The sequence below is a fragment of the Oncorhynchus gorbuscha genome, linkage group LG03 (assembly GCF_021184085.1).
Source record: "Oncorhynchus gorbuscha isolate QuinsamMale2020 ecotype Even-year linkage group LG03, OgorEven_v1.0, whole genome shotgun sequence".
NCBI lineage: Eukaryota > Metazoa > Chordata > Actinopteri > Salmoniformes > Salmonidae > Oncorhynchus > Oncorhynchus gorbuscha.
In genome coordinates this window covers 75,423,631-75,567,809 of record NC_060175.1, presented here as the reverse complement: position 1 = coordinate 75,567,809, position 144,179 = coordinate 75,423,631, and the positions used below count along the sequence as shown (strand labels likewise).

The window sequence follows — 144,179 nt, the reverse complement described above, 5'->3', positions numbered from 1 at the left end:
ACGGACAGAGACAGTATAGACGTACGCATACAGTACGTTGAATGCACACACACACACACATAGAGCACGTACCGGTGTGAGGGTGATCTGGCAGGTGTGGCTGCGGCAGGCGGAGTGTCTGTCTGTTTCCTGGGAGCTGAATCAACGACGGAGAGTTTAGGGATGCAGAGAGGAGAGGAGGGTCATGGGAGATGCTGCTTTTCTCACACCGGATGGGAGGAAGAGGATGAGAGGAGGAAAAAAATACCAAAAAGAACAATGGCAGGTACTAAGAAAAAGAAAAATCAAAAGAACCAACTTGAACCAATTTCTTATAAGAGGATTTTTTTATAACCTGAGGTGATGAACCAATGGCAGGTACTCAAAGGTACTAAGAAAAAGAACCTACATAAAATCAAAAGACTTGAACCTTTCAAACTCACGGCTGCCCATCCCTCCCCACCTAACCAGGCAAAGTTTGCCCGAGGAAGCTTAATGAAACCGCAATAGAGGGATCAGAGAATGTGGACTGTGCGCTGACAGAGCTGAAGGACAAATTGAGAAGAGGGACGGAGGAAGGGAGAGAGAGGGAGGGAGAAAGAGAGACTGAGTGAGAGAGCGCCAGAGAGTGAGTGAGGAAAGCAGAGGAGACACAATAGATGACAAGATAAGTGCAAGAAAGAAAGAAAGAAAGAGAGAGAGAGAGAGAGAGAGAGAGAGAGAGAGAGAGAGAGAGAGAGAGAGAGAGAGAGAGAGAGAAAGAAAGAAAGAGTCTATGTTTTGCCTCAACGGCGCATTGAAGAAATTACATTTTCCTTTCTAACCTCTCAGCTGTCCGTCATTTCCCCACATCTCCTTCTCGACACTGACCCCCCCCATATTCCACAGCGCCACACATCCTGAGGTCACCGCAACGCAGGGCCTGTATGAACCTCCAAAGTACGGATACAAAAAAATGAATGTGTCGATCCCATCACAGGGAGACTTCAGAAGCAAAAGGGTTGAGAAGAGAGAAAGTAAGCAAAACATTTCTAAAACAATACCCTTTCAGCTGACGATGCTCTGGAGGAGTGGATGAAGACATAAGCATTGATTTTGAAATGAAAAGTGGAAAGGTAGACTTCAGAACGAGACGGACAAACTCTGGGAGAGAATGGAAGGGCAGCGTGATCAGAGTAACCCCCCACCGTCCAGGGGCTTATATACCCAGGTAGGAACGGCAGACATGCGCCCCCCTGACCGGCCCGCCTGCACCCCGACGTTGCCTGGCCTTATTTAGTGAAGCGTGGCAAAAAATAGCCTGTCAAGTGCTGAGCGTCCCTACGAAAGGGGGTGGGTGAGTGGGATGTACAGGGTGGGGAGGCTGTTCCAATCCGTCTCTCTGTCGATTGACTACTCTACCCTGTCCTCCTCTACTCACCCTCCTCTTTTCCTTTTCTGTTCTCTTCCTGTCATCACCCTTGACTCCTCACTCTGGCGTTCCAGAGCCATCCTACCCCAGCCCATCCCAGCCCACCATACACCACACCAGACCTTTCCAGACCCTCCACCTTTTCCAAGCCCCCTGCACCCAGCCCCCTGCACCCAGCCCCCTGCATCCTGCCCCCTGCACCCAGCCCCCTGCATCCTGCCCAATCTCCCTGGGTATTTTTAGCGGGCCCAAATAAAGAGGTGTGTGGCCGTCCACCCACTGCCCTGTCCCCCCAGTCCCAGCCCTGTAGCCCTGGCCCACTGCAGATTGGGTGGCACTATGGGCCCCTGCTAGGTATGGACAGGAGTGGCTACGCTTAGGGAGAGAGAGAGAGAGGAGGAGCTGGGGGATAAGACCCTGACATTATATGAGTAGTGTGCGTGTGTCTGTGTATAGGTGCATGATTTTTTTATCAAACCTGTTTACGTTAGTGTGTAAATGGCATTGCAATCAGTTCATAGTTTCTATGATCATGAGTGTTTCTGAGCGGATGCAGTGTGTTCTCTCTCAGACCTTGGCTTGGTGTGTGTTGTTCAGTTTATGTGTGTGTTTCTCTGTGTGTGTGCCAGCCCCAGTACTGATGAAGAGTCTCTTGTGGGGTAGATGTGTCTTTGGAGAAAGAGGAAGAAAGATGCAGAGAGATGGAGGGAGAGGGTCAGGGAATTGAAAGGACAGGAGGAGGAGAAGGAGGAGGAGGAGAGGGAGGGGAGAGATGGGAAAAGAAAGGATATTGATTTCCACCTTAAATAGGCAATCTCCGTTTCTCCAGAGCTCCTGGGAGAAGTGTGTGTGTGTGTGTGTGTGTGTGTGTGTGTGTGTGTGTGTGTGTGTGTGTGTGTGTGTGTGTGTGTGTGTGTGTGTGTGTGTGTGTGTGTGTGTGTGTGTGTGTGTGTGTGTGTGTGTGTGTGTGTGTGTGTATCATGGTGGGCTGTCACAGGAACACGGTACGGTTGGGTACTAGTTCTGTGATGTGTCCATCATTAAGAATCCATTTCAACACACTGCTATCTCTGCGCTGTGTGAGCTGAGCTGAATCTGATTACACAGCATTCAGAGGTCCTGGCACAAAACACTCCTCTTTTACATTCTGATATATACTGAACAAAAATATAAACGCAACATGTAAAGTGTTGGTCCCATGTTTCAGATCCCAGAAACTTTCCATACGCACAAAAGGCGTATTTCTCTCAATTGTTGTGCACAAATTTGTTAACATCCCTGTTTGTGAGAATTTCTCCTTTGCCAAGATAATAGATCCACCTAACAGGTGTGGCATATCAAGCACCTGATTAAACAGCATGATCATTACACAAAGGACAACAAAAGGCCACTCTAAAATGTGCAGTTTTGTCACACAACACAATGCCACAGATGTCTCAAGTTTTGAGGGAGAGTGACATGCTGACTGCAGGAATGTCCCCCAGAGCTGTTGCCAGGGAATTGAATGTTAATTTCTCTACTTTAAGCTGCCTCCAATGTCGTTTTAGAGAATTTGGCAGTATGTCCAACCAACCTCACAACCACAGACCACGTCTAATCACACCAGCCCAGGACCTCCACATCCGGCTTCTCCACCTGCGGGATTGTCTGAGACCAGCCACCTGGACAGCTGATGAAACTGAGGAGTATATCTGTCTGTAATAAAGTCCTTTTGTGGGGAAAAACACATTTGGATTGGCTGGGCCTGGCTCTCCAGTGGGTGGGCCTGGCTCTCCAGTGGCTGGGCCTGGCTCTCCAGTGGTTGGGCCTATGCCTTCACAGGCCCACCCATGGCAGCGCCCCTGCCCAGTTATGTGAAATCCATAGTTTAGGGCCTAATTTATTTATTTCAATTGACTGAGTTCCTTATATGACTGTAACTTATATGACTGTAAAATCGTTGAAATCATTTATATTTTTGTTCAGTATACATTTGTTCACTCGTCTGCTCTCTGGTATACATTGGTTCTCTAATTGTGTCATGTTATCCCACCTTGTCTCATCCCCTGTTTTTGAAGTTTCGCCCCAAACTGTGTGCGCTGTTCCCATTGAGAAAGAATTGTTAGATTAACTCAAAGACGACAAGGGCTTTTTGAACTGAACTCCGAGAGCTGTTCTACTGCAAATGTTTGCCTTTGTGACTCGGTTCATTTGAAAGAATGAATTGAGTTTGATTCCATCTGTAATGTCTGAATACACAAACTCTCTGCAAGAGTGTATGCGTGGGTGGGTGGATGGGCGTGTGGCTGTGTATTTGGTGAAGGGTTTGGATGTATTTGTTGATTGCTGGCTGCATTTTTAGACTCTGTGCTCATGACAACAATCCTGGAGAGAAGCAAGAATAACAAGGTTATACCGTAGGACGAAAAGCCAATAAACCATCTCTAAAGGACAGTCACAGTCAGTGACCATGGAGACAAACTGCAGAGTGGAAAGCAGACACAAAAAAAGTTTCCTCTGTTTTTCTTTTTCTCTCCTCCTTTAGATGCTGTGAAGCTGTTCCGGGTGAACATCACTTCAGCTGGCGTTTGAAATGGCCTGAGAGATCAATGCTTTTTCTGTGTTACCAGGTGGCAGGAGAAAAGCAATGGATACAGTCTACAGATCCCCACGCACTCAACACTCACTCCACTCCAGCCACTTTTTAATCTGGGAGAGAAAGCTCTCTCATCACAGCCAAAGTCTGGTGATGAAAACAAGAGAGGGAAAAGAGACGTCTCAATAGAGGTGGAAGCTTTAAATGGAGGAGTATGACTATCAGTTCTGGTAATGGTAATGGACAGCATACTGCACGGCCTTGAATGCCCTGGGGGTCGGAAGCAAAATCATGGCAGGGGCTGTGTACAGAATGGCACCCTATACCCTATATAGTGCACTTCATTTGACCAGGGTCCATAGGGAATAGAGTGTCGTTTCAGATGCAGCTAAACAATACTGTATGTATATGTGTCAAGGTGGAGAAGCCTTGGGAAGCAGCTGGTGCCTGTCCTACAGAGGTAAAGTAGCCTGGACACAAAATGGACCCTCAGCCATGTGCTGTTGGCAGGCCGTTCGGTTTCCCCTCTAAACTGGGGGTGTTGGCAGGCCGATCGGTTCCCCCTGTAAACTGGGGGTGATGTCCGGCCATTCGGTTCCCCCTCAAAAAATCTCAGTTTAAATATTCCTTATGTTATATTTATATTGTACATATTTTACATTTAAATGTTTTTTAGTCAAATTTGTTTTTGTTTTCGATAACTGTAATATCTTCTGGTGACCCATGGAATTGCAGGACTGATTATGGCAAGTCAGTTTATATTGGCTAGCAAGTTAGCTAGCTTGCTAATATGATTTGACGGATGCAGCAACACCAGATCAACAGCATCAGCATTTTGGCCCCCTGCCCCAGTCTCTAGAGGCAAGTGGACTGAGGAGATGTAGAGGACATTTTCATTTTAATCCATAGAGACGTGAAGGAGAAGCTCGTCGGATGTTGATCTCTTCTCGGCTTTGTAGGGGGCTTTTCTGGACCACTGCTGAGGTGTGGTGGTCATACTGGCTCTTTTACCGTCGCCGAACCGTCACCCCGGTGGGGGCTACATTTCAGTAGTGGACGGTCCAGCCTGATCCACGGAGGAGGAGCTGTGACTATCGAGGCCCGATGAAGAGCTCCTTGGCCTGTCTGTCGGATATCTCTACCTCTCTGCCTGGCTGTACCATCTCTGCTCCCTCCTCTTAAGATAACTTTCTTTCTGAACTGTCTTCACCTAAAGCTGTGGAAGACCATCGCGCAACAACTGCCAGATCCCTGCATTTGTTTTGTTCAATTGTTTTTTGTTTGTTTGTTTTTAATGCAACTTTGAGATTCTACTTGGAATGAAAAGCGCTAGATAAAATAAATCGATTAGTATTATCATTTTTAAACAATGCAGCAGAGGACAGGACAGGCCACAGAGACAGAGAGTTGTTAAGTGTTGCCAGACAGGGAAGCCCATATACTGATTCTGGACCAGATTTGACCCCTTCTGTAATACTGTAAGGATAACAATCCATTTGGTCTCTGATCAGTTTTAATGGTTATGGGGTACTTAGTTTGGTGGAACCACTAAAAGCAGGTGATGGTGCCATTAAGTTCAGGGCCTGCCTAAATAGCTATCGCCGTGTAGCACTCACGTCTATAGCCATGAAATGCTTTGAATTACTTTTCATGGCTCACATCAACACAATCATCCCAGACACCCTAGACCTACTCCACATCGCATACCGCCCCAACAGATCCACAGATGACGCAATCTCTATTGCCCACCTGGACAAAAGGAATACCTACGTGAGAATGCTGTTCATTGACTACAGCTCAGCATTCAACACCATTGTCCACGCCAAGCTCATCCCCAAGCTCAGGACCCTGGCAACACCTCCCCTGCAACTGTATCCTGGACTTCCTGATGGGCTGCCCCCAGGCTGTGAGGGTAAGTAACAACACATCCTTCACGCTGAACATCAACACGGGGACCCTCAGGGGTGTGTGCTTAGTCCCCTCCTGTACCCCCTGTTCATCCACAACTGTGTGCCAGCGCACAACTCCGACACCATCATTAAGTTTACTGATGACATGACGGTGGTAGGCCTGATCACCGGCAACAATGAGACAGCCTACAGGGAGGAAGTCAGTGACCTGGCAATGTGGTGCCAGGACAACAACTTCTCCCTCAATGACAAGCAAGACAAAGGAGCTGACCGTGGGCTATAGGAAACGGAGTGGCGAGCACACCTCATCCACATCATTAGGGCTGTAGTGAAGTGGGTCGAGAGCTTCAAGTTCCTCAGTGTCCACATCACTAAGGAATTAACATGGTCCACACATACCCACACAGTTTGGAAGAGGACACAACAGTGCCTCTTCCCCCTCAGGAGACTGAAAAGATTTGGCATGTGCCCTCAGATCCTCCAAACGTTCTACAGCTGCACCATTGAGAGCATCTTGACTGGCTGCATCAACGTTTGGTATGGCACTTGCAAGGCACCCGACCGCAAGGCGCGACAGGGCATGGTGAAAAAAGACCAGGCGTTGTCAGAGGAAAACCCAGAAAATTGTCAAAGACTCTAGCCACCCAAGCCATAGACTATTCTCTCTGCTATTACACAGCAAGCGGTACCAGTGCATCTAAGTCTATAACCAACAGGACCCTAAACAGCTTCTAAGACTGCTTAACGAGACTGCTAAATAGCTAATCAAATGGCTACCTGGGCTACCTGCATTGACCCTTTTTTGCTCTGACTCTATGCATCTACACTCTCACAACCATAACATGCGCACACACACACACACACACACACACACACACACACACACACACACACACACACACACACACACACACACACACACACACACACACACACACACACACACACACACACACACACACACACACACACACACACACACACACACACACACACCCTTTAACAACATCATTTTGATTTGATTTGATTAGGCTTCTGGAAATACTGTATAACACTGACAGGGAGTATGCCATGAACCGTGTTAGAGAAACACACACACACACACACACACACACACACACACACACACACACACACACACACACACACACACACACACACACACACACACACACACACACACACACACACAGTGTTAGAGCACCATAGAGATCCATCTGTGTCCTCCTCATAAAGTCTGTCTGTATCACCATGCCATTGCCAGCCCCTCTGCTGGTCCTCGTCCAATGATTTAGTGACAGGGGGATTTAGCCAATCTCCATGACTGAATCTGAATTATGGGGCCTAGACAGGGCTAGTGTAGTGTGTCAGATCAGAATCGATAAACACATCTAAATATAAACTTGCCTCATGTAACAGTGACAAAATCACCTTCTATTTTTCAATAAACATCCAGTGTGTTTAACGGTCCCTGGTGGGGGTTTTCTCTGGCCTGGGTAAATGTAAATGGTACTGTGGGTATTCAACAGAGCTGTATGTGTCACGCAACCTGCAGAAAACGTGTGTGTCTTGTATGTGTGTTTGAGAGAAGACAGATAGCAGTCATGTACTGTAAGTGTGTAGTTGTGTTTTGACAACACCACCATTCACAGACACAGGAGGAGGTGCGGGTCGAGAGTTTCAAGTTCCTTTGTGTCCACATCACCAACAAACGATCATGTTCCAAACATGCCAAGACAGTCGTGAAGAGGGCACGACCTGTCGTGAAGAGGACACAACCTTTTCCCGCTCAGGAGACTGAAAAGATTTGGCATGGGTCCCCAGATCCTCATAAGATTCTCCAGCTGCACCACCGAGAGCATCATGACCCTGTTGCATCACCGCCTGGTATGGCAACTGCTCGGCATCTGACCATAAGGCGCTACAGAGGGTAGTGCAAATGGCCCAGTACCTTACTGAGGCCAAGCTTCCTGCCATCCAGGACCTATACAATAGGTGGTGTCAGAGGAAAGTCCATTAAATTGTCAGAGCCTCCAGTCACCCAAGTTATAGACTGTTTTCTCTGCTACCGCACGGCAAGCGGTACCGGAGCGCCAAGTCTAGGACAAAAAGGCACCTCAACAGCTTCTACCCCCAAGCCATAAGACTGCTGAACAATTAATATAATTGCCACCGGACAATTTACATTGACCCCCTTTCTTTTGTCCACTGCTGCTACTATTATTATCTATGCATAGTCACTTCACCCCCATCTACATGTACAAATTAAACTAGCCTGTATCCCTGCACACTGACTCGGTACCGGTGCCCCCTGTACATAGCCTCGTTATTGTTATTGTGTTACTTTTTATTATTACTTTTTTATTTTAGTCCACTTGGTAAATGTTTTCTTTACTCTTCTTGAACTGCACTGTTGGTTAAGGGCTTGTAAGTAAGCATTTCACGGTAAAGTCTACACTTGTTGTGTTCGGCGCACGTGACAAATAAAGTTGGATTTGATTTGAGATAAAGGAAAACTCCCTCACCATGTCCGCACACCTTCAGAAACATGACTTAGGGAGCGTAACGCAGGGACATGGTGAGAAAGAAACTCTAAAGGGAGGGAAGGGACAGGTGGGGGGAGGGTTGGCGGCGGGCCTAAGACTTCTCAAAATGACCGTTTCTTTAGGCAGAGTACAGAATCCGCCCGCCCCCTTTATGCTGCTATATGATGGTCCTAACGACAAGGTCGCACGACAATCCTGTAGAGCCTCTCTCCCTCTATGAGTAGCGCCCTCCCTCTCTCCACCGTTCTACCATGGGCGTTGCGTCACTGCAGTTGAAATTCCCCTTAGGTTGGCAAATAACAATAATGTTAAATCAAAGGGCGAGTTTCTATTATTATTGTCATATAGTGTGTTTGGCGTCTTCCTCCTTTTCTTCTCATGCTAATGTGTAGCTGCAGTCAGGGAGGGGGCTGGTCCTCAGAGGGGACTGGGGAACAAGCACATGACAAATTGATGGATCTCACTCCCGCCTCGCATAATCATTCTCCTGGCCACTCGAGGAAAGGAGGGAGGGAAGGAGGGAGGGAGGGTAGAGACAGAGGAGGAACGGGGGACCAGAGGGGCTTGTGAGATCAGAGCTGCAGCTGGAGCTCGTGATAGTGCACAGTGTGTTAACACGCTAACTTCACTCCCCTCTTACAGCTGTTCATTCACTCCACTACACTGACTTTAGCTTAGTGAGGTGATCATTTTCCCCTTGAATTAAAACTCCCTACAGATTGCACTCCATTATGCTGAACCACTGTATCAGTTTCTCCAACAATAAATAGGCATGCTTGAGAAAGCCTGTCTGCAACACAGCTAGGCTAAGTACACTCATAGACCTCTGATTCATGGTTCAAGGTGACTCTCTCCCTATGATGTGGAAGGATATATCTTATATCTTACACCTTGAACCTCAGGTATGGGGCCAGGAGTTTTTCATGGTCAAGCCCCTTGATCAGGAATATCTCCTGCTCCTACTCCTGTACAGCAGCTGCATCGCTCCAAGTGATGTCTGCCAGTCCGCGTGTTCCTCGGTCCAGGTGGGAGAAAGGAGTATGTTTTTATTTAGAGGTAGAGGAAGTAGACAAAGATAGAGGAAGTGGTAGAGCTAGAATGAGCTAGAGGGGAGAGGAGTAATACAAGGCGAGCGCTAATATGTTGATGAATCTGTGTGTATTTTAGTCGTGGCAGCTTTGATTTATCACCAACCGTTTATTCAAGGTCCTGAAATTAGTAAGACACTCCGCCGGATGGAAACGCAGGCATAGAGATGGACAGAAAGTGTGTGTGTGTGTGTGTGTGTGTGTGTGTGTGTGTGTGTGTGTGTGTGTGTGTGTGTGTGTGTGTGTGTGTGTGTGTGTGTGTGTGTGTGTGTGTGTGTGTGTGTGTGTGTGTGTGTGTGTGTGTGTGTGTGTGTGTGTGTATACATGCGTTGTTTTTTCTTGACTATTTCAGCTAATTCTGTTTTGTCTGAACTATATCTGTCCACCCCAGGTGTCATGCCGTTGTCGTCGTTTAGAACTAGAACACTAGGCAGACGGATTTCAAAGAAGGATCAGACATTTTCAAACTGTCCGGATCAACGTTCCATTGAGGAGTAGGCCTGCTTTGTAGAAACATTTGCAAAATGTTAGGGCAATTCCAGAGGGAGACAGACTGCAACTAATCAAAATGAAGAAGAAAGAGGGATGAGGGAAAACCCAGAGGAAGTTATGAGATGGTAGGGCTCAAAAGACTGCAGTAGAGTGTCTGGAAAGTCAACGTTGTGTGATATCCTGGAGGAGGTTGTGTGCTGTGACCTGGAGCTGGCTGAGGCAGGAAGATAATAAAAAGCACCTCTTTCCTCCTACAAGGTTTCGGCAAGCAGCATCTTGTTGTTCCCAAGCAGAGCGCCTAGATTGCAGTCCCAACAAGAGATGGATGGGCGCTGGCCGGGCCAGGTATGTCTGCTATCTGTCCTGATCGGTGAGGAAACGAATGGCAGAAACTGGATATAAGAGAGGGAGGGAGGAGAGGGAGAAGACGGGCAGGAAGATGGAGGATGGTTGGGTTAGCAGTGAAAGGGGCGAAAGGGAGAAAAATGGTTAAAACTCCCTTAGCGAAGTGAGTTCCAGTATCCTCCATGGAACCCTCTTTCAGAAAGATTTATTGCCACAAACCCTCCAAACCACTCCCAGACACGGTCTCCCACTGCACTGTTGATGATGCAGGTATTTATATACACAATCTGCCTTTTTTCTGCATGTAGTGCAAGTATGTGTGTCTGTGTGTGTACCGTGCATTGTCTTCACTTAACCCAATTTCTTCCAGTTGTCCTCAAAATGACACTGATGGCATCCCACTCATCAGCTGTAAAATCTGCATCAGTTTCATACTGTACATACTCACATATGCACACACACACACACACACACACACACACACACACACACACACACACACACACACACACACACACACACACACACACACACACACACACACACACACACACACACACACACACACACACACACACACACCCCTTGCTGTGGGGGATTACAGTGTGAGTGGTGTGGCTATCACTGGTCATAATTGCTGGTCAGTCACAGAGTGGTCATCCAGCATGTAAAAGGTCTCTAAGGGGAGAGCACAGGACAGGAGCATTGTGAGACGAGACCAATATCCATTTATAACATTCCCAGCAAACGGGACGTCTTAAGGACATTCAGCAATTTTTTTTCTTCCCATTATGTCCCTTAAAGGGTTTTGGCAAGACATTATCCCACTGATGTTCTGAGAACATTCTAGTAACATTAAAACGTGAAGTTAACCACAGGACCATAAGTTGACATTCAGTACCGGCCCCGCTTTGGTTGTGGTATGATGTTATAATAATATATTTTGATCTCGATTAGGAAATGTTTCAAAAGGTTTCCTATTTAAAAAAACAAGTTGCACTTCAAATTGGTTCTGATAGGGCAGTATCCATGTGACATTCAATGACCACAAAGGGACATGTTATGATGGTCAAGGAGACTTCACATGATGGTCCCAAAGGAACATTCTCTGGGCCACCTTTGGGTACTTTTCCGTATGTTTCCAGAACGTCACTGATGACAATGTCAGGACCTTTTTCAGGATGTTCTCAGGACTTTTATTTTAATAGTCATACTGTGATGGTCCCAGGTGTCCCAAACCATTATAAGTAAAGTATTAAAATGGTATGGGGTTTTTAAGGTAAGAAGTAGGCTGTTTAGCATGTACAAATCAGTGCAACCTGCTTTTTAGGGGGTTTATATATACAGTATTTCCACACTATGAGGTTGGAAAATTGTCAGACTCCAGCCACCTTTGTCATAGACTATTCTCTCTGCTACCGCATGCCAAGCGGTGCCTGGAGAGCCCAGTCTAGGTCCAAGAGGCTTCTAAACAGCTTCTATCCCCAAGCCATAAGACCCCTGAACAGCTAATCAATAGGCTATCCTGACTATTTGCAACCCCTCCCCACGCTGCTGCTACTCTCTGCTACCATTTCTGCACAGCCATAACCCTACCTGCATGTACACAATTACCTCAACTACCTCGACACCTGTGCCCCCACACATTGACACATTAACTCTGAACCGGTACCCCTTGTATATAGCACCTCTATTGTTATATACTGCTGCTCTTTAATTATTCATTTTTCTTATCTCTTTTTTTATCTCTTTTTTATTGGTATTTTCGTAAAACTGCATTGATGATTAAGGGCTTGTAAATAAGTATTTGATTTGAGTAATACTGTGAAATTGTGAAAACGATGATAATGCCATTTTAGTGTAAGATCGTCTGACATTTCTGCCTTTTTTGGTGGGATGGGGTGTTGGCCTGCCTGGTGACATCACTAAGTGATAAATTAGTGAACAGACCAATAAGAAAGAGATTTCCAAACCTATCTGACAATAACAGCTAGTTTTCAGTTTCCTCCTCCCCACTCAGACCAATCCCAGACAGCCTCATCAAAATTCTTGCTTGAAAAATTGCTCTTGGCTAAGAAGCGATTATTTAAAAAAATGTTTTACCATTTTAATTGAAAACATTCACAGTAAGGAACTTAATTGTTACTCAGAAATGTGATATTGAAATTAAAATGGCTGCATTGGACCTACAATGTGATCAAATTTGATGTGATCCCTTAGTACTTCTCAATATGACCCCACCGGGGATTTGAATTGGATTTGGGGCACACTGATCTTTCCGCTGCGCCACAAAGTCTGTATCATTCTCAGAAGACCCCTACATATTCATTACACATAAAACATCTCTGCACTTAGCAGAGTGCCATCTGCACTTCTATTTTAGTTATATGTTCATCTTACTATTCTCTCATCATTGATTTCATTTGCTTATTTCAGCAATTTGAGAGTTTTCTGTGTAGTTGTATAGTCTTCTGTTTTAATGTTACAACTCAATCATTATGATGAATAAAATAGCTTTTCTTCGTGTATTTTGAACAGAGCTGAGAGTTACTTTGAAGCGGAAAGTATAGTAATACAGGTGAAATATGTCATTGTCAGAGATGGTAGCGTAGCAGGAAGATTATGTCATAAACCAAGAGGAATTCCAATCCCAAGAGAGGACCTGTGGAATAATAATTACTGTATAAATAAACATACACAATGTAATCATGTGTCAAATATGTAAGTTAAAAACTGTGTGTGTGTGTGTGTGTGTGTGTGTGTGTGTGTGTGTGTGTGTGTGTGTGTGTGTGTGTGTGTGTGTGTGTGTGTGTGTGTGCGTGCGTGCGTGCGTGCGTGCGTGCATGCGCGCGTGTGTGTGTGTGTGCGTGCGCGCGTTTGTGTGCCTCGTTGCGAGACAGACTTCCAAAAAAGGGAAAGCCTGGAGAAGTTTATGGCAGAGAAATAGGGGTGGGAACTCCTCGCAACACATCAAACCAATCACATGTCTTGCTTTGGCGGAGCTCCAATAGTGCTCGATAGATTAGTGTCGTAGGTGCAACAGTGCGTGAGATTGGCCGGAAAATCGCTGACTAAACTCCCATCAAAATATGTTGATTTTGTGCATAGAACACACTTCTGGCCAAACAGAATTCAGTTTATCCTCCAGGTTTTCTTCTATTCCCTGCAATATTACAAACTTGCATACGGAACAACACTCTGCAAGATGTGTCCTTCACAGTCTGAAAACAGTGACGAACATAACACAGAGCACCACCGGTCCATGCAATCCAGGATCCTTGGAACATCCCAACTCTGACTTTACCCCTTTGTAGTTGAAATTGAAAATGCTTATGGTAAGGGTTAGGTAAGGTTTAGGGTAAGGGTTAGGTAAGGTTTAGGGTAAGGGTTAGGTAAAGTTTAGGGTAAGGGTTAGGTAAGGTTTAGGGTAAGGGTTATGTAAGGTTTAGGGTAAGGGTTATGTAAGGTTTAGGGTAAGGGTTAGGTAAGGTTTAGGGTAAGGGTTAGGTAAGGTTTAGGGTAAGGGTTATGTAAGGTTTAGGGTAAGGGTTATGTAAGGTAAGGTTTAGGGTAAGGGTTAGGTAAGGTTTAGGGTAAGGGTTAGGTAAGGTTTAGGGTAAGGTTTAGGGTAAGGGTTAGGTAAGGTTTAGGGTAAGGGTTAGGTAAGGTTTAGGGTATGGGTTATGTAAGGTTTAGGGTAAGGGTTAGGTAAGGTTTAGGGTAAGGGTTATGTAAGGTTTATGTAAGGTTTAGGGTCAGGGTAGGGTTATTGTCTCTGGCTCTGTTGTTGGCTGGTTGATATCCTGTTTTCTCTTGCACGAGTCCACTGCACCAGACATTCATATATAGTACATTACACATACATATGCAACCACATCAAAGGAGAACATATTGCAGTGTAAAGTTATCCTAACACCGCGGCTCTCTAAGCTCACAGTAAATAAGCAACCACAGAGAGAGAACGTGTGTGGCTCTAGTACTCATCATATATTATTGATAACCCTAATCAGCAGGGTGAGTGGATAGGAGGAAACAGTGGAGAACAGCTAGTGCTCGGGAACGCACTGACTCCCTCATCAGGACCCTGGGTTTCTGCAGGAATGCTCAGTCAAATGAAATGAAACCTGCAGAATGAGACCAATAGCAATGGCGATTGGTCGGGAAAGAAATAGCATATGATCAATGACTTTGGTGGAATTATTTGTATTTTTCACTTTTGGTTTGACAGTAGTGAGTAACAGCAGGTACAAACTGATAGACCAGACATTACAGGTAAACAGCATTATCCCTCAATGTAATAATGGACATGAGGATCCATACGTGTAGAGACAGGAGACTTGCTGCTGAGTATAATAAAGGAAGGATCTGGAACATTATAGACCGTAATCAGCAGCATTTTGAACTTGAAGGTCCACAGTACAGTATGGAGCCTTAAAGAGTTTAGGGAGGCAACAGAAGACTTGTATGAGAGGCCCTCTAGGGTCCTGACAAGAGGTTAAGGTCAGACGGAGGGTTGGGTTCTGGCCTGGTGCCATTAGGACAACTTTATAGTTATTCAATAACACAAGACTCATGTTAAGTCGTTTCTGTTTTATACACATCAATGGAACTTTATATCAGTCCCACGAAACAATGTAGGCTTATTAAACTTATTTAATAGAACAGCTGTATTCATTGGACATCGTTAATCAGACCATTGACCTAATCATGATTGGATATTTAATCCCCAGAACCCGCTCTCATTCTCTCTCTCACCCACCCACTCTCTGTCTGACTGTCTCTCTCTCTCTCTCCCTCCCTACCTCCATCCATCCCTCGCTTTCGCTCTCCCTCTCTTTTTGTTTTGCTCGCTGAAATGTGATCATGTTAGACGTGTAACCGAAGCTCTGTCACCCAAGCTTGTTGCGGCCGTATGGTGACTATTTTAGCTTGGCCTCTAACGGTTGTGCCTGTCACACTTCATGGGGAGCGTGGTGCTCTGTGGTGGCAGACGAGCGCAAGGACCAGTTTGTTCGTTCCCAGCTCTGCACACCGAGCCCTGCGCCAAGGTCGCTGCGCAGTGATTACTGACAACGCTGAACACACACTTCTCTCCCTCTATCCCACTCTCTCTCCTTCCCTATATCTCTCCCTTTCACTCTCATTGTCTCTCTCCTTGTATTTCCTTCTCTCTCTCTTCCTTTGTCCCTCTCTCTTTTTCTCTTTTAAGCTCTCCTTTATGTTCTGTTTCCCTCCATTCATTCATTTATTTCCTCGTTCATCAATTCAGTAATTCACTCTCTATGACTCTTGACTGTTTTGTCCCCTCTCTCTCCCTGAGAGGGTGACATAACAATCATTTATTCTTGCTCTGTCATTTAAACAAGAGTTGCTTATGCCTACCCATCATCACAGAGAGGAGCTGTGGTGTGTTTATTAACTCTGCTATAGTTCCACAGAGACTGTTGTAGTGTACTGTAGTGTAGTGTAGTATAATGTACTGTAGTGTAGTATAGTGCACAGTACTGTAATATAGTGCAGTGTAGTATCGTGTACTGTAGTGTAGTATAGTGTACTGTTCTGTAATGTGGTGTAGTGCACTGTAGTGTAGTGTACTGCAGTGTAGTATAGTGTACTATACTCTACTATAGTGCAGTGTAGTATAATGTAGACTATAATGTAGTGTACTGTATTGTACTGTGCTGTAATGTACTGTATTATAGTACAGTGTATTGTAGTGTAGTATAGTGCACTGAGGTGTGCTGTAGCGTAGTGTACTGTAATGTAGATGTGTGTATTGTAGGTTTAGTGTAGTGTAGTGTACTGTAGTGTAGTGTAGTGTAGTATGGTGTAGTACACTGTAGTGTAATGCAGTGTAGTGTAGTGCAGTCTAGTGTACTGTAGTGTAGTGTACTGTAGTTTAGTGTAATGTAGTGCAGTGCAGTGTACTGTGAGGGAGTGTAGTGTACTGTAATGTAATGTAGTGTAGTATAGTTTACTGTACTGTACTGTACTGTAGTGTAGTGTACTGTAGTGTACTATAGTGTAATGTCGTGTAGTGTAGGGCAGTGTTGTAAACTGTAGTGTAGTGTAATGTTGTGTACTGTAGTGTACTGTAACATAGTATACTGTAGTGTAGTGTAATGCAGTGTACTGTAGTTTACTGTTGTGTAGTATACTGTAGCGTACTGTAGTGTGGTGTAGTGTATGTAACCGCAGTGGTAACCTTTGAAGCTCCTCAAGTACATTCATGGCAGGGTTGATGGGATGGTGGTGGGGGTAACTAGGGACTAGAGGGGTGGGGTAGTCATTGTCACTAGTCTCCAGACAGTGCCACTCATACAGCTGGATGTATTCCTGTCCATGATCCTGACCCAGGATCCAGTCCAATGATTAATTCTGCTTTATTTCATTTTATGCATTAAAGTCAATTTCAGAAAGGTCAGAACAGGGGTGGTACTGTTGGAATTATTTGAGTTTCTAAAAAGCTCTTTGTTGACTCAAGGCAACTTTTCTCTGCAAGAGCTGTTCATAATCAGTTCTACGGATTCTTTCTTTCTTAACTTAAGGAAAATTATGCAAGGTAATATTATATATTCAATTACGGCTAAGCCCTACTTAGCCCAGCTAAGAAGAAAAAAATGATTGTAATTCATTATGGTGGATTAAATGACAATTTAAAAGGCATTCTGGTGAGAGCACGGGCTGTGTTGAGGGTCTGGTGAGAGCAAGGGCTGTGTTGAGGGTCTGGTGAGAGCACGGACTGTGTTGAGGGTCTGGTGAGAGCACGGGCTGTGTTGAGGGTCTGGTGAGAGCATGGGCTGTGTTGAGAGTCTGGTGAGAGCACGGGCTGTGTTGAGGGTCTGGTGAGAGCACGGGCTGTGTTGAGGGTCTGGTGAGATCACGGGCTGTGTTGAGGGTCTGGTGAGAGCACGGGCTGTGTTGAGGGTCTGGTGAGAGCACGGGCTGTGTTGAGGGTCTGGTGAGAGCATGGGCTGTGTTGGGGGTCTGGTGAGAGCACGGGCTGTGTTGAGGGTCTGGTGAGAGCACAGGCTGTGTTGAGGGTCTAATGAGGAAAGGGCAGTGGTGCATTGAGCAGTTTAATATGAGCCTCCATTTAGATCAGAAAATAGATTCCTTTTACATTTCACGCCTGTTGGTCTGTCTCGACGATGTCGTTTTTAAAGGCATCTTCGCGGCTGAGCGTTACACCAGAAATATACTACATTACCAAAAGTATGTGGACACTCGTTGGACATCTCATTCCAAAATCATGGGCATTAATATGCGGTTGGTCCCACCTTTACTGCTACAATAGCCTACACTCTTCTGGGAAGGCTTTCCACTAGATGTTGGAACATTGCTGCGGGGACTTGCTTCCATTCAGGCACACGATCATTGGTGAGGTCAGGCACTGATTAGGCCTGGCTCACAGTTGGCATTCCAATTCATCCCAAAGGTGGTCGATGGGGTTGAGGTAAGGGCTCTGTGCAGACCAGTCAAGTTCTTCCACATTAATCTTGACAAACCATTTCTGTATGGACTTCGCTTTGTGCATGGGGGCATTGTCATGCTGAAACAGGAAAGGGCCTCCCCTAAACTGTTGCTACAAAGTTTGAAGCACAGAATTGTCTAGAATGTCATTGTATGCTGTAGCATTAAGATTTCCCTTCACTGGAACTGAGGGGCCTAATATGAACCATGAAACACAGCCCCAGACCATTATTCCTCCTCCACCAAACTTACCACTTCGCGGCTGAGCCATTGTTACTCCTACGCATTTCCACTTCACAATAACAGCACTTACAATGGGCAGCTCTAGCGTGGCAGAAATGAGACAAACTGACTTGTCCGAAAGGTGGCATTCTAGGATGGTGCCACATTGAAAGTCACTAAGCTCTTCAATAAGGCCATTCTACTGACAATGTTTGTCTATGGAGATTGCACAGCTGTGTGCTCAATTTAATACACCAGTCAGCAACGGGTGTGTAGCCGAAACCACTCATTTGAAGTGGCGTCCACATCCTTTTTGTATGTATAGTGTAGAAGATGGAAGCAGAATGTGATAGGGTGGTTACTTCCTTCCTTGTGTTTTAGGGTGGTTGCTTCCTTCAACATGGAAAATGTCTTATTTTTGTTCTTGAGACCTGACGTTTTATTTCCAGCCATTGTAATGATGAAGGTAAATCAATGCTTTACATCACTGTGTCAGCCAGCGGGTACCTACTATTAAATCAATCATTTATTCACGCTGGATTAAGGTAACGATGGCTGGGGGAGATGAGTAGCTGCTGGTTTGCTTTACATAGTGTCGTCAACAGAGAGCCATAATGATGGGAGAAGATCAAAGATGAACAGTTATTTGATGTAGCTGCTGTTCGTCCCAGGTTAGGGGATCAGTGGAGTGAAGTGCATGTGGTTCTAAAGGGAGGTCAGGGAGAGAGCGCTGAGCAGAGCGGAAGGGAGGTTACGGGGGTGGGTCTGAGACCTATGTGGTTCAGCCCCTCTGAATGTCGCTTTTGGGTCATGTTTCTCTCTATCGCTCTCTCTCTCTCAGTATCTCTCTGCCTCTCTCTCCCTCTCTCTCTGTATCTCTCTCCCTCTCTCTCCCCCTGCATTGTCATCCACTGGGCTTATGTAAATCCTTCCCCTCTTACACCCACCCGATAGATAGATGGATCAATCCCGCAGTCTGAACAGAGCCGTGCTAATAAACTGTAATAAACAGCCCGTCCACTGCTTTTTCAACTTTGACTCATTTCTTTCAATTAACCTTTAAGCTCTCCCTCCTTTCACAGAGACACAAATAATGTGGTGAGAGAAGGGGTTGGGGAGGTGGATATAAAAGGAAAGAGAGAGGGGGGGGGAAGAGAGGGAGATAGGGAGAGAGGGAGAGAGAGAGCGCTCCAATTCCCCAGCTGGATCAATCGATAGCCTATGAATATTCTTATCAGTGTCCTCGGCCCTGAGAAAAATGTCAACGCTTAGCTAGGCTGAGAGGAGGAAAAGAGAGGAGAAACAACGGAGTAGTAGGGATTGTGTAGGGGTGGATGGAGGAACGAGTATGAAATGTTAAGTTGATTGGGTTACTGGTATTAGCAGTGTGGAAACAGGTTACTCGGGCTTCTCCAGTGGAATACATGGGAACCCAAGGGACCCCGAGAAGGTTGTTTCAAACAAAATGGCGGAAGTAGTGATGAAAGTACTGTATGCATCAGCATTTCACTAAGTATACCTAAAAAAATATATTTTCATCTTTTGGGATGCAAAAGTGTTGTAACTTGTGAGAGGGGGTAGACCCCTCCTGTGTACTTGGAATGACAGGGTCATGTAATTCCATTATTACCCTGACTGACACATGGACCCTGAGATGGAAACATATTCCATATGCATGCACCCTCTGACACATTCCCCGTTTAGCCACCCCTCCCTCTCACAAGAGTCATAATTGGAATGGAACTTACAGAGCTAAAGTGTGTGTGTGTGTGTGTGTGTGTGTATGTTTGTCTGTGGGTGAGGGAGGGAGGGAGGGGGAATGGGGGAGAGTGGAGAGAAACAATACATGCCCTACTCTGAAGGACAGGCTCCTCTTTGACTGGTTTCATCTCCTAAGTGATGTCACTAGCCCATCCATTTAATCTTGCTGGCTCCCTCCCTCCCCAACACCTTCAGCATCAGGACTATCACCCGTTATCATGAAATTACTGGGACAAAATAGAGAGGAAATCTATCAAAGCATTTTCTCTCATATTCTCACCACTCTCCGTTCTCTCTATCTTTTCTCCTCCGTTATCTCCTCTTTGTCCTCACTCTCATCTTCTTCGGTCTTTCACTCTCTTACTCTCTCTATCTCCCCCTCTACCTCTCATCTCTTTCTCATTTACCCTCTCATACCCCTTTCTTCCTGTCTCTCTTGCCGGTGTTGGTTTCAGAGGGGTAATTCTCCTTGACCTCTGTGTGGGTACCTCACAGCTTCGAGGATCAGCATTTTTCTCAGAGCTGCTGGTCTTCCCGTGTGAAGGAAGGAGCAGGGCTACATGGGCTGCACGGTCAGGCAGAGCACTCCCATAACCCCCCTTCTTCGGGGGGCGGCGGGGGAGGAGGTGGGGGGGTAACACCAGGAGAACGTCCTTCAGGAAGCACCTCCTCCTCCTCGTTCTCAGCATCTGAGTCAGCAGCGTGAGAGAGGAGCTAAAGCTTTAATGGAGACTCTTCATCTAGAACACTTTACAAACACAGCACACTGCAGGACCATCCCATCCCATCAATGAATCAGGCCGAGGAGACCAGAGACCAGGAACTAAAAAGTGAATCAATCACCAGCAGGCTTCATAGGGGAGCTGTTTTTATACAGCACAGGACAAGACAGGGCAACAAGGACTTAAGTCAAATGAATCAAGTGAAGCCTCTTGATTCATAGCTGATTATCACCTTAACATTGAGTCAATTATGGAACGTTTCATTTACTGATGAGCTTCATCTAAGGGTATTCATGGATTCAGTAGCACATGGGACTCTTCTCTACATGGCCTTGGTGGATGCAGCCAAAAGGTCAGGCGTTATCCTAATCTATATCGTAATAAATGCTCAGATCATTATAAACTATATTTAGCCCATTAAAAAAAAAATGGGTCCAGCTTTGGCTCATTGTTGTCCACCCATTGAAGCTCTGTGAAGGGGTGCTATTTCCCCCCACTCCCCCAACCTCCCCAGCCTGTTACCCTTGGTTCCCGTAATGTAATGAAGGGAGCAACTATGTGATTATACTATAAATCATGCACTTATACTGTATATCATTTTAATGTTGTTATCTATTGACATTCTGTCTGACCAGCAGGAGACCGCATGGCTTTACTAGAAAGCTATGTAAACAGGATAGGCCTAATCTAATTGAAATAATGTTACTTTAGCTCATTGTGTCTCACCTCTCATACAGGACAGAGACCATAATCCTTGGCTTCTCTGATAGAAATGAAAAAGACTTAGGGGGATATTTGGTTATCATTTCTCGGCAGATTTTTCATCTCTTAAAGCACTATGTCATTATAGCCATGATAGCCACGAGAACAGCGGCCCTGTTTATCCTTGATGACCTCTCCAATGTTTATTGACAATAAGCACAGATAGAGTTTGTGTGGATTTTCAGTGCCCCCTCCGCCAGCGGGCGATAGAGGAAGGGGGAGTGTGAGTACCACTCTATTAGATAAAGTGACAAACCCTCCCCACCCCTTCTCGCTCCCTTTGACCCAACCACTCCCCTATGTGTTTCTACACTTTAGCACTGATAGCACTGAGAGTTTGGGGCCTGCCAACCACACCACTAGAGTTAATAAATGGAGCCCAAATGCATTTGACCTCCAGGGGACACCGTAGATAAAATATGACACAGGGATAATATCAAGGTATTGTGACCTTGATATTTTAACCAAGTACTTGTGGGGACGATTGACCCAAAATCCATTCTCTTCTCCATAACCCTCTCCACCCTCTACTCCTCCACTCATCCTCCTTCCATGCAGCAGTGGTAGTGGCAGTAAATGGCAGGGTTCACATGTTGGCTAAGCCAGCAGATGAATGACCTGGTTCATCTCACTGTTGCCATGCACCATGTGTCGTTACATTCGTCATCTAGGGAGGCTATCACTTACCTCCCTTCACCTCCTCGCTGCTTCTCTCTATCTCTCAGACTCCCGACCTCCCTTTTCTATGTGATTGGTGTCTTGCTGTTGAAGGACAGCCTTACTCCCCTTATGATATACAGTACGTACAGTACATATGATTATATGTATATATATATTTACCTTCCGGTCTCTGACATTGCTTGTTCTGATATTTCAGATTTTTTCTGGATTATGTGTGTATTTAAAAAAATAAAAAATAAAAAATCTGGATAATCTGCTATAATATCTGAAAATCTGTGTAGGTGACCAATAAACTTTATTTTCATTTTGATTATATTTGAGTAGAGAGTCTAATCTGGACCTCCAAACCAACCCAATACTACCATAATGGCATAAGACAATACAGTGAAGGTCCCTGTCTCTGCTTCTACAGGTGCCTGTACATTCTAAATGGCCGAGATGAAACAGAACTGGCTTCATTCAATAGAAGCCATGAATGAACAAACAATTTTATTATGCAATTATCTGTACGTGATTCCAAACTGAATTTACGGTCCTATATTTCATCGTAACATAGGTAGAGGGTGGGGTAACGGACGGACGGGTTCAGAATTCTCATACTAATTGTGCTAATACTTGTCGTAACCACCACGATTATCATCCACCAATTCGGAAGCCTTTTGAGAAGTGTAACTTTGAATTTCACCTCATTTTAACATTCTGTCATAAAGAGCACCCTCTCAAGAGGTTAAATGAAAAAAATACTATAAGAAGTGCCAAATGAAGTAACATTGTTGACCATAACAGGGTTGATGATTTCATCTTAAATCAGCCATGTATCCCCTCGTGACAGGGGGAATGGAAGCTTGTTGTGTGCAACAAGGATTGGCAATTAAATGCAAGCAATTGAATTAAATGGAGCACTGATCACATTAAATACATCGAAATCTTCAGAAATGACTTTGTCAAAGCAACAAAATAACTAGGGCTTTACAGTGATGGTGAAACCATGAGAAATTGTGGGATTAAGTAGGTTGAAATCAAATACAACCGGTGTAGATCTTACCGTGAAATGCTTACTTACAAGCCCTTGGCCAACAATGCAGTTCAAGAAATAGAGTTAAGAAAATATTACTAAATAAACTAAAGTAAAAAAATCTCATCAAATCAAAAAGTAACACAGGAAAATGACATAACAATAACGAGGCTATATACAGGGGGTACCAGTACAGAGTCAATGTGCAGGTTAGTCGAGGTCATTTGTAAAGTGACTATGCATAGCTAATAGACAGTGAGTAGCAACAGTGTAAAAACAAATTAAGTTACACATAGTTGACGGGGGGACATGTTCAAATGAAACATTTGGGCACTTTAGCAAGCCTTTATTCATGTAAAAAAGTGGTCTATATCAAAGGGCACTTAATTTAATATAACAGGCTTTTACATTTTAATATTGGTGCACAATTTCTACTGAAATCGGAACGACCCATGCAGGTGTCCAGTGTCTCAGACAGGAAACATTTAGCTTAGCAATAGCCAGCAGAACTGCACATCTCAGCTCTGTGTAGATCAAAGATTCATAATATTGCTATGGGAACATCTCTTGAAGAGACTTGAAGAGATCTCTTTCGTAGTGAGTGTGTGCGGGTGTCCAGTGTCTTTAAATGTGCGTGAGTATAAGTTGGGAATACGTGTGTGTGTGTGTGTGTGTGTGTGTGTGTGTGTGTGTGTGTGTGTGTGTGTGTGTGTGTGTGTGTGTGTGTGTGTGTGTGTGTGTGTGTGTGTGTGTGTGTGTGTGTGTGTGTGTGTGTTTGAGCAGGTGTATGAGAGAATGTGACACGGTGGCTGTCCCATCTCATCTTCCCTTTTCTGGGCTGGTTACACTGGGGGCATCTATAAAAGGAAAGGGGCCTGTCAGCCGGCCTGTAATATACAGTAGCTGCCGTGTGTGTGTGTGTGTGTGTGTGTGTGTGTGTGTGTGTGTGTGTGTGTGTGTGTGTGTGTGTGTGTGTGTGTGTGTGTGTGTGTGTGTGTGTGTGTGTGTGTGTGTGTGTGTGTGTGTGTGTGTGTGTGTGTGTGTGTGTGTGTGTGTGCAGAGGCAGAAGGATATGGGCTAGAGGGGCCAGCTGAGTTTTCAAAACTTTCACAGGAGACCGAAATAGCCCCGAGAGTGTGTGAGTAGGTTGAGAGTGTGTGTGTGAGTGAGAATACAGTAATGTGTGTGTTTCTGTGTTTGAAAAAGATGTGCACACGTACTGTACAGTATGCATCCCTTTTATGTTTAGTATAAAAAAGATCATCGATAATCTGAATGTGGTTTTGGTTTTTGATTTCACTTCTTTTAGTCACCACTTTAACCGCTCGTGTGTCCTGTCCTTCTGCACGTCCTTTGACTCCCAGAGTGATCAGTGGGAAGAGGGAAGAGAACACGAAAGAGAGGGGGAAAAATCTGCAAAAGACTGATGACCCCGGACATAGTGAATAATCGGAAGCCGCGGAGTGAGGAGGGAAGGAGGGACGGAGCGAGGGAGGTAGGCTGAGAGGAGAGGCGTGTGAGGAAGTTATTGGAGGGATGGCAGGAACACAGGGTGGTTGTGATCGGGGGGCTGAATGCCGTTATTAATTTTTATGCTGAATTACTTTTTTTGGTGTTGCTGGCTGCGCATGCCTGTCACTGTCCGTATTCAACATCAGGTCCCAGACAAGGGCCCACTGCCGTGCCCAATCACCCAGGCATGAAAAGAACAGCTTGACTGATTCCGGACCTTCAGCAGCTTCCCCCCGGACACACCAGAATGTTAATGGTCCCTCTCTCACTCCCTTCATCCCTCTTGCATAGCAAGTTGAAGTCGGAGGTTTACATACACCTTAGATAAATACATTTAAACTCAGTTTTTCACAATTCCTAACATTTAATCTGAGCAAATATTCCTTGTCTTAGGTCAGTTTGGACTACCACTTTATTTTAAGAATGTGAAATGTCAGAATAATAGTAGAGAGAATGATTTATTTCAGCTTTTATTTCTTTCATCACATTCCCAGTGGGTGAGAAGTTTACATACACTCAATTAGTATTTGGTAGCATTGCCTTTAAATTGTTTAACCTGGGTGAAACGTTTCAGGTAGCCTTACACAAGTTTCCCCAATAAGTTGGGTGACTTTTGGCCCATTCCTCCTGACAGAGCTGGTGTAACTGAGTCAGGTATACAGGCCTCCTTGCTCGAAAACACTTTTTCAGTTCTGACCCAAAATGTCTATTGGATTAAGGTCAGGGCTTTGTGATGGTCACTCCAATACCTTGACTTTGTTGTCCTTAAGCCATTTTGCCACAACTTTGGAAGTATGCTTGGGGTCATTGTCCAGTTGGAAGATCCATTTGCGACCAAGCTTTAACTTCCTGACTGATGTCTTGAGATGTTGCTTCAATATATCCACATCATTTTCTTGCCTCATGATTCCATCTATTTTGTGAAGTGCAGTCCCTCCTGCAGCAAAGCACCCCCACAACATGATGCGGCCACCCCTGTGCTTCACGGTTGGGATGGTGTTCTTCGGTTTGCGAGTCTCCCTCTTTTTCCTCCAAACATAATGATGGTCATTATGGCCAAACAGTTCTACTTTTGTTTCATCAGACCAGAGGACATTTCTCCAAAAAGTACGATCTTTGTCCCCATATGCAGTTGCAAACCTTTTATGGCGGTTTCGAAGCAGTGGCTTCTTCCTTGCTGAGCGGCCTTTCAGGTTATAGGACTTGTTTTACTGTGGATATAGACACTTTTGTACCTGTTTCCTCCAGCATCTTCACATGTCCTTTGCTGTTGTTCTGGGATTGATTTGCACTTTTCGTACCAAAGTACGTTCATCTGTAGGATACAGAACTTTTATGAAGGCTGCGTGGTCCCATGGTGTTTATACTTGCGTACTATTGTTTGTACAAGTGATCGTGGTACCTTAAGGTGTTTGGAAATTGCTCACAATGATGAACCAGACTTGTGGAGGTCTTGGCTGATTTCTTTAGATTTTCCGATGATGTCAAGCAAAGAGGCACCGAGTTTGAAGGTCGGCATTGAAATGCATTCACAGGTACATCTCCAATTGTCTCAAATGATGTCAATTAGCCTATCAGTAGCTTCTAAAGCCTTGACATAATTTTCTGGAATTTTCCAAGCTGTGTAAAGGCACAGTCGACTTAGTGTATGTACATTTCTGACCCACTGGAATTGTGATATAGTGAATGATAAGTGAATTAATCTGTCCGTCAACGATTGTTGGAAAAATGACATGTGTCATGCACAAAGTAGATGTCCTAAGTGACTTGCCAGAACTATAGTTTGGTAACAAGAAATTTGTGGAGTGATTGAAAAACAAGTTATAATGACTCCAACCTAAGTGTATGTAAACTTCCGACCTCAACTGTACATGCTACTACAGACCCAAACACTACCCAGGACGTTGAAGACAGGGTTGCATATACCCCCAAATATACATGTTAATACATAACCAAACACTAAACTTATAGACACCCAAACACTACCTTTCTAGACACCCAAACACTACCTTTCTAGACACCCAAACACTACCTTTCTAGACACCCAAACACTACCTTTCTAATCACCCAAACACTACCCTTCTAGACACCCAAACACTACCCTTCTAGATATCCAAACACTACCCTTCTAGACACCCAAACACTACCCTTCTAATCACCCAAACACTACCCTTCTAGACACCCAAACACTACCCTTCTAATCACCCAAACACTACACTTCTAGATATCCAAACACTACACTTGTAGATATCCAAACACTACCCTTCTAGATATCCAAACACTACCCTTCTAGACACCCAAACACTACCCTTCTAGATACCCAAACACTACCCTTCTAGACACCCAAACACTACCCTTCTAATCACCCAAACACTACACTTGTAGATATCCAAACACTACCCTTCTAGGATATCCAAACACTACCCTTCTAGACACCCAAACACTACCCTTCTAGACACCCAAACACTACCCTTCTAGATATCCAAACACTACCCTTCTAGACACCCAAACACTACCCTTCTAGACACCCAAACACTACACTTGTAGATATCCAAACACTACCCTTCTAGACACCCAAACACTACCCTTCTAGACACCCAAACACATACCCTTCTAGATATCCAAACACTACCCTTCTAATCACCCAAACACTACACTTGTAGATATCCAAACACTACCCTTCTAGATATCCAAACACTACCCTTCTAGACACCCAAACACTACCCTTCTAGACACCCAAACACTACACTTGTAGATATCCAAACACTACCCTTCTAGACACCCAAACACTACACTTGTAGATATCCAAACACTACCCTTCTAGATATCCAAACACTACCCTTCTAGACACCCAAACACTACCCTTCTAGACACCCAAACACTACACTTGTAGATATCCAAACACTACCCTTCTAGACACCCAAACACTACACTTGTAGATATCCAAACACTACCCTTCTAGACACCCAAACACTACACTTCTAGATATCCAAACACTACCCTTCTAGACACCCAAACACTACCCTTCTAGACACCCAAACACTACACTTGTAGATATCCAAACACTACCCTTCTAGACACCCAAACACTACACTTGTAGATATCCAAACACTACCCTTCTAGACACCCAAACACTACCCTTGTAGATATCCAAACACTACCCTTATAGACACCCAAACACTACCCTTCTAGATACCCAAACACTACCCTTCTAGACACCCAAACACTACACTTGTAGATATCCAAACACTACCCTTCTAGACACCCAAACACTACACTTGTAGATATCCAAACACTACCCTTCTAATCACCCAAACACTACACTTGTAGATATCCAAACACTACCCTTCTAGACACCCAAACACTACATTTGTAGATATCCAAACACTACCCTTCTAGACACCCAAACACTACACTTGTAGATATCCAAATACTACCCTTCTAATCACCCAAACACTACCCTTGTAGATATCCAAACACTACCCTTATAGACACCCAAACACTACCCTTCTAGACACCCAAACACTACACTTGTAGATATCCAAACACTACCCTTATAGACACCCAAACACTACCCTTCTAGATACCCAAACACTACCCTTCTAGACACCCAAACACTACACTTGTAGATATCCAAACACTACCCTTCTAGACACCCAAACACTACCATTCTAGACACCCAAACACTACACTTGTAGATATCCAAACACTACCCTTCTAGACACCCAAACACTACACTTCTAGACATCCAAACACTACCCTTCTAGACACCCAAACACTACACTTCTAGATATCCAAACACTACACTTGTAGATATCCAAACACTACCCTTCTAATCACCCAAACACTACACTTGTAGATATCCAAACACTACCCTTCTAATCACCCAAACACTACCCTTCTAATCACCCAAACACTACCCTTCTAGACACCCAAACACTACCCTTCTAGACACCCAAACACTACCCTTCTAGACACCCAAACACTACACTTGTAGATATCCAAACACTACCCTTCTAGACACCCAAACACTACACTTCTAGATATCCAAACACTACCCTTCTAGACACCCAAACACTACCCTTCTAATCACCCAAACACTACACTTGTAGATATCCAAACACTACCCTTCTAATCACCCAAACACTACCCTTCTAATCACCCAAACACTACACTTGTAGATATCCAAACACTACCCTTCTAATCAACCAAACACTACCCTTCTAATCACCCAAACACTACCCTTCTAGACACCCAAACACTACCCTTCTAGACACCCAAACTCTACACCAATAAAGCTAGAACCACTTCCAAACATATATAATGACTAAGGCACACAAGGAATAGTGTAACCCCAAATCCTAGGGCCTGAGTTAGCTACCCTGTCTCCATGTCACTTTGATTCCATAGGTTTTTTAGGGGTCTCTTATCCACTGAGACGGGTACAGAGACGGGGTGATAGGAGAGAGAGAGAGATGGGAGAGAGAGATTGAGAGAGAGAGAGAGAGAGAGAGAGAGAGAGAGAGAGAGAGAGAGAGAGAGAGAGAGAGAGAGAGAGAGAGAGAGAGAGAGAGAGAGAGGTGGGAGCAGAAATCCATGCTGTCACTTTGTCTACTCACTCCTTTGTTACTTTATCAACCCAGTAAATAAGCTTTAGGGAGACGTAAATCTGTAATGTTTCATAAAGTGGAAGTGAATTGACGTGTATGGTCTCGGTGGGATAAGAAGCTCACGCTGAGAGGCGTGTTTCCACTCAGTTGGGAGGGAAGGGATGAGTCGCACGCAAACAAGCAAGCACATACAAACACAAACACAATCACACACACACACACACACACACACACACACACACACACACACACACACACACACACACACACACACACACACACACACACACACACACACACACACACACACACACACACACACACACACACACACACACATGAGTCTTTCTCCTGCAATGCAGTAAACAGGGAGTGCAGTCAGATACGGTCTACCAGGCTCCCACAGTAACACACACTAACTCCCAACTCTCCAATTAGGTCTGCTTGGCTAGCATGAACCCACTGGAGGATAACCCCAGCCCACTAGGATACCACCACTCAATGAGCTTCATCACATTGAGCTGAGTTCATCTAAATAGACATTTTGGAGTCCTGGAGAAGTCACTCAGTGAATCATACACATTAAGGACAGAGTCAGTGTAATATTGGATACTATGCTTTATTGTATTCATTTATACTCCATGGTTTTCTCAATGTAGCTAACAGATTACATTTATGTCCATTAAATAACTTTTTTCAGTGACATCCTGCACTAATTGAAAATGGTTTGGCTTAACTTACAGTAGGAACCCTATTTGGCTTAGGAGAGAGGGAACACACTTTGGTAGGAGCCAGGAACTGGGGGGTATCCCCAAAAACATGATTTTAGCAACACTGAGTGAAAGCCAGAGAGAGAGTTGGATAAAGAGCAGGACAGAGGGGAACAGGGGATGGATAGATGACAGAGGAAGATATGTTTAATTGGTTGTGTGTCATTACTGGCTGTCACCCAATGTCATCAAACTAAGCACGTTCCCTGGTCCCCTGGCTGAGCAGGGCCCCACAGCTCAGAGCAGGCTGGGGAGATCAGTTACTCCTCTGCCCCAGGGGAAGCCAGGCCCAGCTCCACTCTCAGCTCTCTCTCCCACTGGAGCTCTGGCCTGCTAATTGTACAGTACAGTACATGTATGTATACCTCCAACAAATATACACTGTGTACAAATACACAGTATACTGTAAATAATGTGTTATGAGAAAATTATATAGAGATTGATATGCACTGCTCTTCACCTGTAAACCCTTAACCAGCACTTACTGTATAGCCAAGGCCCAAAACAGTCATCCATCTACCCTATCCAGTTGATGTAATAGAAAGAGATGATAGGGGGTGTAAAATATGTAAAATGGAGGCCTTGTGAGATTCTAAGATGGGGCCTTGCCGGTGTGGGAGATGAGATGGGTGTATAGACGGATTATAGAGCCGTCCTTATCACTCATTTCCCTGAGCAGATAACCACGATACTGGCCAAGCACACTGCCGGCCCATCTGTCAAGTTAAAGGAGACTGTGTGGGTAGTTTAAGGAATCTGTCAGTAATATGGACAGTCCTGAAATCACTTCATTAATCTAGACCCTCCATTCATTCATCTCGTCGCTTCGACTACGCTTAAAAAACGGCCTTCGCGTCTGTCACTGCTCTGAGCCCGCTCTGATAGAGAGGCCAAATTGGTGGGGCCAGAGAGAGGGAGAGAGAGGAGAAAGGTAGAGAGGGCAGGAGGGAGAGAGAGAGGTGGGAGGCAGGGAGGGGGTAGAGGGGCCATTCCTTTGTGTTATCTAACCTAAAGGTGACATTGTCAGTGGCAGGTTGTCCCTGAGGCTTGGCCCCGTCAACCCGCTGCTGGCAGTGCCAGGCTGCATGCATTTTCCCCACAACCCCTCTGTTTCCCAACACTGCCTGCGTCCCTCCTGTGTGTGTGTCTGTGTCTTTCTTTAGCCCTCTTTGTATTGTCAGGAAGGGAAGTCTGGTCTCTTGGCCCTGACAACAGTGGTGGAGAATGCCAGCTGTTTGTGCCTTTACAGTGCCCAGCTAGAACATTTGGTTCTTTGGAAGTTGTGGAAACGTACATTTTTGGTTTCCCTATTGGGAACATAAGTTTCCTGAATGGTAAATCTGAAAGTTGTTTAAACGTTCTGAGAACAGAAGTGAAAGTTCTGCCTGGGAATTTTTACGCTGCAGAGATGTTCTGAGAACGTTTTACTATGGTTCCCTGAAAGTTTTCATGGGAGGTTTTATTAACGTTCTGAGAACTAAAATTATAGGTTATTTGAAGGTATTTAAAAGACTTTCTGAGAAAAATGTTTCAAGACTTTTAATAACATTTAAAAGTAAAATGTAATATGTAAATGTATGTATATGGAACAGAAAAGCTGTAAAAACCTTTTTTTTAAAATAATAATACCAAAAAAATACAAATAAAATATATATAGAGTACCAGTCAAAAGGTTGGACACATAGACTCATTCCAGGGTTTTTCTTAATAATTGTTGACTATTTTCTACATTGTAGAATAATAGTGAAGACATCAAAACTATTAAATAACACTTATAGAATCATGTAGTAACCAAAAATGTGTTAAACAAATCCACATATATTTTATATTTGAGATTCTTCAAAGTAGCAACCCTTTGCCTTGATTACAGCTTCGCACACTCTTGGTATTCTCTCAACCAGCTTCATGGGTTAGTCACCTGTAATGCATTTCAATTAAAAGGTGTGCCTTGTTAAAAGTTAATTTGTGGAATTTCTTTCCTTATTAATGCGTTTGAGCCAATCAGTTGTGTTGTGACAAAGTAGGGTTTGGTAAAAGACCAAGTCCATATTATGGCAAGAACAGCTCAAATAACCAAAGAGAAGTGACAGTCCATCATTACTTTAAGGCATGAAGGTCAATCAATCCGGAAAATGTCATGGACTTTGAATGCACTTTCAAGTGCAATCACAAAAACCATCCAGCACAATGATGAAACTGGCTCTCATGAGGACCGCCACAGGAAAGGAAGACCCAGAGTTACCTCTGCTGCAGAGGATAAGTTCATTAGAGTTAACTGCACCTCAGATTGCAGCCCAAATAAATGCTTCACAGAGTTCAAGTAACAGACACATCTCAACATCAACTGTTCAGAGGAGACTGCATGAATCCGGCCTTCGTGGACGAATTGCTGCAAAGAAACCACTACTAAAGGACACCAATAAGAAGAAGAGACTTGCTTGGGCCAAGAAACACAAGCAATGGACATTAGAACGGTGGAAATGTGTCCTTTGGTCTGATGAGTCCAAATGTGAGATTTTTGGTTCATACCACCGTGTCTTTGTGAGACGCAGAGTAGGTGAACGGATGATCTCCGCAAGTGTGGTTCCCACCGTGAAGCATGGAGGAGGATGTGTGATGGTGTGGGGGTGCTTTGCTGGTGACACTGTCTGTGATTTATTTTGAATTCAAGGCACACTTAACCAGCATGGCTACCACAGCATTCTCCAGTGATACGCCATCCCATCTGGTTTGCGGTTAGTGGAATTCTCATTTGTTTTTCCACAGGACAATGACCCATCACACATCCAGCCTGTGTCAGGACTATTTGACCAAGAAGGAAAGAAGGAGAGTGATGGAGTGCTGCGTCAGATGACCTGGTCTCCACAATCATCTGACCTCATCCCACTTGAGATGGTTTGGGATGAGTTGGACCACAGAGTAATGTTGGAACATTGCTGTGGGGACTTGCTTCCATTCAGCCATAAGATCAGTTGTGAGGTCAGGCACTGATGTTGGGTGATTAGACCTGATTCGACATTCCAGTTCATCCAAAAGGTGTTCGATGAGGTTGATTTCAGGGCTCTGTGCAGGCCAGTCAAGTTCATCCACACCGATCTTGACAAATCATTTCTGTACCGACCTCGCTTTGTGCATAGGTGAATTGTCATGCTGAAACAGGAAAGGGCCTTCCCCAAACTGTTCCCACAAAGCTGGAGGCACGGAATCGTCTACAATGTCAATGTATGCTGTTGCGTTAAGATGTCCTTTCACTGGAACTAAGGGGCCTAGCCCAAACCATGAAATACAGCCCCAGACCAGTATTTCTCCTCCACCAAACTTTACAGTTGGCGCTATGCATTCGTGCAGGTATCATTCACCGGGCATCTACCAAACCCAGATTTGTCCGTTGGACTGCCAGATGATGAAGTATGATTCACTCCAGTGAATGTGTTTCCACTGATCCAGAGTCCAATGGTGGAGAGCTTTACACCATTCCAGCCGACACTTGGCATTGGGCATGGTGATCTTAGGCTTATGTGTGGCTGCTGCCATGGAAACCCATTTCAGGAATCTCCCGACTAACAGTTTTTGTGCTGACATTGTTCCAGAGGCAGTTTTGAACCTGGTAGTGAGTGTTGCAACTGAGGACAGACAATTCTTACATGCACTCAGTGGTCCCGTTCTGTGAGCTTGTGTTGCCTCCCACGTCACAGCTGAGCCATTGTTGCTCCTAGACCTTCCACTTCACAATAACAGCACTTACAGTTGACTGGGGCAGCTCTAGCAGGGCAGAAATGTGACTAACTGACTTGTTGGAAAGGTGGCATCTTGTGATTGTGCCACTTTGAAATTCACAGAACTCTTCAGTTAGGCCATTCTACTGCAAACGTTTGTCTATAGATATTGCATGGCTGTGTGCTCAATTTTATAACGCTGTCAGCAACGGGTGTGGCTGAAATAGCCGAATCCACTAATTTGAAGGTGTGTTCACATACATTTGTACATAGAGTGTAGCAGAAAAAAGGACAAGCTGAGGTAAGGTAGCGAACATTACCTAGCTATCTACATTTGTTTATCTAAATCAAATCTAGCTAGCTTTCATAATATGCTGGCTAGACATTCCAAAGCATATCAATGTAAATAGCCAGCTGCTATCTGGTGATGTGATTTGTAACTTTACAAGATAACATTCCTGTCCGGGTTGGCGCCCCCCCTTGGGTTGTGCCGTGGCGGAGATCTTTGTGGGCTATACTCGGCCTTGTCTCCGGATGGTAAGTTGGTGGTTGAAGATATCCCTCTAGTGGTGTGGGGGCTGTGCTTTGGCAAAGTGGGTGGGGTTATATCCTGCCTGTTTGGCCCTGTCCGGGGGTATCATCGGATGGGGCCACAGTGTCTCCTGACCCCTCCTGTCTCAGCCTCCAGTATTTATGCTGCAGTAGTTTGTGTGTCGGGGGGCTAGGGTCGGTCTGTTATATCAGGAGTACTTCTCCTGTCTATCCGGTGTCCTGTGTGAATTTAAGTATGTTCTCTCTAATTCTCTCTTCCTCTCTTTCTCTCTCTCGGAAGACCTGAGTCCTAGGATCATGCCTCAGGACTACCTTGCATGATGACTCCTTGCTGTCCGCAGTCCACCTGGTCGTGCTGCTGCTCCAGTTCTAACTGTTCTGCCTGCGGCTATGGAATCCTGACCTGTTCACCGGACGTGCTACCTGTCCCAGACCTGCTGTTTTCAACTCTCTAGAGACAACAGGAGCGGTAGAGATACTCTTAATGATCAGCTATGAAAAGCCAACTGACATTTACTCCTGAGGTGCTGACTTGTTGCACCCTCGACAACAACTGTGATTATTATTATTTGACCATGCTGGTAATTTATGAACATTTGAACATCGAGGCTATGTTCTGTTATAATCTCCACCCGGCACAGCCAGAAGAGGACTGGCCACCCCTCATAGCCTGGTTCCTCTCTAGGTTCCGTCCTAGGTTTTAGCCTTTCTAGGGAGTTTTCCTAGCCATCATGCTACTACACCTGCATTGCTTGCTGTTTGGGGTTTTAGGCTGGGTTTTTGTACAGCACTTTGAGATATCAGCTGATGTAAGAAGGGCTATATGAATAAATGTGATTTGATTTGGCTACAACATCTGCTATAGTTTTCTCTATATTATGGAGGCTTAGTTGATAGTTCATTCAAGGCTTGAAATCTAAATTAAAGAACCTGCCTGGAACATTCAACCAACACAACATCCATATTCAATTAGAGTGATGTTGTAGTATAATATAGAATGCCTAGTATGCTCACAACTGCATTGTGATATAGATATTGCTTGCTCTTGTACAGTAGATATGTATATAATGGAGTTTTGTCAAATGTTTTACAAGAGTTACATGTATTTGGATAAACTAGCTTTAGTCTTATGGCTAAAACAAATGATGCAGGGAGTAGGTTTATCGTTTAAACGATCATTTGTTGGCAAGTAAACATGTTTTAATAAAACAGGAGATTAGTCTGTTAATATAGCAAATAAGTAGCTTGTAGTCAATACAAAATATATTTGCTCTGGAGACGGATGTGAGTTTACGCTTATAATAAATACTACAGTTCTACAAAAGGAATACTTGCACATAGTTTGTTTGGGTGGTGCAGTGAGGTGTTCGGAGTAACTTCGATACAAGGGGAGATTGTTCTTATGGGACCTTTCACATCTCCTCTTGAGAGTCATCAACTTCTTTGTATCCAAGTGGTATTGTCTGTGAGAGAAAAGACGAAAATGCTATTTCACATTCATGGGTAATCATTGTGTACCGTCTGTATTCCTAATGTAGCAGCATGGTGTAGCATGTGAGACATTTCACAGACACACGTTAGCTAGCCAGCTACAACATGCTAGTCAGATCTCGGAAAATCAGAAATGTCCCCCTTGCTGGTTGAACGAGGTCAAATCATGACATCGGTGATCTTCAAGTCAGAAAGTCGGAGGTCTAGAAAGATGCCACAGTTTCTGATTTGAAATTCCGAGTTGGATGACTGTTCAAACTGAATGCACTGACGTTGGAAGTGAGATTTTCAAGTTCCCAGTTGTTTTGAATGTGTTATTACTCTCCACCATCATCTCAAAACATTTATCCAGTTTTGCTCTGAATAAGAGGCACTGAGGCTAGCTTGGCTAGTTAGCTAACTAGCTATAATGTTGGACTATGATACATTTTATGTATAGCAAACACAGCTAGCCACTTGGATAGCTTCGTTAGTTTAGTAGTAGTGGTACTAGCAAACACCGTTATGGACAAATCAATCACCATGTAACGGTTTTCTCATGGTGAAGGAGAGTCGGACCAAAATGCAGCGTGAAAATTGCGATCCATGTTTAATAAAACAACGTAACACAAATCAAAACACAAACTCAACAAAACAATAAACGTAATGAAAACCAAAACAGCCTAAACTGGTGCAAACTAACACACAGTAAGGACAATCACCCACAACACAACCAAAGAATATGGCTGCCTAAACATGGTTCCCAATCAGAGACAACGATAAACACCTGCCTCTGATTGAGAACCACTTCAGACAGCCATAGACTTACCTAGAACACCCCACTAAGCTACAATCCCACTACATACACACCACAAACAAAACCCATGTCACACCCTGGCCTGACCAAATAAATGAAGATAAACACAAAATACTTCGACCAGGGCGTGACACACCAAATTCTTCTGTACTGAACAACGCTGCCTCGTGTACAAAGAGAGCTTATATTGCTAGATAGCTATATTGACGGCAAAACAACTTATTCGTTTGTCATTTACCCTCCTGAGTTCTGGTCCAGCTGGTCTAGGCTACCGCCACTGCTTGCTGGTTTTTTACTGTAGACAAGAAATCATGAGTCAAAATCATTTAGAAACCAATTCATAACGTAAGAAAGTCATCTAAGTATTTCAGAAACTATCCTTCTGTCACATTTTATCAAGGTGGGTGGAATCCGGCGCAGAGAGCAGGTTTCAGATATTTGACAGTTTATTCTCCGGCGCACAAAAAACACGGTCAACCCAACACACAGGGTGAATAATCCAACACAGGATCAAAAATAGACCGGAGAATAAAACACAAGCACTCCACCAAATGACATGAATACAAAAACAATCACGCACAAAACAAGGGCGGGACAACCTACTACATATAAGGACGTTAATTAAACTAAAATACACACAGGTGAAACTAATAAGACAAAACCAATAGACAAACGAAAAAGGGATCGGTAGTGGCTAGTAGGACGGTGACGACGACCGCCGAGCACCGCCCGAACAGGCAGGAGAGCCAACTTCGGTGGAAGTCGTGACACCTATGTCTTGGAGATATATTGCCATCGCATAGCAGCATACTCCGTCTCTGATGCCAATGCTAGTGACAGCCACGAGGTAATGATAATTAATGCTCTTAATTTGAGCAGATAATCAGGGTATTCATTGAATTAGTTTCGCTGTACTCTGCCTGTGAATGGCCACGGAGGCTTCAGACTCATTTTGTTTTGTCTCACTTCACTGTCTGATAACTTGGAGCCTACTCCATTTACCATCATCACCCATTGTCAGAAGTGGACTTAGATAAACCCTAAAACTAGAGAGAGAACCTGATTCATCTTTACAAACAAAGATCACATCCTCTCATTAAAAGCTGTGTGAAATAGGTTCCATTTTTGTTCTCAAAGATTATGTCTGTACACACTCATACCCTTTGAGAAAGTGCTCTGAACTTTGGATGCTCGGATATGTGCTTATCTTGCCATATCTTCGAATAAGACATTGTACATAAGAACTTAGAACATCAATTCTGTTCATACTTTCATTAATTATTTTGCAAACACTGTCGAGTCTTAGGCTGGATAGTGAGATTTATAAGAAAAGTAAAGGAGATAAATCAAACCAAAATCTATTTTAATCCAAACTCATTTGTGTGCGATGGAATAACTTGTCTTCTCTTTGATATGGATACACATACACTCAGCATGGTCACCAAAGCCCCGAGACAAAGCCATCTATTACCCTCTCCCCAGAGAAACAGACAGAGGGGTAGAGGAAGGGGTAAAGGGGGGAGAGTGAAGTGAGGACTCTAAACTGTATGCCATGTCTAAATGTGTCAGCAGCCAGCCAGGTCAGCTCATCATGTTTCCAATGACCTTCACAGAGAGAGAGCTGCTTCTCCTTAGCATATCTCCTACTCAGATCTCCTTCCCATATTTCCTTCACAGAGCTCCTTCAATGATCACCTTCCCATATTTCCTTCACAGACATCCTCAGGTAGCCTACCCAGTATTCCCTAAAGTCTCCCAGTGCCTACTGGGTAATGGGGAGAAATGGGTTAGACACACAACAACAAGTTCCGCTAGATGACAATAATTAAATACAGTAATATGAGATCTGTATGTAAAACATTTACATTTGACACTTTAGTCATTTAGCAGATCCTCTTATTGAGAACGATTTACAGTTAGTGCACTCATCTTAAGATAGTTAGGTGAGAAAATCACATATCGGAGTCAAATACGCAGCATATGAACATTCATTCCAGCTAAACAATGAATTGAAGAAGATGGCGCCGGAGAGGATGGCTGCTGTTTTATTGACTCTTAACCAACCGTGCTATTTTGTTTGTTTTTTCGCGTTATTTGTAACCTATTTTGTACATAATGTTGCTGCTACCGTCTCTTATGACCGAAAAGAGCTTCTCACCTAGAATTGGACAAACCATTTTTATTTAATGAGTCGGACGGGAAGGATATACTCCAAACACCCGAACAGGCCCTCATCCCTGTCATTCGCTGGAGAAAGAAACTAAGACTTCACTGAAAGAGATCGGGGTGCCTTGTGAGGATCAGGCGACGAGTGGCTAATCTGCCTTTGCCATCCGCACTGTTAGCCAACGTTCAATCGCTGGGAAATAAATGGGAAAAACTGAAAGCATGTACTGTATATCCTACGAATGGGACATTAAAAAGTGTAATATCTTCTGTTTCACCGAGACGTCGCTGAACGACGACATTAATAACACACACTCTATCGGCACGATAGAACAGCAGCCTCTGGTAAGACACAGGACGGTGGCCCGTGTATATTTATAAACTACAGCTGGTGCACAATATCGATGGAAGTCTCAAGGTTTTGCTCGCCTGAGGTAAAGTATCTCATGATAAGCTGTTGACCACACTATCTACCAAGAGAGTTATAATCTGTATTTTTTGTAGCTGTCTACATACCACCACAGACCAATGCTGGCACTAAAACCACACTCAATGAGCTGTATACTGCCATATGCAAACAGGAAAACGCTCATCCAGAGGCGGCTCTCCTAGTAGCCGGGGACCTTAATGCAGGGAAACTTAAATCAGTTTTACCTCATTTCTATCAGCATGTTAAAACCTCTGGACCACCTTTACTCCACACCCAGAGATGCATACAAAGCTCTCCTTTGCCCTCCATTTGGCAAATCTGACCATAATTATATCCTCCTGATTACTGCTCACAAGTAAAAAATTCAAGCAGGAAGCATCAATGACTCAGTCTACACAAAAGTGGTCAGATGAAGCAGTTGCTAAACTACAGAACTGTTTTGCTAGCAGAGACTGGAATATGTTCTGTGATTCTTCCGATGGCATTGAGGAGTGCACCACATCAGTCACTGGCTTCATCAATAAGTGTATCGATGACATCGTCCCCACAGTGACTGTACGTACATACCTAACCAGAAGCCATGGACTACAGGAAACATTCGCACTGAGCTAAAGGGTAGAGCTGCCGCTTTCAAGGAGCGGGACTCTAACCCGGAAGCTTATAAGAAATCCCGTTATGCCCTCCGACGAACAATCAAGCAGGCAAAGCATCAATACAGGATTAAAATCGAATCGTACTACACCGGCTCTGATGTTCGTTGGACGTGGCAGGGCTTGCAAACCAATGCAGACTACATAAGGAAGCACATAAACCCTAGACCCACTCTCAGAAACCATAGACACACTTCATTTTGCATACCACCCCAACAGATCCACAGATGATGCAATCTCTATTGCACTCCACACTACCCTTTCCCACCTGGACAAAAGGAACACCTATGTGAGAATGCTGTTCATTGACTACAGCTCAGCATTCAACATCATAGTGCCCTCAAAGCTCATCAATATGCTAAGGACCCTGGGACTAAACACCTACCTCTGCAACTGGATCCTGGACTTCCTGACGGGCCGCCCACAGGTGGTAAGGGTAGGTAACAACACATCTGCCACGCTGACCGGAGTGCCAAGTCTAGGTCCAATAGGCTTCTAAACAGCTTCTACCCCCAAACCATAAGACTCCTGAATATCTAATCAAATGGCCACCCAGACTATTTGAATTGCCCCCCTCCTCTTCTACGCTGCTGCTACTCTCTGCTATTATCTAGTCCCTTTAATAACTCTACCTACATATTACCTAAAAAAATATACCTAAAAACTGAGAACACATGGGGAATAGTTACAGGGGAGAGGAGGGGGATGAATGAGCCAATTGAAAATTACCACGCCGCCGGTGCCCCCGCTCATTGACTCTGTACCGGTACCCCCTGTATATAGACCCGCTTTTGTTATTTTACTGCTGTTCTTTAATTATTTGTTATTTTTACATCTTACTTTTTTAAAGGTATTTTCTTAAAACATCATTGTTAAGGGCTTGTAATTAAGCATTTCACTGTAAGGTAACCTGTTGTAATTTGATTTGATATATAGCGTTTAGCAAGAAAACATTTTTTAAATCTGAAATCTATTAATAAAAATCCTGAGAACAGTAATATTTTACACACACAGGAAGGTACACATAAGCAATCATTTCTGATGAAAAAAGAAAAGTGACAAATTGGTGGACATAGCATTCATATGTATACTGAGGTCCTCTCTGGTTGGGCTTCCCTATAGTGCTACTGTACTGTACTGCATGGAACTCTGCCTCTCTCACTGCTGTCACAGGGCTTATCTTCTAACAGGAAAGGTAAAACCCTACAGAGCATTTCTCTGTTAAAAATACTCATGTTGCTTTAATCGTTAATATTATTTGTCTCCCTATGCTAAGTTTTGCTTCAGTTTTTTATTTGTATTTCCTTGCAACATTTCCCTGGCTGGGACACATGCCATCAGATGAAATGGGACATGTTGGAGAGAAAATATGTATGATGGGCTGAACAGGGGGGTGGGCATCTTCAACGTTCTAGTGGGAGAGACAAACATTTCATTTTGCCAACATTTTCAATACGAGGAGCATGTGGAATACTGATGCAGCACTTGCTGGTGAGGAGGACTGTGTAGTAGTGTAAACTGATCTGAAAGCTGCTCTCTGTAGGAGAGTAGATGGATACTGCAAGGTCCCTTTGATGGGTCTGCTGTGAATGTGAAGGTATTGAGTCAGAATGTACTGTTTCAGATTTGTCCTTCTGCTGGACTTGTGAATACTGCAAGGAATGTGACAGAGAGACACTGTCATACAATAGAACCATCAGCTATGCATTAATACTCAAATAGACGTTCATGGAGCGGCAGGGTAGCCTATAGGTTAGCGTTGGACTAGTAACCGAAAGTTTGCAAGTTCATATCTCCAAGCTGACAAGGTACAAATCTGTCGTTCTGCCCCTGAACAGGCAGTTAACCCGCTGTCCCTAGGCAGTCATTGAAAATAAGAATTTGTTCCTAACTAACTTGCCTAGTTATAAAAAGGTAAAATAAATTGCACTATTGCAATATTGCGAGCATAATCACCACATGAATGATGTGTTTGTAAATTCACTAGTGTCAGAGTGCACTGTGGGTGTTCCTAAATGCAGAGCATTTTCATATTTTCCGTTTGTAAATTCAAAGCGCTTTCTTGGAGAGTTCAGAGCGCACACTGGATGCTCTGGCCGAGGAGTAGGGTTGATCCGAACTTTCTGACCTCACAACTCACAATGGCAGTCAAGCGCCCAAGCTAATAGGCTGAAGTTGGTTAGCTTGCACGCTAATTCCAGACACAAATGAGAGAAGACATCAATCTGGAAATGTAACTAAAGTGCATTTATTGGTTGGCTGATAAAGTACCGTAAGATTTCTGTTTTGTGTCATAACAGTTTTTAATTTTTAATTTTACCTTTATTTAACCAGGCAAGTCAGTTTTAAGAACAAAATCTTATTTACAATGACGGCCTACACCGGCCAAACCCAGACGACAGTTGTGATACAGCCTGAATTCAAACCAGGGTGTCTGTAGTGACGCCTCTAGCACAGAGATGTATTACCTTAGATTAGTTCATTTGTCACAACCTCCCGCAGTCTACAACGAGTCACGAAATAACTTGTCAAAACGTGTCAGTGATGACATCATTAACTTGGCTAAAAGGATGTAGCTAAATTTCAAGCAAAGCGTTAACGATCCGTCTTGTGTGGAGCGTCTTAACACACGACTAGAAATCAGCTTGTATCATTGATCGTGGGCCTTGGATAGACACGCTTCCTCAGGAATTCAGGTTCAAAGAAATTGTTACAACAAGAAAGATTTCCGAACCACTGTTTTTCCATGCTGTAAGTACTGGCTGCTGTAGGCCTAGACACTACTGTTTCAGAGACGTATTGTTTGGTGGTCATAGTTCTAGTCATAGCAATCGTTTTTCTGGACAACACTCAGCTTCATGAGTGGTGGCCTTTACTGCCAGAGAGGCCAGAGCAGACAGTCCGGTAGGTCCTCCCTGAAACCAGAGTCTGCCCTGATCCTGGGGGGTATTTTGGTCACTTACCCCACTGTCCCTCTTGCGTCCCTCCTGCGTTCTCCTACCTCCTCTTACCCCGTACTCCCCCCTCAGTAAGCCCATGCCCTGAGCCTCAGGAAGCAGCTGAGTGCCACTTTTAAACCCTCCATCAGCTCTCTGCTGCTCAGCCTCATGAGGGGACTAGTGACCTCGGGAACATGTGTCAATGCCACACTAAAATACTGTACTGGGCAGTGCTATCTTTTACAACACATTTGCATTTCAGTCATTTAGCAGTTGTTCTTATCCTGAGTGACTTTCCGTTCATTCAACTTACAGTGCATTCATCTTAAGGTAGCTAGATGAGACAACCACACTATCTTGTACTAGGCTGCTCTGTACTGTGCTGTCCAGTGGATAAACCACAGAAGTGATAATCCAGCATCATGAATGAGCTTCTCCTAAACTGCTCTGAGAAAGTCACTTCCGGTTTAGGTTTGGGACGTGGGCGGCTGTGCCACTGCCTATAAGCACTCAGCGCTGCTCTGAAGCTTTCCAGGGCAGGACGGTGAGTCCCACGGGCCATGAGATACCTCTAGCTATTGTTGTCTCATTCTCTCTCTCTCTCTCTCTCTCTCTCTCTCTCTCTCTCTCTCTCTCTCTCTCTCTCTCTCTCTCTCTCTCTCTCTCTCTCTTCTCCTTCTCTCTCTCTCTCTCTTCCCCCTCTCTCCTTCTCTCTCTCTCTCTCTCTCTTCTCCCTCTCTCCTCTCTCTCTCTCTCTCTCTCTTGCTCTTGCTCTCTCTGTCCGTGTTCCACAAACATTGGCATGTGTGTTTTTTTGTTGCTCATTAGAAAAACAACATTTCAGTCTTGGAGGTGAGTTACCTGACCGATACAGTTTCGTTAATGATGTTTGTCCCCTATGAGACACTGTAGATGTGGAAGCCTATTTCACTTCCGCAAAATCAGAATGAATCTTCGATAACGCAAGAAATCTGTAATACATTTTTTTATATTTGCAGAGGATGTTTTACAGTAGTTGTGCAATTCCACATCTAACTAAAGTGTTTGGTGCAGTACTTCTCTAGTGAACAAAATGTGTGACGCGTAAAGAAAGTCGGGCTGCTGAGCAGGTCTGTCTCACTGCCTATGCTATTGGATAGAGAGCAATAACCACAGCTGTTCACCACATCTTAGTGGGCAAATGGACATTGTCAAAAGAAAATCCAACCTTCATTTACTCATTGTGACGCATAGATGTTCCAAACTCCGTTTTAGACCAGACTGACTTCATGACCAAAATGATCCTATTTACACTTTGTAGTACATTTTGACACTAGAATAACTGTTTCTGACACATATCGATGCCACAAAGGGATTAGTTAAAGGCCGACATGCACAGTGCAAATATACTTAAAGAATCGAAGATTATCACGGTCAACTGAGCACAATATACAGTAAATGGAACAGCATGGAACCACAGCTCAAGGTTGTTGTTTTACATGGGCTGCATTATGGAACCACAACCAGACCCACAGGCTGTGTCACACAGGGTGTGTCCCCTATGGGCCCTGGTCAAAAGTAGTGCACTATTTAGGGAATAGGCTGCCATTTGGGACGAAGCCTCAGACTAGAACACTGAGCCACTGGTCCTCTGGGCTGGAGGCTGCCTATAGCATCCAACTAACTAAACACCAGAAACCATAGAGTACCACTACCGCCTCTAGACTAGTAGAACATGTAGAGGGCCATCAGGGTGACATAGTTGTGTAATGACACAATGGCTGTGTCCCCGTTTCACGGAGTGCACAGGGCAGGGTGAGGGGGTTCCAGGGGGTGGGACACAGAGAGGGGACAGGACGGGATGGGGAGGTGATGCTCTCAACAGCTGTCAGCAGTTCATCTCTGCCTCCGCTTGTCCAGCTTTCAACAAATCTGCTTCAGCAGCTGAAATGTGGAATGTGTGCGTGTGGTCTAACTCTACTATCCTTTTGGGTTCCAAAAGCCCCACCAAGGATAGTAAAACAAAGACAATTTGACAAGTGGGAACTTCTGAAGGTCCCCAAAGAAAAAAATACTATTTTAGGCTTAGTGGTTAGGGTTCAGGTTACAATTAGGGTTAGAATTGGGGTTAGGGATTAAGGTTAGGGTTAGGGTTTGGGTTAGGAAATATAAGATTTTGAATGGGAATACATTTTTTGGTCGCCACTTGGATACTAAAACCAATGTGTGTGTGTGTGTGTGTGTGTGTGTGTGTGTGTGTGTGTGTGTGTGTGTGTGTGTGTGTGTGTGTGTGTGTGTGTGTGTGTGTGTGTGTGTGTGTGTGTGTGTGTGTGTGTGTGTGTGTGTGTGTCAGAGAGAGGGACAGGGAAAGCGAGAGTGTGTGTTTGTGAGTGCGTATAACAGTAGAGATTTCATTTGTGTTTTGGGATGAGAATGTCATTGTGTACATGTATCAATGATAATATGGAATAAATGATTAGAAGATCCATGAAGTCCATCAACCACGTTCCCTGGGTTTCCTTTTTTAAATCCATTTGGCCTATCTATCTGGAGGAAGGTATAATCAAGATTGCCCTCAGCATCTCACTGGTCACATGTTGAATGGTAGTGGTGAGGGCAATTACCGGTCAGCCAAATGGTAAAGAGAGAGAACTAATATGTTTTACTTTTCATCTTCCGTCAGCAAGTTTTCTACCTGTCCAGAAAATGGTCTCTACATCTCCTGTACGCCAGCGATGGAGGACTCATCAAAAGTAATGGTTGTTTTAAAAAAAAACATTAAAAGTTTTGAGTAAGAGGATCCTATGTCTAATCTGTAATTTGGCCAGTGGCCAGTTTGTCTTTTGGGCTGCCTATCAATTATAATGACACTTTAACTGCCTGGGGCTGAGGGTTTATCACTCATATCCCTGTCGAGACTCAGGCCAAGCTAAGCCCATTCCTTGTCTGTGTCTGACTGTGCGTGTTAGTGCGTGTTAGTGGGTGTTTGTGTGTGAATGTCGCACAGGGAGAACTGGCTCACTGGTAATGAATGTCAAGAGGTGCACGTTAATAAATTAGCGTGTATTTTCCTTATTAATTGCCTCTGTGGCAAATCACAACCTCTTTAATGCATTTCACTTAGTGTTGCGTATGAGTGCGTTTCATAAAACATGGCAGCTTTTTAGACGCTTATTCTGGGATGGAATTTATCACTCTCCCATGCTGTCCTACCCCACCCTCTTTCCTACATCCTCCACAGCTTTTGAATTTACAGATATTTGCACTGCAGGTTTTTTTTTGTTATGATTGAGTGTGACTTGGCAAAACAAATGTCATGTGTAATAAAACAAATACTCATACTGTATGTAGGAAAAATATCAAAGATTTTTAATCATTACAAATATTATTTTATAATACAACACATAATTCAACCATATGTTGATGATAAATACACTCCATGCCCTCAGTGGACAGCTATTATATTTTGTGTTACTGCCAACCAAATGGTTGTCTTTTAGTTCTAAAAGGATCTATCTTCCCTGCCACCATATCTCAGTATTACTCAGAGATGACAGAGGTATGCCACCATATCTCAGTATTACTCAGAGATGACAGAGGTATGCCACCATATCTCAGTATTACTCAGAGATGACAGAGGTATGCCACCATATCTCAGTATTACTCAGAGATGACAGAGGTATGCCACCATATCTCAGTATTACTCAGAGATGACAGAGGTATGCCACCATATCTCAGTATTACTCAGAGATGACAGAGGTATGCCACCATATCTCAGTATTACTCAGAGATGACAGAGGTATGCCACCATATCTCAGTGTTACTCAGAGATGACAGAGGTATGCCACCATATCTCAGTATTACTCAGAGATGACAGAGGTATGCCACCATATCTCAGTATTACTCAGAGATGACAGAGGTATGCCACCATATCTCAGTATTACTCAGAGATGACAGAGGTATGCCACCATATCTCAGTATTACTCAGAGATGACAGAGGTATGCCACCATATCTCAGTATTACTCAGAGATGACAGAGGTATGCCACCATATCTCAGTGTTACTCAGAGATGACAGAGGTATGCCACCATATCTCAGTATTACTCAGAGATGACAGAGGTATGCCACCATATCTCAGTATTACTCAGAGATGACAGAGGTATGCCACCATATCTCAGTATTACTCAGAGATGACAGAGGTATGCCATCATATCTCAGTGTTACTCAGAGATGACAGAGGTATGCCACCATATATCAGTTACTCTCAGAGATGACAGAGGTATGCCATCATATCTCAGTGTTACTCTCAGAGATGACAGAGGTATGCCATCATATCTCAGTGTTACTCTCAGAGATTACAGAGGTATGTCACCATATCTCAGTGTTACTCAGAGATTACAGAGGTATGCCACCATATCTCAGTATTAGAGATGACAGAGGTATGCCACCATATCTCAGTGTTACTCAGAGATTACTGAGGTATGCCACCATATCTCATTGTTACTCAGATATTACAGAGGTATGCCACCATATCTCAGTGTTACTCTCAGAGATGACAGAGGCATGCCACCATATCTCAGTGTTGCTCAGAGATTACAGAGGTATGCCACCATATCTCAGTATTAGTCAAAAATGACAGAGGTATGCCACCATATCTCAGTGTTACTCAGAGATTACAGAGGTATGCCACCATATCTCAGTGTTACTCAGAGATTACAGAGGTATGCCACCATATCTCATTGTTACTCTCAGATATTACAAAGGTATGCCACCATATCTAAGTGTTACTCAGAGATGACAGAGGTATGCCACCATATCTCAGTGTTACTCTCAGAGATGACAAAGGTATGCCACCATATCTAAGTGTTACTCAGAGATGACAGAGGTATGCCATCATATCTCAGTGTTACTCTCAGAGATTACTGAGGTATGCCACCATATCTCAGTATTACTCAGAGATGACAGAGGTATGCCACCATATCTCAGTATTACTCAGAGATGACAGAGGTATGTCACCACATCTCATTGTTACTCAGAGTTGACAGAGGTATGCTACCATATCTCAGTGTTACTCAGAGATGACAGAGGTATGCCATCATATCTCAGTGTTACTCTCAGAGATTACTGAGGTATGCCACCATATCTCAATATTACTCAGAGATGACAGAGGTATGCAATCATATCTCAGTGTTACTCTCAGAGATTACAGAGGTATGCCACCATATCTCAGTGTTACTCAGAGATTACAGAGGTATGCCACCATATCTCAGTGTTGCTCAGAGATTACAGAGGTATTCCACCATATCTCAGTGTTACTCAGAGATTACTGAGGTGTGTCACCATATCTCAGTGTTACTCAGAGTTGAAAGAGGTATGTCACCATATCTCAGTGTTGCTCAGAGTTGACAGAGGTATACCACCATATCTCAGTGTTACTCAGAGTTGACAGAGGTATGTCACCATATCTCAGTGTCACTCAGAGATGACAGAGGTATGTCACCATATCTCAGTGTTACTCTCAGATATTACAGAGGTATGCCACCATATCTCAGTATTACTCAGAGATGACAGAGGTATGCCACCATATCTCAGTGTTACTCTCAGAGATGACAGAGGCATGCCACCATATCTCAGTGTTACTCTCAGAGATGACAGAGGCATGCCACCATATCTCAGTGTTACTCTCAGAGATGACAGAGGCATGCCACCATATCTCAGTGTTGCTCAGAGATTACAGAGGTATGCCCCCATATCTCAGTATTACTCAGATATTACAGAGGTATGCCACCATATCTCAGTATTACTCAGAGATGACAGAGGTATGCCACCATATCTCAGTGTTACTCTCAGAGATGACAGAGGCATGCCACCATATCTCAGTGTTACTCTCAGAGATGACAGAGGCATGCCACCATATCTCAGTGTTACTCTCAGAGATGACAGAGGCATGCCACCATATCTCAGTGTTACTCTCAGAGATGACAGAGGTATGCCACCATATCTCAGTGTTGCTCAGAGATGACAGAGGTATGCCACCATATCTCAGTATTACTCAGAGATGACAGAGGTATGCCACCATATCTCAGTATTACTCAGAGATGACAGAGGTATGTCACCACATCTCATTGTTACTCAGAGTTGACAGAGGTATGCTACCATATCTAAGTGTTACTCAGAGATGACAGAGGTATGCCATCATATCTCAGTGTTACTCTCAGAGATTACAGAGGTATGCCACCATATCTCAGTGTTACTCAGAGATTACAGGGGTATGCCACCATATCTCAGTGACTCAGAGACAGAGGTATGCCATCATATCTCAGTGTTACTCTCAGAGATTACAGAGGTATGCCACCATATCTCAGTGTTACTCAGAGATTACAGGGGTATGCCACCATATCTCAGTGTTGCTCAGAGATTACAGAGGTATTCCACCATATCTCAGTGTTACTCAGAGATTACTGAGGTATGCCATCATATCTCAGTGTTATCTCAGTGTTACCCAGAGCCACCATATTGACAGAGGTATGCCACCATATCTCAGTGTCACTCAGAGATGACAGAGGTATGTCACCATATCTCAGTGTTACTCTCAGAGACGACAGAGGTATGCCATCATATCTCAGTGTTACTCTCAGAGATGACAGAGGTATGCCATCATATCTCAGTATTACTCAGATATTACAGAGGTATGCCACCATATCTCAGTATTACTCAGAGATGACAGAGGTATGCCACCATATCTCAGTGTTACTCTCAGAGATGACAGAGGCATGCCACCATATCTCAGTGTTACTCTCAGAGATGACAGAGGCATGCCACCATATCTCAGTGTTACTCTCAGAGATGACAGAGGCATGCCACCATATCTCAGTGTTGCTCAGAGATTACAGAGGTATGCCACCATATCTCAGTATTACTCAGATATTACAGAGGTATGCCACCATATCTCAGTATTACTCAGAGATGACAGAGGTATGCCACCATATCTCAGTGTTACTCAGAGATGACAGAGGTATGCCACCATATCTCAGTGTTACTCAGAGATGACAGAGGTATGCCACCATATCTCAGTGTTCTCAGAGATGACAGAGGCATGCCACCATATCTCAGTGTTACTCTCAGAGATGACAGAGGCATGCCACCATATCTCAGTGTTGCTCAGAGATGACAGAGGTATGCCACCATATCTCAGTATTAGTCAAAAATGACAGAGGTATGCCACCATATCTCAGTGTTACTCAGAGATTACAGAGGTATGCCACCATATCTCAGTGTTACTCAGAGATGACAGAGGTATGCCACCATATCTCAGTGTTACTCAGAGATGACAGAGGTATGCCACCATATCTCAGTGTTACTCTCAGAGATTACAGAGGTATGCCACCATATCTCAGTGTTACTCAGAGATTACTGAGGTATGCCACCATATCTCAGTGTTACTCAGATATTACAGAGGTATGCCACCATATCTCAGTATTACTCAGAGATGACAGAGGTATGCCACCATATCTCAGTGTTACTCAGAGATTACTGAGGTATGCCACCATATCTCAGTGTTACTCAGAGATTACAGAGGTATGCCACCATATCTCAGTGTTACTCAGAGATGACAGAGGTATGCCACCATATCTCAGTGTTACTCAGAGATTACAGAGGTATGCCACCATATCTCAGTGTTACTCAGAGATTACAGAGGTATGCCACCATATCTCAGTGTTGCTCAGAGTTTACAGAGGTATGCCACCATATCTCAGTGTTACTCAGAGATTACTGAGGTATGTCACCATATCTCAGTGTTACTCTCAGAGATTACAGAGGTATGTCACCATATCTCAGTGTCACTCAGAGTTGACAGAGGTATGTCACCATATCTCAGTGTTACTCTCAGATATTACAGAGGTATGCCACCATATCTCAGTATTACTCAGAGATGACAGAGGTATGCCACCATATCTCAGTGTTACTCTCAGAGATGACAGAGGCATGCCACCATATCTCAGTGTTACTCTCAGAGATGACAGAGGCATGCCACCATATCTCAGTGTTACTCTCAGAGATGACAGAGGCATGCCACCATATCTCAGTGTTGCTCAGAGATTACAGAGGTATGCCCCATATCTCAGTATTACTCAGATATTACAGAGGTATGCCACCATATCTCAGTATTACTCAGAGATGACAGAGGTATGCCACCATATCTCAGTGTTACTCTCAGAGATGACAGAGGCATGCCACCATATCTCAGTGTTACTCTCAGAGATGACAGAGGCATGCCACCATATCTCAGTGTTGCTCAGAGATGACAGAGGTATGCCACCATATCTCAGTATTAGTCAAAAATGACAGAGGTATGCCACCATATCTCAGTGTTACTCAGAGATTACAGAGGTATGCCACCATATCTCAGTGTTACTCAGAGATGACAGAGGTATGCCACCATATCTCAGTGTTACTCAGAGATGACAGAGGCATGCCACCATATCTCAGTGTTACTCTCAGAGATGACAGAGGCATGCCACCATATCTCAGTGTTGCTCAGAGATGACAGAGGTATGCCACCATATCTCAGTATTAGTCAAAAATGACAGAGGTATGCCACCATATCTCAGTGTTGCTCAGAGATTACAGAGGTATGCCACCATATCTCAGTATTACTCAGATATTACAGAGGTATGCCACCATATCTCAGTATTACTCAGAGATGACAGAGGTATGCCACCATATCTCAGTGTTACTCTCAGAGATGACAGAGGCATGCCACCATATCTCAGTGTTACTCTCAGAGATGACAGAGGCATGCCACCATATCTCAGTGTTGCTCAGAGATGACAGAGGTATGCCACCATATCTCAGTATTAGTCAAAAATGACAGAGGTATGCCACCATATCTCAGTGTTACTCAGAGATTACAGAGGTATGCCACCATATCTCAGTGTTACTCAGAGATGACAGAGGTATGCCACCATATCTCAGTGTTACTCAGAGATGACAGAGGTATGCCACCATATCTCAGTGTTACTCTCAGAGATTACAGAGGTATGCCACCATATCTCAGTGTTACTCAGAGATTACTGAGGTATGCCACCATATCTCAGTGTTACTCAGATATTACAGAGGTATGCCACCATATCTCAGTATTACTCAGAGATGACAGAGGTATGCCACCATATCTCAGTGTTACTCAGAGATTACAGAGGTATGCCACCATATCTCATTGTTACTCAGAGATTACAGAGATATGCCACGATATTTAAGTGTTACTCAGAGATTACTGAGGTATGCCACCATAACTTAGTGTTACTCAGAGTTGACAGAGGTATGCCATCATATCTCAGTGTTACTCTCAGAGATTACTGAGGTATGCCACCATATCTCAATATTACTCAGAGATGACAGAGGTATGCCACCATATCTCAGTATTAGTCAAAGATGTTTTTCACATCTACCTAAATTAGGTGTAATTCATTAAGGAACACAAAGAAAGACAGAGAGGGGAGACTTAGAGAGGAGACAGAGAGAGGACATAGAGAGGAAAAAGAGAGGAGACAGAGAGAGGAGACAGAGAGAGGAGACAGTGAGAGGAGACAGAGAGAGGACATAGAGAGGAAACAGAGAGAGGACAGAGAGAGGAGACAGAGAGAGGAGACAGAGAGAGGAGACAGAGAGATGAGACAGTGAGAGGAGACAGAGAGAGGACATAGAGAGGAGACAGAGAGAGGAGACAGAGAGAGGAGACAGAGAGAGGAGACAGAGAGAGGAGACAGTGAGAGGAGACAGAGAGAGGACATAGAGAGGAAACAGAGAGAGGACAGAGAGAGGAGACAGAGAGAGGAGACAGAGAGAGGAGACAGAGAGATGAGACAGTGAGAGGAGACAGAGAGAGGACATAGAGAGGAGACAGAGAGAGGAGACAGAGAGAGGAGACAGAGAGAGGAGACAGAGAGAGGACAGAGAGAGGACAGAGAGAGGAGACAGAGAGAGGACAGAGAGAGGACAGTGAGAGGACAGAGAGAGGAGACAGAGAGAGGAGACAGAGAGACGAGACAGAGAGAGGACATAGAGAGGAAACAGAGAGAGGACAGAGAGAGGACAGAGAGAGTCAGAAACTGCAAGAGAGGAGAGTGAGAGCATGTCTGCTGTGTGTTAGTGAACCAGGGTCGTACCATATGGCTCGTGTACTGTACAGGGTTCCTCCCAGTTAGCCAACAGTGTGGGCTGGGAAGAGGCTCTGTCAGTCTCACCACCCTAGCCCCTCCTCTACCTGCCCATCCCTGCTCTCCTTCCCTCCCCTGCTGGTTTGCCTAGCGCTCCCTCCACTCCCTCCACCTTGAAGGTCAGCGGCTGGAGAACAGATCCCGTTCTGCTGAGTCCGTCAAACGCAAAACCAGAGACCCGCTTGCCCACTGACGTCCATAAAACAAACACAGAATGACAGGTGTCGCCGCGTTTTCGCCTCCCTTTTCACCCCCATCTCTTTCTTTTCACTGCACTTCCTCTTGTTTGATGTTGATTTATAGTTTATTGTTCCTCATCGCGTTTCAAGGTCGCTCTTAACGCGGCCAAACTAGGCCCTTGAGGAATGTCTTTGAGTACACCTGCCAGTGGAACTTGGAGCTATCCTCCGTGCAGCTGGCACGGCTACCCGCCATGGAACTCCTGCCTGGGAGAGGCTAAATTCAGCCTGGGGTCCTACGGAGGCCCCTATGGTCCACATACAGAAAGCTCCAGCTCAAGTTACAATGCCGGCAGAAGTATCTCGGAACCCAGAATCAAATCAGCCATGTTAAGGCTGTCAGTCACGAGAGACATGACATAAGTGATCAGCAGTTGAATTAGTCCCTGATTAGAAGGGAATGATGAAATAAAGCAGTGGAACTGGCTTCGAGATTTGAATTTGAGGGCTTTGGAGAGTAGACACAGACGATTTACTGATCCTTGCCATTTTGCCACTTGCCATTGGATTTTCCTGCACTAGTATTTCTGGTGGGCAGTAGCTACTAGACTAGTACACAACTCAACTACTATTATTTTTGCCCTGATCACTGTTTGATTCGACTGTGCTGTAGATTGAGGGAGATGGTTGGAAAGAAACAGATATTTACTGCGGCATCGTCTTTCCCTGAACTGTAGTCAATGCAAAAAGGATCCATCATGGACTCCCGAGGGGCTCCCAGACAGCTAAATACAAATTAGCAGGACACCAGCAGACATTATAGATTCCTTAGCTACCGGATGGTTGGGTGGATGGGTGAATGGGGTGGGGGGAGGGGGGGAACTCATCCTTTTTTGCTTGCAGTTTGCTTCAATATCGGAGCATTTGATTTGAAAAGGATCCTGAATGTTCTCGTTCTTTGTACAAATGGAAGTGGTTAAAACATTAAGATCTGTGCTAGGCATTACAAATCTGTGTGTGTTTGTGTGTGTGTAGGTGTCTGTCCGGACATGCATACTGATGAACAGTTCAGGCGTGCATCGTGCAGTGAGCTGTCATCAAGACTTTGATAGAGTGTGTGAATGTGTGTAAGCTCATGCATGCTCATGAGTGGACGCTTTGAATGCTTGATCCAAAGTAAAACTGTACATTTATGTGAAAAATGGACAATGATGTGTGTTCAATCGTGCTTATGCATGTGCACATGTTCCAACCTCTTTGTTCTGTTTGCTGTGTGTCAGGCAGGTACCCCCCCCCCTCCTCCTCCTCCCCGTCTCTTCTTTGTTACTCTCTAGAAAGGGATGTCACCCTCTCCTCCTCCCACTTTTGAGATGATTGTATCGGTATGCTGGTCTACTTCAAAGTCCCGCTTGAGATTTTCAGGTCACTCCTTCCCTACAGACGACTGAACCTCTAGCTTTCCCTCCACATCCTTAACAAGAGGATGAGGGGCTAACCCAAAGCAGAAGGTTTATTTGGGGGAGTCTGATGGAGCGCTAAGGCAGGCTCTCTCCATCGCTGGAGGTAGATGTGTACCAGAAGGACCAATACAAATGGCTCAGGGGAAGCCCAGACGTCAATCGAGGCCAATTTTATGCTAAAGTACACCTGAACATGAAAGCACACTACCGTAAATAATAGATTTTCAGTTCTGGGGCCGCAGGGTATATTGTTTTGCAGTCAAATGTTACATATTTGTTTGAATCTTTCAGTCATCCCATGTTTTTATAAATGTTCCTAAAAGGGACAATATGAGCTGTCTGACTGAACTAGGTGAAGTAGTTGAGATACATCCTGTCATGACGAGTCCTTTGGAAGGTCCCGGAACACAGAGTGAGCAAAGGGGGGGGGTCCCGGAACACACAGAGTGAGCAATGGGTGAATGGGGGGGGGGGGGGTCCCGGAACACACAGAGTGAGCAAAGGGGGGTCCCGGAACACAGAGTGCTGTGACATACGTAGCAACGCAACCAAGGAGCCTACTGTCTGTGTTGGTGAAAAAGACAGCGCTCTCCAAGGTGCTGATTAATTGTATACATCACTGCAGATCTCCCGCCCTACGCATAGCCTAGATGTCCACATACTCCAATATAGCTGTGGTGGCCTGAATTTCATACAGCCTAATTTTCAAGACATCAATGTACATGAAAAAAAATGTATGTCACTGCAGAACACCCACCACATGCACATGCACATGCACATGCACGTGCACACGTACTCAGCTGTGGGACTTACAAGACCTGAATTTCATATCATTCTCAAGACATCATTGTAAAGCAGTAGAACAAATATCACAATATCGGAATATAACTTTAAATAAAATAAATCAATGTATGCTACATCAATGTATGACAATATGAAGCGCATATTCAGATTATCTGCAAGTTTGTAAAGGAAAAATATGCTCCTTCCTTTGTTTTTTAAAATTCTCATAATGACTCTCCTCATGTCAAGTCGTTTTAGCTCTTGACAGTCAATTTCTTGCTCAAATCAATGAGCGGGCCTGTGGCTGTGACGTTTAGCCTCCTTGTAAGGCTGTTCGGTAGTGCCTATCTTCTTTCATTTGGAGTGTTAACTATAACCTGCGTGTCCTCTGTATCCTGGTCTACAATGCTTGCTGCCACTAAATGTGTCTTGGTTCAAAAGAAAAATTCAGAGGGCTCTTTGATGTTTTTGTATGTTGGAGGCAGAGGACATTACCGTACATTCCACCCACTCTTTTGCAAGTTTAATCCCTCCAGTCCTTTCTAGACCCAAGCTCCCTACCTTGTTGCATGTTGTACAGCCCAGCTACGAATTTTGCAGGACAAGCCAGGGGTTATACATTTGCTTGGTCTTGAACTGAGCCTCCGTCGTAATTGCACCTGATCCGATCACTTGGCCCGGCGGATGCACTGTCTGACTCGCTAGTAGGCCTATTAGTTAGTGGAGATGCTGAACTGGCGGGATTAGCATCGCTGCTAGCTATGGCTTTGACATCGGGAGCATTTGCCAATTACTCCTCTCCACCGGCTCTGACAGTTCTCTGGCTCATTTCGGGTTCGATTCACCATCTTTCTCTGGAGGGTGTGGCAGGATAGGATTACTTCACAGAAGAATCCCCGCGCTTTTAAGCCGTGTTTTTCCTGGGTGGCAGGAGTAATAACGAGGAGGCAACTTGATTTAACTCTGGTCACTTTTATTAGAATGTTTACGGCGCAAAAAAAAAGTCAAAAAGTCAAATGAGGTGTCTCTAACAAATCTAACCAATCAGAGAATCAAAGATGATAACATCATGGGCTCTGGCCCAACTCATAGGTTTCTGGGACCAATCAGAATGGTCAGTTGTGTGCTCATTCTAGAAGAAGCATCAGTTTGGCCGAAGCCATGTGGATGGGTATCCAGGCAAACAATCCAACCCATTGTAACTATATTGTTCGGGGACATTGCAAGTATATTCTCAGTGTACAATAAATCCCAAGCTCTTTTGTGCTTGTTTTATAAAGCACTTCCTTCGTTGCCTCTCTCTTACACACATTTCTGTCACACCCACACATGGTCATACACACTAACATTTACTCAAAATGCCTAATGTTATTGTCAAGGCATAAAAGGCTGACATTTGTTAGGAATATCGTTTGATGCTTCCTTTCCTCTTACAAAAGGAATAAGCTACTAGCAAACACTGTGACAACCAACCCCGTAATACGTGGCATCCAACCCTGCGATGGGGCTGGCTGTCACAAGTGGACATAGTGTGTTTGATGGCTTATAACTCCTGGTTGGAATAAGATATGAGAATTAAAAAGGGTCCCCCTTTCGACCTACCTTGGTCTTTCTCCTAATATTGAAAAGAGTCTTGCAAGATATACTGGTGCTGAGAAATACACACCAGAGTGAAAAGTGTGACAACCAACCCTGGTCTCCCGTACAAGGGCTGAAGGGTAGGTTGTGTGGGAACAGAGATCCCCCCCCTCTGACAGGTCTTGAGCTCCATGAATCAATGCTGCTAGCCAAAAGTCAGGCAGAGAGTGGCCGTCTTGGCTGGTTAGCTGGAGTCAGCACTCTTTCTCTCGCTCTATCGCTTTCTTTCTCTCTCTCTCTTTCACTCTCTCTCTCTCTTTCACGCTCCGTCTCTTTTTCTCACTATCTCTCTCTTTCTCACTCTCTCTCTTTCACTCTCTCTCTCTCTTTCACACTCCCTCTCTCTTTCTCACTCTCTCTCTTTCACTCTCCCTCTCTCTTTCACTCTCTCTCTTTCACACTCCCTCTCACTTTCTCACTCTCTCTCTCTCTCTTTCACTCTCCCTCTCTCTTTCACTCTCTCTCTTTCACACTCCCTCTCTCTTTCTCACTCTCTCTCTTTCACATATAGGGTCTATACTGTAGTACTGCTAGTCTTGTGTTGTTCTTAGTCTCCCTCTGTTGGTACTTTAACACCAATGCAGGCCAGCAGCAGCACTGAAATAAATGTGTCCACTCTTTTTTCTGGCAACAAGGTGTAGGTATTTTTAAACATGACAGTATAGACCAAGCAAAAATATGTCTAGCATTTTCAATGGAAAAAATGGAAATTCTCTCTTTTTCCATGCATGTTGCTGAGATACAGTGCAGGGAGGCTGTGTGGGTGGGGCTGGGGTGTGCCCATTCCACAACCCATGTGGAATTCCGGGTCTTTGGCAGCGTTTGGAACTGCCAAGTTCATCTCAGCCTAGGCTGTCCCTTCACTTTTTGGCCCTGACAGAGCCATGGATCACCCTGCTACTCCAGCTGCTCTCTCTTCATCTGACTACATTTTTTTTCTCATGGTCTAAGAGCATCTGGTCGTCACAGTGGTAGCGCAGGGCTACTCATTTCCCCTATCTTTTCTCCCTCACTCAGCTGTCCATCTCCTGTCACTTGTCCACCCAAGCTTAACAATGTTGTCATCTATCGCCCACCAGCTGCCCTTGGAGAGTTCCTCAATGAGATTGACAACTTGATAAACTAATTTCCTTGGCGACTTCAACCTCCCGACATCTGCCTTCAATTCATTTCTTTCTAACTCTCTCTTTCCCATCCTTGCCTCTTTTGACCTCACCCTTTGCCAATCCCCTCCAGTTCACAAGGCAGGCAATACGCATGACCTCATCTTTCACCAACTACTTCTCTGATAGAGTTCAGTGTGTCAAATCGGAGGGTCTGCTGTCCGGACTTCTGGCAGTCTCTATGGGGGTGCCACAGGGTTCAATTCTTGGACCGACTCTCTTCTCTGTATACATCAATGATGTCGCTCTTGCTGCTGGTGAGTCTCTGATCCACCTCTACGCAGACGACACCATTCTGTAAACTTCTGGCCCTTCCTTGGACACTGTGCTAACTAACCTCCAGACAAGCAATGCCATACAACTCTCCTTCCGTGGCCTCCAATTGCTCTTAAATACAAGTAAAACTAAATGCATGCTCTTCAACCGATCGCTGCCTGCACCTGCCCGCCTGTCCAACATCACTACTCTGAACGGCTCTGACTTACGTGGACAACTACAAATACCTAGGTGTCTGGTTAGACTGTAAACTCTCCTTCCAGACCCACATCAAACATCTCCAATCCAAAGTTAAATCTGGAATTAGCTTCCTATTTCGCAACACAGCATCCTTCACTCATGCTGCCAAACATACCCTTGTAAAACTGACCATCCTACCAATCCTCGACTTTGGCGATGTCATTTACAAAATAGCCTCCAATACCCTACTCAACAAATTGGATGCAGTCTATCACGGTGCAATCCGTTTTGTCACCAAAGCCCCATATACTACCCACCATTGCGACCCATACACTCTCGTTGGCTAGCCCTTGCTTCATACTCGTCGCCAAACCCACTGGCTCCATGTCATCTACAAGACCCTGCTAGGTAAAGTCCCCCCTTATCTCAGCTCGCTGGTCACCATAGCATCTCCCACCTGTATCACACGCTCCAGCAGGTCTATCTCTCTAGTCACCCCCAAAACCAATTCTTTCTTTGGCCGCCTCTCCTTTCTTTTCTCTGCTGCCAATGATTGGAACGAACTACAAAAATCTCTGAAATTGGAAACACTTAACTCCCTCACTAGCTTTAAGCACCAACTGTCAGAGCAGCTCACAGATTACTGCACCTGTACATAGCCCACCTATAATTTAGCCCAAACAACTACCTCTTTCCCTACTGTATTTATTTATTTTATTTATTTATTTATTTTGCTCCTTTGCACCCCATTATTTTTATTTCTACTTTGCACATTCCTCCACTGCAAATCTACCATTTCAGTGTTTTACTTGCTATATTGTATTTACTTTGCCACCATGGCCTTTTTTTGCCTTTACCTCCCTTATCTCACCTCATTTGCTCACATCGTATATAGACTTGTTTATACTGTATTATTGACTGTATGTTTGTTTTACTCCATGTATAACTCTGTGTCGTTGTATGTGTCGAACTGCTTTGCTTTATCTTGGCCAGGTCGCAATTGTAAATGAGAACTTGTTCTCAACTTGCCTACCTGGTTAAATAAAGGTGAAAAAATTTTTTATTTTTATTTTACTAGAGGCTGCTCGCCTAATAATCTTACTGCAACTCCCTCCAGGTCTCTGATTACTACTTTGTTTCATTTTCTGTCTCCCTCTCCTCCAACCCTAGCCACTCAGCCCCTACCCAGATGGACATGCACCGTCTCAATCTTCATTCTCTCTCTCCCATTACTCTCTCCTCTTCTATCCTATCATCTCTCCCTTCTGCTAAATCCTTCTCCTTCTTGTCTCCTGATTCCGCCTCTTCAACCCTACTCTCCTCCCTTTCCGCATCCCTAAGACACACACTGCCATCCCCTCCTGATCCGTGTCTGAGTGACTCATTGTGAGCTTTAAAAAAGTAAACTTCCAGAGGACCTATCATCCTTTCACTCTCTCCTCTCTACCTTTTCTTCCTATGTACGTGCTGCAAACGCCCCTTTATGTCACTCTAAATGTCAAGTTTCCCCAGGAAACTCTTTTCCACCTTCTCCCTCCGTAATACTCCACCCCCTCCCTCCTCCCTCGCTGCAGATGACTTTGTCAACCACTTTGAAAAGAAGGTTGATGACATTCACGACATTCGCTCTCCTCATTCACTCAGCCTATTGAGTCCGCTGGTCCTGATCACACAGAACTACCCTACGCCTTGACCTCTTTCTCCCCTCTCGCTCCGGTTGAAATCCTGCGACTAGTGAGGTCTGTCCGCCTGACAACCTGCCCTGTCTCTTCTCTGTTCTCATCCTCCTAGATCTATCCACTGCTTTTGACTGTGTGAACCGCTAGATCCTCCTCTCAACTATCTCAGGGCTGTGTGTCTCAGGCTCTGCAAACTCTTGGATTGCATCCTACCTGGCAGGCTGCTCCTACCAGGTGATGTGGAGAGGATCTGTGTCTGCACCACATACTCTCACTACTGGTGTCCCCCAGGCCCTCCCCTCTTCTCTCTATACACCAAGTCACTGTCTATACACCAAGTCATTGTCTCTGTCATATCTTCACATGGTCTCTACTATCATTGCTATGCAGATGACCCTCAACTTCTTTTCTCCTCCCCCCTTCTGACATCCAGGTGGCGACACACATCTCTGCCTGCCTGGCAGATTATTGCAGATATCTCAGTTTGAATGTCGGCCCACCACCTCAAGCTCAACCGATACAAGATGGAGCTGCTCTTCCTCCCGGTGAAGGCCTGCCTGCTCATAGACCTCTCCATCCCAGTTACAAACTCCACAGTGTCACCCTCCCAGAGTGCAAAGAACCTTGGCGTGACCCTGGACAACACCCTGTCGTTCTCTGCAAACATCAAAGCAGTGACTCCCTCCTACAGGTTTATGCTCTACAACATCCATGAAGTACAGCCCTACCTCACACAGGAAGCGGCGCAGGTCCTAATCCAGGCACATCTCCCATCTGGACTCCTGCAACTCGCAGCTCCCACTCAGCCTAGTCCAAGCTCTTCTCTGTCCTGGCACCCAATGGTGGAACCAGCTTCCTTCTGAAGCCAGGGCAGCAGAAGCCCCTGCCCATCTTCCGAAAGCACCTGAAACCCTACCTCTTCAAAGAGTATGTTAAATAATCCCCCCTCCTCAGTTTACCCCCCCCCCCCAAAAAAACACAAACAAAAAAACAACCTTGCACTTGACTCCCCCACCCGCCCACCCCTCTAGCGCTGACTTTGCTGATAGCTACTTTATTGAGGAAAAGTGTATTTACTAAGCCTGTGATACATGGTTTTCCCACTTAGCTACTGTATCTAAAGATGCATGCGCTAACTGTAAGTCCCTCTGGATAAGAGTGTCTGCTAAATGACCAAAATGTAAAAGTCAAATGAGTGGTGGAGTGTGTAAGGGAGGATGGAGGAGATGGTGAGAGGGATGGAGAGAAGGGAGGAAAGACGCAGCGGGAGGGGAGGGAACAGCATTGCAGATTGTCTGTCTATGATAGCGGAGGGGAGGATAAAGACTGACATTACGACACAACCTGGGAGATACTGCAACTACAGCTGGAGATGAAAGGGTCTTTTACAGACAAGTCTGCAATTCATGTGTAACATCCTTGGAAATGTATAAACTTGGACGGAGCAGGTATCCAGGAACGGTCTCACAGGAACATTACCGTGACACAACAACTACATGATATAAAGCAAAGAACCAGAGGAGTTATAAAACATTTATAACATAAGTAATAACCTCTGAAAACTAGCCCACGTCTGGACGGGTTGGAAAGAGTGCAGGAAAGAAGCTGTGACATCATATTGCTGTCGCAATGATATTGGCCAAAGAGACTGCAGTTGTTTGGAAGTACTATACAGAAAGAACAGTGGAGGGAGGGAGGGAGTGAGGGAGGGAGGGAGGGAGGGAGGGAGGGCGGGAGGTGAGGGAGTGAGGGAGGGAGGGAGGGATTGAATTGAGAGACAGGTAGGAAGGGAGGGAGTGAGGGAGGGGGAGGGAGGGAGGGAGGGCGGGAGGTGAGGGAGTGAGGGAGGGAGGGAGGGATTGAATTGAGAGACAGGTAGGAAGGGAGGGAGGGAGGGAGGGAGGGAGGGAGGGATTGAATTAAGAGACAGGTAGGAAGGGAGGGAGGGAGGGAGGGAGGGAGGGAATTAAGAGACAGGAGGGAGGGGGAGGGAGGGAGGGAGGGAGGGAGGGAGGGAGGGAGGGAGGGAGGGAGGGAGGGAGGGAGGGAGGGAGGGATTGAATTAAGAGACAGGTAGGGAGGGAGGGAGGGAGGGAGGGAGGGGGGAGGGAGGGAGGGAGGGAGGGAGGGAGGGAGGGAGGGAGGGAGGGAGAGGGAGGGAGGGAGGGAGGGAGGGATTGAATTGAGAGACAGGTTGGAAGGGAGGGAGTAGATGAGGGGAGAGGGAAAGAGCAGGTGTCTCAGTTTTAGGGAGGAGCTGAATGCTCTTTGAGTGGTGGTGGTGATCTGTGTGAACGGTGGGATGAAGGGATAGAAGGAGGGGTGGAAGGAAAATCGCTTACAGTGATTAAACACAGAGTGGGGACTGTGGGTGTGTGGAGGGAGGGAGAGAGAGAGAGGCAGGGAGGCTTTGGAAGCGTTTCAGGGCCTGCCCGCCTTTCGTAATGGATTAGCGGTCGGTTGCCCCTATTTTTAATACGTGTGAAATCTATCATTAATGGACATCTAGAGGACTTCATAGGTATTCAATGAGAAAGACATCATTCCACTGTCACCGCCAATAATGTTGTGCCTGGCTGGCGCCTGGCGGAGTGCACTAGGAAATAGTGTTAAACAACTATCATTAGGTGCAGACTGATTTTCAGTCAATGATATTAGATTTATCACGTTGTCACAGTAGATATGGATTCGTTGAACTCTTAGAGGTACGCTCTGCAGTGGACGTGCTTGTTTGGACCTATTGAGTCAAACTTGGAGAAACAGGAAGTATTACAATTAGGGAGAGAGGATTATGAATGCACCCATGGTAAATATCTGCTGTATGAAGACATTACCACCTTATAAAACCCCTGCCAGTAAATGTGTTTCAATCTGCCAGCACACACGCATTGACACACACACACATCTCCTCACTACTGGGGCTGGGAATTGCCAGGGACCTCACAATCCAATATTATCATGCCACTTGGGTGCGGATATGATGTGTATTACGATTCTCACGGTTCTATTATAATGTGATTTGATACTGTGATTTTATTGCGACTCGATGTTCCCAACATATTGCTCACCATACTGTGAGTCTGCTGCGGAAGGACAAGAGAGAGCCATGAGAAAGTGAGTTTTGATCAGTCATGGAAATAAAAGTCTCCCTATTTTAAAAGAGAGTGGAGGACAAGCTGTGAAGGAAAATACTGTAGTTTTGGTGCAGGCCGACTAGCACACAAATAATATCACGATATTGTCGATACGGTATATCTTCAAAAATAATATCCCGATATGTAACAGTATCGATTTTTCCCCCATCCCTACTCACTACTGTGGCATGGCGGTGTGTATTCCATCTCCCGGGTGAGAAGTTAGTGAGGGAATAATTCAGCTGCCATCCAGAAGGTTAGGTAGAGTATTAGCTTCACCTAGGGGCATGTTACACACTGAGAGGAAACCAGGGCAAGCCGGCCACCAAGACACCTTATGAACAGCGCATGCAGCACCATGACGAGGTACATCCCTAAAACCTCTGTTTAAACCTCTTACTATTCAGAGAAAGGGAATGGGAAGAGAAAGCAACTCAGAGATGATGTGAAAGACCTAGACTAGGAAAGATTACAACTTGCATTTGGAGGTGATGGAGCAAAGTCCTTGTTACAGAAAAGAACCAGGTTTCACTGCATGCAGGGAGGCAAAATGCAGAGCTGGGTTTTTTTTTTACCCTTGGATTGCCCTAATTATACAGCGCATTGATTTTACAATGCATCCATGGATTGATTAGTGATGCCTTGCTCCTCCCCCAAGGAAGTGCGCTGCACACTGGCACTTTCTGATTTCTGGCAATCACTCCCAGAGGTGAACCACTGGTGCCTGCACTCTTCTCCTGTCTTCTACCTCTCTCTGTCCCTCTCTCTCCTCCATCCCTCTCTCATCCAGCCCCTCTAGTCATCCCTCCTTGTTTACATTCAGGTACCTCCAGTGGGGGGTGGGGTAATAATGGAGGACAGAGACGAGGGAATATAGAGAGGATAAAACAAAGAGAGATGCTGCCTTCCTTTCTTCTTGTTTCTTTGAATAAGAAAAGGAGAATAGAGCGGGATGTATGCGACAAGAAAAGAGATCAATGGCTCAGGGCGGATCGAGGGATGGAAAGGAGAGCGTGTTTAAAAATCAATTCCACAGTAAATATGACATGAGTCAGCTATGATGCCCTTAGGGGATCTGGGGAAATATGTGCCTGCCTACTCATCCGTAAATCTAGTATCCACATATGAATTACACATTTTATAACGGAGGGGAAAACAGCACACACTGAGCGTAAAGGGTTACGAACCCACTCTATAACTCCCCAAAGTGAACATTATACATTGGTTTAGGTTTTGCTGAGGGAATGGGAAGAGCATATCCCAGTTACCTCTGATCTTTAGGAGTGTCAGCAGCAGCCCGGAGAGCCAAAGGAAATCACTGCGCCATTCACCGCTTTGAAGATGCCCTCACAGGCTGACCTAAGACGGAGAGGAGAGGAAGGGTTGGGTCGGTCATCAGTCGGTTGGTTCAACAGTGCCCATCCTCCAACTTATCAGTACCATCATCATCATACATCAGATCACATCCCTGCTCCCATAAATATGTAAACTCACTATCCCAAAACTTAACATACTGCCACTCCCCGAAATGAGCTTTCGACCACCCTGCATTTTTGCCTTACCCTAAGTTAGGGAGGAGCAGCGTTATTGGAACTCACTAATGAAGGCCATTGATCACGATAACATTACGGCCGGGCTCCGGTGTTAAGCCGTTAATAAGGTGACTGTTATTCTGTGGAGCTTTAATTAGGCTATGGCGTAAAAGTCCTTACGGGGCGACCTGCCACTCGGTCGTCACCGCCAGACCCACACACACACCCCGCTCATTTCACGGTCCCGTGGGACCAGGATCAAGACACTGCGCTCAGTTCATTCAATTAATAGTTACATTAGAAAGCCACACAGTGTGAACGTATTTACCCCCATTGTCCCCCGTACGCGCCTCTCACTGGCTGCCAATGGGCCCTGATGAGTAGAGTCCACATAATCTAAGACTCACGGAGATACACTACATAACCAAAAGCATGTGGACACCTGCTCGTCGAACATCTCATTCCAAAATCATGAGAATTAATATGGAGTTGGTCCCCCCTTTGCTGCCATAACAGCCTCCATTCTTCTGGAAAGGCTTTCCACTAGATGATGGAACATTGCTGCGGGGACTTCCTTTCATTCAGCCACAAGAGCATTAGTGAGATGTTGGGCGATTAGGCCTGGCTCACAGTCAGCTTTTCAATTCATCCCAAAGGTGTTCGATGGGGTTGAGATCTGAGCTCTGTGCAGGCCAGTCAAGTTCTTCCACACCAATCTCAACAAACCAGTTATTTATCAACCTCACTTTGTGCACAGGGGTACTGTCATACTGAAACAGGAAAGGGCCTTCCTTAATTAAACTGTTGCCACAAAGTTGGAAGCACAGAATTGTCTGAAATGTCATTGTATGCAGTAGCGTTAAGATTTCCTTTCACTGGAACTGAGGGGCCTAACCCAGACCATGAAAAACAGCCCCAGGCTATTATTCCTCCTTCACCAAACTTTACAGTTGGCACTATGCATTCGGGCAGGTAGTGTTCTCCTGGTATCCGCCAAACCCAGATTTCTCCGTCGGACTGCCAGATAGTGAAGCGTGATTCATCACTCCAGAGAACGTGTTTCCACTCCAATGTTGGCGAGCTTTACACCATTCCAGCGGACGCTTGGCATTGCACATGGTGATCTGTGCATTGCCCATTTTGTGCGGCTGCTTGGCCATGGAAATTTTCATGAAGCTCCCGACAAACAGTTATTGTGCTGAAGTTGCTTCCAGAGGCAGTTTGAAATTCGGTAGTGAGTGTTGCAACCGAGGATAGATGATTTTTACGTGCTACGTGCTTCAGCACTCGGCGGTCCTGTTCTGTGAACTTGTGTGGCCTACCACTTCACGGCTCAGCCGTTGTTGCGCCTAGACATTTCCACTTCACAATAACAGCACTTACAATTGACCGGGAAAGCTGCAGCAGGGCAGAAATTTGAAGAACTGACTTGTTGGAAAGATAGCATACTATGACGGTGCCACATTGAAATAACTGAGCTCTTCAGTAAGGCCATTCTACTGCCAATGTTTGTCTATGGAGATTGCATGGCTGTGTGCTCGATTTTATATAGCTGACAGCCAAGAGTGTGGCTGAAATAGCCGAATCCACTAATTTGAAGGTGTGTCCACATACTTTTGCACTTATACTGTATCTTTGAATTGCATGGTGGTCCCTTGACTTTTACTACTGTTACAAAATATAATGGTTATTATTGTGTGGTCATATTGGCACTTTGTACACAATATTTAACAAACATATACAGTATGTATATTTTTTGGTGTTTTAATGGGTTTATAAGTAGGTAGTAAACTGTTCAAATGTGGTTTTAGTGTACCTTATAAGTGTCTAAATCAAAGGTTGAGGTAGACTTTCTTCCCATGCAGGACTTTGTTCTCTTTAACAGACTCTGAGTAAGTTAAACATTTTCCCTGCCCAGATAAAAGACCACTTGCTTCCAGGGATTGGTAAACTGAAGAAGCCCTTTAACCAGAAACAAACATGTTCCATGATCTCTGGAGACTGACCACTGAGTTTACAGAAACATAAATAAAGTCTGTCTGAAGTCAGTCTGTAAATATAAAGGAATAACATTCAGAAATTAATGTTTTTTTTGTGGTGTGTGTGCATGAAGTCATCTCATTGGCTGGCCCGGTTCAAGGTGATGGCTGAAAGGACCCTCACTGTCTGTCCCCCTAGCGAAACTATGGTCACTTGGCAGTCTGTCATATAATATGGAGCAGCAGAGTTATATATGCCCGTCTAACACTTACTCATCTCCCAGCCCTTCTAATGCGACTAGCCCTGATGCTTCTCCCGTTTCTTCCTCTGCCCCGCTATACAGTTTCTGTCTGAAGTGCAAAAGGAGCTCCTTAAACTTGACCCCAACAAACATCTGGGTCAGATGGTTCAGATCCTTTCTTCTATAAGGTTGCGGCCCCTATGAATATAGTATATGCATATGATTAGTATGTGTGGATAGAAAACACTCAGACTTTTATAAAACTGGTTAAATCACGGCTGTGACTATAACAGAACGTGCGTTTCATCGAAAAGCGCAGGAAAATCTGATCACTGAAAATTGGAAAATATATCAATGCGCCACTTGCATGAATTGTCTATGGGAAAGCAAATTACCTGGAGCCGAGATTGCAATTCCTACAGCTTCCACATGATGTCAACAGTCTTGTCATTTGCCTAGGCTTTGTTTCTTGGTCAAACGAAGAAGAGACAGCCGATTTCTTCAGGTCTCGGACCGGATATTTTGGTTGAGATTTACCCGGACATTATTTCCAGACCTACCCCTATAGAATATACAGAGCCTCATGATCAATTTGATCGCTTATTAACGTTTACTAATACCTAAAGTTGCATTACAAAAGTATTTTGAAGTGTTTTGTGAAAGTTTATCGTCGACTTTTTTAATTTAAAAAAATGACGTTACGTTATAAGACGCTATTTTTTTCGTTTATCACACAGTCTTCATAGATCGCTATCTCGGCTATATATGGACCGATTTAATCGAAAAAAAGACCCAATAGTGATTATGGGACATCTAGGAGTGCCAACAAAGAAGATGGTCAAAGGTAATGAATGTTTTATATTTTATTTGTGCGGTTTGTGTAGCGCCGACTATGCTAATTATTTTGTTTACGTCCCCTGCGGGTCTTTTGGGGTGTTACATGCAATCAGATAATAGCTTCTCATGCTTTCGCCGAAAAGCATATTAGAAATCTGACTTGTTGCCTGGATTCACAACGAGTGTAGCTTTAATTCAATACCCTGCATGTGTATTTTAATGAACGTTTGAGTTTTAACTAGTACTATTAGCATTTAGCGTAGCGCATTTGCATTTCCAGATGTCTAGATGGGACGCCTGCGTGTCAGGTAGGAGCAAGATTAACTAACCTCCAGATGAGCTTCTATGCCATACAACTATCCTTCCATGGCCTCCAACTGCTCTTAAATGCAAGTTTAACTAAATGCATGATTTTCAACTGATCGCTGCCCGCACCTGCCCATCCAGCCAGCATCACTACTCTGGACAGTTCTGACATAGAATATGTGGACAACTACAAATGCCTAGGTGTCTGGTTAGTCTGTAAACTCTCCTTCCAGACTCACATTAAGCATCTCCAATCCAAAATGAAATCTAGAATCTGCTTCCTATTTCGCAACAAAACATCCTTCACTCATGCTGCCAAACATACCCTCGTAAAACTGACCATCCTACCGATCCTCGACTTCGGCGATGTAATTGACAAAAAAGCCTCCAACACTCTACTCAACAATTTGGATGCAGTCTATCACAGTGCCATCCATTTTGTCACCAAATCCCCATATACTACCCACCACTGCAACCTGTATGCTCTCGTTGGCTCGCCCTTGCTTCATACTAGTCGCCAAACCCACTGGCTCCAGGCCATCTACAAGTCTTTACTAGGTAAAGCCCTCCTTATCTCAGCTCACTGGTCACCATAGCAGCACCCACCCGTAGCACGCGCTCCAGCAGGTATACCTCACTAGTCACCCCCAAAGCCAATTCTTCCTTTGGCCGCCTTTCCTTCCAGTTTTCTGCTGCCAATGACTGGAACGAACTGCAAACATCACTGGAGCTGGAGACTCACATCTCCCTCACTAGCTTTAAGCACCAGCTGTCAGAGCAGCTCACAGATCACTGCACCTGTACATAGCCCATCTGTAAATAGCCCATTCAACTACCTCATCCCCATACTGTATTTATTTATTTATCTTGCTCCTTTGCACCCCAGTAGCTCTACTTGCACAATCATCTTCTGCACACCTACCATTCCAGTGTTTAATTGCTATATTGTAATTACTTCACCAACATAGCCTGTTTATTGCCTTTACTTCCCTTATCCTACATCATTTGCACACCCTGTATATTTACTTTTTCTACTGTATTATTGACTGTATGTTTGTTTATTCCATGTGTAACTCTGTGTTGTTGTATGTGTCGAACTGCTTTGCTTTATCTTGGCCAGGTCACAGTTGTAAATGAGAACTTGTTCTCAACTAGCCTACCTGGTTAAATAAACGTGAAATAAAAAAAAATTAAACAGAAAAAGCGAGCAAGGAGGCCTACAAACCTGACTCAGTTACACCAGCTCTGTCAGGAGGAATGGGCCAAAATTCACACAACTTATTGTGGGAAGCTTGCGGAATGCTACCCGAAACGTTTGACCCAAGTTAAACAATTTAAAGGCAATGCTATCAAATACTAATCTAGTGTATGTAAATTTCTGACCCACTGGGAATGTGACGAAAGCAATAAAAGCTGAAATGAATCATTGTCTCTACTATTATTCTGACATTTCACATTCTTAAAATAAAGTGGTGATCCTAACTGACGTGAGACAGAGAATATTTACTCTGATTTAATGTCAGGAGCTCATCAAACCCTGCCTGAGGGATGTCTGTGTGTCTCTTTTGAGTGAGGGGGCAGCAAAAAATGAGATCTCAAAAACATAAATGGTTGAGGTTGCCTTTCAAGGAGTGTCCTCATCAGACCTACAGTGGGACTAAGTCTGCAAGAGATGGATACCTTAGTGACACTGCAAGCAAGCAATGGCAGCAATATGCTTTTTGAGGCAAACACTCAGTGCTGGGTTGCTCATCTACAGTAGGAAGCGGTCTCCTGCCTGGCAGAGAAAGCAGTAGATATTCTGGTCCAGTTTGGCATCACATGCGTACCTATGCGAGTCAGGGTTCTCAACTTTAGCATACTTAAAAGAGAATTACAGAAACTAAATGCTGAGGGTTGTACCATCAAAAACAGAGCTCAGAATAGACCTGCTTGTTGAAAACTTAAGCCGGCCTCACACCTCTCATTAGGTGTGTGTGTGTGTGTGTGTGTGTGTGTGTGTGTGTGTGTGTGTGTGTGTGTGTGTGTGTGTGTGTGTGCGTGCGTGTGTGCGTGCGTGCGTGCGTGCGTGCGTGCGTGCGTGCGTGCGTGCGTGCGTGCGTGCGTGCGTGCGTGCGTGCGTGCGTGCGTGCGTGCGTGCGTGCGTGCGTGCGTGCGTGCGTGCGTGCGTGCGTGCGTGCGTGCGTGCGTGCGTGCGTGCGTGCGTGCGTGCGTGCGTGTGTGTGTGTGTTCTGTTATACATTTGTGTGATGTGATCAATCAGTTTATTCCAGTTCAGAATTTATATGATTCTATTTATATGGGTATTTCATTGTTATTTGTTTTTGTCAATGTTGCATTTGTTTTAGGCATAAGGGAAATGAAATGTAACGATATTTACAACGTAGTTGCATGTTTTCATAAGCTTGGGTCCCAGGAAAACACAGAATTTCTCATTGGGTCACAGGTTGTTTAGAGCTTAAGGTCGTCCCCTCACACAAGTACTTGGGAGTACGGCTAGATGGTGCACTGTCCTTCCCTCAGCACATATCCAAGCTGCAGGCTAAGGTTAAATATAGACTCCTCTATCGTAAACACTCCTCTTTCACCCCAGCTACCAAACTAACCCTGATTCAGATGACCATCCTGCCCATGCTAGATTACAGAGAGGTAATTTATAGATTGGCAGGTAAGGGTGCTCTCGAGAGACTAGATGTTCTTTACTATTCACCATCAGATTTGCCACCAATGCTCCCTATAGTACACATCATTGAACTCTATACTCCTCTGTAAACTGGTCATCTCTGACCCACTGGTTGATGTTTATTTATAAAACCCTCTTAAGGTCTCACTCCCCCCTATTTGAGATACTTACTCCAACCCACATCCTGCACATACAGCACCCATTCTGCCAGTCACATTCGGTACAAGGTCCTCAAAGCACACACATCCGTAAATTGCTCCTCTTTTCAGTTTGCTGCAGCTAGCTACTGGAACAAGTTCTTTCTCCATCTCTACATTCAAAGACTCAAACATGGACACTTTTAATGACACTTGTGTCTGCTTCACATGATGTATCATTGTCTCTACCTTTTTGCCCTTTGTATTGTTGTCTGTGCCTAACAATGTTTGTACCTTGTTTGTGCTGCTACCATGTTGTTCTGCTGCCATGTTGTGTTGCTACCATGCTGTGTTGTCATGTGTTGTAGCCATGTTGTGTTGTTGTCATAGGTCTCTCTTGATTTAGTGTTGTTGTGCCTCTCTTGTCGTGATGTGTGTTTTGTCCTACATTTGTATTTTTAATCCCAACCCCTGTCCCCGCAGGGCCCGTTCGCCTCTTGCTCATTGTAAATAAGAATTTGTTCTTAATTGACTTGCCCAGTTAAATAAAGGTAAACAAATATATGTACTGTATACACATATATATGTGATTTTACTCGACTATTGAGGTCTAATATGCCTCTCTCTCTCTCTCTCTCTCTCTCTCTCTCTCTCTCTCTCTCTCTCTCTCTCTCTCTCTCTCTCTCTCTCTCTCTCTCTCTCACTCACTCACTCACTCACTCACTCACTCACTCACTCACTCACTCACTCACTCACTCACTCACTCCCTCCCTCACACTGACACTCACACAGGTATTCAACTGCACTGAACACACACGGGACATCGTAAAAATGGGATGGTCCGTTCATCACTGTCAGAGAGACAGGGAATCATAACTGTGCAGCTTGGATGAGCCTCGTCTCCTACCATCGTCAAGGGTTGTTGACCCATCACTGAGGCAGGGAGTCGGGAACAGACAGGAGGGGTTTGTGACTGCATGGCCACAGCTCCACACTAACGTGTCACTCTGTCTTTAATTACCAGCCGTTTGACCTGGTCATAACTCACAGCCAGTCTCTGTCAGCGTGTATTCTATGGGCTTGTGTGTGTACTTTTATTGGCCCCCATCCTAGTATATTGTCATATGTGTTGTGTAAATGTGTATACTGCAGTGTACGTTGAGATGATAACATGGATGCTTTTCCATGAACAGCATCCTCACCTCTTCCAACCATGATACACTATATGTACAAAGGTATGTGGACACACCTTCAAATTAGTGGATTCATCTATTTCAGCCACACCCGTTGCTGACAGTTGTATCAAATTGGGCACACAGCTATGCAATCTCCATAGACAAACATTGGCAAACAAGCTTTGGCTGGGGTGGTGTAAAGCTCGCCACGATTGGACTCTGGAGCAGTGGAAATGTGCCGGAACAAGGCTACCTGTCCGAATGCAGAGTGACAACTGTAAAGTTTGGTGGACCAACTCCATTTTAATTCCATGATTTTGGAATGAGATGTTCTGTTCAACCTGATTTTCCCTCTCTCTCTCTCTCTCTCTCTTTCCCCTCTCTCTCTCCTCTCTTTCCCCCTCTCTCTCCTCTCTTTCCCCCCTCTCTATCTCGCTCTTCTCTCTATCGCTCTATTTCCGCTCTCATACCTTGTATATAATCCTCATGAAAGCGTTGAGGGGCGGAGCAGCGAAGGTCAACCCAGTGAGTCAGTGACTATGCAGGATGTACTATTGACTCAATGGATAGAGACGGTGGCATCCCCTCCCTGGTGTGTTTGGGCAGGTCCAGGACCACTTTGGGATGTGCTTACCTCAGTGGTGTCCCAGAATAGAATGGGCAAGATCCCCAGATAGCTCAACTCTGATAGAGAGCATGGGGAACTCTCTGACAGAGTGCAGACACACCTCTTTTCTCCCCTTCCCTCTCTCTCTCTTTCTCTCTCCATCTCTCTAATAAGCTCAGATTTCCCCCATGATGAAGCTCACCATTGCCAAAAACTGCCTTGGACAGCAAACCTGATCGACTCTGTGCCGCAGGGACCAGGTGCTCAAAATGTAGGGTTGAATTGTATTAATAAAGTGTGTATTTGTGCTTGTGTGTGCATTTGAGTGTGATTTTGTTGTGATATGCTTTTTTTTGTGATCACATTTTTAGTCATGTTGTTATTTATTCGGTAACAGGTAGACAGGCCTACAATATTCAGACTCATATCAATTCATATATTCAGTTTATTTCATATTTTCTCATCCATATTTTCACATTTATATCCCTGTTGTAGGCTTACCTTGGACCCCTGCACGGCTCAGTACTAGTACCCCTTGTATAGTGAGTTTACAAAACATTAGGAGCACCATACTGAAATTGAGTTGCACCCCCTTTTCCCCTCAGGACAGCCTCAATTTGTCGGGGCATGGACTCTACAAGGTGTCGAAAGCGTTCCACAGGGATGCTGGCCCATGTGGACTCCAATGCCTTCCCACAGTTGTGTCAAGTTCGCTGGATGTCCTTTGGGTGGTGGACCATTCTTGATACACACGGGAAACTACCAGACCGCATTCAAAGGCACTTAAATCTTTTGTCTTGTCCATTCGCCCTCTGAATGGCACCTATACACAATCCATGTCTCAATTGTCTTTAAAATCCTTCTTTAACCTGTCTCCTCCCCTTCATCTACAATGATTGAAGTGGCTTTAACAGGTGACATCAATAGGGGATCATAGATTGCACATGGATTCATCTGGTCAGTCTGTCATGGAAAGAGTTCCTAATGTTTTGTACGCTCAGTGTATATAGCCAAGTTATTGTTACTCATTGTGTATTTATTATTACTTTTCTATTATTTTTCTATTTTCTTTCTCTCTGCATTGTTGAGAAGCGTCTTTACGGAAGCATTTCACTGTTAGTCTACATGTGACAAATAAAATGTTATTTGAGTTTATTTAAATTGATTTGACTCTCTCTCTCTCTCTCTGAGGAGTGGGTTGCAGTACGCAGAGCCTCTGAGGCCCACTTAGTGGCTGTGGCGATTTGATGAGAAGGCCCTTTTGCTTTATTTAGTGAAGTGCTGGCTAATATGATTATGTTGAGTAAGCTAAGAGCCCTGTTTCCCTCTCAACGATGCACCCTGGGAATTATTAAGTCCCCTGTGACGACCCTTTCCTGAGGAGAGAGAGAGAGAGAGAGAGAGAGAGAGAGAGAGAGAGAGAGAGAGAGAGAGAGAGAGAGAGAGAGAGAGAGAGAGAGAGAGAGAGAGAGAGAGAGAGAGAGAGAGAGAGAGAGAGAGAGAGAGAGAGAGAATAATTGAATTATTGACTTCCTACGGAGGTCAACAGAGATGGGATTTTGCCAGTCAGCCTTAATTCCTGTGGTTTCAATGGATGATACTGTATATAGCCAATAGTAATGCAAAATCTACAATGTCTTAGGCTGAAATGATTGCATCGTTGGCGAATTTGTTTTACTTCCCAAACACTGTAACATATAACCAGGGCGGTTTTACAAGAATAGGGCTTATCAAACGGCTCTCAGGTTTTGTCAATAGGCCTATACATTATGTGGAAATAATTCAATTGGAATCATTATTCAATAAGTTTAAAAGCAATCATGATATAGTCTTCTTTAACTCTGAGGGACAGCTGAGCAAGTATCACCACCAAAATGGTGACATGTATTTCAACAAAATGGTGATATGTATTTTAAAGCAACATAATTTAGCAAAATAATTCTTAAATAATTTACAACAGAAGCAAAATACTCTTGCTTGATGTGTTCATTATAAATGAATTGAATTCACAATGTAGGCCTATGTAATTTAATCAAAAAACTATGTTCAATATTATCTGATTAATTTGTACTGTCTTATCTGTAAACTAATAGTTGATTATAACAGTTGCATGGTTAACCTAGTATAGAAAACTATTCTATCATCAGATTGCAAAACAATTGAACAGACACACAGCCAAGCATGTATGAGGTCCCAATCACTCCAGAGACCAATGTTTGACAAGCTTTCATTATGAGTAGTTGCAAGGTTGGTATGCCAGCGAAGCGGGTCTGCTGTAGACTGCAGTATAGGCGCAGTGCAGGAGAAACTCACAGGAGAAACGTCCACTCACATTTCCTTATGATATGTTTCACCACCGCCCCCGTCTGCTGATTTTATGTAATGCATGTAGTGCACCTACGGCCTGATATTTTGCGATGTACCTTATTTACTACTTTGGCTGACGACGGTGTTAATTCCTTGACCTGAACAAGTCAAGAGCGCTCTGAGCCGTTTTCCCACGAGGTGTCAGGTACGCATGGCCACGCGCATGTAGGCCAGTATATGATTACATTTTCACAGAGAAAAACATCCGTTTGAGTTAGTTGCATTATTAAGAGTTATTGCATTAGGTAAATTGAAGTAATTTCAATGTAAACTAAAGTTTCGTATTGCTTGTTACATGGATGTGAATAGCACGAGTAAGAGGTTATACTATAGTCTTTGAATGGTATTAAATGTAGGATAATTATGTCATTTTTATCTTGAAATGAATGTATATACCTAGGCCTACGTGCCCTGCTACTTTTGGAGCTTCATTTTTTATGCCAAATAATATCTGGCAGTATAAATTGTCCTTTATATTGCCATTCAATTGCCTTGTTATTGCTTACCAGATACATTTTAGAATATGAAAAAGAATGTAGGCTTTTGCCATACACTCAAAAAATGTGGGGTTCAGCAAGGTTTCTTCTAAGATCCTCAAAGTTCTTTGAAGAACCTTTCAGGTTCTTGGCACTGAAAATGGCCCCCAAAAATGTTCTTCCAAGAACCCCATAGGAGGTGGGGTTCATCGAGGAACCTCCTTAGTTGGTGTGGGGTTCTTGCAGGAACCTAACTGCCCAACAGAAACATTTGAATGGACAACAGGTACAGGCACTTAACTGAAAAAGGTAAAGATCTCTTCAATGTAAGGTGAGGTTTGTTCCTTGTAGGATCTAAATTGATATCTTTCATATTTGTGCCAATCTTTTAAAAACAGAAAATGATGGACACAATTCAATGGATATCAATCAACAAAGAGGTGAGAATATGTAGGCTGTAATAATATGTTGAAGGCTGGCTGTTTTGTGTGCAGATGACTGAACTGCTCACCTTTGTGTCTGTGTCTGCGGGTATGCAGACGAGGAGACATACAGTAGAAAGATATGCCAATTGGTATTGATATGTTATGCAAATCACATTTACCATCGTCCTCCCTGACCTCGTCAAATGAATATCCCACAGGCCTCTACATTATGGACAAGGTACGTGTATGAAATCCATAATCAAAACAGCTTTTTATCATTCACATTAACCACAAAACCCAAGGCATGAATTCTGTCGTGTGCGTGTTTTGTTAATCATCTGTGTAATTACTATTTTGGGGATTTACAGACTTCACCCTCCCTACACCTCTGATGAATATAACAGGAAACCTGTCTGATCACCATCCACTAGAAAATCAGTCTGGCTATGGATACAGAGAACATCAACACATGAACATCGACAGGCCAGAGGATATAACCATTGGACTTGGGGCTCTGCTGGGAGTTTACCTCATATTTGTTTTTGTTTTTAATTCTGCTTTCCCACTAAAATCATAATAAACACTGAGAACTACAATGTTGTGTTATTGTTATGCATATTACTATTCTTATAAATAATAGGGGAGGGGCGGTAGTTCAAAAAGGTTATTCAAAAGATTCTTTGAGGATCCATTTAAAGGGGTTCTTTGAAGAACTTATATGGGTTCCCCCCACAGTTTCAATTTGAGGAACCCCTCAAGGATACTCCAGGAACCTTTTCTTTTTTAGAGTGTATCACTGTTCGTAGATTGAGGTCTGATTTATGATTTTCTCAATCATAGGCTAACGATGACAACCGGCAGATACTGGAAAGTCAAATTGCGCCTACACATTTTTTTTTCTTCTCCAAAATAATTGAGCTATCTAATCAATTATTAAATAGGATATCATTGATGCTGAAGTTTCATGGAAATATTTACCCGGGTTGCTGCGATCAGGAATCCAGGTCGTTCATTATAACTGTTCAGATTACAACCATTCAGTCACCAGCAAACAAGCCTGACCCCAACGCCTGCAGGGTCACCCGAAGAAGTCCTACACAAAAAGCTGGCCAAAACAACCATTGTGGAGGTTGGGATTTTTCTATCAGCCTATGCTATGTGTTGTTTTCAGGTATAAAAATGTGTTTTTTTATCGCTTTGGTGCAATTTTCACAAGCATGTGGTACATTTCCACAACTCTTAGTACAAAACTCAAAACACATCATCAAAAAAGGCAGTTCAACACACAAAATCACAGTCACTTTTCACAACACGTAATCAGTGTTTCATGTAGAATTACATGCTACACCTTGCAAAGGGGGGGATACCTAGTCAGTTGTCCAACTGAGATGTGTCTTGTATTCGACTGAGATGTGTCTTGTATTCAATTGAGATGTGTCTTGTATTCAACTGACATGTGTCTTGTATTCAACTGAGATGTGTCTTGTATTCAACTGACATGTGTCTTGTATTCAATGTGTCTTGACATGTGTCTTGTATTCAACTGAGATGTGTCTTGTATTCAACTGAGATGTGTCTTGTATTCAACTGAGATGTGTCTTGTATTCAACTGACATGTGTCTTGTATTCAACTGAGATGTGTCTTGTATTCAACTGAGATGTGTCTTGTATTCAACTGAGATGTGTCTTGTATTCAACTGAGATGTGTCTTGTATTCAACTGAGATGTGTCTTGTATTAAACTGACATGTGTCTTGTATTCAACTGACATGTGTCTTGTATTCAACTGAGATGTGTCTTGTATTCAACTGAGATGTGTCTTGTATTCAACTGAGATGTGTCTTGTATTCAACTGAGATGTGTCTTGTATTCAACTGAGATGTGTCTTGTATTCAACTGAGATGTGTCTTGTATTCAACTGACATGTGTCTTGTATTCAACTGAGATGTGTCTTGTATTCAACTGAGATGTGTCTTGTATTCAACTGAGATGTGTCTTGTATTCAACTGACATGTGTATTGTATTCAACTGAGATGTGTCCTCTGAATTTAATCGAACCCCTCTAAATTAGAGAGGCGCGGGGGGCTGCATTAATCAACATCCACCTCTTCAGCGCCTGGGGAACAGTGGGTTAACTGCCTTGCTCAGGGGCAAAACGGCAGATTTCTACCTTGTCAGTTTGGGGATTTGATCCAGTAACCTTCTGGTTGCTGGCCCAATGCTCTAACCACTAGGCCACCTGCCACCCAAACATGTTTATATAAAGTAATTGCCTTTCACGGTGCAATGTTCACATTACGTCTGATATGATTCTCTTCTCTTTTGTCAAAAGACATTTTACTATTACTTAAACCGACTGCTCTTAATTGACGATCACATAATACGTTTGGTTAACCTGGAGATTTGACATGTAAACTACTGAATGAAAATGTATTTCTGTAAAGTAAAAACATACAAACATGATATTCACTTAAATGTATTACTATGATGATGGTGATTATGATTTTGTCATAATGTTGTACAGAGTTGTTTCTATATTATTATTGTAGTCCATTCCTTTAACAAATATTTCACATATATTTGTTTATATCTATTTATATATCGTTGTGTGTGCGTGTACGTGTGTGATAAGAGGAGCCAACGGTCAACACAATTAATCAGGTAAAGCCGATGCAGGTGATATGTCTTGCATAACCTCAGCTAACGATTGGAGGGTGACTAAACAAACACCATCCCAAGTCCAGCAGAGAACAATCCCTGTTCTGCTGTAGCACTGTGATGCAGGCTCTGTGACATACTTGCCTACCTGCTTGCATACGTGCTCTTGTACGTTCTTGCGTGAACATAAGGTACGTTTGGGAAACATGTGCATGCTATGGTGTCTGTGGTGGGTTTAGGAGGGGTCTGGTTGTGTGCTTGTCGCATCGGTGTCCCACAGTGCCGCGGGGAGGACCGAGAGTCCCAGGGTAGAGAGAATGAGTCGTGGCCCATTGTTAATGGGTAAAGTCCAAAAGCAGAGTAGGAGTTTAGCTGTGTGGAGGAAGAGAGGGGCTGGCATGGATTTCCTATATGCCGCTTTCTCAGCAGCACCTCCATTCAATTCAAATGTACTGCCATTGGTATACCAAAGAGGTACCTGGAACACTTCAAATATGAGGGAACCTCAGATCCGATACAGAACCAAGCTCACTGAAAGTGTTTGTTTTGAGAAACTAACGCGATGCAGATAAACTCTGAGAAAAGTTGCACTGAAGAGAGACGACTTAATGATCCCTTGAGAGAAGCCACTGTGTGCAGCTTTCTGTTGCCACAGGGATTGCTGCAGTTACACTCTTTCATGAAAATTTCAACAAGCCTGCAGTTTTCTATTGAATCACCTTTGTCCCAATAAATCACACTCTTAGAAAAAAAGGTGCTATCTAGGACCTAAAAGGGTTCATTGGCTTTCCCCATAGGAGAACCCTTTGCAGAACCCCACAGAGGGTTCTATATGGAAACCAAAAGGGTTCTACCTGGAACCAAAAAGGATTCTACAAAGGGTTCTCCAATTGGGACAGCCGAACAACCCTTTTGGAACCCTTTTTTCGAAGAGTGCAGTCTTCATTACCCTGTGTGCATTTCGTCTCAAGGGTTGGTCTGAGAAGCTACACCCACACACACCAACACAGTTGTGAAGGGGGCACGGCAGCGCCTCTTCCACCTCAGGAGACTAAAAAGATTTGGCATGGGTTCTCAGATCCTCAACAAATGACACAGCTGCACTATTGAGACCATACTGACTGGCTGCATCTCTGCTTGGTACGGTAACTGCAGGGCATCCGAACACAAATCAAATCAAATCAAATGTATTTATATAGCCCTTCGTACATCAGCTGATATCTCAAAGTGCTGTACAGAAACCCAACCTAAAACCCCAAACAGCAAGCAATGCAGGTGTAGAAGCACGGTGGCTGGGAAAAACTCCCTAGAAAGGCCAAAACCTAGGAAGAAACCTAGAGAGGAACCATGCTATGTGGGGTTGAAACTGGAGCACAAGGTGCTGCAGAGGGTGACGAATACAGCCCAGCACATCACTGGGGCTGAGCTACCTGCCATCCAGGACCTCTGTACCAGGCCCAAAAATGGCCAATGGCTCCAGCCACCCAAGCCATAGACTCTTCTCTCTGCTTTGTTACACTCTGAGAAGAAAAGGTGCATTCTAGAACCTAAAAGGGTTTTTAATCTGTTCCCGTAGGAGAACCCTTTGGAGAACAATGTTTGGTTCCAGGTAGAACCCTTTTGGTTCCAGGTAGCAAAAGGGGTTATCCTATGGGAGCCTGTTATTAACCCTTTTTTGTACCGCATTTCACTGTAGGTCTACACCTGTTGTTTACGAAGCATGTGACAAATAAAATGAGACTTGATTTGAGCTACAATGTGTTCAAACATTGAATACATTTTTTGGAGGCCCAATCTGACATGATGGACACAGTTCAAGGGGTGTGTGCATGTGTAAGTGGTTCTATGACGAGGGGTACACTATATGAGTGTGTGTTTGTTCTGCAATAGGTTCTCAAGGTCACTAATGCATTAGTGGTGGGTCATTGGGGAGTGTGGAGTGAGCGCTATTTATGCATATTGCCCTCGGTCCGTTATCAGCATTCTCTCTCTGTGTGTGTGTGTGTGTGTGTGTGTGTGTGTGTGTGTGTGTGTGTGTGTGTGTGTGTGTGTGTGTGTGTGTGTGTGTGTGTGTGTGTGTGTGTGTGTGTGTGTGTGTGTGTGTGTGTGTGTGTGTGTGTGTGTGTGTGTGTGTGTGTGTGTGTGTGTGTGTGTGTGTGTGTGTGTGTGTGTGCAGTCACTGGGAGGGGGTTTAGGGTGTTGCTCACCACATTGAAATAGAATGGTCGAGAGGTGTGGATGAGGAGGGAATCTGGGACAAAAGGCTTACCTGGGCATTCCAGCAAACCTACAGCAGGCATTGAGTAGGCAAATGTGTTGAGTGGAATTTACTGAAGATAAGCGGGCCAGTCTGTTATTGACGCTAGGTCTGGGATCTGCCCGGTTTAAGCAGAGAACAGTGTTTTTCTCAGCATACCAATCTATATACTGTATGTGTAGAATATTATTTTACTAGTGTCAACAAGGGGGATCTATGAAAATTCCTTTATGAGGATTCATTGTATACAGCAGCCATGGAGACAGACACGTGTTGAGTTGCATCTTCTCAACATAAGGGCCAGTCTGGTATTATCACCAGACTGTTATATGTGGGTTGAACAATGTTCCTGGACTTATATGATCGACTTGTGACCTGCAATGCAAAGTAGATCCAGCACACCTACGTGAACTATCTCTCGGAATGGTTATTCCTGGGTTTTGTCCAGGTGTTATGAGTGAGCAAAGGAAATCCACCTGGATCAATTGGGCAGTTAATGTGTAACACACTCAAGCCCCCTGTCACCTACTGTATTCAGGCCCTCTGCCATTATTCGGGCCGTCTCTCCACCTAAGTTGTTTGTTTGCAGCCAGCGGCTGGCCCTCTGACAGCTGGTTGCAGGGATGTGCTGGGTGGTGGTGGTAAATGATCTGTGCAAATTGTCTTTTTATGGGACTGTGGGGGGAGATGTTTCACACTCTATTTAACTGTTCATTACAGTTAAAAGGCTCGATCTGCAGGAGATGAAGTGTTAAAATACCTCGTACCCCTGCACACTGATCTGGTACTGGTACTCCCTGTATATAGCTGCACACTGATCTGGTACTGGTACTCCCTGTATATAGATACACACTGATCTGGTACTGGTACTCCCTGTATATAGCTGCACACTGATCTGGTACTGGTACTCCCTGTATATAGCTACACACTGATCTGGTACTGGTACTCCCTGTATATAGCTACACACTGATCTGGTACTGGTATTCCCTGTATATAGCTACACACTGATCTGGTACTGGTACTCCCTGTATATAGCTACACACTGATCTGGTACTGGTACTCCCTGTATATAGCTACACACTGATCTGGTACTGCAACTCCCTGTATATAGCTACACACTGATCTGGTACTGGTACTCCCTGTATATAGCTACACAACTGATCTGGTACTGGTACTCCCTGTATATAGCTACACACTGATCTGGTACTGGTACTCCCTGTATATAGCTACACACTGATCTGGTACTGGTACTCCCTGTATATAGCTACACACTGATCTGGTACTGGTACTCCCTGTATATAGCTACACACTGATCTGGTACTGGTACTCCCTGTATATTGCTGCACACTGATCTGGTACTGGTACTCCCTGTATATAGCTACACACTGATCTGGTACTGGTACTCCCTGTATATAGCTACACACTGATCTGGTACTGGTACTCCCTGTATATAGCTACACACTGATCTGGTACTGGTACTCCCTGTATATAGCTACACACTGATCTGGTACTGGTACTCCCTGTATATAGCTGCACACTGATCTGGTAATTGCAACTCCCTGTTTGTTGCTCCATTCCTGTGTATTTTATTCCTCCCGTGTTGCTATCTTTCTCTTTATTATCATTTTTGTAAAACTCTGCATCATTGGGTAGGTCTCGTAAGCAAAGCATTTCAAGGAGTACAACACCCGTTGTATTCGGCTCATGTGAGTAATACAATTTGATTTGATTTGGTCAAATGATTTTTTTTTTAACAGAGAAGAGAGGTAGATCCAATCCTAATAACTTTTTGCATAATAGAAAACAAGTAAGGGAGCTAAACCAAGACTGGCCGCTGTGGAATTATTAAATCACAATAAATAGATGTTTTCTTTATTTGATCAATATGAGCATTATTAATGTCAAAGAAGCCATATCTCATCTGACCTGACCTGGATCTCCCATATAACTGAAACACCTAATATGTATTCTGACGTCATTCAAATGGTTTGTTCACGTAACGTTTAAGCCAATAAAACCATAATGCTATTTGATTGTAGCTACAGCAGAAGCTGTGGCACATTACCGCAGTGGGGTCTACCCAGAGCAAAGTCTATCCTTCCTCGCACTCTCTCTCTCTCTCTCTCTCTCTCTCTCTCTCTCTCTCTCTCTCTCTCTCTCTCTCTCTCTCTTGTTCTCTCTCTCTCTCTCTACATCTCTCTCTCTCCCTCTCTCTATCTCTCTCTCTCTACATCTCTCTCTCTCTCCCTCTCTCTCTCTCTCTCTCTCTCTCTGGCCTTCTCTCCATTTTTCTCTTTCCATCTCTCTCTCTCTTAATCTCTCTCTCTCTCTCTCTCTCTCTCTCTCTCTCTCTCTCTCTCTCTCTCTCTCTCTCTGTCCTTCTCTCCATCTTTCTCTTTCCATCTCTCTCTCTCTCTTAATCTCTCTCTCTCTCTCTCTCTCTCTCTCTCTCTCTCTCTCTCTCTCTCTTAATCTCTCTCTCTCTCTCTCTCTCTCTCTCTCTCTCTCTCTCTCTCTCTCTCTCTGGCCTCTCTCTCCATCTTCTCTCTCTCTCTCTCTCTTCTCTCCATCTTTCTCTTTCCTCTCTCTCTCTCTCTCTTAATATCTCTCTCTCTCTCTCTCTCTCTCTCTCTCTCTCTCTCTCTCTCTCTCTCTCTCTCTCTCTCTCTCTCTCTCTCTCTCCATCTTTCTCTTTCCATCTCTCTCTCTCTGTCCTTCTCTCCATCTTTCTCTTTCCATCTCTCTCTCTCTCTTCTCTCTCTCTCTCTCTCTCTCTCTCTCTCTCTCTCTCTCTCTCTCTCTCTCTGACCGCCAGTTGACTCCTCACCTTCCAGAGAACACCTTCAGTAATCCCATGCCTCCTCAGTGCCTCAGCTAGTTCACATAGCGGAGCTCACTGAAATCCACCAGTGTTTGCTCCTTCAGGAGTGATTCAGTCCCTTATCTAATCCAGGTATTTCTCTTTCTGATTTCATTGAAAGCTTGTGAACAAAGTATTTCCACGGGAAGTGAACGCCGTCCTGTTACTTTGACTGAGTCCGTAATGTTTCACAGGCGGGAAAAAAAGTCAAATTTATTTGGATTGGAGTTTCAAAATCATAAAATCTCCTAACACTCACACAGCAAGAGATCCACAAGTGTCAATGTGAAACACAGAAGTAATCTATAGCGTATATGGCCTAAAAAGTCTACTTCGATGTGCCATTTTCTCGAAAGGACTTTCTGCACTATCGTTTCTCAGTGGTTCATGGTTAACTGTGGGTTTCTATCTTTGTCTGTCCAGGTTGCTACAGTGTGTAGATAAACGGACCAGGTGTGCACCCCCACAGCCCACTCAACACTCAGTTGGGTTTGCTTGCTTTAACAAAGCTGTGTGAACTTTACCCCCACAGCGAGAGGATTGCTATTCTATACAGTCCAACATATAGGCAAAAGCAACAGTCACCGTGTGAAGGTGATGCTGTTAAAATGGTTTCTCCGATATATTTAGAAATGTATGGCTATGTAGTTATGCAGTCGTTTATGTTAGGCACAAAGAACTGGCTGTAATAAATATAAGTGGTGCATCTACACTCCCTCTGTATTTATTTGGACGGTGAAGCTAAAATCTGTCAATTTGGGTCAATACGCCAGCATTTTGGTTTTGAGATCAAATGTTTCATATGAGGCCACAGTACAGAATGTCACCTTAAATTTGAGGATATTTTCCTATCTGTTTTGCCATTTCAAATTGAAATCACTTTATGTATCTAGTATTCTTTGGACAAATTCACTTATAGTAAATAGCCTTAAGTTTAGTATTTTGTCCCAGCACTCTACAAACTTGCATTTGCAGTTTGTTTTGATTGTGTTTCAGATGATGTTTTGCCCCAATAGAAACTGAATAGTGAATCATGTATTGTGTCATTTTGGAGTCACTTTTGTTGTGGATAAGAATAGAAGCATTCACATTAATGTAGAAGTGTTCAGAAATATCTTCTTATTAACAACAAAAGTGACTCAAAAATGATACAATACATTATTCACCATTCAGTTCCTATTGGGCAAAACATAATCTGAAACACAACAAAAGCAAACTGCAAATGCATCCAACAAGTTTGTAGATCATTGATGTAGTCATTGCGTACTAGGAATATTGGGACAAATACGAAACTTTTGACTGCTTTAATACACTTTAAGTGAATTTGTCTTAATAGTTATGGAGAAAAAAAGCATATTAAAATGGGGGGACTAAATACATTAAGTGCTTTAATGTCTAAACGGTTAAACAGATGTGTGTGAAAATACCCTCAAATACGATAGTGGTAGGTGATGCAAGAGTATGTGTTAAGGGTTCACCTGAAGTGGCTATTATGTATCAACAGAGATAAAGCATATTGTCTCAATATTCCTATATCCTCACCAATTCATCAGATGCACACAAAAAGTGTGTGTGTGTGTGTGTGTGTGTGTGTGTGTGTGTGTGTGTGTGTGTGTGTGTGTGTGTGTGTGTGTGTGTGTGTGTGTGTGTGTGTGTGTGTGTGTGTGTGTGTGTGTGTGTGTGTGTGTGTGTGTGTGTGTGTGTGTGTGTGTGTGTGTGTGTGTGTTGGTAGTCCCCTGCATGTGGAGCCCTGCTGAGCCCCAGTGCTGCAGTAGAGATAGGGAATGACAGTGTGAAATGAAACACACAGATAGGGAAGTGGCAGACAGGCAGACAGGAGCCAGCCTCTCTGTGCGCTGGAGATTAGGCTGACTCCTACTCCACATTCTCCAGGACCAGCCCAGACCAGGCCCAGCCTGGCTCCACCATTCCCTCCACAGTTCCCCCAAGACTGTGAGAGCCAGGCCAGAGCCATTCTCACACACACAGAGGGAGACGCACAGACAACCATATGACAATCACATCACACAGAAATCCATGTTGGAACAACCACAGCACACCACACACAAATATCACACAGAATCAGACATGAGTAAATATGATCAGCAGAAGACATACTGCGTGTGGTCCAGCCACACACACACACACACACACACACACACACACACACACACACACACACACACACACACACACACACACACACACACACACACACACACACACACACACACACACACACACACACACACACACACACACACACACACACACACCCTCCAAAGGGACCTCCCCAGCCCTCAGATTCTGCAGATGTCTTGGTGTCTCTCCAAGTGACTGTAGCCTACTATTCTAATCTGTCCATTCATAGACAATAAATACCTTTGGAAATTCCTGAACTATCACTGGGATTATATGAAAATGAAGATAAACCCTCAAATTCCATTCAAGTTGAAGGAATGTACCCACAAATTATAATGGCGTCACATTTGTAGATTATCAAAGTTAAAAGGCATTAATCAAAAGACAATTTCTCCCTAGTGGATACCAGAGAGAGAAACAGAACATTACTAAAAACGGACATAAATAACAAATAGGTGCTTAAGGATTGCACCGAGTGCATCTTACATTGTATTTACATAACCAGAGACTGACCGGAGACAGGGTGCAGCGCGATCCGGGGCCCCTTCACAGAGCCGCTTGGAGCTGCGTGATGAACTGCGTAATGAGGCTCGCGCGGAGCAGGCCTCACTAGGCACCTCATTCATAAGCGTTGGTATCAGCTTCTGCAGTGAGAGACGAGAATTACACAGCTCGCTAGCCCACCGGTTTGGTTATCTGTGAAATAGTGGGATTATGACAGCCGCAGACCGAGGGAAAACATGATGGGTAATAGGTAAAGGATCAAATAACTTTGGTAGACTTTTTAGGCTTTTGGGGGGACGCCAATGGCATGTAGGTTGACGGTTCACTATAGGGTCACAGAAACAATTATCGTTTAATACGATGTATTTGATTTCATAACCATATTCTATACTGCAGCAGAGCAGACAGCCTATGTCTCTTTCACACCATAAATAATAAAGACGATTATTTCTACCGTAGGCCTACATAGTTTATATTGTAAGTATGTCATTTCTACAACAACCCTATCTAAATTGAATAACCAATATTATCTGCGTGCCTTTTAATGGTTGTCTGATTTGGCCTGTAATGAGAATGGGCCTGCTTTTATTTAACTAACATGTCCTCATCACATTTGATATAAATCGTAAAGGATAATAGAATTGGAGAGCTGAACGTCCCGCTGCCCACGCAAAATGACACTTGACATGATATTTATTAACTTTTTTTCGAAATCGAAAAATAAATAAAAACGATATGATGAGTGGATTTGTTTTATTGTTTATTCCTACAATGAGTTTCATTTTTTTAAATTTTATGTAATCTAACAACTTGTTGGGTAGCCATTGTTTCTCAATGTAGGCCAAACGATCCATATGTGTGAGAAAAGTAGCCGGTAGTTAAATCCATCAACAATGTGAAATGTCTCATTATTTTAGGAGTAACAAGTATAATTTATAGATGACGTGTTTTATATGGAGAAGTTAAATGGTTAATATAGATATGTTGACCCACACAGGTTATTATATATGTTTTATTTTATCATGAATTGGTCATTTAGAACACAGAACATTTTTAAATAGGGCTATTACCGACAAAAATATATCAAATATTTCACTTTGTCTATCATTAGCAGTCGTAATCATTGATAAACTACTCACGCACATTCACTGTCTTGCATGTTATAAACAATCATTTACAGTTAATTTCTCACACATTGCAGCATGTTTTCGTTAAATGCAATGCATTGGCGAATCTGTCTCAAGAGGATCACAATTATACATAATTTGTTCAATCGATTGAACCTCTTTGTTAGTAGCCCTGCGTGTTATTTAGATCGACTCTTTCTTGGTCATTTCTGATGGATCATCTCATTATGAATAACATCTAAATCAAAGATAGATGAGCAATTATGATTGTTTCTCCATTTGAATGAATCACCACGAATCAAAAACACCAAACACACTTCCTATTTGAATTCTACCTATGACTTTTTGGAGTCAACCTGACGTCAGGCATTCACTGAAATCTCACTAAACTGTTTTAACACTGATTGATTGGTGGCTAATTAATAAACTGGATCCGACGGTCAGAGTAACGGCCCATTCTATGATGACAGACATTCAGACGAACAAACCCATCCTTGATTGAAAAACGACTGTAGAAAATGAACAGAGGGATTAGACTTGTCTCGGGTTAATGAGGTGAATATTATCACGTCTCGTGCCCCTCAGGAGCGCAGGGCGCTAAGAGACAATCAGAGGATGCTGTGTGACTCTGTCTTCTACTCAATGCATGTCTTTTATTTCATCACTGCGGAGGGTCCAACGACCTGTGACTTAAGGAAAGGCCTCGTTTCGAGTTGTATTAGTTGTATTTACAGGACACACAGGCCTACATGGATGAACAGAACAGAATACACAGCTCCCAAATGGATTTGTTTCTCTTAATAATATCATCTCGTTAATCTCGTTTATATGAAATGTGATGGGAATTTAAACTAGAAACAACCACTTGATGAGAATATAATATCATATCATCAATATAGGTAACTAAATATTCACAAGTATTATTATTTTATTTATTTTCACCAAAAAATGTATATAATATGGTGTTATTGCCTCGTAATTATTATAGGGAGTGTGAAAGTATCGATATACTGTTATTATGAAGTTAAATAATGAAGTTAATACCACTCCTATTACAACAAGACTACTAACTCTACGCATACTACTGCTCATGATAATAATAACAATAATGAATAACGTAAGCACAGCATGATAATAATGTAATTATAATAGTTCGCCTATTAATTACAGTTGTATCATCATCAGTAATGATTGTTGCAGTGGGTTACAGGACTGCTGTTGGCAGTATTTGTTCGGCTCTGTCATGAGGTATTAGTGTTAGGCCTAATTGTCGTGAAAATCGTGTTTGTGAAATTATTATCGCGCACTTTTTCGTGTGGGGGTGGAGTCAATCGTTAATATAACAATGACTCAAAATGTCTATAATGAGAGTGATTAGGCTGTTGTATCATCATGCCAAGTTATTGGTCGTATCTCTTATCGCCTTGCTGTTTTTATAGAGCTCATTCTGATTTATCTTGTCATAAAACCAAGCATAACTTTCCATTTCAGAGGAGACATTATTTTACAGCATGTGTATAAGGCTCGCTTCAAACACTAGCATTATTATATCTAAAGGCCTACACTGTTAACTGAGACCTGTCGGTGTTTTATTTCGCATTTATTTTGTAGGTCTATTATTTATTAGAATGCATCATCGCGATTCATATCTATGAAAACAATAGAGTTTATGTTTGGGCTCCCGAGTGGCACAGCGGGCTAAGGCATTGCATCTCAGTGCTAGAGGCGTCACTACAGACCCTGGTTCGATCACAATCGGCCGTGATTGGGAGTCCCATAGGGCGGTGCACATTTGGCCCAGCGTCGTCCGGGTAACGGGAGGGTTTGGCCGAGGTGGGCCATCATTGTAAAATAAGGAGTTGTTCTTAACTGACTTGCCTAGTTAAACATAAAACATTAAAGGGTTCTGTTAAAATCGAGGTAATTCATTTGAAAGTATATGAAGACCATCAAAACAAAATTCACAAATCTGAAGGAGCTGTGACAATTTCTTCGATCTTTATATGTTATCTTATATTGATTCTAAAAACAACCAAGACACAGCAAATTCAGCAAAGGTGGGTCTCTTCTTCATGTTGGCTTGGTGCTCGTCCTCCATGCCCCTCTCCTCCTCCAACTCCTGAGACCTACCTTGGAGTGCATCACGTGGTCTTAGTCCGTACAAATAACTCGCAGTAGAGTTTTCCAGTAGAGAACGAATCGGAGCTCTGTTATATCAGCAATTATCAGCGACAGTAACTATCTTCAGATACTAAGAATAGGAGAGAGAGACTTGGACCATCCGGGAAGTAAGGAATTGCTTTTTCTCGTAAACTTTTATTCCCAAAGACATTTTTGACATCTTTGTTGGAGCCACAGTCACTTTCGTTGGGTCTATCTGAGTGAAGTTTGCCCACAGAGCTGCTCAAGCTGCTCCTCTGAAAAACAGACTATCACCCGACCGTCCTTATCTGGTGAGATAATACTACGAGAGCTCTTGTATGAAATTGTGTTCCTCTTGTGCACACTGCAATCAAGGTTTTATGTGATTTGCGTTACGATTGATAAACATATAGCCTATGCATCACACATATGGCTTCTCTATCTATTGTGGGTTGATTAGGTTCCTATGATTTAATGACATGGTGCAAGTCGGGTGTTCCTCAGGATATCTCGGGTAGCTGATTAGTTATATCTACATGCAAAGATATGGAAGACCATTAGTGTCATTTTAATCCATTAAATGTCAATCACAATGATACAGATAATATATTACTCTTGTTATTGATCAAGTCGTTTTCTATTTTTCCTTGTATTGCTACAGCAGTTATTTGATTGTGCGATTTACATCAATTTACTTTAGGCCTAATTCGTGATATTCTCCATAGATTGACCGAGATTATAGCAAAAGTTATTTTAAAGAGAAAGGAGAAAACAATGTACTAAACAAAATATTAAGATAAAAGATGGGTCAAAATACGCCTCAGGCTGTTCAGGCCACAGGTGCGAATTGTAGACTGCTGGGTGATGTTTCTTCTTTAATTAGTGGACACAATCCCTCAATTACAGGACACATTTGTTGATTGTGGTTCTTTCCCCTTCATTCAGGAGTGGATTTGTTAATTATCCGGCGACTGGATAACGAAAAACCGCCGACGACTCGCGGAAGTGTCTTTACGTGACCCGCTTTGTCCCAGGAGTCAGTACCCATATTCTCCCAAATAGGACGAGTATACGGTGTCAGAATGTACCAAAGCCTTGCTTTGTCATCCAACCAGTCCCCATATGCACACGATGCAGGGAACTATATGCACCCTTCGGCGAGTTCCCCCGTGTACGTGCCCACTACGAGGGTGCCTGCTATGCTGCAAACCCTGCCGTACTTGCAGACATGCGAGTCCACCCATCAGTCCCATGGCCTCGGCGGGCATCATGGCTGGCCTCAGACTGGCACAGACAGTTCGTCCTTCAACCCGGGCAGCCCCCATCCGCACCCCGGGTTCTCCTACTCTCACAGCCCACCAGTAAGCAGCAATACAGGCAGGGACACAACCTACCAAAACCCGCTTGTGCTCAGTAACGGTGGTCGGGCCGACCAGTATGGCAGCGCTTTGGTACGGTCTGTTGGAGGATCGTACACGAGTCCCTACGCCTACATGAGCCCTGAGATGGCAACCTCTTGGACACCAGGCCACTTTGAGAGCGGCATGATCAGTCTTCAGGGACGGCAAGGTTGCCTGTCTGGGAGAAGGTCCAGTTTGGGTACGTAACAGTCTTTGATCTATAAGGCGAACCGAACCGTGTGTTTGTTTTTTTCTAACAATTTCACTCAAACCGAAGGGAAATTGTCATATTCAATTAATGTAGGCTACTCGTATTTAAAAATGGTTTCACTTGTGTATGTGGAGAGTTAGTGAAGGCCAGGAATGAAAAGAATATTAGCACATAATCAACAACAAAAAACGAATGAATTTATATAGCAGGCCTAGTCGTACTTTACTGGCCTATAGAAGCACTACAGGAGGCACACAAAACATATAGACCTATATTTCAATAAATCTGAATCATGTTTTTAAGATTAAATGTTGTGGATAATTCACCTTGAATCTTTTCCAATATTTTTTTTGATAACAGTTCTTTATTGGTTAGATCTACTTTTGCAAATTAGGCTATTCGTTTGTGTGGCTGTCAAGAGTTAAAGGGGCCCGTGCTCTGATCTCACAATTTTCAGCCTGGTTGTTTCTTCAGTTATTTATTGATGCGATTGAGAAATCCCATTCTATGTGGTAAACTATGTGGTAAACTCTACCATCGATTGTACTCAGTCACTGGGATTCAATTTGCCTTAAAAAAAAGTAACCTTTTTGTCAGCGTTCACAATACACATTCTTTAAAAGAGAAGGTTGACAAAACCAATTAAGGTGCTAATTTAATCCCCACCACCTGTCAGTTTTCTTTTGCAGTGTTTTGATTATCAGTACAGACATTCACTAGTGAAAACTGTCCAATTGTCACCTTGATCAGATCAGACGGAAAAGTGATATTTGGAAATGCGTCTGCAATACACGTTTGGCAAGCAGCCAACACGTCCTTTGAAGGTGGAACATCAAAATGCCTATTACGTTTAACGTGTTTTGAAGCAGGATCTTTACCGGTTGCATGGATATGAGGACGTCCGTTTCTTGAAGGCATAAAGCCCATATCCAGTCATGTTCTAATATGACCTTTATTTAACAAGGCAAGTCAGTTAAGATCAAATTCTTATTTTACAATCACGGCCTACACCAGCCAAAACCGACCAGAGTGTCTGTCGTGAGGCCTCTAGCACTGAAATGCAAGGCCGTAGACCGCTGCCCCACTCGGGAGCCCAACTAACAAGGCACAGTATGTGTTTGTTGATTATTTCGTTTCACATCAAAAACGAACGCATTTTCATCCTGGTGAAATTAATTTGTGGATTTTCTATTTATATTGGATTTGCTGACTTAAAGACCTATACACGTTCGTAATTGAACACATATGGTGTGTGTGTATTGTTATGTGAGAATGTATGTATGTGTGTGTGTGTGTGTGTGTGTGTGTGTGTGTGTGTGTGTGTGTGTGTGTGTGTGTGTGTGTGTGTGTGTGTGTGTGTGTGTGTGTGTGTGTGTGTGTGTGTGTGTGTGTGTGTGTGTGTGTGTGTGTGTGTGTGTGTGTGTGTGTGTGTGTGTGTGTGTGTGTGTGTGTGTGTGTGTGTGTGTGTGTGTGTGTGTGTGTGTGTGTGCGCGCGTGCGTGTGTGTGTGCTTAGTCGTCGACACCAAGTTTGGTTTAAGTGGTGGTCAACATATTAGATATAGAGCACTTGCATATCTCATGGCACACTCACATTACGCACACATCATGAGGAAAATAAGACATTAAACATGATACAAAAAAATATAGAAATATATTTTTAGGCCCTACGGTTTTTTCTATTGTTATTATTGTCTTCAACATTATTGTTATTGTTTTTATCTATTATCTATCTCTTTCAATATGTGGACAAGGAATTCTAGCAATTAATTGTAGGAGGCCGTCGCCTGTCAGTAGCTTGATTGATATGGGGACCCCTGGATCCTTAACACTGATAAGAGCCTCATTGACATTCCACCCGTCTGAGCCCTGTGCCTCGCCAGCCGCCCTAATAGATACGCCAATGACCCTGTATCCATATTGATACATTCGGACTATATATATTTTAATCACCGAGAGGGCTTTAAATTCTACTCGAGCGAGCGAAGCCGGGACATTTATCACGCGCTGACGCGTTCTGTTCACGATATGGGTTTACACATCAAAGATGTCTCTTCCATTTTATTTGTTTATTATCGCCTATCCTTTAAATATAACGAAAACATACAACAATTGACAAAAAAAAAACGTTTTTTCCTCCCCAATATCCAAATAGGCACACACATAGCACTTGCAAACGAAAATAAATTATATTCCTCTAATTTTACAAAATTATCCACATTTAACGAATTATGCAATTAAACTAAAGATGATCAAGGGTATTTCCATAACCAGTTCCAGCCATGTACATGTTTTGCTCAAGTGTGATCATGCATTAAAACCAGCGCAACACCACATACAAAAAAATATTAAAACTCTAAATGTTGTCTTCGTCAAATTACAGACATGTTGGAGGAGTTCCCGGGAGAGGGTCGTGAGTGTGTAAACTGCGGCTCCATCTCCACTCCTTTGTGGCGACGAGACGGTACCGGGCACTACCTGTGCAATGCCTGTGGCTTGTACCACAAGATGAACGGAATCAACAGGCCACTCATCAAACCACAGAAACGCCTGGTAAGCACCATAAAAGTGTATATAACTTGTCCTAGATGTACCTTATTAAGTAGGCCCATTATTATGCCTACATATACAAAAGTATGTGGACACCTGTTCTTCAAACATCTCATTCCAAAATCATGGGCATTAATATGTTGTTGGTCCCCCCTAGCTGCTTTAACAGCCTCCTCTCTTGTGGGAAGGCTTTCTCCTAGATGTTGGAAAATTGCTGCGGGGCCTCGCTTCCATTCAGCCACAAGAGCATTAGTGAGTTCGGACACTGATTTTGGGCGATAAGGCCTGGCTCACAGTCGGCATTCCAATTCATCCCAATTCATTCATTCCTTGGGGTTGAGGTCAGGGCTCTGTGCAGGCCAGTTAAGTTCTTCCACACCGATCTCGAGAAACCATTTCTCTATGGACCTCGCTTTGTGCACAGGGACATTGTCATGTTGAAACAGGAAAAGGCAATCTACAAACTGTTGGCACAAAGTTGGAAGCACAGAATCATCAATAATGACAATGTATTTCCCTTCATTGGAACCAAGGGGCCTAGCCCTTAGTTCCTCAACCAAACACAGATTTGTGCGTTGGACTGCCAGATGGTGAAGCGTGGTTCATCACTCCAGAGAACGCATTTCCACTGCCCCAGAGTCCAATGGTGGCAAGCTTTACACCACTCCAGCCGACACTTGGCATTGCGCATGGTGATCTTAGGCTTGTGTGCAGCTGCTCGGCCATGGAAACCCATTTCATGAAGCTCCCGATGAACAGTTCTTATGCTGACGTTGCTTCTAGAGGCAGGTCGGTTGCAACCGAGGACAGACGATTTTACACGCTAAGCGCTTTAGCTGTGAGCTTGTGTGGCCTACCACTTCACGGCTGGGCCGTTGTTGCTCCTAGATGTTTCCATTTTACAATAACAGTACTTACAGGTAACCGGGGCAGCTCTAGCAGGGCAGAAATTTGATGATCTTACTTATTGGAAATGTAACATTTTATGACGGTGCCACGTTGAAAGTCACTGAGCTCTTCAATAAGGCCATTGTACTGCCAATGTTTGTCTATGGAGATTGCATGGGTGTGGCTGAAATAGCTGAAATAGCCAAATTCACTATGTTGAAGTGGTGTCCACATACTTTTTGAACTTTTAAACGAGTCAATGAGCTTTTAAAATTGAGTTTTAAGAATGTTAAGGACTAAATGTATTGATTGATTAGGTGGGATTTGAGAAGAAAAAAAGTCATATGCAGATATTAGGTTTTTCTAGGTCAATGCAGTTAACACAGCAATTGGTGGTCAGACGGAGGTGGAAAAAGAATGGAACATAGTGGGTCAGTGATTGTCTGAAGAAGGTCAGTGTAGTAGAGTGAGAGAAAGAGGCCTTCACTCCTGTCTTTTTCCCAGGCAGGAACCAGCCTCTCAGAGCAGCTGCTGTGAATTAGCCCAGCTCTGTTCTGCCTGTGCTTGTTCTGTTTTTATTTGTCCTTCAGTGACCTTGCCCTTGGGTTGTCTGTTTTTAGCCACATCTGTACGAGGCAAGAGAACAGCGTGACTTAACAACCATGTTTCTGCTGAAAAATCTCACTTGTGTCCAATAACAAGCTGATAGAGAGGCAGGTTCAGCCAGGAGTGCTTAGTGCTTAGCCTAGCACTATGTGAAACATTTCTCATGTGAAGTCCTTATCAGTACATTGACTGTTTTGTTTCTCCATGGATACTATGGCGGAATCTTGTGCACAATACACAAAAGGATGTCACTTATAGTAAAGGGATACTTCACCCAAATTTAAATTTTACACAAAGTATAACAGAGTCAGTAACTCAATAGATGTATATATGTTTTGGGTGTGGGCTGAATTATCCCTTTAAGGTGCTAATTCTCTAGACCTGTCATACAATCCATCTTTAACTGGTCTTGTCCTTGGTCCAGTTCTCTCTCAGAAGAATGTCAGAAGAATTCTTTGAGTTGTCTGATTGGTTCTAGTTGGTTATCGGTTATTGATCGGTTATTGATTGGCTATTGACGCCTTGTCTTTACTTCTCCATCTATAGCAGACCACATCTCGCCGGGCCGGCCTGTGCTGCACTAACTGCCTCACCAGCACGACTACGCTGTGGCGTCGCAACGCAGAGGGAGAGCCTGTCTGCAACGCCTGTGGCCTGTACATGAAACTACATGGGGTAGGTCACACACACACACACACACACACACACACACACACACACACACACACACACACACACACACACACACACACACACACACACACACACACACACACACACACACACACACACACACACACACACACACACACACACACACACACACACACACACACACACACACACACACACACACACACACACACACACACACACACACACACACACACCTTTCCCATGGACCCTACAATACTCATTTCATCTAATGTACACAACGTTTGCCCTGGTGGGATCCTATGTAAAATCCTGCTGTAAGAATTAGCCCCTTTTAGCCTGGCAGGGCAGTGTGGGCTGTGTATTATTCATGTTGTGTAAAAGCTTTCCAAGGTCATCATGGATGTTGTTATCAAAAGAGAGAGGTGGGAGGAAGGAGTCATTGTGTGTGTTTTCAAGGCAAGCTGGCCTTTGTTACAACTAGGATCTAAATTATTGACCTCTCCTCCTCTTAGGTCCCCAGACCACTGGCCATGAAGAAGGAAAGCATTCAGACCAGGAAACGGAAACCTAAGATGCCCAAGTCCAAACCCTCAACAGGTAAGAATGGGGAATGGAAAGAAAGACATAGAGAGAATGTTTGAAGTGTATTCAGGATGATGATGCCCTGTACCTGTCAATCACCCATATATCTGCCTGTCTTCTTCAGGAGGGTTGTCAGCCTCAGGCACCAACTCACCGTCCTCCTTGTCTGTCTCGGAACATGCATCTACGATAAAGAGTGAACCCAACATGGCCCCCTCACCCTACGCTGGACAGACCGTAGCCTCTGTGTCTCAGGTAAGGCTTCTCACTCCTGGGTTCCCCATACAGCGGATGATGTGACTTTTTCCCTCTCGGTATTATGCAGAGAAAACACTTATTCGAATTGGGAGTTTGAAACACTTTCTAGAGCCAGGCTGGAAGAACTACCCATAGTAGGAGGCTATGCAAGGCCATGTATTTTGTCCTGCACCCACTCTCCCTGTCCTGTAGCTCTGTGATTAGCCTTTGACTCAGTATTCTGCTCGACGTTGGAGCTGCCACTGTCATGCTATTTACTATTGTGAGAGAACATTTACCACTACAGCCACTTTATAGTTGAGCAAATTTCAGCCCATGAGTTCCTACTGAAGACCTTATCATTGTGGTCGGTCATTTAAATGTCCCATTCTATTCTTTGAAGGCTTCGTCACATCTGGACAGTTCAGGACATGTCGACATCAAATACGAGAACTACCCCTTTACGCCCACGTCCGTCGCCCCACAGAACTCCTGGTGTGCTCTGTCTCAGGCATGAGCTTGACCGCAGCTCACCGTGTCCTGATTCTGGAACCAGCGCAGCTCACCGTGTCCTGATTCTGGAACCAGCTCAGCTCACCGTGTCCTGATTCTGGAACCAGCTCAGCTCACCGTGTCCTGATTCTGGAACCAGCTCAGCTCACCGTGTCCTGATTCTGGAACCAGCTCAGCTCACCGTGTCCTGAACCAGCTCAGCTCACCATGTCCTGATTCTGGAACCAGCTCAGCTCACCATATACTGATTCTGGAACCAGCTCAGCTCACCGTGTCCTGATTCTGGAACCAGCTCAGCTCACCGTGTCCTGAACCAGCTCAGCTCACCATGTCCTGATTCTGGAACCAGCTCAGCTCACCGTGTCCTGATTCTGGAACCAGCTCAGCTCACCGTGTCCTGAACCAGCTCAGCTCACCATGTCCTGATTCTGGAACCAGCTCACTGTGGATAATATAGACTTGTGACTCGAACTACCTATTATAGACTTACTCTCTTTCCCATGTGGTTGGAGGGAAGAAAACCCAGAAGGAAGCGACGGCAATCAGGTGGAATGTATAGAAATAACTTTTTTTAACTGGTGACTATCAACACTATTTCTAGTTGTAGTTTTTGTTGTGGTTGTCTTTGTTGTTGTTGTCATTATTGATATTTTTCTAATACCACCATCACAGTTTCACGTGGTATTTCAGTCAATAACCAGGAACAGTTCAACAAGTTATCACGGAGTGTTATTCACACATCCAGAAGGACAAAACACGCAAGTGTTTTATTACCTCTGAACATGTTTCATTACTAGCGTGTCGATGATTAACTTCTATATACATTATTTATGTTAAAGATAAGAAGAGTCATGAAACTCCAAAGCCAACATGTCATATCCCAGAAGTCCATTCCCTTCTAAGAATGCCTTGTGTGTTCAAGGTATGAAATCTAAAATAGAAAGTATACATTTACATGTGCTTCCTATGTAATGATTTGCATAGTTGTTCATTTGACAAACGATGCATACATTTACATTGACACAGATACTGTATATACTGTATATGTTATCAGATATGTTGAAAGTGCATAAATACTTTTTTATTTTAGATGTCATAATTGCATACTTGAATTCGTTTTCATTTTTTTTCCAAGACCCCTGTTCTATTAGTTCAGCTTTTGACAATGTATTGTCTGATCATTTAAAGTGCAATGACTTAATTTAAAAAATGAAAAATAAAGACAAAGAAAAATACTTTTATTTGAATTATTTTGAATTACGTTAATCTAATTTTATTTGCTGTGTTTTTGTTGAAATATTAGGGAATTTTATTTTTACTTTATAACCTAAAAATGTTTAGAAACTTGAGTCTACTTTAGTTGTATAACCACGTCTGATAGTCTCGTTGGTTTTGCAATGCTCTTTGAAATCTGTTTAGTTTAATAAACCGATAAATTCATTGTTCCTTGATTTTATGAAGTAACTTTAAAACAATTGTAAAATAATCCACTTTTATTTGATTGTTTACCTTCCAATAATGATTTTGTGCATGACCTGCCATCATCCTAAGTTATATACAGTAGAAGACTTAAAAATACATTTATGTCCTGCACCCACTCTCCCTGTCCTGTAGCTCTGTGATTAGCCTTTGACTCAGTATTCTGCTCGACGTTGGAGCTGCCACTGTCATGCTATTTACTATTGTGAGAGAACGTTTACCACTACAGCTAATCTATTTTCTGAGACAGCCAAGGTCGATGACTAAAACCTTGTGGCTGGACCTAAGAACACCAACGCCAGCGTCACTGAAGTGTCAAGGCCATGATTGTTCCTTTTGTTAGATTGTACTCTTTAGTTTCTGTAGTTGCTCTACTACAATGTCTTCGATCCATCCTTCTGGGAAATGTATGTGTGTGTGTGATTCCAGTCCCAGGAGAGATGTTATCCCCCTGCAGGTCTGTAGCGATCTGTCTTCTGTGATGGAATTAGAATGGCTTACTTGGGGGTCTGACAGATAGACCAACAGGGGAATGGCACATAGAGCAGCGATAGTGGGAGTGACTAAGGCTGAGGTCCATAGTGAGAGATGGCTTTTCCTCTTGGCCAGGCAGCAGTAACACAAGTCTTTCCCAGGGTCGCGCACCCCGGCCACTCTGTTCAATTATTCCTACGTCCATGGCGGAAAACAGGATATTGTCTTTAAACTCACCAGTTATCCTGAGGATTGGTGTGTATGTGGTTGTGAGTGTAACGGGATGGCGTGAGTAGGGAGGGTAACACAGGCATTTATTTAGGTTAAATTCAGCTCTTAAATCAAAACTTCCACGCGTTGTCTCCACAGTGATTCCCCAAAGGCCTCACTCATCGCTCTGCGTGACAGTGTGCTTAAATTGAGGAACGCAGACGTGTGTGCTTTGGTGTGTGTGTGTGTGTGTGTGTGTGTGTGTGTGTGTGTGTGTGTGTGTGTGTGTGTGTGTGTGTGTGTGTGTGTGTGTGTGTGTGTGTGTGTGTGTGTGTGTGTGTGTGTGTGTGTGTGTGTGTGTGTGTGTGTGTGTGTGTGTGTGTGTGTGTGTGTGTGTGTGTGTGTGTGTGTGTGTGTGTGCGTGCGCGCGTGCCTGCATAAGTGCGTGAGCGTGTGTGTTTGCATGGGTTTTGATTTCTCAGGGCCGGCCAATGGATGATGTTTTTCCACTATGGCGTGTGAATGTCTTTTGCATGTTATAATCACTACAGTGTCCTTTCTCCGTCCATCCTAGTGCAGGATTCCAGGAATCACTTCACAGTTTCCTCTGTCAGGGCAGAAGAGATAAACCCTGAACTTATGTTCCCTCTAAACACCAAAAGGGGTTATGTCACTCACAGTCCTACTTTAGTTGGCAAAGGCCAATGAATGACACAATGAGTTACCTAATGGCGAAATACTGTTTCAGAATAGTACTAACACTGACTGTTGGAGACATTTAGGGTCGTGTTCTGCAAAGGCCGCAGTTCCAAGAAAAAAACTGTTACTGCAACCTAATTGTACCTTGACAAATGCTTTAGTGGAAAGACATCCTCAACCCACACTGGTCACAATGATAAAGATATGAGTTCTGTCCAAGATGGAAGTGAGTTAATAGAATTGAGTTGGTAGAAGTTTATATTCATTTGATCTTTATTTAACTAGGAAAGTTAGTTAAGAATACATTCGTATTTGCAAGACAGCCTACCCCAGCCAAACCCTAACCCAGACAAACCCTACCTCAGACAACACTGAGCCAATTGTGCACTGCCCTATGGGACTCCCAATCATGGCCGGTTGTGATACAGCCTGAAATCTAACCCGGGTCTGTAGTGACGCCTCTAGCACTGAGATGCAGGACCTTAGACCGCTGCGCCACTCGGGAGCCTCAAATGTGATTTGGTAGAAGTTGATAGAAGTGAGTTGGTAGAAGTTGATGGAAGTGAGTTGGTAGAAGTTGGTAGTAGTTGTTGAAGTGAGTTGGTAGCAGTTGGTAGTAGTTGATAGAAGTGAGTTGGTAGCAGTTGGTAGCAGTTGATAGAAGTGAGTTGGTAGTAGATGGTAGTAGTTGATAGAAGTGAGTTGGTAGCAGTTGGTAGTAGTTGATAGAAGTGAGTTGGTAGCAGTTGGTAGCAGTTGATAGAAGTGAGTTGGTAGTAGATGATAGAAGTGAGTTGGTAGTAGTCGATAGAAGTCAGTTGGTAGTAGTTGATAGAAGTGAGTTGGTAGTAGTCAATAGAAATGAGTTGGTAGCAGTTGATAGAAGTGAGTTGGTAGTAGTTGATAGAAGTGAGTTGGTAGTAGTTGATAGAAGTGAGTTGGTAGTAGTTGATAGAAGTGAGTAGGTAGTAGTTGTTGAAGTGAGTTGGTAGTAGTCAATAGAAGTGAGTTGGTAGTAGTTGATAGAAGTGAGTAGGTAGCAGTTGGTAGTAGATGATAGAAGTGAGTTGGTAGTAGTCAATAGAAGTGAGTAGGTAGTAGTTGTTGAAGTAGCAGTTGGTAGTAGATCAATAGAAGTGAGTTGGTAGTAGTTGATAGAAGTGAGTAGGTAGCAGTTGGTAGTAGATGATAGAAGTGAGTTGGTAGTAGTCAATAGAAGTGAGTTGGTAGTAGTTGAAAGAAGTAAGTAGGTAGCAGTTGGTAGTAGATGATAGAAGTGAGTTGGTAGTAGTCAATTGAAGTGAGTTGGTAGTAGATGTAGTAGTTGTTGAAGTGAGTTGGTAGTAGATGATAGAAGTGAGTTGGTAGTAGTTGTTGAAGTGAGTAGGTAGTAGATGGTAGTAGTTGTTGAAGTGAGTTGGTAGTAGTGGTAGTAGTTGTTGAAGTGAGTTGGTAGTAGATGATAGAAGTGAGTTGGTAGCAGTTGGTAGTAGATGATAGAAGTGAGTTGGTAGTAGATGGTAGTAGTTGTTGTAGTGAGTTGGTAGTAGTGTTAGAAGTGAGTTGGTAGTAGATGGTAGTAGTTGTTGAGTAGGTAGCAGTTGGTAGTAGTTGATAGAAGTGAGTTGGTAGTAGATGATAGATGAGTTGGTAGTAGTTGATAGAAGTGAGTTGGTAGTAGATGATAGTGAAGTGAGTTGGTAGTAGTCAATAGAAATGAGTTGGTAGTAGTTGATAGAAGTGAGTTGGTAGTAGTTGATAGAAGTGAGTTGGTAGTAGTTGATAGAAGTGAGTTGGTAGTAGTTGATAGAAAGTTGGTAGTAGATGGTAGTAGTTGTTGAAGTGAGTTGGTAGTAGTCAATAGAAGTGAGTTGGTAGTAGTTGATAGAAGTGAGTAGGTAGCAGTTGGTAGTAGATGATAGAAGTGAGTTGGTAGTAGTCAATAGAAGTGAGTTGGTAGTAGTTGAAAGAAGTGAGTAGGTAGCAGTTGGTAGTAGATGATAGAAGTGAGTTGGTAGTAGTTGTTGAAGTGAGTTGGTAGTAGATGGTAGTAGTTGTTGAAGTGAGTTGGTAGTAGTCAATAGAAGTGAGTTGGTAGTAGTTGATAGAAGTGAGTAGGTAGCAGTTGGTAGTAGTTGATAGAAGTGAGTTGGTAGTAGTCAATAGAAGTGAGTTGGTAGTAGTTGATAGAAGTGAGTAGGTAGCAGTTGGTAGTAGATGATAGAAGTGAGTTGGTAGTAGTTGTTGAAGTGAGTTGGTAGTAGATGGTAGTAGTTGTTGAAGTGAGTTGGTAGTAGATGGTAGTAGTTGTTGAAGTGAGTTGGTAGTAGATGATAGAAGTGAGTTGGTAGTAGATGGTAGTAGTTGTTGAAGTGAGTTGGTAGTAGATGATAGAAGTGAGTTGGTAGTAGATGATAGAAGTGAGTTGGTAGTAGATGATAGAAGTGAGTTGGTAGTAGATGATAGAAGTGAGTTGGTAGTAGATGATAGAAGTGAGTTGGTAGTAGATGATAGAAGTGAGTTGGTAGTAGATGATATAAGTGAGTTGGTAGTAGATGATAGAAGTGAGTTGGTAGTAGATGATAGAAGTGAGTTGGTAGTAGATGATAGAAGTGAGTTGGTAGTAGATGATAGAAGTGAGTTGGTAGTAGATGATAGAAGTGAGTTGGTAGTAGATGTTAGTAGTTGTTGAAGTGAGTTGGTAGTAGATGGTAGTAGTTGTTGAAGTGAGTTGGTAGTAGATAGTAGTAGTTGTTGAAGTGAGTTGGTAGTAGATGGTAGTAGTTGTTGAAGTGAGTTGGTAGTAGATGGATAGTTGTTGAAGTGAGTTGGTAGTAGATGGTAGTAGTTGTTGAAGTGAGTTGGTAGTAGATGATAGAAGTGAGTTGGTAGTAGATGATAGAAGTGAGTTGGTAGTAGATGATAGAAGTGAGTTGGTAGTAGATGTTAGTAGTTGTTGAAGTGAGTTGGTAGTAGATGGTAGTAGTTGTTGAAGTGAGTTGGTAGTAGATGGTAGTAGTTGTTGAAGTGAGTTGGTAGTAGATGGTAGTAGTTGTTGAAGTGAGTTGGTAGTAGTTGTTGAAGTGAGTTGGTAGTAGATGGTAGTAGTTGTTGAAGTGAGTTGGTAGTAGATGGTAGTAGTTGTTGAAGTGAGTTGGTAGTAGTTGTTGAAGTGAGTTGGTAGTAGATGGTAGTAGTTGTTGAAGTGAGTTGGTAGTAGATGGTAGTAGTTGTTGAAGTGAGTTGGTAGTAGATGAGTAGTTGTTGAAGTGAGTTGGTAGTAGATGGTAGTAGTTGTTGAAGTGAGTTGGTAGTAGATGGTAGTAGTTGTTGAAGTGAGTTGGTAGTAGATGGTAGTAGTTGTTGAAGTGAGTTGGTAGTAGATGGTAGTAGTTGTTGAAGTGAGTTGGTAGTAGATGAGTTGTTGTTGAAGTGAGTTGGTAGTAGATGGTAGTAGTTGTTGAAGTGAGTTGGTAGTAGATGGTAGTAGTTGTTGAAGTGAGTTGGTAGTAGATGGTAGTAGTTGTTGAAGTGAGTTGGTAGTAGTTGGTAGTAGTTGTTGAAGTGAGTTGGTAGTAGATGGTAGTAGTTGTTGAAGTGAGTTGGTAGTAGATGGTAGTAGTTGTTGAAGTGAGTTGGTAGTAGATGGTAGTAGTTGTTGAAGTGAGTTGGTAGTAGATGGTAGTAGTAGTATTGAAGTGAGTTGGTAGATGTAGAGTTGGTAGTAGTTGTTGAAGTGAGTTGGTAGTAGATGGTAGTAGTTGATTGAAGTGAGTTGGTAGCAGTTGGTAGAGTTGGTAGTAGATGGTAGTAGTTGTTGAAGTGAGTTGGTAGTAGATGGTAGTAGTTGTTGAAGTGAGTTGGTAGTAGATGGTAGTAGTTGTTGAAGTGAGTTGGTAGTAGATGATAGAAGTGAGTTGGTAGTAGTCGATAGAAGTCAGTTGGTAGTAGTTGATAGAAGTGAGTTGGTAGTAGTTGATAGAAGTGAGTTGGTAGTAGTTGATAGAAGTGAGTTGGTAGTAGTTGATAGAAGTTGAAGTAGTTGGTAGTAGTTGATAGAAGTAGAGTAGGTAGCAGTTGGTTAGATGATAGAAGTGAGTTGGTAGTAGTCAATAGAAGTGAGTTGGTAGTAGTTTGAAGTGAGTAGGTAGCAGTTGGTAGTAGATGATAGAAGTGAGTTGGTAGTAGTTGTTGAAGTGAGTTGGTAGTAGATGGTAGTAGTTGTTGAAGTGAGTTGGTAGTAGATAGAAGTGAGTTGGTAGTAGTTGATAGAAGTGAGTAGGTAGCAGTTGGTAGTAGTTGATAGAAGTGAGTTGGTAGTAGTCAATAGAAGTGAGTTGGTAGTAGTTGATAGAAGTGAGTAGGTAGCAGTTGGTAGTAGATGATAGAAGTGAGTTGGTAGTAGTTGTTGAAGTGAGTTGGTAGTAGATGGTAGTAGTTGTTGAAGTGAGTTGGTAGTAGATGGTAGTAGTTGTTGAAGTGAGTTGGTAGTAGATGATAGAAGTGAGTTGGTAGTAGATGTAGTAGTTGTTGAAGTGAGTTGGTAGTAGATGATAGAAGTGAGTTGGTAGTAGATGATGTGAGTTGGTAGTAGATGATAGAAGTGAGTTGGTAGTAGATGATAGAAGTGAGTTGGTAGTAGATGATAGAAGTGAGTTGGTAGTAGATGGTAGTAGTTGTTGAAGTGAGTTGGTAGTAGATGGTAGTAGTGAGTTGGTAGTAGATGATAGAAGTGAGTTGGTAGTAGATGATAGAAGTGAGTTGGTAGTAGATGATAGAAGTGAGTTGGTAGTAGAAGTGAGTTGGTAGAAGTGAGTTGTAGATGATAGAAGTGAGTTGGTAGTAGATGATAGAAGTGAGTTGTAGTAGTAGTAGTAGATGATAGAAGTGAGTTGGTAGTAGATGATAGAAGTGAGTTGGTAGTAGATGATAGAAGTGAGTTGGTAGTAGATGATAGAAGTGAGTTGGTAGTAGATGATAGAAGTGAGTTGGTAGTAGTCAGATGATAGAAATGAGTTGGTAGTAGTTGATAGAAGTGAGTTGGTAGTAGTTGATAGAAGTGAGTTGGTAGTAGTGATAGAAGTGAGTTGGAAGTAGAGTTGGTAGTAGTTGTTGAATGAGTAGAAGTGAGTAGAAGTAGTAGTAGTTGATAGAAGTGAGTAGGTAGCAGTTGGTAGTAGATGAAGTGAGTTGGTAGTAGTTAATAGAAGTGAGTTGGTAGTAGTTGGAGTAGTTGTTGAGTAGTGAGTAGTAGCAGTTGGTAGTAGAGTAGAGTTGGTAGTAGTTGTTGAAGTGAGTTGGTAGTAGATGGTAGTAGTTGTTGAAGTGAGTTGGTAGTAGTTGGTAGTAGTTGATAGAAGTGAGTTGGTAGTAGATGGTAGTAGTTGATAGAAGTGAGTTGGTAGTAGATGATAGAAGTGAGTTGGTAGTTGAAGTAGTTGGTAGTTGATAGAAGTGAGTTGTAGTAGTAGTTGAAGTGAGTTGGAGTAGATGGTAGTAAGTGAGTTGGTAGTAGTAGAAGTGAGTTGGTAGTAGTTGATAGAAGTGAGTGGTAGAGTTGGTAGTAGATGAGAGTTGGTAGTAGTTGTTGAAGTGAGTTGGTAGTAGATGGTAGTAGTTGTTGAAGTGAGTTGGTAGTAGATGGTAGTAGTTGTTGAAGTGAGTTGGTAGTAGTTGGTAGTAGTTGTTGAAGTGAGTTGGTAGTAGTTGGTAGTAGTTGTTGAAGTGAGTTGGTAGTAGATGGTAGTAGTTGTTGAAGTGAGTTGGTAGTAGATGGTAGTAGTTGTTGAAGTGAGTTGGTAGTAGATGGTAGTAGTTGTTGAAGTGAGTTGGTAGTAGATGTAGTAGTAGTGAGTTGGTAGTAGATGGTAGTAGTTGTTGAAGTGAGTTGGTAGTAGATGATAGAAGTGAGTTGGTAGTAGATAGTAGTAGTTGTTGAAGTGAGTTGGTAGTAGATGGTAGTAGTTGATAGAAGTGAGTTGGTAGTAGTTGGTAGTAGATGATAGAAGTGAGTTGGTAGTAGATGGTAGTAGTTGTTGAAGTGAGTTGGTAGTAGATGGTAGTAGTTGTTGAAGTGAGTTGGTAGTAGATGATAGAAGTGAGTTGGTAGAGTTGTAGTAGATAGATGAGTTGGTAGAAGTTAATGAAGTGAGTTGGTAGTAGATGGTAGTAGTTGTTGAAGTGAGTTGGTAGTAGTTGGTAGTAGTTGATAGAAGTGAGTTGGTAGTAGTTGGTAGTAGTTGTTGAAGTGAGTTGGTAGTAGATGATAGAAGTAGTAGTAGATGATAGAAGTGAGTTGGTAGATGATAGTCAGTTGGTTAGTAGTTGATAGAAGTGAGTTGGTAGTAGTTGTTAGAAGTGAGTTGGTAGTTGATAGAAGTGAGTTAGTAGTCAATAGAAGTGAGTTGGTAGTAGTAGATAGAAGTGAGTAGTTAGCAGTTGGAAGTGAGATGATAGAAGTTGGTAGTAGTTGTTGAAGTGAGTTGGTAGTAGATGGTAGTAGTTGTTGAAGTGAGTTGGTAGTAGATGGTAGTAGTTGTTGAAGTGAGTTGGTATAAATTGGTAGTAGTTGTTGAAGTGAGTTGGTAGTAGTTGGTAGTAGTTGATAGAAGTGAGTTGGTAGCAGTTGATAGAAGTGAGTTGGTAGTAGTTGATAGAAGTGAGTTGGTAGTAGTTGATAGAAGTGAGTTGGTAGTAGTCAATAGAAGTGAGTTGGTAGTAGATGATAGAAGTCAGTTGGTAGTAGTTGATAGAAGTGAGTTGGTAGTAGTCGATAGAAATGAGTTGGTAGCAGTTGATAGAAGTGAGTTGGTAGTAGTTGATAGAAGTGAGTTGGTAGTAGTTGATAGAAGTGAGTTGGTAGTAGTCAATAGAAGTGAGTTGGTAGTAGTTGATAGAAGTGAGTAGGTAGCAGTTGGTAGTAGATGATAGAAGTGAGTTGGTAGTAGTTGTTGAAGTGAGTTGGTAGTAGATGGTAGTAGTTGTTGAAGTGAGTTGGTAGCAGTTGGTAGTAGTTGTTGAAGTGAGTTGGTAGTAGATGGTAGTAGTTGTTGAAGTGAGTTGGTAGTAGATGGTAGTAGTTGTTGAAGTGAGTTGGTAGTAGATGGTAGTAGTTGTTGAAGTGAGTTGGTAGTAGATGATAGTAGTTGAAGTTGTAGTAGTGGTAGTAGATGGTAGTAGTTGTTGAAGTGAGTTGGTAGTAGATGGTAGTAGTTGTTGAAGTGAGTTGGTAGTAGATGGTAGTAGTTGTTGAAGTGAGTTGGTAGTAGTTGATGAAGTGAGTTGGAAGTGAGTTGGTAGTAGTTGTTGAAGTGAGTTGGTAGTAGTTGGTAGTAGTTGATAGAAGTGAGTTGGTAGTAGATGGTAGTAGTTGTTGAAGTGAGTTGGTAGTAGATGGTAGTAGTTGTTGAAGTGAGTTGGTAGTAGATGGTAGTAGTTGTTGAAGTGAGTTGGTAGTAGATGGTAGTAGTTGTTGAAGTGAGTTGGTAGTAGATGGTAGTAGATGATAGAAGTGAGTTGGTAGTAGTTGGTAGTAGTTGTTGAAGTGAGTTGGTAGTAGATGGTAGTAGTTGTTGAAGTGAGTTGGTAGTAGATGGTAGTAGTTGTTGAAGTGAGTTGGTAGTAGATGGTAGTAGTTGTTGAAGTGAGAGTTGGTAGTAGATGGTAGTTGTTGTTGAAGTGAGTTGGTAGTAGATGGTAGTAGTTGTTGAAGTGAGTTGGTAGTAGATGGTAGTAGTTGTTGAAGTGAGTTGGTAGTAGATGGTAGTAGTTGTTGAAGTGAGTTGGTAGTAGATGGTAGTAGTTGTAGAAGTGAGTTGGTAGTAGATGGTAGTAGTTGTTGAAGTGAGTTGGTAGTAGATGGTAGTAGTTGTTGAAGTGAGTTGGTAGTAGATGGTAGTAGTTGTTGAAGTGAGTTGGTAGTAGATGGTAGTAGTTGTTGAAGTGAGTTGGTAGTAGATGGTAGTAGTTGTTGAAGTGAGTTGGTAGTAGATGGTAGTAGTTGTTGAAGTGAGTTGGTAGTAGATGGTAGTAGTTGATAGAAGTGAGTTGGTAGTAGTTGGTAGTAGTTGATAGAAGTGAGTTGGTAGTAGATGGTAGTTGTTGTTGAAGTGAGTTGGAGTAGATGGTAGTAGTTGTTGTAGTGAGTTGGTAGTAGTTGATAGAAGTGAGTTGGTAGTAGTTGGTAGTAGTTGATAGTTGAGTTGGTAGTAGTTAATGGAAGTGAGTTGGTAGAAGTTGGTAGTAGTTGTTGAAGTGAGTTGGTAGCAGTTGGTAGTAGTTGATAGAAGTGAGTTGGTAGCAGTTGGTAGTAGTTGATAGAAGTGAGTTGGTAGCAGTTGATAGAAGTGAGTTGGTAGTAGATGATAGAAGTGAGTTGGTAGTAGTCGATAGAAGTCAGTTGGTAGTAGTTGATAGAAGTGAGTTGGTAGTAGATGGTAGTGAGTTGGTAGCAGTTGATAGAAGTGAGTTGGTAGTAGTCAATAGAAGTGAGTTGGTAGTAGTTGATAGAAGTGAGTAGGTAGCAGTTGGTAGTAGATGATAGAAGTGAGTTGGTAGTAGTTGTTGAAGTGAGTTGGTAGTAGATGGTAGTAGTTGTTGAAGTGAGTTAGTAGTAGATGGTAGTAGTTGTTGAAGTGAGTTGGTATCAATTGGTAGTAGTTGTTGAAGTGAGTTGGTAGTAGTTGGTAGTAGTCGATAGAAATGAGTTGGTAGCAGTTGATAGAAGTGAGTTGGTAGTAGTTGATAGAAGTGAGTTGGTAGTAGTTGATAGAAGTGAGTTGGTAGTAGTCAATAGAAGTGAGTTGGTAGTAGATGATAGAAGTCAGTTGGTAGTAGTTGATAGAAGTGAGTTGATAGTAGTCGATAGAAATGAGTTGGTAGCAGTTGATAGAAGTGAGTTGGTAGTAGTTGATAGAAGTGAGTTGGTAGTAGTTGATAGAAGTGAGTTGGTAGTAGTCAATAGAAGTGAGTTGGTAGTAGTTGATAGAAGTGAGTAGGTAGCAGTTGGTAGTAGATGATAGAAGTGAGTTGGTAGTAGTTGTTGAAGTGAGTTGGTAGTAGATGGTAGTAGTTGTTGAAGTGAGTTGGTAGCAGTTGGTAGTAGTTGTTGAAGTGAGTTGGTAGTAGATGGTAGTAGTTGTTGAAGTGAGTTGGTAGTAGATGGTAGTAGTTGTTGAAGTGAGTTGGTAGTAGATGGTAGTAGTTGTTGAAGTGAGTTGGTAGTAGATGATAGTAGTTGTTGAAGTGAGTTGGTAGTAGATGGTAGTAGTTGTTGAAGTGAGTTGGTAGTAGATGGTAGTAGTTGTTGAAGTGAGTTGGTAGTAGAAGTGAGTTGTTGAAGTGAGTTGGTAGTAGTTGATAGAAGTGAGTTGGTAGTAGTTGGTAGTAGTTGTTGAAGTGAGTTGGTAGTAGATGGTAGTAGTTGATAGAAGTGAGTTGGTTGCAGTTGGTAGTAGATGATAGAAGTGAGTTGGTAGTAGATGGTAGTAGTTGTTGAAGTGAGTTGGTAGTAGATGGTAGTAGTTGTTGAAGTGAGTTGGTAGTAGATGGTAGTAGTTGTTGAAGTGAGTTGGTAGTAGATGATAGAAGTGAGTTGGTAGTAGATGTAGTAGTGAGTTGAAGTAGTTGGTAGTGATGGTAGTAGTTGTTGAAGTGAGTTGGTAGTAGATGATAGAAGTGAGTTGGTAGTAGATGGTAGTAGTTGTTGAAGTGAGTTGGTAGTAGATGATGAAGTGAGTTGGTAGTAGATGATAGAAGTGAGTTGGTAGTAGATGGTAGTAGTTGTTGAAGTGAGTTGGTAGTAGATGATAGAAGTGAGTTGGTAGTAGATGATAGAAGTGAGTTGGTAGTAGATGGTAGTAGTTGTTGAAGTGAGTTGGTAGTAGTTGATAGAAGTGAGTTGGTAGTAGTTGATAGAAGTGAGTTGGTAGTAGTTGATAGAAGTGAGTTGGTAGTAGTTGATAGTGAAGGTAGAGTTGGTAGTAGATGATAGAAGTGAGTTGGTAGTAGTTGTTGAAGTGAGTTGGTAGTAGATGGTAGTTGTTGTTGAAGTGAGTTGGTAGTAGATGGTAGTAGTTGTTGAAGTGAGTTGGTAGTAGATGGTAGTAGTTGTTGAAGTGAGTTGGTAGTAGATGGTAGTAGTTGTTGAAGTGAGTTGGTAGTAGATGGTAGTAGATGATAGAAGTGAGTTGGTAGTAGTTGGTAGTAGTTGTTGAAGTGAGTTGGTAGTAGATGGTAGTAGTTGTTGAAGTGAGTTGGTAGTAGATGGTAGTAGTTGTTGAAGTGAGTTGGTAGTAGATGGTAGTAGTTGTTGAAGTGAGTTGGTAGTAGATGGTAGTAGTTGTTGAAGTGAGTTGGTAGTAGATGGTAGTAGTTGTTGAAGTGAGTTGGTAGTAGATGTAGTAGTTGTTGAAGTGAGTTGGTAGTAGATGGTAGTAGTTGATAGAAGTGAGTTGGTGCAGTTGGTAGTAGTTGATAGAAGTGAGTTGGTAGTAGATGGTAGTAGTTGTTGAAGTGAGTTGGTAGTAGATGGTAGTAGTTGTTGAAGTGAGTTGGTAGTAGATGATAGAAGTGAGTTGTAGAGTTGGTAGTAGTTGATAGAAGTAGTAGTTGGTAGTAGTTGGAAGTGAGTTGGTAGTAGTTGGTAGTAGTTGTTGAAGTGAGTTGGTAGTAGTTGATAGAAGTGAGTTGGTAGTAGATGGTAGTAGTTGTTGAAGTGAGTTGGTAGTAGATGGTAGTAGTTGTTGAAGTGAGTTGGTAGTAGATGGTAGTAGTTGTTGAAGTGAGTTGGTAGTAGTTGATAGAAGTGAGTTGGTAGCAGTTGGTAGTAGTTGATAGAAGTGAGTTGGTAGTAGTTGATAGAAGTGAGTTGGTAGTAGATGGTAGTAGTTGTTGAAGTGAGTTGGTAGTAGATGGTAGTAGTTGTTGAAGTGAGTTGGTAGTAGATGGTAGTAGTTGTTGAAGTGAGTTGGTAGTAGATGGTAGTAGTTGTTGAAGTGAGTTGGTAGTAGATGATAGAAGTGAGTTGGAGTTGGTAGTAGATTAGAAGTGAGTTGGTAGTAGATGGTAGTAGTTGTTGAAGTGAGTTGGTAGAGTAGATGTTGAAGTGAGTTGGTAGTAGATGATAGAAGTGAGTTGGTAGTAGAGTATGTTGTTGAAGTGAGTTGGTAGTAGATGATAGAAGTGAGTTGGTAGTAGATGATAGTAGTTGTTGAGTTGTTGGTGAGTTGGTAGTAGATGGTAGTAGTTGATGAAGTGAGTTGGTAGTAGATGATAGAAGTGAGTTGGTAGTAGATGGTAGTAGTTGTTGAAGTGAGTTGGTAGTAGATGATGAAGTGAGTTGGTAGTAGATGATAGAAGTGAGTTGGTAGTAGATGATAGTTGTTGAAGTGAGTTGTAGTAGATGTAGAAGTGAGTTGGTAGTAGATGATAGAAGTGAGTTGGTAGTAGATGGTAGATTGAAGTGAGTTGGTAGTAGATGATAGAAGTGAGTTGGTAGTAGTTGATAGAAGAGTTGGTAGTAGTTGATGAAGTGAGTTGGTAGATGATAGAAGTGAGTTGGTAGTAGTCAATAGAAGTGAGTTGGTAGTAGTTGATAGAAGTGAGTAGGTAGCAGTTGGTAGTAGATGATAGAAGTGAGTTGGTAGTAGTTGTTGAAGTGAGTTGGTAGTAGATGGTAGTAGTTGTTGAAGTGAGTTGGTAGTAGATGGTAGTAGTTGTTGAAGTGAGTTGGTAGTAGATGGTAGTAGTTGTTGAAGTGAGTTGGTAGTAGATGGTAGTAGTTGTTGAAGTGAGTTGGTAGTAGATGGTAGTAGTTGTTGAAGTGAGTTGGTAGTAGTTGGTAGTAGTTGTTGAAGTGAGTTGGTAGTAGATGGTAGTAGTTGTTGAAGTGAGTTGGTAGTAGATGGTAGTAGTTGTTGAAGTGAGTTGGTAGTAGATGGTAGTAGTTGTTGAAGTGAGTTGGTAGTAGATGGTAGTAGTTGTTGAAGTGAGTTGGTAGTAGATGGTAGTAGTTGTTGAAGTGAGTTGGTAGTAGATGGTAGTAGTTGTTGAAGTGAGTTGGTAGTAGATGGTAGTAGTTGAGTAGTTGTTGAAGTGAGTTGGTAGTAGTTGGTAGTAGTTGTTGAAGTGAGTTGGTAGTAGATGGTAGTTGTTGTTGAAGTGAGTTGGTAGTAGATGGTAGTAGTTGTTGAAGTGAGTTGGTAGTAGTTGATAGAAGTGAGTTGAAGTGAGTTGGTAGTAGATGGATAGTGAGTTTGTTGAAGTGAGTTGGTAGTAGTTGGTAGTAGTTGTTGAAGTGAGTTGGTAGTAGTTGAAGTGAGTTGGTAGTAGATGGTAGTAGTTGTTGAAGTGAGTTGGTAGTAGTTGATAGAAGTGAGTTGGTAGTAGTTGGTAGTAGTTGTTGAAGTGAGTTGGTAGTAGATGGTAGTAGTTGATAGAAGTGAGTTGGTTGCAGTTGGTAGTAGATGATAGAAGTGAGTTGGTAGTAGATGGTAGTTGTTGTTGAAGTGAGTTGGTAGTAGATGGTAGTAGTTGTTGAAGTGAGTTGGTAGTAGATGGTAGTAGTTGTTGAAGTGAGTTGGTAGTAGATGGTAGTAGTTGAAGTGAGTTGGTAGTAGATGGTAGTAGTTGTTGAAGTGAGTTGGTAGTAGATGGTAGTAGTTGTTGAAGTGAGTTGGTAGTAGATGGTAGTAGTTGTTGAAGTGAGTTGGTAGTAGATGGTAGTAGTTGTTGAAGTGAGTTGGTAGTAGATGGTAGTAGTTGTTGAAGTGAGTTGGTAGTAGATGGTAGTAGTTGTTGAAGTGAGTTGGTAGTAGATGGTAGTAGTTGTTGAAGTGAGTTGGTAGTAGATGGTAGTAGTTGTTGAAGTGAGTTGGTAGTAGTGGTAGTAGTTGTTGAAGTGAGTTGGTAGTAGATGGTAGTAGTTGTTGAAGTGAGTTGGTAGTAGATGATAGAAGTGAGTTGGTAGTAGTTGATAGAAGTAGTTGAGTAGTTGATAGAAGTGAGTTAGTAGTAGTAGATGATAGAAGTGAGTTGGTAGTAGTTGGTAGTAGTTGTTGAAGTGAGTTAGTAGTAGATGGTAGTAGTTGTTGAAGTGAGTTGGTAGCAATTGGTAGTAGTTGTTGAAGTGAGTTGGTAGTAGTTGGTAGTAGTTGTTGAAGTGAGTTGGTAGTAGATGGTAGTAGTTGTTGAAGTGAGTTGGTAGTAGATGGTAGTAGTTGTTGAAGTGAGTTGGTAGTAGATGGTAGTAGTTGTTGAAGTGAGTTGGTAGTAGATGGTAGTAGTTGTTGAAGTGAGTTGGTAGTAGATGGTAGTAGTTGTTGAAGTGAGTTGGTAGTAGATGGTAGTAGTTGATAGAAGTGAGTTGGTTGCAGTTGGTAGTAGATGGTAGTAGTCGTTGAAGTGAGTTGGTAGTAGATGATAGAAGTGAGTTGGTAGTAGTTGTTGAAGTGAGTTGGTAGTAGTTGGTAGTAGTTGTTGAAGTGAGTTGGTAGTAGTTGGTAGTAGTTGTTGAAGTGAGTTGGTAGTAGATGGTAGTAGTTGTTGAAGTGAGTTGGTAGTAGATGGTAGTAGTTGTTGAAGTGAGTTGGTAGTAGATGGTAGTAGTTGTTGAAGTGAGTTGGTAGTAGATGGTAGTAGTTGATAGAAGTGAGTTGGTTGCAGTTGGTAGTAGATGATAGAAGTGAGTTGGTAGTAGTTGGTAGTAGTTGTTGAAGTGAGTTGGTAGTAGATGGTAGTAGTTGTTGAAGTGAGTTGGTAGTAGATGGTAGTAGATGATAGAAGTGAGTTGGTTGCAGTTGGTAGTAGATGATAGAAGTGAGTTGGTAGTAGATGGTAGTAGTTGTTGAAGTGAGTTGGTAGTAGATGGTAGTAGTTGTTGAAGTGAGTTGGTAGTAGATGGTAGTAGTTGTTGAAGTGAGTTGGTAGTAGATGGTAGTAGTTGTTGAAGTGAGTTGGTAGTAGATGGTAGTAGTTGTTGAAGTGAGTTGGTAGTAGATGGTAGTAGTTGTTGAAGTGAGTTGGTAGTAGATGGTAGTAGTTGTTGAAGTGAGTTGGTAGTAGATGATAGAAGTGGAGTTGTAGTAGATGGTAGTAGTTGTTGAAGTGAGTTGGTAGTAGATGGTAGTAGTTGTTGAAGTGAGTTGGTAGTAGATGGTAGTAGTTGTTGAAGTGAGTTGGTAGTAGATGATAGAAGTGAGTTGGTAGTAGATGGTAGTAGTTGTTGAAGTGAGTTGGTAGTAGATGATAGAAGTGAGTTGGTAGTAGATGATAGAAGTGAGTTGGTAGTAGATGATAGAAGTGAGTTGGTAGTAGATGGTAGTAGTTGTTGAAGTGAGTTGGTAGTAAATGATAGAAGTGAGTTGGTAGTAGATGGTAGTAGTTGTTGAAGTGAGTTGGTAGTAGATGGTAGTAGTTGTTGAAGTGAGTTGGTAGTAGATGATAGAAGTGAGTTGGTAGTAGATGGTAGTAGTTGTTGAAGTGAGTTGGTAGTAGATGATAGAAGTGAGTTGGTAGTAGATGATAGAAGTGAGTTGGTAGTAGATGGTAGTAGTTGTTGAAGTGAGTTGGTAGTAGATGATAGAAGTGAGTTGGTAGTAGATGATAGAAGTGAGTTGGTAGTAGATGGTAGTAGTTGTTGAAGTGAGTTGGTAGTAGATGATAGAAGTGAGTTGGTAGCAGTTGATAGAAGTGAGTTGGTAGTAGTTGATAGAAGTGAGTTGGTAGTAGTTGATAGAAGTGAGTTGGTAGTAGTCAATAGAAGTGAGTTGGTAGTAGTTGATAGAAGTGAGTAGGTAGCAGTTGGTAGTAGATGATAGAAGTGAGTTGGTAGTAGTTGTTGAAGTGAGTTGGTAGTAGATGGTAGTAGTTGTTGAAGTGAGTTGGTAGTAGTTGGTAGTAGTTGTTGAAGTGAGTTGGTAGTAGATGGTAGTAGTTGTTGAAGTGAGTTGGTAGTAGATGGTAGTAGTTGTTGAAGTGAGTTGGTAGTAGATGGTAGTAGTTGTTGAAGTGAGTTGGTAGTAGATGATAGTAGTTGTTGAAGTGAGTTGGTAGTAGATGGTAGTAGTTGTTGAAGTGAGTTGGTAGTAGATGGTAGTAGTTGTTGAAGTGAGTTGGTAGTAGATGGTAGTAGTTGTTGAAGTGAGTTGGTAGTAGTTGATAGAAGTGAGTTGGTAGTAGTTGGTAGTAGTTGTTGAAGTGAGTTGGTAGTAGATGGTAGTAGTTGTTGAAGTGAGTTGGTAGTAGATGGTAGTAGTTGTTGAAGTGAGTTGGTAGTAGATGGTAGTAGTTGAAGTGAGTTGGTAGTAGATGGTAGTAGTTGTTGAAGTGAGTTGGTAGTAGATGGTAGTAGTTGTTGAAGTGAGTTGGTAGTAGATGGTAGTAGTTGTTGAAGTGAGTTGGTAGTAGATGGTAGTAGTTGTTGAAGTGAGTTGGTAGTAGATGGTAGTAGTTGTTGAAGTGAGTTGGTAGTAGATGGTAGTAGTTGTTGAGGTGAGTTGGTAGTAGATGGTAGTAGTTGTTGAAGTGAGTTGGTAGTAGATGGTAGTTGTTGTTGAAGTGAGTTGGTAGTAGATGGTAGTAGTTGATAGAAGTGAGTTGGTTGCAGTTGGTAGTAGATGATAGAAGTGAGTTGGTAGTAGATGGTAGTTGTTGTTGAAGTGAGTTGGTAGTAGATGGTAGTAGTTGTTGAAGTGAGTTGGTAGTAGTTGATAGAAGTGAGTTGGTAGCAGTTGGTAGTAGTTGATAGAATTGAGTTGGTAGAAGTTAATGGAAGTGAGTTGGTAGAAGTTGGTAGTAGTTGTTGAAGTGAGTTGGTAGCAGTTGGTAGTAGTTGATAGAAGTGAGTTGGTAGCAGTTGGTAGTAGTTGATAGAAGTGAGTTGGTAGCAGTTGATAGAAGTGAGTTGGTAGTAGATGATAGAAGTGAGTTGGTAGTAGTCGATAGAAGTCAGTTGGTAGTAGTTGATAGAAGTGAGTTGGTAGTAGTCGATAGAAATGAGTTGGTAGCAGTTGATAGAAGTGAGTTGGTAGTAGTCAATAGAAGTGAGTTGGTAGTAGTTGATAGAAGTGAGTAGGTAGCAGTTGGTAGTAGATGATAGAAGTGAGTTGGTAGTAGTTGTTGAAGTGAGTTGGTAGTAGATGGTAGTAGTTGTTGAAGTGAGTTAGTAGTAGATGGTAGTAGTTGTTGAAGTGAGTTGGTAGCAATTGGTAGTAGTTGTTGAAGTGAGTTGGTAGTAGTTGGTAGTAGTTGTTGAAGTGAGTTGGTAGTAGTTGTTGAAGTGAGTTGGTAGTAGATGATAGAAGTGAGTTGGTAGTAGATGGTAGTAGTTGTTGAAGTGAGTTGGTAGTAGATGATAGAAGTGAGTTGGTAGTAGATGGTAGAAGTGAGTTGAAGTGAGTTGGTAGTAGATGGTAGTAGTTGTTGAAGTGAGTTGGTAGTAGATGGTAGTTGTTGAAGTGAGTTGGTAGTAGATGATAGAAGTGAGTTGGTAGTAGATGGTAGTAGTTGTTGAAGTGAGTTGGTAGTAGATGATAGAAGTGAGTTGGTAGTAGATGATAGAAGTGAGTTGGTAGTAGATGGTAGTAGTTGTTGAAGTGAGTTGGTAGTAGATGATAGTGAGTTGGTAGTAGATGATAGAAGTGAGTTGGTAGTAGATGGTAGTAGTTGTTGAAGTGAGTTGGTAGTAGATGATAGTAGTAGTTGGTAGTAGATGATAGAAGTGAGTTGGTAGTAGATGGTAGTAGTTGTTGAAGTGAGTTGGTAGTAGATGATAGAAGTGAGTTGGTAGTAGATGGTAGTAGTTGTTGAAGTGAGTTGGTAGTAGATGATAGAAGTGAGTTGGTAGTAGATGGTAGTAGTTGTTGAAGTGAGTTGGTAGTAGATGTTGGTAGTAGATAGAAGTGAGTTGGTAGTAGATGGTAGTAGTTGTTGAAGTGAGTTGGTAGTAGATGATAGAAGTGAGTTGGTAGTAGATGGTAGTAGTTGTTGAAGTGAGTTGGTAGTAGATGATAGAAGTGAGTTGGTAGTAGATGGTAGTAGTTGTTGAAGTGAGTTGGTAGTAGATGATAGAAGTGAGTTGGTAGTAGATGGTAGTAGATGATAGAAGTGAGTTGGTAGTAGATGATAGAAGTGAGTTGGTAGTAGATGATAGAAGTGAGTTGGTAGTAGAGATAGAATGAGTTAGTAGTAGATGATAGAAGTGAGTTGGTAGTAGATGATAGAAGTGAGTTGGTAGTAGATGATAGAAGTGAGTTGGTAGTAGATGATAGAAGTGAGTTGGTAGTAGATGATAGAAGTGAGTTGGTAGTAGATGATAGAAGTGAGTTGGTAGTAGATGATAGAAGTGAGTTGGTAGTAGATGGTAGTAGTGAGTTGAGTAGATGATAGAAGTGAGTTGGTAGTAGATGATAGAAGTGAGTTGGTAGTAGATGATAGAAGTGAGTTGGTAGTAGATGATAGAAGTGAGTTGGTAGTAGATGATAGAAGTGAGTTGGTAGTAGATGATAGAAGTGAGTTGGTAGTAGATGATAGAAGTGAGTTGGTAGTAGATGATAGAAGTGAGTTGGTAGTAGATGATAGAAGTGAGTTGGTAGTAGATGATAGAAGTGAGTTGGTAGTAGATGATAGAAGTGAGTTGGTAGTAGATGATAGAAGTGAGTTGGTAGTAGATGATAGAAGTGAGTTGGTAGTAGATGATAGAAGTGAGTTGGTAGTAGATGTAGTAGAAGTGAGTTAGTAAGTGAGTTGGTAGTAGATGATAGAAGTGAGTTGGTAGTAGATGATAGAAGTGAGTTGGTAGTAGATGATAGAAGTGAGTTGGTAGTAGATGATAGAAGTGAGTTGGTAGTAGATGATAGAAGTGAGTTGGTAGTAGATGGTAGTAGTTGTTGAAGTGAGTTGGTAGTAGATGATAGAAGTGAGTTGGTAGTAGATGGTAGTAGTTGTTGAAGTGAGTTGGTAGTAGATGATAGAAGTGAGTTGGTAGTAGATGGTAGTAGTTGTTGAAGTGAGTTGGTAGTAGTTGATAGAAGTGAGTTGGTAGTAGATGGTAGTAGTTGTTGAAGTGAGTTGGTAGTAGATGATAGAAGTGAGTTGGTAGTAGATGGTAGTAGTTGTTGAAGTGAGTTGGTTGCAGTTGGTAGTAGATGATAGAAGTGAGTTGGTAGTAGTTGGTAGTAGTTGTTGAAGTGAGTTGGTAGTAGATGGTAGTAGTTGTTGAAGTGAGTTGGTTGCAGTTGGTAGTAGATGATAGAAGTGAGTTGGTAGTAGTTGGTAGTAGTTGTTGAAGTGAGTTGGTAGTAGATGGTAGTAGTTGTTGAAGTGAGTTGGTAGTAGATGGTAGTAGTTGTTGAAGTGAGTTGGTAGTAGATGGTAGTAGTTGTTGAAGTGAGTTGGTAGTAGATGATAGAAGTGAGTTGGTAGTAGATGGTAGTAGTTGTTGAAGTGAGTTGGTAGTAGATGGTAGTAGTTGTTGAAGTGAGTTGGTAGTAGATGGTAGTAGTTGTTGAAGTGAGTTGGTAGTAGATGGTAGTAGTTGTTGAAGTGAGTTGGTAGTAGATGATAGAAGTGAGTTGGTAGTAGATGATAGAAGTGAGTTGGTAGTAGATGATAGAAGTGAGTTGGTAGTAGATGATAGAAGTGAGTTGGTAGTAGATGATAGAAGTGAGTTGGTAGTAGATGATAGAAGTGAGTTGGTAGTAGATGATAGAAGTGAGTTGGTAGTAGATGATAGAAGTGAGTTGGTAGTAGATGATAGAAGTGAGTTGGTAGTAGATGATAGAAGTGAGTTGGTAGTAGATGATAGAAGTGAGTTGGTAGTAGATGATAGAAGTGAGTTGGTAGTAGATGATAGAAGTGAGTTGGTAGTAGATGATAGAAGTGAGTTGGTAGTAGATGATAGAAGTGAGTTGGTAGTAGATGATAGAAGTGAGTTGGTAGTAGATGATAGAAGTGAGTTGGTAGTAGATGATAGAAGTGAGTTGGTAGTAGATGATAGAAGTGAGTTGGTAGTAGATGGTAGTAGTTGTTGAAGTGAGTTGGTAGTAGATGATAGAAGTGAGTTGGTAGTAGATGGTAGTAGTTGTTGAAGTGAGTTGGTAGTAGATGATAGAAGTGAGTTGGTAGTAGAGTTGGTAGCAGATGGTAGTAGTTGTTGAAGTGAGTTGGTAGTAGTTGATAGAAGTGAGTTGGTAGTAGATGGTAGTAGTTGTTGAAGTGAGTTGGTAGTAGATGATAGAAGTGAGTTGGTAGTAGATGGTAGTAGTTGTTGAAGTGAGTTGGTTGCAGTTGGTAGTAGATGATAGAAGTGAGTTGGTAGTAGTTGGTAGTAGTTGTTGAAGTGAGTTGGTAGTAGATGGTAGTAGTTGTTGAAGTGAGTTGGTTAGTTGGTAGTAGATGATAGAAGTGAGTTGGTAGTAGTTGGTAGTAGTTGTTGAAGTGAGTTGGTAGTAGATGGTAGTAGTTGTTGAAGTGAGTTGGTAGTAGATGGTAGTAGTTGTTGAAGTGAGTTGGTAGTAGATGGTAGTAGTTGTTGAAGTGAGTTGGTAGTAGATGGTAGTAGTTGTTGAAGTGAGTTGGTTAGGTTGAAGTGAGTTGGTAGTAGATGGTAGTAGTTGTTGAAGTGAAGTGAGTTAGGTAGCAGTTGGTAGTAGATGATAGAAGTGAGTTGGTAGTAGTTGGTAGTAGTTGTTGAAGTGAGTTGGTAGTAGATGGTAGTAGTTGTTGAAGTGAGTTGGTAGTAGATGGTAGTAGTTGTTGAAGTGAGTTGGTAGTAGATGGTAGTAGTTGTTGAAGTGAGTTGGTAGTAGATGATAGAAGTGAGTTGGTAGTAGATGGTAGTAGTTGTTGAAGTGAGTTGGTAGTAGATGGTAGTAGTTGTTGAAGTGAGTTGGTTGCAGTTGGTAGTAGATGATAGAAGTGAGTTGGTAGTAGATGGTAGTAGTTGTTGAAGTGAGTTGGTAGTAGATGGTAGTAGTTGTTGAAGTGAGTTGGTAGCAGTTGGTAGTAGTTGATAGAAGTGAGTTGGTAGCAGTTGGTCGTAGTTGTTGAAGTGAGTTGGTAGTAGATGGTAGTAGTTGTTGAAGTGAGTTGGTAGTAGATGGTAGTAGTTGTTGAAGTGAGTTGGTAGTAGAGTAGTAGTTGTTGAAGTGAGTTGGTAGTAGATGATTGAAGTGAGTTGGTAGTAGATGGTAGTAGTTGTTGAAGTGAGTTGGTAGTAGATGGTAGTAGTTGTTGAAGTGAGTTGGTAGTAGATGGTAGTAGTTGTTGAAGTGAGTTGGTAGTAGATGGTAGTAGTTGTTGAAGTGAGTTGGTAGTAGATGATAGAAGTGAGTTGGTAGTAGATGATAGAAGTGAGTTGGTAGTAGATGATAGAAGTGAGTTGGTAGTAGATGATAGAAGTGAGTTGGTAGTAGATGATAGAAGTGAGTTGGTAGTAGATGATAGAAGTGAGTTGGTAGTAGATGATAGAAGTGAGTTGGTAGTAGATGATAGAAGTGAGTTGGTAGAGTTGGTAGTAGAGATAGAAGTGAGTTGGTAGTAGATGATAGAAGTGAGTTGGTAGTAGATGATAGAAGTGAGTTGGTAGTAGATGATAGAAGTGAGTTGGTAGTAGATGATAGAAGTGAGTTGGTAGTAGATGGTAGTAGTTGTTGAAGTGAGTTGGTAGTAGATGATAGAAGTGAGTTGGTAGTAGATGGTAGTAGTTGTTGAAGTGAGTTGGTAGTAGATGATAGAAGTGAGTTGGTAGTAGATGGTAGTAGTTGTTGAAGTGAGTTGGTAGTAGATGAGTTAGAAGTGAGTTGGTAGTAGATGGTAGTAGTTGTTGAAGTGAGTTGGTAGTAGATGAGTAGTTGTTGAAGTGAGTTGGTAGTAGATGGTAGTAGTTGTGAGTTGGTAGTAGATGATAGAAGTGAGTTGGTAGTAGATGGTAGTAGTTGTTGAAGTGAGTTGGTAGTAGATGATAGAAGTGAGTTGGTAGTAGATGGTAGTAGATGATAGAAGTGAGTTGGTAGTAGATGATAGAAGTGAGTTGGTAGTAGATGATAGAAGTGAGTTGGTAGTAGATGATAGAAGTGAGTTGGTAGTAGATGATAGAAGTGAGTTGGTAGTAGATGATGTTGGTAGTGAGTAGTAGTGAGTTGGTAGTAGATGATAGAAGTGAGTTGGTAGTAGATGATAGAAGTGAGTTGGTAGTAGATGATAGAAGTGAGTTGGTGCAGTTAGATGATAGAAGTGAGTTGGTAGTAGATAGAAGTGAGTTGGTAGTAGATGATAGAAGTGAGTTGGTAGTAGATGATAGAAGTGAGTTGGTAGTAGATGATAGAAGTGAGTTGGTAGTAGATGATAGAAGTGAGTTGGTAGTAGATGATAGAAGTGAGTTGGTAGTAGATGATAGAAGAGTTGAGTTGGTAGTAGATGATAGAAGTGAGTTGGTAGTAGATGATAGAAGTGAGTTGGTAGTAGATGATAGAAGTGAGTTGGTAGTAGATGATAGAAGTGAGTTGGTAGTAGATGATAGAAGTGAGTTGGTAGTAGATGATAGAAGTGAGTTGGTAGTAGATGATAGAAGTGAGTTGGTAGTAGATGATGGTGAGTTGGTAGTAGATGATAGAAGTGAGTTGGTAGTAGATGATAGAAGTGAGTTGGTAGTAGATGAGTAGAAGTGAGTTGGTAGTAGATGATAGAAGTGAGTTGGTAGTAGATGATAGAAGTGAGTTGGTAGAGTAGATGATAGAAGTGAGTTGGTAGTAGATGATAGAAGTGAGTTGGTAGTAGATGGTAGTAGTTGTTGAAGTGAGTTGTAGTAGAGTAGATGATAGAAGTGAGTTGGTAGTAGATGGTAGTAGTTGTTGAAGTGAGTTGGTAGTAGATGATAGAAGTGAGTTGGTAGTAGATGGTAGTAGTTGTTGAAGTGAGTTGGTAGAGTAGTTGTAGAAGTGAGTTGGTAGTAGATGGTAGTAGTTGTTGAAGTGAGTTGGTAGTAGATGATAGAAGTGAGTTGTAGTAGATGGTAGTAGTTGTTGAAGTGAGTTGGTAGCAGTTGGTAGTAGATGATAGAAGTGAGTTGGTAGTAGTTGGTAGTAGTTGTTGAAGTGAGTTGGTAGTAGATGGTAGTAGTTGATTGAAGTGAGTTGGTTGCAGTTGGTAGTAGATGATAGAAGTGAGTTGGTAGTAGTTGGTAGTAGTTGTTGAAGTGAGTTGGTAGTAGATGGTAGTAGTTGTTGAAGTGAGTTGGTAGTAGATGGTAGTAGTTGTTGAAGTGAGTTGGTAGTAGATGGTAGTATGAAGTGAGTAGTTGTTGAAGTGAGTTGGTAGTAGATGGTAGTAGTTGTTGAAGTGAGTTGGTAGTAGATGGTAGTAGTTGTTGAAGTGAGTTGGTAGTAGATGGTAGTAGTTGTTGAAGTGAGTTGGTAGTAGATGGTAGTAGTTGTTGAAGTAGAGTTGGTAGTAGATGATAGAAGTGAGTTGGTAGTAGTTGATAGAAGTGAGTTGGTAGTAGATGATAGAAGTGAGTTGGTAGTAGATGATAGAAGTGAGTTGGTAGTAGATGATAGAAGTGAGTTGGTAGTAGATGATAGAAGTGAGTTGGTAGTAGATGATAGAAGTGAGTTGGTAGTAGATGATAGAAGTGAGTTGGTAGTAGATGATAGAAGTGAGTTGGTAGTAGATGATAGAAGTGAGTTGGTAGTAGATGATAGAAGTGAGTTGGTAGTAGATGATAGAAGTGAGTTGGTAGTAGATGATAGAAGTGAGTTGGTAGTAGATGATAGAAGTGAGTTGGTAGTAGATGATAGAAGTGAGTTGGTAGTAGATGATAGAAGTGAGTTGGTAGTAGATGATAGAAGTGAGTTGGTAGTAGATGATAGAAGTGAGTTGGTAGTAGATGATGAAGTGAGTTGGTAGTAGATGGTAGTAGTTGTTGAAGTGAGTTGGTAGTAGATGGAAGTGAGTTGGTAGTAGATGGTGAGTTGTTGAAGTGAGTTGGTAGTAGATGATAGAAGTGAGTTGGTAGTAGATGGTAGTAGTTGTTGAAGTGAGTTGGTAGTAGTTGATAGAAGTAGTTGTAGTAGATGGTGAGTTGGAAGTGAGTTGGTAGTAGTTGATAGAAGTGAGTTGGTAGTAGATGGTAGTAGTTGTTGAAGTGAGTTGGTAGCAGTTGGTAGTAGATGATAGAAGTGAGTTGGTAGTAGATGGTAGTAGTTGTTGAAGTGAGTTGGTAGTAGATGGTAGTAGTTGTTGAAGTGAGTTGGTTGCAGTTGGTAGTAGATGTAGAGTTGGTAGTGAGTTGGTTAGATGTAGAAGTAGTTGTTGAAGTGAGTTGTTGAAGTAGTAGTAGTAGTTGTTGAAGTGAGTTGGTAGTAGATGGTAGTAGTTGTTGAAGTGAGTTGGTAGTAGATGGTAGTAGTTGTTGAAGTGAGTTGGTAGTAGATGATAGAAGTGAGTTGTAGTAGATGGTAGTAGTTGTTGAAGTGAGTTGGTTGCAGTTGGTAGTAGTTGATAGAAGTGAGTTGGTAGTAGATGGTAGTAGTTGTTGAAGTGAGTTGGTAGTAGATGGTAGTAGTTGTTGAAGTGAGTTGGTAGTAGATGGTAGTAGTTGTTGAAGTGAGTTGGTAGTAGATGGTAGTAGTTGTTGAAGTGAGTTGGTAGTAGATGGTAGTAGTTGTTGAAGTGAGTTGGTAGTAGATGGTAGTAGTTGTTGAAGTGAGTTGGTAGTAGATGGTAGTAGTTGTTGAAGTGAGTTGGTAGTAGATGGTAGTAGTTGTTGAAGTGAGTTGGTAGTAGATGGTAGTAGTTGTTGAAGTGAGTTGGTAGTAGATGGTAGTAGTTGTTGAAGTGAGTTGGTAGTAGATGATAGAAGTGAGTTGGTAGTAGATGTAGTAGTTGTTGAAGTGAGTTGGTAGTAGGTTGGTAGTAGTTGTTGAAGTGAGTTGGTAGTAGATGGTAGAGTAGTTGTTGAAGTGAGTTGGTAGTAGATGGTAGTAGTTGTTGAAGTGAGTTGGTAGTAGATGGTAGAGTTGGTAGTTGGTAGATGATAGAAGTGAGTTGGTAGTAGATGGTAGTAGTTGTTGAAGTAGTAGTTGAAGTGAGTTGGTAGATGGTAGTAGTTGTTGAAGTGAGTTGGTAGTAGATGGTAGTAGTTGTTGAAGTAGAGTTGGTAGTAGTTGGAGTAGAAGTGAGTTGGTAGTAGATGGTAGTAGTTGTTGAAGTGAGTTGGTAGTAGATGATAGAAGTGAGTTGGTAGTAGATGGTAGTAGTTGTTGAAGTGAGTTGGTAGTAGATGGTAGTAGTTGTTGAAGTGAGTTGGTAGTAGATGGTAGTAGTTGTTGAAGTGAGTTGGTAGTAGATGGTAGTAGTTGTTGAAGTGAGTTGGTAGTAGATGGTAGTAGTTGTTGAAGTGAGTTGGTAGTAGATGGTAGTAGTTGTTGAAGTGAGTTGGTAGTAGATGATAGAAGTGAGTTGGTAGTAGATGGTAGTAGTTGTTGAAGTGAGTTGGTAGTAGATGGTAGTAGTTGTTGAAGTGAGTTGGTAGTAGATGGTAGTAGTTGTTGAAGTGAGTTGGTAGTAGATGATAGAAGTGAGTTGGTAGTAGATGGTAGTAGTTGTTGAAGTGAGTTGGTAGTAGATGGTAGTAGTTGTTGAAGTGAGTTGGTAGTAGATGGTAGTAGTTGTTGAAGTGAGTTGGTAGTAGATGGTAGTAGTTGTTGAGTTGGTAGTAGATGGTAGTAGTTGTTGAAGTGAGTTGGTAGTAGATGTTAGAAGTGAGTTGGTAGTAGATGATGAAGTGAGTTGGTAGTAGATGGTAGTAGTTGTTGAAGTGAGTTGGTAGTAGATGATAGAAGTGAGTTGGTAGTAGATGATAGAAGTGAGTTGGTAGTAGATGGTAGTAGTTGTTGAAGTGAGTTGGTAGTAGATGATAGAAGTGAGTTGGTAGTAGATGGTAGTAGTAGTTGTTGAAGTGAGTTGGTAGTAGATGGTAGTAGTTGTTGAAGTGAGTTGGTAGTAGATGGTAGTAGTTGTTGAAGTGAGTTGAGTTAGTAGATGGTAGTAGTTGTTGAAGTGAGTTGGTAGTAGATGATAGAAGTGAGTTGGTAGTAGATGGTAGTAGTTGTTGAAGTGAGTTGGTAGTAGATGGTAGTAGTTGTTGAAGTGAGTTGGTAGTAGATGATAGAAGTGAGTTGGTAGTAGATGGTAGTAGTTGTTGAAGTGAGTTGGTAGTAGATGATAGAAGTGAGTTGGTAGTAGATGGTAGTAGTTGTTGAAGTGAGTTGGTAGTAGATGGTAGTAGTTGTTGAAGTGAGTTGGTAGTAGATGATAGAAGTGAGTTGGTAGTTGGTAGTAGTTGTTGAAGAAGTGAGTTGGTAGTAGATGGTAGTAGAAGTGAGTTGGTAGTAGATGATAGAAGTGAGTTGGTAGTAGATGATAGAAGTGAGTTGGTAGTAGATGATAGAAGTGAGTTGGTAGTAGATGATAGAAGTGAGTTGGTAGTAGATGATAGAAGTGAGTTGGTAGTAGATGATAGAAGTGAGTTGGTAGTAGATGATAGAAATGAGTTGGTAGTAGATGATAGTTGTTGAAGTGAGTTGGTAGTAGATGATAGAAGTGAGTTGGTAGTAGATGATAGAAGTGAGTTGGTAGTAGATGATAGAAGTGAGTTGGTAGTAGATGGTAGTAGTTGTTGAAGTGAGTTGGTAGTAGTTAGAAGTGAGTTGGTAGAAGTGAGTTGGAAGTAGTTGGTAGTAGTTGATAGAAGTGAGTTGGTAGCAGATGGTAGTAGTTGTTGAAGTGAGTTGGTTGCAGTTGGTAGTAGATGAGTTAGAAGTGAGTTGGTAGTAGTTGGTAGTAGTTGTTAGAAGTGAGTTGGTAGTAGATGGTAGTAGTTGTTGAAGTGAGTTGGTAGTAGATGGTAGTAGTTGTTGAAGTGAGTTTGTAGTAGATGATAGAAGTGAGTTGGTAGTAGTTGATAGAAATGAGTTTGTAGTTGTTGAGGTTTTAATTTTTAAAAGTTGATTTCACCTTTATTTAACCAGGTAGGCCAGTTGAGAACAAGTTCTCATTTACAACTGCAACCTGACCAAGATAAAGCAAAGCAGTGTGACACAAACAACAGCACAGAGTTACACATGAAATAAACAAACATACAATCAATAACACAGTAGAAAAGTATATATACAGTGTGTGCAAATGACGTAAGATTAGGGAAGTAAGGCAATAAATAGTCGTTCGTGGCGAAGCAGTTACAATTGAGCAATTCAACTCTGGAGTGATAGATGTGTAGAAGATGAATGTGCAAGTAGAGATACTCAGGTGCAAAGGAGCAAAAAAACAAAACAATATGGGGATGAGGTAGTTGGATGGGCTATTTACAGATGGGTTATGCACAGGTGCAATGATCTGTAAGCTGCTCTGACAGCTGATGCTTAAAGTTAGTGAGGGAGATATGAGTCTCCAGCTTCAGTGAATTTTAAAATTCATTCCAGTCATTGGCAGCAGAGAACTGTAAGGAAAGGCGACCAATGTAGGAATTGGCTTTGGGAGTGACCAGTGAAATATACCTGCTGGAGTGTATGCTACGGTGGTTGCTGCTATGGTGTCCAGTGAGCTGAGACAAGGCATAGTTTTACCTAGCAAAGACTTGCAGATGACTTGGAGCCAAAGGGTTTGGTTACAAATATGAAGCGAGTGCCAGCCAACGAGAGCATACAGGTCGCAGTGGTGGGTAGTATATGGGGATTTGGTGACAAAACGGATGGCACTGTGATAGACTGCATCCAATTTGATGAGAAGAGGGTTGGAGGCTATTTTGTAAATGACATCGCCGAAGTCAAGGATCGGTAGGATAGTCGGTTTTATGAGGGTATGTTTGGCAGCATGAGTGAAGGATGCTTTGTTGCGAAATAGGAAGCCAATTCTAGATTTAATTTTGGATCAGAGATGCTTAATGTGAGTCTGGAAGGAGAGTTTACAGTCTTTTACGTCAGAACCGTCCAGAGTAGTGATGCTAGACAGGCGGGCAGGTGTGGGCAGCGATCGGTTGAAGAACATGCATTTAGTTTTACTTGCATTTAAGAGCAGTTGGAGGCCACGGAAGGAGAGTTGTATGGCATTGAAGCTCGTCTGGAGGTTAGTTACACAGTGTCCAAAGAAGGGCCAGAAGTATACAGAATGGTGTCGTCTGCGTAGAGGTGGATCAGAGAATCACCAGCAGCAAGAGCGACATCATTGATGCAAACAGAGAAAAGAGTCCGCCCGAGAACTGAACCCTGTGGCACCCGCATAGAGACTGCCAGAGGTCTGGACAACAGGCCCTCCGATTTGACACACTGAACTCTGTCTGAGAAGTAGTTGGTGAACCAAGCGAGGCAGTCATTTGAGAAACTAAGGCTGTTGAGAAGGTAGCGGAGAAGGTACGGTGGGATTCGAAATGGTCGGTGATCTGTTTGTTAACTTGGTTTTTGAAGACCAGGCTAGTAATAGTTGAACAGGCTAGTAATAGGGGTTGCAACAGTTGCGGCGGATAATTTTAGAAAGAGAGGGCCCAGATTGTCTAGCCCAGCTGATTTGTAGGGGTCCAGATTTTGCAGCTCTTTTAGAACATCAGCTGTCTGGATTTGGGTGAAGGAGAAATGGGGAGGCTTGGGCAAGTTGCTGGAGTGGGTGCAGAACTGTTGACCGGGTAGGGGTAGCCAGGTGGAAAGCATGGCCAACCGCAGAAAAATGCTTGTTGAAATTCTCAAATATCGTGGATTTATCAGTGGTGACAGTGTTTCCTTGCCTCAGTGCAGTGGGCAGCTGAAGGTGATCTATAACAAGCGGCAACGGTGAGAGACTTGTTTCTGGAAAGGTGGATTTTTAAAAGTAGAAGCTCAAAAGGCACAGACCTGGATAGCATGACAGAACTCTGCAGGCTATCTCTGCAGTAGATTGCAACTCTGCCCCCTTTGGAAGTTATATCTTGTCGGAAAATGTTATAGTTAAGGATGGAGATTTCTGTATTTTTGGTGACCTTCTTAAGCTAGGATTCAGACACGGCTAGGACATCCGGGCTAGGACATTCACTGTGCCAAAGCAGTGAATAAAACACACTTAGGGAGGAGGCTTCTAATGTTAACATGCATGAAACTAAGGCTTTTACAGTTACGAAAGTCAACAAATGAGAGCACCTGGGGAATGGGAGTGGAGCTAGGCGCTGCAGGTTCTGGATTAACCTCTAAATCACCATAAGAACAGAAGAGGAGTAGGATAAGGGTGTGGCTAAAGGCTATAATAACTGGTCGTCTAGTGCATTCGGAACATAGAGTAAAAGGAGCAGGTTTCTGGAACCGGAAGAAAAGATTCAAAGCATAATCTACAGACAAGGGTATGGTTGGATTTGAATACAGTGGAGGTAAACCTAGGCATTGAGTGATGATGAGAGAGGTTTTGTCTCTAGAGGCACCATTTAGACCAGGTGAGGTCACCGTATGTGTGGGGGGTGGGAAAAAGGGCTAGCTAAGGCATATTGAGCAGGGTTGGAGGCTCTGCAGTGAAATAAGACAATAATCAGTAACCAAAACAGCAATGGACAAGGCATATTGACACTGGGAGAGGCATGCGTAGCCAAGTAATCATAGGGTCCAATGAGTAGGTAGGCGAGCTGGAGACACATTGATTCAGACAGCTAGCGGGCCGGGGCTAGCAGGCTAGAAGAAGGGCCTTAGGGAAGAGACTGTTGAAGCCCCCTCGGACGGTTATGTCGGCAGACCAGTCGTGATGGATCGGCAGGGCTCCGTGTAGGCAGTAAAAGGGTCCATGCCAATTAGAAAAATAGGTATTGTAGCCCAAGAAATTGGCTGATGGACCTCTTCAGCTAGCCGGGAGGTGGGTCTAGCTCAGGGCTATCTCCAGGCTAACTGGTGCTTGCTTCGGGACAGAGACGTTAGCCAGGAGAGGGGTAGCCACTCGGATAGCAGCTAGCTAGCTGCGATGATCCAGGTGAAAAAGGTTCAGAGCTTGAGGTAGGAATCCGAAGATGTGAAGATGTGGTAGGGAAAAAGCAGTACGATATGCTTTGGGTTGAATCGAGCTGTGCAGACTGGCAGGAGTTGACCAGGCTGAGGTTAGCTGATGATGGCTAGCAGTGGCTAACTGACTACTAGCTAGCTTCTGTTAGGGCTTTCCTGTTCTAAAGTATAGGAAATAGCAGATCCATACCACATTGGGTGAGGCGGGTTGCAGGAGACTATGTTGATATTGAGGTAAAAAATAAATAAAAATATTTGAAATATATACGAAGAAAATAATATATATACATGGGACATGACAAGACAAAGGCGTCTGATTGCTACGCCATCTTCGACTACAGAAGTGTGTTGATAGAATTGTGTTGCTGCTCATGTTGGATGGAGCTGGTAAGGGACAGTGGTCCAGAGAGGTGGGTGGGGGGAGCATTACCAGCACCAGGAGGGCCTCTTCTGGCCAGTGGTACCTGCAGGAGCCAGCAGGGCTAAGTGTCCTGCATACCATTACACTGTAAACACATGTTATTGAGTCATTAGATTATACAACCCCCTGTTAGCAGTGGCACATGGGTGAGGGAAACACCGGGGATGCCAGACCAAGACAAAGACAGAGGGAGGGATAGAGAGATAGGAGAGGGAGGGATAGAGAGATACAGATGTAGGATCTTAATTTGAGCCTGTTTTCTACAGCAGGAAAATAATCCTGCAGCAGCAGGAAATGTGAATTATTATGTGGATTATAATTCATGGACATTTTTGTAGGAGACACTTTTTAAACCTCAAGGACACTATAAATGTTTAGAATTTCCCGCATTGCAACTGCAACAGGCTGATCAAATTAAGATCCTACGTCTGTGGAGAGAGGATTGAGAAAGGTACTTTCTGAGGCAGTTCATTTTAATACAATGAACACATTAGTCTTTCATGTGCATGTTTTGAGTTGGAAGTTAAAAGAACTAAGCCTTTACTTGTGACTCCCTACAAGAACCCAAACTAAACTAAGCATTCACCAGAGGTCACAATTAAAATACAGAACCAGCCTGCCACTCGATCACAGAGATTCCTTTTGGTAGAATAGTTGAAAACATTCCCTAGACATGGCCTTTTCTTCACTGTCAGTGCTCTCAGTAGGGCCCCAACACTGTAGCTTCCCTGCCCTACCCTGCTTTCCGCAAACCCCCCCACTACAAAAAAAAACACATACACAGTCATGTTTGTGTTAGCAGCTCTGGGGGCTCTCATCTCCTTGTGCCTTCCATTATATTGTGATTAACTATTCTATTCCCTGATGTGCTCCCCTCCACACCTCAGGCTACACGGTTACATGGACATATCTTTCTCTGAACAAAAACACAACGCCAGATTTCTGGCCAAGTTACTAAAGTTACTACTGTAGAATACAAGAGGATTGATAGTTGGATATTATATTCCTTTCAATCATTCTCATGAGTATGGATGCACTGTGTTTGCTTGAGAGGGTGGTACTGTACTTTTCATTCAGACAATTGATTGACGTATTTCTACGGTATATCTAATTTCCCAACGTCTCTGTCTTTCTGTCCTCCTGCTAACTTAGCCTTCACAGTAAGCCGATGTTTGCTTAGTTGTGTCTATTGTTCATTAGTTAGTGTTTGTTCAGTCCCCAGTGAGACATATAAAGAGAGGTGCTGGGGCGCTGCACGTTCCGACTGAAACAACACACTGCTGTGCCTTCAAGAACACGACCTCGCCTTGCTAAAGGTCAAGGAACATGCGGGACAAGGGTCGTAATACAACAAGGGCCCCATAAACCAAAGTGCATCTCCCCAAGGGGGTAATAACTGCATGCAAGACAAACCATCGCACGCACGCACGCGCACGCACGCACGCACGCACGCACGCACGCACGCACGCACGCACGCACACACACACACACACACACACACACACACACACACACACACACACACACACACACACACACACACACACACACACACACACACACACACACTCCCAGGCAGGTGCTCAGTACTTGGACATATACACTCCACTGAGTCTGATACTTCAGTTGGAATTTATAGTGTTGATGTTAAAATGGTTATGTGGTTATACTATGGTTACAATATGGACTATGCACACAATGATCCACGTCATAGTCCATTACATTTATAAAGGTCCATAGCTGTGGAATATTGACAGGTCCCTATCACAGGTCACTGTAGATGACCCCTGGGCTGGGGTCACGGGAGTGTCTGATGCGACACCTTCTCTGTCCTTCCACAGAGGTGAGATTTTATCTGCTTGACCGTGCTACCTCTCTCAGCCCCTTCAACAGCCCATAGAAAATACAGCTATCTGTTGAGTCAACACTACTCACCCTGGACAGCAATACTGTATCGATCCAACAGCAGAGAGAGAGAGAGAAAGAGAGAGAAAGCAAGGGAGAGAGAGAGAGAGAGAGAGAGAGAGAGAGAGAGAGAGAGAGAGAGAGAGAGAGAGAGAGAGAGAGAGAGAGAGAGAGAGGGAGAGAGAGAGAGTAAGGGAGTGAGAGAGGAGAGAGAGAGAGAGAGAGAGAGAGAGAGAGAGAGAGAGAGAGAGAGAGAGAGCAAGAGAGAGAGGGTGAGAGAGAGAGAGTAAGGGTGTGAGAGAGGAGAGAGAGAGAGGGAGAGAGAGAGAGAGAGAGAGAGAGAGAGAGAGAGAGAGAGAGAGAGAGAGAGAGAGAGAGAGAGAGAGAGAGTAAGGGAGTGAGAGAGGAGAGAGAGAGAGAGAGAGAGAGAGAGAGAGAGAGAGAGAGAGAGAGAGAGAGAGAGAGAGAGAGAGAGAGAGAGAGAGAGAGAGAGAGAGTAAGGGAGAGAGGGGAGAGAGAGAGAGAGAGAGAGAGAGAGAGAGAGAGAGAGAGAGAGAGAGAGCATGTCCACACGTTTCCTTCCAAATAAATAATGTAGTCTGTTGATATTATTAGTAATTTTGGTCCATTCACAGAGCTATTTTCTCCTTTTTAAAACAAAAAAACTCCAAACAACCGGACGTGCAGAGAAACCCCTAAAATAAGACAGAAAACGACGCTGTAATGGATGACAAGGAGACATCTGAGAACGATCACTTCCGCCACCGCTGGTTTGATAGTTTCCTTGAGAGAAAAAGCACAGGAAAGAGAGTAAAAACAGGACAAAAGTTCCCTCGAGGTGCAAACAATAAAGGCATCCCCCCCATCATTCCCCTGCGCTAGCTATCCCTATATGTCCTAACCATGTCCCCACACACACTATGTCACACTGGATTTATGGGCCCTGAGAGACATTTGGCTCACACCTTGGTCCAAAGTACAGTTAAAACAGTTTAACACCGGCACCCATAGATAGCTTAGTGGCTGAGCGCTCACCGTGTGTATATTATAGACAGAGATTATATTTATTGTGAGCTGGCACGGCATGCTCGGTGGGAAATGCTCCTGGAGTGCCTGAGAGAGAGATTCATGTTAGCACTTTGGATTCTCACACTGCTTTCTTAGGTGAATGGGAATTTGGGAAAAATGTATAGAATTATCTTTATTGTGACCTCTGGATCTCTCTGCATCTGATTTGCTTATGTCCAAACCTCAACACTGTTTACAACTTCTGAAAAGGGCACCTTACCTCCAGGAGCTCCAGGGGAAAGTGATTGGTTGGACGTACCGAGCATTAATCAACCGCTGATGTAAAGATATTTGGATTTGTTAGGAGGCGCCCAACTCACCATCCATCACATGTTTCCATGTCCCCCGTTGCCATGGCAGCACTCTGTGTGTGTCGGTGAGAGTGGATGGATGGGGGCTATCAGTGTTGTTCATGTAGAAGTGTGTGTGTGTGTGTGTGTGTGTGTGTGTGTGTGTGTGTGTGTGTGTGTGTGTGTGTGTGTGTGTGTGTGTGTGTGTGTGTGTGTGTGTGTGTGTGTGTGTGTGTGTGTGTGTGTGTGTGTGTGTGTGTGTGTGTGTGTGTGTGTGTGTGTGTGTGTGTGTGTGCGCGCGTGCGTGTGTGTACGTGTCTGTGTGTGTGTGTCTGTGTGTGTCATTAGAGTTTGTTGGAGAGGAGACTCCGTCTCCACGGATTCCAGAAACCAGGGGTCAAGTCCAGGCTTACTCAACCCCCGCAAGCCCCCTCCCTCTCCATCAAACTCAGTGGAGGGACAGAAAGACAGACAGGGAGAGAGAGGGGATAGCAGATGGGGATGGGGAGGGGGAGAGACTGCCGAGTGTGAGAGAGAGGAAGCGACCTAAAAGGAAGCAATTCCCAAACCTTCTATAACAAAGCCATCACCTACTGAGAGATGAACCTGTAGAAGAGTCCCCTAAGCAAGCTGGTCCTGGGGCTCTGTTCACAAACACAAACAGACCCCACAGAGCCCCAAGACAGCAACACAATTAGACCCAACCAAATCATGAGAAAACAAAAAGATAATTACTTGACACATTGGAAAGAATTAACAAAAAAACGGAGCAAACTGGAATGCTATTTGGCCCTAAACAGAGAGTACACAATAGCAGAATACCTGACCTCTGTGACTGACCCAAACTTAAGGAAAGTTTTGACTATGTACAGACTCAGTGAGCATAGCCTTGTATATAGAGGAAGGCAGCCGTAGGCAGAACTGGCTCTCAAGAGAAGACAGGCTATGTGCACACTGCCCACAAAATGAGGTGGAAACTGAGCTGCACTTCCTAACCTCCTGCCAAATGTATGACCATATTAGAGACACATATTTCCCTCAGATTACACAGATACAGAATTCTATCCCTCCAATTCTATTGGGTGAAATACCACAGTGTGCCATCACAGCAGCAACATTTGTTAACCTTCAAGTCAGTTAAGAACAAATACTTATTACAATGACAATGACAGCCTAGGTTAACTGCCTTGTTCAGGGCAGAAAGACAGATTTTTACCTTGTCAGCTCAGGGATTCAATATAGCAACATTTTAGTTACTGGCCCAACACTCTAACCACTAGTCTACCTGCCACGCCAAAGAACAAGCCCTATTGTAAATACAACCCACAATTATGTTTATTTATTTTCCCATTGGAACTTTAACTATTTGCAAGTAGTACAACATTTGTAATGTCTTTATTCTTTTGGAACTTTTGAGAGTGTAATGTTTACTGTTAATTCTTATTGTTTATTTCACAATTGCTTATTATCTAGTTCACTTGCTTTGGAAATGTAAACATACGTTTCCCATGCCAATAAAGCCTCTTAAATTGAATTGAATTGAATAGAGAAAGAGAGAGAGAGAGAGAGAGAGAGAGAGAGAGAGACACAGAGAGAGAGAGAGAGACACAGAGAGAGAGAGAGACACAGAGAGAGAGAGAGAGAGAGAGAGAGAGAGAGAGAGAGAGACAGAGAGAGAGAGAGAGAGAGAGAGAGAGAGAGAGAGAGAGAGAGAGAGAGAGAGAGAGAGAGAGAGAGAGAGAGAGAGAGAGAGAGAGAGAGAGACACACAGAGAGAGAGAGAGAGAGAGAGAGTGAGAGAGAGAGAGACACAGAGAGAGAGAGAGAGAGAGAGAGAGAGAGAGAGAGAGAGAGAGAGAGAGAGAGAGAGAGGAGAGGAGAGGAGAGGAGAGGAGAGGAGAGGAGAGGAGAGGAGAGGAGAGGAGAGGAGAGGAGAGGAGAGGAGAGGAGAGGAGAGGAGAGAATGGAATGGATGAGGTGGAGAGGACAGTTTGGGGCAGTGAGAGGAGGAGCCATATGGACAGAGGGGATCAAAAGGAGAGATCTGAAGATGATTGTTTGTGCTGTTTGTTTGCATCTTTCAGCCTTTTAAGCTCTGATTATCCTCCAAGAGAGTAAGAGGCTTGACTGAACGCAGTGGAAAGTGATTTATCAGTTCAGGATCATTGCCCACACTGGGACTGGGTAGAACAAAGTTTTTTCCTGACCGCAGTGATCACTCTGGGTAAATATACTTACATGACCAAAAGTTTGTGGACACCTGCTCGTCGAGCATCTCATTCCAAAATCTTGGGCATTAACATGGAGTTGTTCCCCCCCTTTGCTGCTGTAACGGCCTCCACTCTTCTGGGAAGGCTTTCCACTAGATGTTGGAGCATTGCTGCGGGTACTTGCTTACACACCCCTGCCTCATCATGTCATTGGAATAGCCCCATGGATCTGCTCATTACAGTGAGTGTACAGTATTTTACAGTCTGAATTACAGGGGATGGTGAGAGATTGGGTTACAGGGGATCTTGTGGATGGGTAGGGGGCTAATAAAGTGGACTGGAGGAGGGTGTAGTCTTATCTGTTGAGCTGGAGCCTCAGAGGAGCAACATCTCTGGTGGGCGGCTGAGAGAGGGAAGGGAGGAGATGGAGGGTGGGGGTGGGGATGGAGGTGTGGAGTGATGGGTACCAGGTACTGGCACCAGGAGGGGGCGCGGCTCCCTGGTTCCCACTGCGCCACCTCAGTGTCAGCACAGGCGTCAGCGTCAGGCTATATGGAGGCTCCATAGCGGTGTTATTTTTACTTCAGACCCCCATCCAGACAACGGACAGGAGGAGACAGGACAGCCAGTATCCCCCATGTCCCCTACCTCCCACCTTCCTTAAAACCCCTCCACTCTACCCCAATCCATACCCACCCCTATACTACATGTCCACTATCTTTCCCTTTCCATCCCATTGTTCATTAGCTATCACCAGACACCCCCATGACCATCAGCTACCGATGACTCAAGCTCAGCCTCACCATCACCCCTATTTAGCCCCGAGGTCACTGACTCATCAGGAATGCTGTCTTCCACTTCTCTCAGAGAGAAACCCCCAGAGAGAGACACACAAACACGCATAAACACGCAAACACGCTCACACACACGCACCAACGCACACACACACACACACTGACACCAGGGTCATTGCCAAGCTCAGCAAAAACCTACATGCAATGGTTAATTTACTTCAACTGAAATTGACAGTATTTAAGACAGCAGAAATTCCATCATGTTCTCAATTCGATGAGAGCACGCTGTTAAATTATGGACGACGCTCACGTCTCTTCATTGAAGTCTAAAACATGAACGATGCCGTGCACATGGTCCAACAGCCATGTCTGTTTGATCTTCTGATGAAGCTCCAGAGGTGATGTCATACCCAGTAATTCCACCCTGTACCCTAAGCGCAGCACTAAATAATGATCATTATGGCCATCGTAAAGACTACATGTGGAATTCTCTTTCATTCTCTTCCATCTCTCCCCTCTTCCTCTCGCTCCACTGTCTCCTGTCAGACTATCCCTCTGGTCAGATCTAAACAAGTGTTTGTGTTTGTTCCTACTTCTCACATCGATACTTCTCCCTCCCCCTCTTTCTATACTTCTCTCTCTCTCTCTCTCTCTCTCTCTCTCTCTCTCTCTCTCTCTCTCTCTCTCTCTCTCTCTCTCTCTCTCTCTCTCTCTCTCTCTCTCTCTCTCTCTCTCTCTCTCTCTCTCTCTCGCTTCATCTCTCCCGCCCTGTTTTCTGTGAGTGTGTGCTCCCGAACATGCACTTTGCATAATGGGGAGAGATGCCTCGCCTCTGTTTCCTGCACATAGATGCTCTCTATTTATTTTACGGTAAGAACGCAGAGACCAGAGAGAGAGAGAGAAAAGATGAAAAGAGCTGTCATCCAGTGGGTCAAATCCAGCAGGGATTGCTGAGGGGTTACACCAGGGGTGGGAAAAGAGAGAGACAGCCTCACAGATTTATAGAGGCAACTCCAGATCCAGATCCTCCTATTTTGAAATATTTTGAATCCTGATTTGTTTGATTATACACGGGAGTGTGCGGAGGAGAGCTGGATGTATTTCTGTCACTTTTCTCATTCTTTTCCCCCCTTCCTTTCCTCATTGCAGTCCTCTTCCATTTGGGATCAAGAGTTCACAGCAGTGCTTTACTCAGCTCCCTGCCTGCCAGGGATGGATGGAAGGAGAAAAAAATAGCCGTTCGACTTCTGGGCTACTGATTGGGCTGTAAGGTGGGGGATCATAAATAGAGCACAAAGGAGGAGCGTTTGACTTTCCGGGGAGATCAGAACCATCTTCTCCTCTCAGAGGGCCAGTCCTGTTCCGCTTGATGAAGCCTCTACCCCCTTTGAACCCCCCCCCCCATCAGCCCCCAACCCCAACCCTCGACCCCTAAGTAGACACAAAGACAAAGGTTGATTGCAGCATTCTTCTGACAAGTCACTTCTAAACGCATATAGATAACCAGTGGTATTTACAGCATACTCTGTATGAGATGACTGCTTGAATTAGAAAGAAGACATAAATACTTTGAGCCAGCTGGTCTAGAACAAGAAATGAGTGATTCAAATAAATCAAGACAAGGAAATATACTGTATACCTTAAAGTTTAAACAAATTACATTTTGGGGTGGAGCGATTAAGGGAGGGGAAAGGAAAGGGTGAGTGAGTGAGGGAGAGGAGAGATTAGATGATGAGTGAGAAATGCAGAGAGAAGAGGGAAGGAGAGGCTAGTCACCAGTAGCTCCATGCAGCCTTGGTGTGTGTGACGTGTGAGGCAGAGGCAGGGTGGAGTCAGGCAGACCAGGCCAGAGAAGGGAAGGGAGTAGGGTATCAGAAAACAAGCAGCCTGTCTCTGTGGCTCTCTGCTGGGATTCCTTGGGCCTGTCTCATTGTCCCAGGTCCTGTAAGACAAAGGGTTAAGTCAATGTTTGGGGAAGATAAGACCACTCACAGTTGACAGGCAGCAGGCTCCACTGACCAGGGAGAACCAGACTCAAACACATCACACAGAGAGGGCTGTTCCTTCAGCACCCCCCCCCCCCCTTATCTCTCTCTCTCTCTGACTGTGTGTACCTTAGTACATGATGACTTTAAGCATGCACATGTGTGTAGGCCTATGAGCATACGTGTGCGCCTGTATGCCAGCCAGCTATTGCAGGCAGGTTTGTGAAAGAGGTGGGAGGGTTGCTGGAGCTGCTATCTCCAGCAGCAAAGACTGAAAGTCTGGCCAGGAAAGCACACTCATTCCTATTTGCTTTAATGTCCGCTGCAAGTTTTTCCATACTGAGATCAAGCTCAATCTCACTGCTCACCGATAAGACCGAGGACGGACTGTGTACCAATGTAAGACTGTGAATGTGTGTGCGTGTGGGTGCGTGTGTTTTTGCATGTGTGCAAACATTCTGCGCGAGATTGGTTCTATTTCCACCTGCAAGTCGTTATTCCCTTGAATGATTCTCTACTTACCGCTCTTACCGCTCTTGTCGCACACTCTCTTGACCTTCCTCAACGCCTAATAGATGGGCGCACAACCCGTGGTATTCTTGGTGAGGTGTTATGTTAGCGTGTCTTGGTGATATGCTGTATATACAGGCCGTGGGCATTTCTGTATACAAACGGACGTTTCGTTTTTGTAACGAATCAGCCTCTTGGGTAAACAGTTCATTTAAGACAGCGGGAGAAATGTAAGGCCGTCAAACTATTTATAAGCTCCCATTCTTTTACCGCGTTGATGTGGTAACCAAGGATGACAGACGGTACCAGGTCAAAATCGTCATACGATCCCCGGTTTAATAACTAGGACAAGGTAGAGGAGGCTTATTTCTGTGCCAACATATTTGAGATATGAATCATTCAAAAGGTTTTGATGATGACTGACATATGACTTTGTCACACTATTTTCTCCCCTTGTAATTAAAGGGGCAGTTATCAAAAGTTATAGAAGGCGAATCAAAGTTGTCTAAATGATTATGAATGAAAGTCTATAGGGTCCTACAGGCAACACCACATAGACTTACCATTTATCTTCAAGACTATGAGGTCATTCAAGTTGGCCTACAATAACAAGATCATCACATCCCTCTTTTCTACAATAGTGAGAAACAGAAGCAGACAGCTGCTTTAAACAATGACACCTACTCAGTCTCTGGATATTCCCCTCTCCCTGTAGTCCTATGGACTCATTAGGGCCCTGGCTGTACATTGTAACATTTTTGGTGTTGGGCTTTGGAAATGAAAGCAATCTGAAAGGTCGCTTTCTCTCTCTTTCTCTCTCTCTCTCTCTCTCTCTCTCTCTCTCTCTCTCTCTCTCTCTCTCTCTCTCTCTCTCTCTCTCTCTCTCTCTCTTCCTCTCTCTCTCTCTCTCTCTCTCTCTCTCTCTCTCTCTCTCTCTCTCTCTCTCTCTCTCTCTCTCTCTCTCTCTCTCTCTCTCTCTCTCTCTCTCTCTCTCTCTCTCTCTATCCCTGTCTCTCTCTCTCTCTCGCTCTCTCTCTCTCTCTCTCTCTCTCTCTCTCTCTCTCTCTCTCTCTCTCTCTCTCTCTCTCTCTCTCTCTCTCTCTCTCTCTCTCTCTCTCTCTCTCTCTCTTTCTCTTTCTCTTTCTCTTTCTCTTTCTCTCTCTCTCTCTCTCTCTCTCTCTCTCTCTCTCTCTCTCTCTCTCTCTCTCTCTCTCTCTCTCTCTCTCTCTCTCTCTCTCTCTCTCTCTCTCTCTCTCTGTCTCTCTGTCTGTCTCTCTCTCGCTCTCCCCCTGCTAGTTTTATCAGTAGTCCTGCTCAGTGTCCCAGCGTCATGTCTTGATGTGATTTATGTCATGGACTGTGAAGTAAACTTATCTCTCCCCGCCCCCACGGAGGGCTGGCTCCCCTAGTCTCAGCCAGCCTGGCTCCTCTACAGCATCCAGACTATGGCAGTGACGGACGGAGAGGGAGGGAGGGAGGTCGGAGGGAGTTAGAGGGAGGGAGGTCGGAGGGAGTTAGAGGGAGGGAGGTCGGAGGGAGCTAGAGGGAGGGAATTAGAGGGAAGGAGGAAATTAGAGGGAGGGAGGGAATTAGAGGGAGGGAGGTTTTAAAGCAGCGACAGAGTGGCATCTTTCTGTCTCTCATTGTCTACATTGCCCTTCAACTGACAGAGAAGGTAAATTGTCATACAGTTTTTTGTTATCACATTGGTGCAATCACACTGCTTTAATAAAATGTCATTGGCCAGTACAGTGCTGTAATATATGACACTTTTATCCAAAGTGACAACAGTCAACACATTTTGGTATGTGACCCCAGTGGGAATCGAACCCATACCTCTGGCGTTGCTAGTGCCATGCTCTTATGAACCGAGCTATGTACAGGACCACTACACTAGGTAAGTAGAGTACAATGCTGTAAAATACAATACACAATTACAACACATGTGGAAGATGTATGATTGTCATCCCCGTGAGCGTACCACCCTCCTTCACGCCATGGATGAGGCAATGATTTCAGTCCAGACCTATGTCAGGTTTGGATTCGTCTTACAAAAAGGTTTTCCCCCAGGTGCGTGAACAATGAGCATATTTACTGCGATGTTGATGGGAACCTGTGGCCAAATGCTCAACACAGGCTTGATGCAAACTAGTGCCTGCTAAATAAACATGGTTTCTTCCTTTTCTTTCATTGGATTACATTGTGAAAGATGTCTTCAGTGATCACACCTTTGATCACAAATGTGATGTCCAATCAATGTAATGGGTAGTGCAAGTGTATTGCCTAATGGGACAACAGTGTAATGTTCTGTAATTTACAGTACTGGAGCACACTACATTCAAAGGGCAAGTTTGTAACATTACCTTCATTTTTCTGCTATTGGATTAACTGGGTGTTAAAATAACTACATTGAGAAGATACCATTATGTTCCGTTTTGGTGATTAAACCAATGTACTTATGTGGTGAAAGATGTCTTCAAACAAAATGAAAGGTTTTGAATTAAGACTGGCCGCGTTACAAGTGTTACCAGCTTGGAGTTTTGTACCAAGAGTTTTGAAAATTCACCACTTACTTGTGAAAATAGCACCAAAGCGATAAAAGAACTGTAATGACAATTACCCATAGTGACTTGTATCTGACCATGTTGTTGTTGTTGTTGCGTGTGTGTATGTGTGTCAGTGAGTGTGTGTGTGTGTGTGTGTGTGTGTGTGTGTGTGTGTGTGTGTGTGTGTGTGTGTGTGTGTGTGTGTGTGTGTGTGTGTGTGTGTGTGTGTGTGTGTGTGTGTGTGTGTGTGTGTGTGTGTGTGTGTGTGTGTGTGTGTGTGTGTGTGTGTGTGTGTGTGCTCGCTAGACGTCCATGTTTCCCATCCTCATGGCTCTTCTCCCTGGTCTTTGATGTGCTTTTAAAGTGCTCTCTCTGCTTTTTCTCTCACTTGACAATTGTTTATTAGTTTTGAAATGGATTTAGAGGACCTCAGAGTCTCAATAGAAGGGAGGGGAGAACTGGCCCCGAAAAAGAAAGGAGAGGCAGAAAACGAGTGCGCTAAAGAGAGAAAGACAGAATACTGTTTATGGCTTTTTATCAGGGTTTGTATAATAGAGCATGCTTTGTGGAGAGGTATGGCGATGTGAAAGGAATGGTAGAGGGAGAAAGGCGAAGGAGAGAAGAGAGGGAGAGAGGGAGACCACCCAGGTGTCCAGCTCCTCATTCTGGTTAGATTTATGGTAGGTGGCGGGTCCACTGGTCCATTCTGAGAGACAAGTCTCCATAGCCGTAGAACTTTGATCCTCTGACTCAGCAGACCAGTCCAGAGAAATGTACTATCAACTCAAACCCTACCATGAAACCACCACCAGGACTAACAACTAGCATAATTTTGGGGGAATTGATTGATTTGATGACTGTGTCAAAACCCTGCTGATTAGAAAACCCTTATTTCCAATGGGGTCCTCGGTTAGGACAAAAACCGGACATAACACATGGAAAGAAAACATTGGCCAATGATGAGCAGCTAACTGGCCAACGTCACTATAAATACATAATCAAATCAAAAATCCAGTGGTGGAATGTTACTAAAGGTTTATAGGCTTAGGAAGGCTAACCTCGTAGTGTTTCAAGTGGGCAGCTTGGCCAGCCTCAATCTCAAGAGTTTCTTTAAGATGGATGGTTTGGTATGAAGTGATATGGTGAGTGAGTTGTGTGTATTTCCACATGCTATATAAGACGATATTGAGAATGAGGGATGTTCTAGGTGACATCTGCTTTGGAGTAACATCAGGTATGGTTTTAAAGGTAAAGGCCCAGTGCAGTTCTGTTTCCTCTGTGTTTAATCTCATTGTACAACCGCTGATGAAACTAAAACTGGAAAAGTGTGATTTTTTAAATCATTGTCATTTCCTGATAGTTGATTGAAAGTACAACTTACACAGGACCTTCTAATCAGCAGGTTTGCATGGGCGGAGTTTCGGCTCTCCATGGACGTCGAATATTGACTTGTATCACGGGTGGCCTGGCTAGTCCACATGATGAGATTGTTATGGATAAGAGAGGTATAGTTTTTATACGGTAGGACTTTACTCTGTGGATGGAAACATGGTTATTGTTACCCAGAAAGGACTTAATATTGATTTTTAAATGGCTGCATTGGACCTTTAAAGCTATTAATGTGACAATATTTCATTTCCAATCATTACATTTTCCTGGATTGAGTTCAAAGTTGAACAAAGTTGTCAGAGCATCATTCCTCCTCTTAAGAGACCCTCCTTTAAAAAGCCCCTCCACGGCCCTAACCCTCTTCCAAGAATCTCCCACATCCCCATCCCTCTTCTCAGACTCCTCTGGATGTGATCTGCACTCTCCATTTTATAATTTTTCAGCCTGTACCTTATCGGCCCATAAAGAGGCTAAGAAAACACTGTGATCCAGCCCTCCTAATAGGCCCGCATGGTGTAATTGCCTAATTGCTTTTTTTCCTATCGGGGTTCTGCTTTCTATCAGCCAGACAGGAGCCCATAAACACTACAGAGCTATTTGGAGCATCTCCCTCAATGTCACTCTCCAAGCTCAGAGCTGGGGCTATCGCTCATTGGCTCCTCTCAGGACGAATGGCCTTGCTGACAGCAGATGGGGCCATAACTGGGTGAGCTGCTGATTGCTGAGAGGCAGTCAACCACATTTCTCTGTATTAATGAACTTTTATGATCTCTCACTTGATCTCTGCATACCTATTTGTGTGTATACTTGAAAGAGGTAGTCCACTAAGTTGTAGCCTTGTTTGCAACGTGATCTCAGCGGAATTTGCATTACTCAGTACGTAAATCTGTAACACTCCATTTACTATAGTATGATATATTACGTTAAATTAGGTTACATTGGGAATAGAATAGCGAATTGGATGACGTTACTTATCATATGTCTTGGACGATGAATAGCCTAGTATTCTACGTATTCCTCTGAGACAAGGTTGCTTGTTGCACAGTAACAACAAAGGAGAATTAAGGGGATCATTTATGTTGGCAGTTTGGGGAACTAACAACAAAGGTTAGAATAATTTACGTAAAAGGTTAGAACTAAAACGATTAAGGTAAGGTGAATTTATGTAAAAGGTTACGTGAATTGGGTTATGTTCAGAATAAGGGTTAGGGAAAGGAATAGCTAAAATGCTAGTGTCCCCAACGCAACTCAAACAACCGACCTTTGGATTGCTAGGTCATGGATTATGCCCAGCTATCCACCCCAACCAACCTTCGACTTTAGTTTATTTCTAAAGTAACTATACCATTAGTAGGTATCATGCACTCAATGTCACGCCCTGATCTGTTTCACCTGTCCTTATGATTGTCTCCACCCCCTCCAGGTGTCGCTTATTTCCCCCAGTGTATTTAACCCTGTTTCCTGTCTCTCTGTGCCAGTTCATCTTGTATGTTAGTCAAGTCAACCAATGTGTTTTTACCGTACTCCTTTTTCTATTCTCTTTTTGATAGTCCTCCCGGTTTTGACCCCTGCCTGACTCTGGACTACTTTCCCGCCTACCTGATCATCCTGACTTTGTTTCTGCCTGCCCTTGTTACCTTTTGAACTGGGTTTGAACCTTTTGCCTGTCCACAACCATTCTCTTGCCTTACCCTTTTGGATTAATAAACATTGTAAGACTCCAACCATCTGCCTCCTGTGTCTGCATCTGGGTCTCGCCTTGTGTCATGATACTTAGAAAACAAGGTTCCTTTTAGAACCA

At 43.2% G+C, this 144,179-nt stretch overlaps 1 protein-coding gene and 4 long non-coding RNA genes across 7 annotated transcripts in view; 3 read left to right on the top strand and 2 right to left on the bottom strand.

Moving 5' to 3' along the window:
• Positions 1 to 1,137, bottom strand: part of LOC124031912 — a 28,477-nt gene extending 27,340 nt beyond the window's left edge. The window contains exons 1-2 of one of the 2 annotated variants that reach the window (XR_006838183.1): positions 804 to 1,137; positions 73 to 197 (exon numbers count right to left, since the gene is read on the bottom strand). This is a non-coding gene — a long non-coding RNA (uncharacterized LOC124031912). The remainder of the gene's footprint in view (positions 1 to 72; positions 198 to 803) is intronic. The other variant, XR_006838184.1, reaches the window with a different exon arrangement.
• Positions 1,138 to 23,958: 22,821 nt separating this feature from the next.
• Positions 23,959 to 34,481, top strand: LOC124021896. The gene is made up of 3 exons (XR_006836326.1): positions 23,959 to 24,120; positions 24,292 to 24,477; positions 34,423 to 34,481. It is a non-coding gene; the product is annotated as an uncharacterized LOC124021896 (long non-coding RNA).
• Positions 34,482 to 34,888: 407 nt separating this feature from the next.
• LOC124031911 lies at positions 34,889 to 90,185 on the bottom strand. Its single transcript, XR_006838182.1, has 4 exons — positions 89,746 to 90,185; positions 64,571 to 64,661; positions 60,897 to 61,086; positions 34,889 to 35,605 (listed from the first exon to the last, which is right to left on the bottom strand). It is a non-coding gene; the product is annotated as an uncharacterized LOC124031911 (long non-coding RNA).
• gata5 (GATA binding protein 5) lies at positions 89,477 to 98,634 on the top strand. Its single transcript, XM_046343717.1, has 7 exons — positions 89,477 to 90,068; positions 90,703 to 91,356; positions 93,750 to 93,919; positions 95,957 to 96,085; positions 96,580 to 96,664; positions 96,774 to 96,904; positions 97,290 to 98,634. The coding sequence occupies exons 2-7, from the start codon at positions 90,840 to 90,842 to the stop codon at positions 97,401 to 97,403; spliced, it is 1,146 nt and encodes a 381-aa protein (XP_046199673.1). The 5' UTR covers positions 89,477 to 90,068; positions 90,703 to 90,839; the 3' UTR covers positions 97,404 to 98,634.
• A 41,405-nt stretch (positions 98,635 to 140,039) lies between these two features.
• LOC124021884 lies at positions 140,040 to 144,066 on the top strand. 2 transcript variants are annotated; one of them, XR_006836324.1, is made up of 4 exons: positions 140,040 to 140,118; positions 140,226 to 140,340; positions 142,947 to 143,084; positions 143,929 to 144,066. It is a non-coding gene; the product is annotated as an uncharacterized LOC124021884 (long non-coding RNA). The 2 variants fall into 2 exon arrangements; XR_006836325.1 differs by having other exon boundaries at positions 142,943 to 143,084.
• The last annotated feature ends 113 nt before the right edge of the window (positions 144,067 to 144,179 follow it).

Coding starts and splice junctions, on each gene's coding strand:
- gata5 (XM_046343717.1), top strand. CDS start 90,840: ATGTACCAAAGCCTTGCTTTGTCATCCAACCAGTCCCCATATGCACAC. Junction 93,920..95,956: donor TCAAACCACAGAAACGCCTG/GTAAGCACCATA, acceptor CTCCATCTATAG/CAGACCACATCTCGCCGGGC. Junction 96,086..96,579: donor TGTACATGAAACTACATGGG/GTAGGTCACACA, acceptor TCCTCCTCTTAG/GTCCCCAGACCACTGGCCAT.